General features: G+C 44.5%; 4 protein-coding genes and 1 gene segment (V, D, J or C); 1 reads left to right on the top strand and 4 right to left on the bottom strand.

Moving 5' to 3' along the window:
• Nucleotides 1–1,953: 1,953 nt before the first annotated feature.
• On the bottom strand, nt 1,954–7,909 carry OCSTAMP (osteoclast stimulatory transmembrane protein). The gene is made up of 3 exons (XM_079982428.1): nt 7,572–7,909; nt 5,139–6,189; nt 1,954–3,438 (listed from the first exon to the last, which is right to left on the bottom strand). Exons 1-3 carry the CDS (start codon nt 7,631–7,633, stop codon nt 3,079–3,081), a joined length of 1,473 nt encoding a protein of 490 aa, XP_079838554.1. The 5' UTR covers nt 7,634–7,909; the 3' UTR covers nt 1,954–3,078.
• A 20,568-nt stretch (nt 7,910–28,477) lies between these two features.
• On the bottom strand, nt 28,478–73,458 carry SLC13A3 (solute carrier family 13 member 3). Its single transcript, XM_079979321.1, has 13 exons — nt 73,157–73,458; nt 56,441–56,706; nt 52,977–53,140; nt 49,832–49,898; nt 47,961–48,146; nt 47,448–47,573; nt 43,303–43,395; nt 38,075–38,179; nt 36,328–36,425; nt 35,277–35,389; nt 33,074–33,235; nt 31,426–31,563; nt 28,478–28,829 (listed from the first exon to the last, which is right to left on the bottom strand). The coding sequence occupies exons 1-13, from the start codon at nt 73,265–73,267 to the stop codon at nt 28,647–28,649; spliced, it is 1,812 nt and encodes a 603-aa protein (XP_079835447.1). The 5' UTR covers nt 73,268–73,458; the 3' UTR covers nt 28,478–28,646.
• An 8,351-nt stretch (nt 73,459–81,809) lies between these two features.
• LOC307217660 (immunoglobulin heavy constant mu-like) lies at nt 81,810–95,581 on the bottom strand. The segment is given in 8 exons: nt 95,494–95,581; nt 93,708–94,052; nt 91,738–92,067; nt 90,569–90,688; nt 89,276–89,641; nt 87,881–88,189; nt 86,090–86,404; nt 81,810–84,234 (listed from the first exon to the last, which is right to left on the bottom strand).
• A 5,287-nt stretch (nt 95,582–100,868) lies between these two features.
• Nucleotides 100,869–103,479, bottom strand: TP53RK (TP53 regulating kinase). The gene is made up of 2 exons (XM_079979974.1): nt 102,993–103,479; nt 100,869–101,426 (listed from the first exon to the last, which is right to left on the bottom strand). Exons 1-2 carry the CDS (start codon nt 103,243–103,245, stop codon nt 100,945–100,947), a joined length of 735 nt encoding a protein of 244 aa, XP_079836100.1. The 5' UTR covers nt 103,246–103,479; the 3' UTR covers nt 100,869–100,944.
• Nucleotides 103,480–112,734: 9,255 nt separating this feature from the next.
• SLC2A10 (solute carrier family 2 member 10) lies at nt 112,735–130,653 on the top strand. Its single transcript, XM_079979357.1, has 5 exons — nt 112,735–113,202; nt 122,958–124,337; nt 127,139–127,261; nt 129,045–129,180; nt 130,278–130,653. Exons 1-5 carry the CDS (start codon nt 113,199–113,201, stop codon nt 130,375–130,377), a joined length of 1,743 nt encoding a protein of 580 aa, XP_079835483.1. The 5' UTR covers nt 112,735–113,198; the 3' UTR covers nt 130,378–130,653.
• The last annotated feature ends 13,096 nt before the right edge of the window (nt 130,654–143,749 follow it).

Raw genomic sequence — 143,749 nt, 5'->3', positions numbered from 1 at the left:
GATGAGACTTCTTTTCTTTTACCCCTAACATAAACCAAGAGGTTCTTTTGATCTAAAAGACAAAAATCCTTATATCTAAGAAGATTACTTTTTTTCATATTTTAATTTTTTTGGCTGAGGATGAATCTAAGTTATTAACAATATCCTCAATGTTAAATATCTCTCTCTCTCTCTCTCTCTCTCTCTCTCTCTCTCTCTCTCTCTCTCTCTCATTTCTATACTGCCCTTCATCTGAGGATCACAGCCCAACGGACTAGATGTCACCTTTCTTAATTGGTCATTCCCCAATTCTGGTGTATTCATTGAACCTGGTTGAATCTTGGGTAGCCTTGTCAGCTCAATGCATATCGATTGTGGAGGTGTGGTTATATTTCTCCCATGGACAGTTTCCTACCCCATACCATCGGTAACCAAAAACCACATGAGTCCGATGACAAATTTCCATGCCAGTGTTGCAGCTGCCTGGGGTCCAGCCGTGGTGGGGATATGGGCAAGAGTTTCATCATCCCTCCGAACCACACCGCTCCCGGCTGTGTAAGCACTTGCACTGCAACATAAGTACCTAATCATGTTGACAGAGCAACCACATAGCAGCAGTTCCTATGAATCAGGACTTTGCTTGAATTGCTTTGGCACATTCTCCACCCCAACAGCTTACTCCTGCCCTGCCTGATGCCTACTGTTCTTTTTACATCCTTGTCTGTGTTATGGATGGCTGTCCCAACTCCTGTTTGTTTTGCCATTAGACCTAGCAGAAACGGATTTGTTTTTCTTTAAATAAAAGGCCTCAGCCTTTCCTGGTTGGACCCACATCACATGAGGGCATTCTGCTCCTCATGCAGGTTGATGGCAGAGAATTATTATTATTATTATTATTATTATTATTATTATTATTATTATTATTATTAATTATTTATACCCCGCCCATCTGGCTGAGTTTTCCCAGCCACTCTGGGCAGCTCCCAATCGAGTGTTAAAAACAATACAGCATTAAACATTAAAAACTTCCCTAATCAGGGCTGCCTTCAGATGTCTTTTAAAGAGAAGATAGCTGCTTATTTCCTTGACATCTGACGGGAGGGCGTTCCACAGGGCGGGCGCCACTATTGAGAAGGCCCTCTGTCTGGTTCCCTGTAACCTCACTTCTCGCAGCGAGGGAACCACCAGAAGGCCCTCAGCACTGGACCTCAGTGTCTGGGCTGGACAATGGGGGTGGAGACGCTCCTTCAGGTATACAGGACCGAGGCCATTTAGGGCTTTAAAGGTCATCACCAACAGAAGTAGAATGAAACCAGCAGGTTGTCATCCGAGTGCTCACACTTTTCCTGGATTATCATATTGAGACTTGGGGCACAATCTAATATATTTTCTGCCCCCGCCTCGCTGCAAAACCGCACATGCACCAAAATCCTTTTCTAGTTCTCTAATGGCTATTTTGCCTGAAACCTCTTTGCCCCAAGGCTCTTGTCTTGCCAGCTCTGTTGAGCTCTCTCTAGCCTGAGCTTCTCTTCATTTGCAATAGGCTCCAGCTGCACATTCAGCAATGCTCAGTCAAGGGGGAAATACTATCAAATGAATCACTCTGAGAAAAGGATGATGACTTGTTACTTTACCCAAGGCACTGATTTGTTCCTTACAAATGCAATCCTGCATTTCATACCCACGGCATTACAAACCATCGCAACAGAAGCTAAAAATATGTCTCCAAGCTAGAAATCTTTCTTCCATGCATAAGTTCCAGAGCTACCAAGATTTAAAGATTCTCTGCAATTACACTGCAAATAATTGCTAAACTTGCGATCTGTTTTTATCTTAAAAGAAGGCTTTTCTATATATTATGGCCAGATACAATACACCTGCTAAGTGATGATAACTCTGTTGACCACACTGGAAATGTAGCGCAGTGAATTGAGAATCTAGAAATCTCCTAAGCTTGTGCCATAAATGCAAACATTACAATAATAACTGATTTTATTTTTACCATCACTTCTGTGCCCATGAACCAATTAGCTAAACTTGAGTGGGTGCAATCAGAGGATACATCTTACAAATCTGGTGATGATATCATTATTTTATTACATTTGACAAAAATGTGATCTTACTTTACTGGACATTCTAATATGATAATCTTGGAATGTATTGGCTGTGATCCTGCGGATGAATGATTCCTGCAAACAAAGCTCATTTCCTGCCTCTTACCTTCCACAGAAAAGAGTGGGGCCCATCTGCCGCTGGTGCATTTTGCTAGCTGTGGGGAACGAACGATTGGCAGTTTGGGAGATAGGGTGGATGTACTCAAAACTAGGCATATTGTCCCGTCCCCCCAGTGGCTGGTTATTTGCCTTTGGGAACAGGCATATTGTGGATTTGCATTCTCTCTGGATTGAAAAAGGAAGGTTTGTTCACTTGTCTGTTTTGTCAGAACAAGGTGCTGAGAGCAAACCACCAGCCATTAGCAATGAACAAAGGAGGCAAACAGCAGACAGTGGCACTTAGCGAGAGAACATAACATTCCATAATGTAGCATTAGCCCTCCAAAGGTCAAATAGCAAACCACCTCCCTGTATATATGAGTGCCATTTTCGGCCATGGTGTTTATCTGAAAATCAATTCACTCTGAGCTTTTGAATCTCACAGAAACAAAGGGTTTCTTGGGGAAGGATTCAAACAATGAGTCTTGTCAGTGGGCGCTCTGAGCAAGGCTCCCCTCCCAACCCCCTGAAATTGGCTCAGGGGGTCAGAAGAACCCCTGGAACATCACACAGTGAGAGGTGAGGGGGGGGTCATTCCATCTGACAGAGCAAAATGCTTGCACTGGTGGAGCAATAAGAAGAGTGTGACATTGAATCTCTCCCTTTGATTCCAAGAAACAAAAGCGGTGCCGGTAGAGTCCAGCAGCACTTCTGTTTTCCCTTTTCTCCCCAAATCTTCTCTAAAGGGTCCCCAAATTCTTTGGGACTGATTCTGAGGGCATTTGGGGGCTCCAGGGGAGAGGAGGAGGATGCTCTGTTTTTGCTAGTGCAAGTCTAAGAACCTCCTGGCATAGTAACATAATTCCATCCCCTCCGTGGAAGCAATTTAAGACGGCGTGGTTGGTTTCTGCTGGTGTCCATTCTTTTTCTTGTGTTTCCTAACAAGTTTCCTGTAGAGGTACTGAACTCTCCGGTCTTCTTGGCTGTTGAAAAAGGAGGCTGAAATTTTCCGGCACAGCCGACGTGAGTATGTTTCCAAAAAGATCATGGTATAAATGATGCAGTAGAGGAGCCCAACGGCAAGGACCACAGCTTTGTTAGGAGGGTTTGGCCACCTCATGGGGCAGTTAGCAGAGACAAAGGTCAGATTCTGATGATAGCTCCTTTCAAACGGAGGTAAGGATTGCTCTGTAGAAAAAGCACCGTTAAAAATATATTCCAAAAATGGCACAAAAATCAGCTTCGCCTGAAAGAATAAAAGAGAATGATTCAGTAGAAATACAGAAACTCACACAGAGCATTTAGTATTTCTGATCCCATGCTGTGGAATGCTCTTCCAGTAGAGATTGAGCAGGCATTCTTGCTTTCCTCTTTCACAGGAATAGCTTTTTTTTATTATTATTCCAGCAGCTGTTTAATCAGCCAGTCACTTTAATGATAATGATGATGATTTTTAAGTGTGTTTTGTGTTTTATTGTTTTATACTGCCCTGATATTTTCTGATATGGCAGATGGATATGAAACAGTGGGAAAGTACTCTTCGTAATAAGGTGTAAGGTCCTTAGAAAGTTAGTCATATTTACATGCTATCAAAATCATTTGGACAAACTTACTCAAGGCTAGTTCAGGACTAGCTACAATCCTAAATCATATAGAGATCTCTTTTAAGATTCTACTTTACTGCTAAAACTGTGGTAATTATTATCATCTGTACTTTTCCATATTTCTTTTCCTTCTGGCCTCACTGTTTACAATTTCAGTCCATGTACAACCATGTCTCATATTCATGCATTTGATGAAGTCTAACCTATTATGCCTTTAAAAATATTGTTAGTTTTTTAAGTGTAACCATGCTCTGGTGTTGTTTTTATGCTTATAGATAGTAAATCTGTAAAATAGGTTCAGAGGAGTTACTTCTGAGTGAACTTGCTTAGGAAGCTTAGGATTTTGCAAGTTCTCCCACTGATTTCAGAGGGACTGAAGTGAGATTAAAGTCTCTGGATCGAGGACTTAAGAGTTACATTTCACCCACCCCCACCCCATAAACTGTGCAGTCCTTATGTCTTTCCATGGAAATTGACCAACAGCCAACCTAAATTAATTGCTTTTGAATAATTCCAACTACTCTTTAGTTGAAAGTCCTGTGATGCTGGAGCTTAAAAATGTAACTCTCAAGTTTGGAGCCCTATTCTTCTGAAATTGAAATGAGGAGTGATAATGCAGGGCCTAATAGTATGGTGAATGTTACAGATGACCAATTCCAGCCTGCATTTACAGGAATCGCATGATGACCTTTTACGTCCCTACACATCACTTGTCATCCGAATTAATACAGTGGTACCTTGGTTCTCAAACTTAATCCGTTCCGGAAGTCCGTTCCAAAACCAAAGCATTCCAAAACCAAGACGTGCTTTCCCATAGAAAGTAATGCAAAATGGATTAATCCATTCCAGACATTTAAAAACAACCCCTAAAACAGCAATTTAACATGAATTTTACTATCGATAAAGACCATTGATCCATAAAATGAAAGCAATAAACAATGTACTACAATCACACAATCAGTCAATCAATCAGTCACAAAAACAAAACAAAAAAGTCAGAAAAACAAAAATGCAAAATAAACAGCAAAAGCAGACAGACCGCAAAACAGAAGCATGGCACTCAAAACGGAGCACGTTTGGCTTCTGAAAAATGTTCGCAAACCAGAACACTTACTTCTGGGTTTGCAGTGTTTGGGTTCTAAGTTGTTTGAGTACCAAGGTGTTTGAGAACCAATGTACTGCTGTACCATGTTGTGAATAGGAGGCAGGGTTAATTTTAACCATGCTGTGGTTGTTTCATTTATATTTCTGACTGCAGGAGCATTCAAGCAAAATCTTGATTTGCATCAGCATCGTGCATCCTTTCGCTTGAAAATGCAAAGGTAGAGGCTTCCATACTCACCTCATATTTTATTGAGATGACCATTGGCACAACGGGGAACTGGGCGACTTCAGTCACAGCCGCTTGTGCCAAATGGAAGGCGATATAGTCCGTTGCTATGATCACTAGTGTCAACATGAGCACTAAGGTAATAAGAAAAAGGTGCATTACACAAGAAAGGAGTTCCTCTCGGGATAGCTTGAATCCTGTGGACTTGATCAGCTTCTTTGGTGAACAAACTAGCAGGTGAGTTGCTTTGTTCTCCCGAGCCAAATCTTCTAGCTTTTTGGTGATGTAAACATTGTCAAAACGGAGATCTGTGAGGTAGCTCTTCAGGTACCAAGCAGACTCAAATATCAGATAGAAGAGGAAGAAGCCAGCAATTACCCGGTTACCCAGTAGTATGACCTTCTGGACCAGCACATCAACTTGCAAGAAATCTTCCTTGATCCCTTGGCTAGCACTGATAATTCTCTGACTCAATAAATTGTTGTTGTTGTGGGTTTCAAACCGGACATGGCCATCCCTAGCTCTCCCTGTTTTGTCCGGCATGTTGTCAGTCACCCGTTTGAGGGCGTCACTGAAGTCCCATGAAGCGTTCCCCAAGAGAACTGTTGAGTTCAGAAGGCTCTCAGAGGAATTCTTGCAGATGCATTTGATGACCTGCAGGATGGTTTCGATGTTGCTCATGATGTTTGGCACTATGTTGACAGCCACAATCATGAAGGTGGCAGACAGGAGCAATCTCCGCCCTTGCTTAGTCCCTAAGGTGGGCACAATTATAGTGAACATGCAACGGATGGGGTGCATCAAGAAGAGGGTCAACAGGGCCAGAAAACTAATGGCTGAAGCAGCTGCGGCAGAGAACTGGAAAGAATATTGCAGTGAGAAAAACATCCAGTTGTAGAAGAGGCCTCCAATGGCTGCAGCAATGCAACAGCACATCAGAAAAAGGGATAATAGCTGGTTGTGGCTTGATGGCAGAGGTCTGGAGTAAGCAAGCCAAGCTTCCGTGGCAAATTCTTGTATCCTTGGGAAGAGAATGTCTTGAAAGTAAGTCCAGCCTTCCATCCTGTATTAATAATGAACAGATATTCCTGAATGATATGATTGAAACTGCTAATACTTCAGAACCAGCTCTAACTTGTGTTGGAAATGCAAAGAAATAGAAGGAACTATGTACCATATGTGGTGGAAATGCAAAAAGATAAAGGAATTTTGGGATATGATTTACAATGAGCTTAAAAAAAGTTTCAATTATCCTTCACCAAAAAACCTGAAGCCTTTCTCCTGGGTATTATAGGCGTAGATATACCAAAAGATTTGAGGACGTTATTCATGTACGTAACCACGGCCATGAGAATACTATTAGTCCAATGCTGGAAAGGAGCTAATATACCAACAAAAATGGAATGGCAGATGAAATTATTTCAGTACGCTGAGATGGCAAGAATAACAGGGAAAATTAGGAAACATGACGACCAAAAATTTAACAGAGGGTAGGATCAATATAGACAATGCCTAAAAGATCACTGTAAACATTTGAAATCTTTGGCAGGCCTTGAATGACTCCTGCAATGTGACATAATTTATGGAAGTAATGGATAAATATAAACTAGATATTCTTCAATATGCAGTTAATACAGAAATGTGGAGAACCTATGTTGGGGTGGAGGGAAGTCTCAATATTTCGTTATACAACTTTACTTTATTTCCAGCACTTCAGTATTTCCTTTGTGTATATTTCTGATGGAGAAAGATAACTGTGGTGTCTTTTAAAAACCAATAAAGATTAAAACATAAAAAGGAGAAACTGCTAATACTTCAGATTTGCCAAATTTCCAATTTCACCGCTCAAGTTTTGAACGTGAAATTCAAAATCAACATTCAAATTTTGAATGTGAAGTTTTACCTCTAAATCTGACAGCTTTAGACTGATATGCTTTCATTGTTCCGGGTGGTGTCAGATATGAAATCTAACAAATTAGTACTTGCTAAATTCTGTTTCACAAGTGCCAGCCACTGAATAACATCCTTCACTGAATGGAGAATATTACTGCATTTTATCAACTGTGAAATACTGACATGTATTAATTATTATTGCATGCCAGTACTGTGCACTATCACCCCATAGTAATCAAATACTCCCCTCCCCCAATACTGTGTTTGTTCTGAGACTTTTCTGAGCAACTCACCCACCCAAGGTCATATAGTACATACATTCACATGGTATTTCTCTGAAGCAATACATCAAAACTTGCCTCCATTGCCTCAAAAACAGCAGTGAATCCCATTTTTGCTGGTTGCAATCACTTTTTAGCAAACACATCTCCCAAAGCAAGACATAACATAACCATTTTTAATTCTAGGGGGAAATTCTCAATAACAGCTTGATAATTTGGTTTTTCTAGACACAGAGAGATGGATATTTAAGTTAAAGTCGATTCTACATACCCAGTATTATGAAGGCGTCTCCAGGTCCTTTGTAACCACTCTGGGATCCTGCAAATTTTCATTTAGTTTTCATATATTGAAAAAATATCTGACAAGATAATAAAACCACTAACCGAATGAGACAGAACCATTAAGGTAGGCAGTTCTGGACAAAAAGGTGTGTGGGTGTGTTAAAAGCAGACACTTGAAAAAAGGTTCAGATGAACAGCAAAATCTGGTCTGCAAATGTAACCTAAATATTAATTTGGGACACCTCCTCTAATGCATCCCACCGCTGGTGAACATCATGTTGTGGCTTTGGTAGTTGTTGCTGTGTCTCTTAAGGAATCACTACCAGGCTGTATGTATGTGCTGATGACGCCTGTTTAAAAACCACCCTATATATTGCAAAAGTCAATTCAGAAAAAAGGAGAAGAAATAATTCAGAAAAGTTCTATTTTTGCACTGTGGTAAGGCTGGTCGCTATGAGTAAACACTGAATCTTGGTGATGAATTTGCTCAGCTGACTTTAACCTCAAAGTGTCTTGCAAACTGTTGGCAGCTGCCCACTGTGTGTTCCAGGTTGACACACATCCTGCAGGGCTGTTCCCACTATCTGAAGCCTGGGATGGAAAACTCAGCTATAGTGCAATCCTGTGTCTACTCAGAAGTAAACCCAACTGAATTAAATGGGGCTTGTTGTTGTTGTTGTTTAGTTGTTTAGTCGTGTCCGACTCTTCGTGACCCCATGGACCAGAGCACGCCAGACACTCCTGTCTTCCACTGCCTCCCGCAGTTTGGTCAAACTCATCCTGGTAGCTTCGAGAACACTGTCCAACCATCTCATCCTCTGTCGTCCCCTTCTCCTTGTGCCCTCCATCTTTGACAACGTCAGGGTCTTTTCCAGGGAGTCTTCTCTTCTCATGAGGTGGCCAGAGTATTGGAGCCTCAGCTTCAGGATCTGACCTTCCAGTGAGCACTCAGGGCTGATTTCCTTCAGAATGGATAGGTTTGATCTTCTTGCAGTCCGTGGGACTCTCAAGAGTCTCATCCAGCACCATAATTCAAATGGGCTTACTCCCAAGTAAGTGGGTTTAGGCTTGCTGTATTCCTATGACGGACTGCATTTTAAAAGATTGTTGCCATGTATTCAGACTTCTACTCTTGGAAAAAAAATTGAATTTGCACTTCTTTAGCTGTTTTGAAAAAGAAACTCTTTGTTATTTCCCAATACCTTTGGTTGCTTAAGCTGAGATTCTTACATTGCCAGGGGTTGGGCTAGATGACTCTTGAGTCTCTTCCAACTCTAAGATTCAATGGTTCTTGTGCAAATCCTATTCCCTTCAAGGCATCTTGTGCAAGCAACATCATAATCTCAGGATAAATGTCCTTTAAGCAGTTTTTCTGTTCTATGATTCTATTATTCTAAAGCAGGCTCCCAGATATTGTTGGTCTCCAACTCCCAACATTCCTGGCCATTGGCAGTGCTAGCTGGGGCTGCTGGGAATTGTGGTCCATCATAATCTAGAGGGTCAAAGGTTCCCCATCTCCATCCCTGTGTTAAAGCCATAGACTATAGGGTGGGACCTTTCTGTGCTTTTCTATCAGCTTTGAAAAGAAGCACAGCTAGTTTTCATAATGCTTCATCTGTGTTAGGGAGGAATAGATAGAGATTCTACTTCCCTTCATGACGCCTCCTGTCTTCTCTCCAACCCACTGTCTCCTACCTCTGACTCACATTCCTGCCTCTGACGCTGCTACCCTTCATTAAGAAATAATAGGAAAAAAGTATTTTCAGACTGCCAGTCATAGCCCTGAGTAAGGCTCCACAACCCCCATCCAAAGGGTGACTCTTCATTCCCCCCCCCAATTTTTTATTCATTTTATAACACAAATAAAAAACACAAACAGAAAAGACAAACAATACGAACAAATTCTTGCCATATCCTTATTTTTCTAAACATTGTTAAGTGGGCTTCCCCAAGTCCCACCTACCTGGTTTTCATTTCATCTTTAGCAGTTTACATATGTCATAATTTCTGGTCGGAGCCAGACATTACAAATTGAAGGCCTTTGCAGATGACTTAGTATTGACCTTGCAAGAGCCAGACACTAGTACCAAAAGAGTTCTAGAATTAATTCAAGTATTTGGTCAGGTCGCAGGATTTAAGTTGAATAAACAAAAAACTAAGGTACTGGAAAAAAACTTAACAAATGTTGAAAGAGAGAGATTCCAAGAGGAAACTGGGTTAACGGTGGCAAAGAGTGTAAAATACCTGGGGATTAACATGACATCTAAGAACGTAAACTTATTTAAGGATAATTATGACAAGTGCTGGACAGAGATAAAGAAAGATTTAGAAATATGGTCGAACCTGAAGCTTTCCTTGTTAGGTCGAATTGCAGTAATTAAAATGAATGTATTGCCTAGAATGTTATTTTTGTTTCAGACATTACAAATTGTTGATAAATTGGACTGTTTCAAGAAGTGGCAGAAAGATATATCTAAATTTGTCTGGCAGGGCAAAAAGCCCAGAATAAAGTTTAAGATACTTACTGATTCTAAAGAAAGAGGGGGGTTTGCCCTGCCGGACCTAAGATTGTATTATGAATCGGCAGCTTTCTGCTGGCTAAAAGACTGGCTACTTCTTGAAAATGCAGACATTCTAGACTTGGAAGGATTTGATAATAGTTTCTGTTGGCATGCATATATTTTGTATGACAAGGTTAAAGTGTATAAGGGTTTTAAAAATCATATTGTTAGGAAAGCACTATACAATGTTTGGATTCGGTATAAAGATTTACTGGAAAATAAAACTCCCAGGTGGCTTTCACCAATGGAGGCTAAGGAGGTAAAGAAACTTAATATGAGAACTAATTGGCCAAAATATTCTGAAATTTTAGAACAAGAAGGTGGTGAATTTAAACTACAAAGTTTTGAGAAAATAAAGTCCAAGGTACGGGATTGGCTCCATTATTTTCAAATAATGGAGGCCTACAAACAAGACAGGAAAATCGGTTTCCAGGTGGAGAAATCGAAATTAGAAACAGAATTGTTAGAACCCAATACTAAGAATTTATCAAGAATGTATAACTTGCTGTTGAAGTGGAATACAATAGATGAGACAGTGAAGCCAGCTATGATTAGATGGGCACAGGACATAGGTCATGACATTATGTTTGCTGACTGGGAGCAGTTATGGACCACAGGTATTAAATTCACGGCATGTAATGCCTTACGAGAAAACATTATGAAAATGATTTACAGGTGGTACATGACTCCAGTCAAGCTTGCGAAGATTTATCATTTGCCCAATAACAAATGTTGGAAATGTAAAGAGACTGAAGGTACCTTCTTCCACCTTTGGTGGACCTGCCCAAAGATTAAGGACTTCTGGGAAATGATTTATAATGAGATTAAGAAAGTACTTAAATGCACCTTTCATAAGAAACCAGAGGCATTTCTCTTGGGTATGGTCGGCCAGCTGGTGCTGAGGAAGGATAAAAATTTCTTTTTGTATGCCACTACGGCAGCAAGGATTCTTCTAGCAAAGTATTGGAAGACACAAGAGCTACCCACGCTGGAGGAATGGCAGGCGAAAGTGATCGACTTTATGGGACTGGCAGAAATGACCGGCAGAATCCGCGACCAAGAGAAAGAGACTGTGGAAGAAGACTGGAAGAAGTTTAAAATATATCTTAAGAGCTACTATAAAATTGAGGAGTGCTAAAATGCTAAGGGAGAGGAAGACGTAGAATTACAGCGGTAAATTTTGTTTGATTTAGGGTGAAATTGAAAGGGAGAATGAATTTATATTTAATTGGCTAAAAGGGTTGTTGAATAATTGTTAAAAATAAAAGGATGCAAAAAGGGGAAGGTATGGGGAAGTCCGAGAAAAGAGGCTTATGGAAATAAGGTTAAGAAATTATGATTTTATGTGTTTGTTTCTATGTTGTTTTTGTTGTGTTTGTTAAAAATTGGAAAATTAATAAAAAAATTTATTTTAAAAAAATACATGTCATAATTTCTAACCATCTCTCTCTTTTTTTTAACCACAGTTAAAATAACTTCACATTTTATCACTTACAAATAATACTATCTTCTACTTCTAACCCTACAGCCTATATCCACTTCCAAAGCTATTCTAAGGTTTAAATATTAACATATTTTTTCATATATTCCTTAAACTTCTTTCAGTCTTCTTCCGCCGTCTCTTCTCTCTGGTCTCGGAGTCTCCCGGTCAGTTCGGCAAGTTCCATATAGTCCATCATCTTCATCTGCCATTCTTTGATAGTTGGTAAATCTTGTTTCTTCCCATTCTTTGCTAACAATATTCCCGCAGCTGTTGTGGCATACAGAAAAAAAGTAACATCCTTTTTGGGGATTTCACCCCATACTATACCAAGTAAAAAGGCTTCTGGTTTTTTAATAAATGTGTTTTTCAACACTTTTTTCAGTTCATTATAAATCCCCAAAGGGTGACTCTTCAAATGGGTTCCAACTTCCATGAGGTGCAGCCAACATGGCCAGAGGTCAGGAATAATGGAAGCTGTAATTCAGCGACACTGGAAGGCCACATGACGGCCATTTCTACAGTAGAGACAATGCTGTCATTCTACTAAAAAAACTTATTTGGGGGACTATAATTGAGGTTTGCCAGAAACAGTGCTTTTTTTCTTTAAAAAATGTTTAAAGGTACTCTCATTTAGACTCGAGAAAATCACAATTTTATTCTTCAAATCGGGAAGAATAAATACAGTAAATGGACAAAAGTACAAAGATTCACAAAATGTTTAGGGGTATGAGTCCCCCTGCATCCCCCCAGAAAAAAAGCACTGGCCAGAAACAATTTCCCATACTCCCATTTAAAAACAACACAATACTTTATCAGTTCTGTATCATATGTGTGTAATCTTTCAGACCTATCTTAGATGTCAATCATCATAGTTGTGGCAGAGAGAAAGAGAGAATACATTAATCAAATATATAATATATCATTCCCTCAAATGATTCCAAGAAGTATTCCCAAATGTTTGAAAAAGCCTTTTGAAAGTTTGTTCCCTGTTTCATTTTCTCCAGTTCTAACAAACATATTGGCTTTCTGCAATGTCCTTATTTATTTTCTTCTGCCGTGGACCAACATTGCTATCGATGCTTTTTATGGCTTGTATATTATTTACGTTCTGCACTTCCTTTTATAATGAGAAGTTTCTTTGCAGCCTCACAGTATTTACTTTCAAGAAGACAGAACAGGAAACTTCAAGTTTTGTTAAGGAAGTGAAAGAAAGAAAGAAAGTTTTAGCTGTCCCATTAATTTTCATTATGAAAACCCAATTCATTTAGTTATTCATTCAAATCACATTCATTTTTATTCATTTGTGTCATTCCATTTGTTTCCTATGCCTTTCAGTGGGAGACCCAGATGCTCTTCTGCTGCCTGCAACTTCTGTGATTTCCATCCAACTGCCACAAAATATTCAGATAGTCTGCTCCCTCTCCAAGAGATTTTTTTCACCTGTCAAATTTCAGCCAAATGGAAAGGGCTCCATTTTATAGGTGCGTTGAAATGGCATGCTAAAAGTGCATGCATGCATGCAATGGATATGCACACTTCTTCAAACACCAACACACAGGCTATCAGCTTTAATGAAGTGAAGAAAATATTCCTGGCACACATACATAACCACCAGAAAATCTGCAGCCCCATTACTCACAATGGAAGGAGCAGAAGTGTGTGCCGGGAGAGAAGGGACAGGCAAAAGCTGTCCGCATTCACCACTTGCCATGGGTGGGACAGAGAGCTCCGAAGTGGTGCATTGAAACTAGCATCACTCTAAGGACAGAGGCCAGTGGAGCTGTCCATAGTGGGCAGAGGGACATTACTGACTCATCCAACCCCCCGCCCAAGACACAGGACATCGGTATTGGGTTAAAACAGGCCACAACATTTATCAATTACAGATGTAAACAGGCTTTGGCAAAGACATTGGGTATGTATCCGGAATCAGCCAGCTTGCCTTCTGGTTGGTCAGTAGGCCGGGCTGACCTTTGATTAAGGGTCACCTTTCAACATACATCAAATCAGGACAATCCCTTCAGAACCACTATTTGGAAGGGTGCTATGACCCATCAGTCCCTGTGTGGGCTCCCAGACAGAGACATCACTTCCTGGACCCCTTTAGTGGCTCATCTAATCCCTCCCCCTCCCCCAAGTATGCCCCCCAACTGCAAATAACACAGTAAGCACAAAAGAATAGGACAGGTATGGGACTAGTAAGGAATGGCCTGGAAATACTCAAAGGAACGGTAAATAGGTGACTGAGTGAGGACTGTTTTGGAACAAAGAAAGGTAAAAAAAGGTAAAGGACCCCTGGGCGGTTAAGTCCAGTCAAAGGTGACTATGGGGTTGCGGCACTCGTCTCGCTTTCAGAATAAAATAGCCGGCGTTTGTCCACAGACAGCTTTTCCAGTCATGTGGCCAGCATGCCTAAACCGCTTCTGGCGCAATGGAACACCATGACGGAAACCAGAGCAGATGGAAATGCTGTTTACCTTCCCGTCACAGCGGTACCTAGAATCATAGAATCATAGAGTTGGAAAAGACCACAAGGGCCATCGAGTCCAACCCCCTGCCAAGCAGGAAACACCATCAGAGCACTCCTGACATATGGTTGTCAAGCCTCTGCTTAAAGACCTCCAAAGAAGGAGACTCCACCACACTCCTTGGCAGCAAATTCCACTGTCGAACAGCTCTTACTGTCAGGAAGTTCTTCCTAATGTTTAGGTGGAATCTTCTTTCTTGTAGTTTGGAACCATTGCTCCGTGTCTGCTTCTCTGGAGCAGCAGAAAACAACCTTTCTCCCTCCTCTATGTGACATCCTTTTATATATTTGAACATGGCTATCATATCACCCCTTAACCTCCTCTGCTCCAGGCTAAACATGCCCAGCTCCCTTAGCCATTCCTCATAAGGCATCGTTTCCAGGCCTTTGACCATTTTGGTTGCCCTCCTCTGGACACGTTCCAGTTTGTCAGTGTCCTTCTTGAACTGTGGTGCCCAGAACTGAACACAGTACTCCAGGTGAGGTCTGACCAGAGCAGAATACAGTGGCATTATTACTTCCCTTGATCTAGATGCTATACTCCTATTGATGCAGCCCAGAATTGCATTGGCTTTTTTAGCTGCCGCGTCACACTGTTGGCTCATGTCAAGTTTGTGGTCAACCAAGACTCCTAGATCCTTTTCACATGTACTGCTCTCAAGCCAGGTGTCACCCATCTTGTATTTGTGCCTCTCATTTTTTTTGCCCAAGTGCAATACTTTACATTTCTCCCTGTTAAAATTCATCTTGTTTGTTTTGGCCCAGTTCTCTAATCTGTCAAGGTCGTTTTGAAGTGTGATCCTGTCCTCTGGGGTGTTAGCCACCCCTCCCAGTTTGGTGTCATCTGCAAATTTGATCAGGATGCCCTTGAGTCCATCATCCAAGTCGTTGATAAAGATGTTGAATAAGACTGGGCCCAAGACAGAACCCTGTGGCACCCCACTAGTCACTCTTCTCCAGGATGAAGAGGAACCATTGATGAGCACCCTTTGGGTTCGGTCAGTCAGCCAGTTACAAATCCACTGAGTGGTAGCATAGTCAAGACCGCATTTTACCAGCTTCTTTACAAGAATATCATGGGGCACCTTGTCAAATGCCTTGCTGAAATCAAGGTAGGATACATCCACTGCGTTCCCTTCATCTACCAGGGTTGTAATTCTGTCAAAAACGAGATCAGGTTAGTCTGACATGACTTATTTTTCAGAAATCCATGCTGACTATTGGTGATCACAGCATTCCTTTCTAGGTGCTCACAGACTGCTTGCTTAATGATCTGCTCCAGAATCTTCCCTGGTATTGATGTCAGACTGGCTGGGCGGTAATTATTTGAGTCCTCTCTTTTCCCCTTTTTGAAAATAGGGACAACATTTGCCCTCCTCCAGTCTGCCGGGACTTCGCCTGTTCTCCAGGAATTCTCAAAGATGACTGCCAGTGGTTCTGAGATCACATCTGCCAGTTCTTTTAATACTCTTGGATGCAGTTCATCTGGCCCTGGAGACTTGAATACATCTAAACTAGCCAAGTATTCTTGTACTATCTCCTTAGTTATTCTGGGCTGTGTTTCCTCTGCTGAATCATTTGCTCCAAATTCTTCAGGTTGGGCATTGTTTTCTTTATCGGAGAAGACTGAGGCAAAGAAGGCATTGAGGAGTTCAGCCCTTTCTGTGTCCCCTGTTTGCATTTCACCATCTTCTCCTCTGAGTGACCCCACTGTTTCTTTGTTCTTCCTTTTGCTACGAATATACCCATAAAAGCCTTTTTTGTTGCTTTTAACCTCTCTATTTATCTACTTGCACTGGCGTGCTTTTGAACTGCTGGGTGGGCAGGAGCTGGGACAGAGCAATGGGAGCTCACCTTCTAATTGGCAAGCCCAAGAGGCTCAGTTGTTTAGACCACAGCGCCACCCACAGCAGAGGAAAACACTCAAGCCCTCTTTAGTCATTCACAAACTCTCTGTGAGAATTGTGCAAGAGGAACAGTTGTGGACCACAGGTATGAAATTCACGGCATGTAATGCCTTAAGAGAGAATATTATGAAAATGATATACAGGTGGTACATGACTCCAGTCAAGCTCGCAAAAATCTATCATCTGCCCGATAATAAATGTTGGAAATGTAAAGAGACTGAAGGTACATTCTTTCACCTTTGGTGGACGTGCCCAAGGATTAAGGCTTTCTGGGAAATGATCTATAATGAAATGAAAAAGGTATTTAAATATACCTTCTTGAAGAAACCAGAGGCCTTTCTCCTAGGCATGGTTGGCCAATTGGTGCCAAAGAAGGATAGAACTTTCTTTATGTACACTACAGCAGCAGCAAGAATACTCATTGCAAAGCATTGGAAGACACAAGACCTACCCACCTTGGAAGAATGGCAGATGCAAGTAATGGACTACATGGAATTGGCTGAAATGACCGGCAGAATCCGAGACCAGGGAGAAGAGTCGGTGGAAGAAGATTGGAAGAAATTTAAAATCTATCTACAGAAACACTGTAAAATTATTGAATGTTAATGACGTTGGAATGAAATGAAGTGGTTCTAGTAATAAGGTAAAATAAGAATATGCAAGAAGGGATTGACATCAGATGAAAATTTGAAGTTAGAATATGTGAGGATAAATAATTGAGGGTAAATTAAGAGGGTATGTATTTGCTGAACAAATTTATAAATGGAATACAAAAAAGGGAGGTGTGAGGAAGTCATGAAAATAAGTAAATGATTGTAAGACTTTATAAAGAGGGATTTTTAGTTTTTATTTTTTATTTTTATGTTAAATTTTGATTTTTGTATTTTTGTATTTTTCTTTTGTGGGTTATTATTTTGTAACTCTTTTTGTCAAAAACTTAATAAATATTATTAAAAAGAAGAAGAAGAGAGAATTGTGCAAGAGGAAAAAGCATGTTCATCCCACCTCCTCCATTGCACCCCATGTCACGTCTGTAGCAAGGGAGCCTGCATGCCCCTGCCCGCTGTACATCTATGTATTGCTGTGGACACGTGATGGGTGACAATGCATGAGCATCTACTTGCAGATGGTCTTTATCAGGACACCTGTGTAGCCAGGTGTTCCAGGCAAGCTAGTGGTGCAGCTCTGCTCTCGAGTCATCACAAAGAGCCGCCTGGTTATCTTTACAGGGTTAATTTCACTTTCCACATTCTCTTTCTTCCACTCCTTACATCCCACATAAACTGTCTCTGCTCTAGGAGGAAGCCAAGGTCACTGACTGAGTCACAAACGTGACATTTGAAACTCCTTTGTAACTCTGGCATGTGTTTCTTTACTAGTGACAAATGAACATGACAGGCCCCATTTGTTTCAATTTTCCATTCATTTGGAATTAATACATTTGAAGTAGCTATGCATTTGCCAATGTACAGGCCAAGCAACTTGGAAGAAAAATGCTGCAGAGGTAGGTGCAAAGTATAGTCAACCCTCCCCAAAGGAACGGCAATCTCCTTGCACCCCACAACTGCTCCAACCCCCCCCCAAATAACACCCCAGTTTCTTTCACCAGAATCATGCTACCTGCAGTTGCCATAGAAATTGTTTTATTGGGTACTTCTTGTGGGGATTTAGACAAAGACAAGTATGAAATGGGGAAGTGTAGTTTGTAAAGAGTGCTGAGCTCTCATGCAATTCCCAGGGAAGAGGAATGGATTATTAACTAGTTCTTTTGACATATTTGCAGGCTTGAGATGGGGAGAATAGAAAGGGAGGTGGAAAACCCAAAGAGGGGAGAGCTAAATATTTTTTTTTAGAATTTACAGGCACTTTCAAGGGCAGGCAATTGTAAGGCAATTGCAGTGGCTTCTCTTTGCTTTGTAAACACCCCTCTTTTTATTTTTTTAAAAAAGGTTTTACTGCCATGAGAAGGTAGCAGAGATCCTATCCTGATCATGGACCATTCCTGCCCCATCATGCATCTTAGGGAGGGCCCTTTCTCATGATTTAGCATCCTTTCAGGTGAATGGCAGAGGGGGCAGAATGGCTGTACAGCAGTGGTTTCACGCACACACCACTGGGGATGGGCCAATCTCTCTATTTCTCATTTTTCCAATCAGAAGTTCGGTTCTCCCTATTCCCACATTGTGTGTGTGTGGGGGGGGGAATTAAGTGTTCATGAAAATTCATTAGCAATTTTGTGTGAATTTTGCAAAGCAGCTTCCCTAATAGCAGTGGCAGATTTGTGGCTTTCACATTTCAGAAGTGCCCTGGGCAACACTAAAATTTGATGCCCCCCCCCATCACCTCTCTCTTTCTGTTCCACATCATTTCGGTGGCTCCCTCTCTGCTCGATGCCCGGTGTGGACGAACCAGCCGCTCTCCCCTAAATCCTTCTCTGCTAATAGGATGCATTTCTGCATGTTATTTTCAGCAATACATGCATTTTTATTCACACTTTAACCTAGTATATGTACTATTGTGAACATTTATTGGCTGGAGAACTGCACTGAAAATTTAAAGATGTGAGAATACTCAGGATGGCTGTGTATTTCGGCCAAGTGTGAATTAGGTAGATCTGCCTTTAAATGTGAACTGTATCAAAGCTCTCCTCCATCTCTGTGCCCAAGGGGACTGATGTCATAGGAATTAAGGTGACCTGGGAAAATTGCATTTCCCAGACTCCCGGGTGATTGGCACAGTGTTCCAGATGACAGAGAGGGAAGTTTTGCACAAACACCTCCGCTGAGAACTTCCCACAGCTGCTATCAGGTAAGTCAACAGGGAGGGGTTTCATGGTGTGGGGGTTTGTATGCAAGGTCCAGTTGACAGCAGATTGAAAGGGAGGGGGAGGCATAAGTGTTCCATCTCTGATTCAATCCATACAGTAGAAGGCTATTGTGAATGGATATTGCTCTTGTCACAATGAAGGCTATTCCATTAGTACAATTTCGCAGGAATACTAGAAATTATCAAGATTTCGCCTCTGTGGAACCAGTGGGGTCGCAACGGGGGGGGGGCGGTATGCCCCGGGTTCCATGCCTGCGGGGGTGACAAGAATTCACCCTGCAGGGGCTCATGGCGGCACAAGCAGCCATCGGGCCAATGCAGCTGCCTTTGGAGGATCCTCTATTCATGGCTGCAGCCACGAGCAGAGGATCCTGGCGCCAGCAGCAAACTGCTAAGTACAGCGCATGTGTGGCGTCGCATGTATGCGCTGTACGTGGCGACGTCACACATGCACTGTATAGCGGTTTGCCGCCAGCACCGTACGGACGGTGCCCGGATCCCTCCAGAGCTGCAAAGCTGTCTTCGTGGCTGCAGTGGCCATCGAGGGATCCTGGCACTGTCCGTATGGCGCTGGAGTGGCACCGGCGGCAAACTGCTATACAGCCATGTGCGGTGTCGCTACCTACAGCACATGTGTCGTACGTAGCGACACCGCACATGCGTCCTACGTCATGACGCCCGCCCCAGGTGTTACGACTCCTTCCTTCACCCCTGTGTGGAACCATTTCCCCTGTCAAATGTGTGTCCCAGGCTTGTGGTTTCAAATTAGAATGCTGCTCAACTTTATTCAATATGTTTTTTTGTTAATGAATTACTGTTCTCTTTGCTCACATACTCTGTCCTGCTGTGACATTTTTGTTCAGAGCAATTTCCTTTGCAGTTTCTTTGGACATAAATCTTCCTTCGTGCTTGCTTCCACACCACCACCAAGCATCGCAGGCATTTTATATTTTTTATTTAAAAAGCAACTCACAGGGAATTGTCAGAGGCAGAACTTGACACGGCTGAGCCCCAGGAAGTGTTTTAAATGTCAGCTCCTGAAACAGTGATAACAATGAAGAAAGTAATTCTGAACACATTCAGAATATTTCTGGCTCATCATTACTGGGCAAGAGCAGCCAGTGCCCAACACCTTTGGATAAGGGAATAAGGCTTGCAGGTCCAAGTATTTGACTTCGGGTTAGACTTGAAACCCAGCAGCTTTGCCATTAGGTGATGGAAGTCTCACAAAACCAGGCTGCTAAACATCCCCACAGACAAAAAGATGCATCAAGGACGGTTTCAAAAGAGCAAAATGAATCAATATGATTTCTCTTTCTAAAAAAGCATATAAGCAATTCCTGGTGGGTTTCCAATAGAATATGAATAAGTTCAACAGAGTGAAAAAGGGTTAAATATCCACCAAGCCAAGGTGTATAAAACCAGCCTGCATGGATCATTCACTGAAACAGCTGGTTCAAAACAATGCATCTTTAAGCTAGGGACCATATTGCTACAGGATGTTGCACAAACCATGAGGCTAGATGGATTTTTAAAGGCTAGTGTATGTATGCGAGACAGATACTTATTTTGTTCTACTTGATCCCTCCTCTATAAAGGTGAGGAAAGGGCTTCAGCCCAGTGGGAGAGCACGTGGCCAGCATGCAGACAGTGCCAAGTTCATTTCCTGACATCTCTAGGGTGATCGCTTATGCAATAGAGGAAGAAAAGGTAGTGATGGAGGAGGAGAATGTGGTAGAGGTGGAGAAGAAAAAGAAGAAGAAGCACCAAAAAAAGAGGGCATGGGTTTGCTTAAAATGTTCATGTGCTGATTAAAATGTATGCAAATTCGTAACTATAATATATAAATAGGGGCTGCAGCTGCTTGCCCCATCTCCCTTACCAACCAACCCCCACCATTTACATCTTACCCAACCCCTTACAGCTCCTTCAACACTCCTTCTACCTGCTAACCCCTGACCTGTTGCCAATCTCCATGCACTCACAGCTCACCCAAAATTCCTCCCTCCTCATCCCCACACAACTCGTCCCAATCCTAAGATCCTACTTCTTTCACCGCTCACCCTACATTGCTGATAGAAATATGCATTTTGATATATCTGAAGGTGGCTATCATATCTCCTCTCAGTCTCCTCTTTTCCAGGCTAACCATACCCAGCTCCTTCAACCATTCCTCATAAGGCTTATTTCCAGACCCTTGATCATCTGGGTTGCCCTCCTCTGCACACGTTCCAGCTTGTCAATATCCTTCTTAAATTGTGGTGCCCAGAACTGGACACAGTATTCCAGGTGTGGTCTGACCAGGGCAGAATAGAGTGGTACTATGACTTCCCTTGATTGGGACCCTATATTTCTGCTGATGCAACCTAGAATAGCATGAGCTTTTTTTGCTGCTGCATCACTGTCAGGTGGATGCCAGCAACTCCCATGGCTGGTTGCCCAGGAAAGTACAAAGACAAGGAATGTTTCTTACCACCCACTTTTTATTCAATATTCACAGAGAGAGTCTTTGGAACACAGCCTCTTTGATAATGACATTGTCCTGAGTGAATCTCCACCCCCTCTATCTCTCCCACTCCCTCATGCATCATCCCTACTGACAAGTACCCTCTGCCTTTGAGCTCTTTGCTCTCCTACTTTTTCCACCGAAAAAGCTCCGTACTTGCCACCCTGCCCATGGATACTGCTGCCAGGGTTCTCTGGCCTTTATGTGTCATCTTCACTTTATGTGCTTTCTGTGTCAAACACACCACTGAGTTTGACGCATAAAGGGTGCAGCTGTCCTCAGGCAGCCTCTCTTGGAGGAGAGGAGCAACTCTTGGGAAAACAGCAGTAGGTACTCAAGCATCTCTGGATCAAGACCACTGGGTTCTAAAGCATTTTAGTTCAGGGTGAATTAGTCATATTCAGAAGTTCTAACAATCCTAATTTGCACTTTGTGAACCAAAGCACAGCTATGCTATGAAATTCACACTTCTCCAAATGCTGCGATGCACTTCTCCAGTCAAGAAGTGTGAGATATATATATATATATGAAAATAGTGTACAAAATGGCATATATTCAAACTGCATACCAAAAAAATGCAAATGAGGAACAAGAAATATGAAAAGGCATTTTTTTGTGCAGATTTTTTAAAAAGAAAAAAACTGAAATGATGTGAAAATGTGGCAGACTAAGTTCAGAGTCAAAAAATGGGGGGGGGGAATGGAGATTCATCGATCCCTGGTTGTAACCTGTCAGCTAAGTACACCACAAGTCAAGCTTGTGATATAGTCAATCACTGCTGATTGTGGAACATTCCCGCCCCCCCATACCCTACCATTGGATCCAGGTTCTATCCTTTATTGAGATTAACGTTTACCTAGACCATTTCCCTAAAAGGTATTAGTTGTGTATGATAAATGTGACTTGCAGTAGATTTATTCAGTGCCTGTGCCCTTTCTTCCAATGAACTCATTTATTCACCCTCTCTGGTTGATGACTAATGGAAAAGTTTGCACAGAAGACTATTGGGGGGGGAATTGTAGATGTTAATCAGGAACCCCCATGGGGCCCTTCACAAAAAGGCAGAGGGGGAAAGCAGGTATCTTTTAAAAGGCTTCTTCCATTCTTTGCACAAGCCCTTGGTGATTTAACACAAAATCCCGATTTTCTGGAAAGGCTAATGCATGTGAATGAAACATTTGTTGCCAAGAGTTTAATTTCCATCTGTGTGAAGCAACTCTGACTCCCTGTGGCCAGATGTTGTTATTCCACTGCAGTGCTGCCGGCTGAATATGGCCAAAGCTAAAAAGGGCAGAATTTAGAGAGAAGACCTGCAAAGGAACTTCTGGGGAAATAATTTATCATGTATCAGATGCACCAATTCAGCATCCTCAAGACTGGCAAGCCTAAACGGGTTATACTTTTCCCCCTTAAACCAACTGGTGGGCAGACAACTGGCATAGACCAAATGAGGAACTACAGTGGTACCTCAGGTTAAGAACTTATTTCGTTCTGGAGGTCCATTCTTAACCTGAAACTGTTCTTAACCTGAGGTACCACTTTAGCTAATGGGGCCTCCTGCTGCCGCCGCACTGCTGCTGCATAATTTGTGTTCTCATCCTGAAGCAAAGTTCTTAACCCGAGGAAATATTTCTGGGTTAGCGGAGTCTGTAACCTGAAGCATCTGTAACCCGAGGTACCACTGTATTGTGCAAATCCAGTGCAGCTGTTAGACATTCATTCTGTGTACAGATTATTGTGTGAAGGAGCCATCAGCATCCAGCCAGGCAGCTCGACTGGCTTCCAACCATTCAAGGTTCCATCTGAACAGGAGCCTAAAAATAGTACATTTTAACAATCACTATCCCGGCGTACTTCACTCTCTATTCCAGGGGCATTCGCAAACATCTTAACAGGGCACTACCATCCAAGTTCTGGTAGTGCAGCCTCCTTAAAAAGCTTCTCAGGTGTGACTACTTGCTTTAATATTCTCTGCCAAACTGGGACAACAGAAGCTCATCTGGACAATACACAGACATCCTCATCATCTAGCTCTGTTTGCCGCTGCATCCTTTGCTTTGAGAACCTTTGCAAAAAGAGGATCCAGCTGGGAAAAAGCAGAGGAGCCTGTCAAATAAGCTTTGTGTCTTCCCATTATGGATGTCAGTCACAGCTACTATAATGTTCCTGCTCAATCTGTTCCCAGTCAGGGCAGAAGCTCCTGATCCTTTGCACAGCAGCCAGAGAATTGACTCCATCTGGAACAATGGCATGGGGCTTGTGGAGTTTCTCTTCTGATGAGAAGACCCCAAGAAGAGCTAAGAGGGCTGCTAGGGGCAGGGTATGTTGTGGCTTTTCTTATGTCACGTGTAGATAGGCACATGGTGGTGTGGCAGAGGGCCCTGAATTATCTGGGTAATTGCATAATGAACACTGGCGGGCACTTTATAAAACAGAGAGGGATAACCTTTCTTGGCCCAAGGGATGCATATCCTCTTGGCCAACCCCTGGAGATGCATGTCGGCTGTGGTTGTGACCACTTTGCATTTCTGCCAGTGTGGTGTAGTGGTTAAGAGCAGTGGACTCGTAATCTGGTGAACCAGGTTCGCATCTCCGCTCCTCCACATGCAGCTGCTGGGTGACCTTGGGCCAGTCACACTTCTTTGAAGTCTCTCAGCCCCACTCACCTCACAGAGTGTTTGTTGTGGGGGAGGAAGGGAAAGGAGAATGTTAGCCGCTTTGAGACTCCTTCGGGTAGTGAGAAAGCGGGATATCAAATCCAAACTCTTCTTCTTCTTCTTCTGCATGCACACATGAAGATGTCTACCTCTTCAGCTAATTCAGACAGATCTAAGAGGGGTTAGTCCCTTATTCCCCCCTTTTCACTTATCAAATGATCAATCTGATGGCTGGGGAGAAGGTGCTTCCCCCCCCCCACCACCAAAATTGGCATGGCCTTGGTGGTGGCAGAAAATTTGGGGTGGGTGGACAAATCAGCTCCCTACACTAGGGGTTAGTCACCCCCAGCATAAAACCAAGTCGTAATTCTTCATGTGTGTCAAAACAATGATAATGGCAAACTGGCATTTCCATTACAACTCCATTATCCCTATAACCACTTTAGATTATCACCTAGGATTGGGGCGGATATATTAAATCTGCTAAACAGGAGGTGTCTGTGTGTTGAATCATACCTTTGCGTTATCTGCATGACAATTATTGGATTTTGATAATAACTAAAGTATAAGATTTAGGAGGGCTATAATCATACTACTTACAATACCCTCTTCCTGGATATAGCTGCCTCTGCAGCTGTGCACTATTACCAGGCGCTTGGGCAATTGAGGGTTTGGAATGACTAAACAACCATTAGAAAAGGAAGAAAGAGAATATTCCCAACTGAGAGTTAAAATGAAGTAGCAGTAGCAGGCACTGGCCACTGTTGAAGGACATACAAGAATCCTGGGGGAGACGGGACAATACAGAAAGTAAGTTTGTAGATTTTCTGGTGCTTTCAATTGCAGCCTGATACCTGTACAGTGGTACCTCAGGTTAAGTACTTAATTCGTTCTGGAGGTCCGTACTTAACCTGAAACTGTTCTTAACCTGAAGCACCACTTTAGCTAATGGGGCCTCCTGCTGCTGCCGCGCCGCTGGAGCACGATTTCTGTTCTCATCCTGAAGCAAAGTTCTTAACCTGAAGCACTATTTCTGGGTTAGCGGAGTCTGTAACCTGAAGCGTCCGTAACCTGAAGCGTATGTAACCCAAGGTACCACTGTAATTCAAAAAGTGGATTATGTCCTATCATACACCCTATTCCTGGAAAATTATGCCTGCTTAAATTTCTGCTGCCCAGGGCATAGCGGCAGGGCTGGTCACACAAAGGTAGAAAGCTAATAGTGGCATCTGGTAGACACTGGGGCTAGTGGGGTGGAAGACATGGAATCCAAACCACAGGTGTAGCCAGAACAAATAAGAGGCAGAGCCAACTCTTTCTCATTTTGTCCCCATCCTTCTTCTCTCTGCTGCTTTCTACAAAGGGAAACAATGAGTCAAAGGTGGAGGGGAAAGCTGCCAGGCAGTGCTGCTCCCTGATCTGGTTCTAAGTAAGGATCTAGGCTGGCTGGCTAAAAATAGACTGAGGCCCCCCCATGGACCTGCTGCCATTGCAACCCAAAATAGATATGGATCCTTGCGAAGTTGCCCTAAAATCTATCAATGCCACTATACACTTTAATACAATGGTTTCAATGGCTTGGCCAACTATCTACTCAATCCCATGCATATTTATTCAGAAGGTCAGCATGATTTATGCCCAAGTAGTCTGAGCCTAGGGCTTGCCGATCAGAAGGTTGGCGGTTCGAATCCCCGTGGTGGGGTGAGCTCCCGTTGCTTGTTCCCTGCTCCTGCCAACCTAGCAGTTCGAAAGCACGTCAAAGTGCAAGTAGATAAATAGGTACTGCTCCAGCGGGAAGGTTCTGGTTCACCAGAAGCAGCTTAGTCACGCTGGCCACATGACCTGGAAGCTGTCTGTGGACAAATGCCAGCTCTCTCGGCCAGTAAAGCGAGATGAGCACCACAACCCCAGAGTTGTCCGTGACTGGACTTAACGGTCAGGGGTCCCTTTACCTTTACCTAGTCTGCATAGGATTACATCCTAAATTTTCCATTGGGATACATTTCTTTTTGAGTACTGTCTCCTGTAATGCTCACGAACCCATGACAATGTGCAGCAGGAGACATAAGTGCCACACTTTCCCTAAGACTAAGAAGTGTAGAGATTAATAGTGCAAGAAAGAGGCTGATGAATGCATTGCATTTTCAATTCTCATAATGGTAAGGCTTGGGCAGCAAAGAGTGATCTTAGTTGATGATGTATTTTTTGTGCTTTTGGCTTGACCTCTGCTTACACTTGTATCCATGATGCAATTTTAATGCGGTTTTCAAAGCAGCAGCAACTGTGATTAAAGAGAAGGAGAGAGAGAGAGAGATGTAGATCTAATGGCTGTATTCACCAGCTGTGGTCCAGGAACAGATCCTGAATAAGGCAAGGCAGCAGAATTACAAAGCCACTGAATCTTTCCTTCTGCATCACATCAAGAATTCGCTTTTAAGCCTCCTCCCCAGCCCCAGCCCCAACGCAACTTCCAGTGTCGTATCTTTCAAAACATGCTTTCAGCAGTGATATTTCATTAACAATAAGTCCATTTCTTACAAACACACACACAACGTCAAAAGGTAGAATTTGCATTACAGAGGTGATTAGAATCACTGTCCATTTACAAACACTTTCATTGAAAGTACCCAAATAATCAGTTTTATATAAAAAGAAATCAAAGAATCAACCCCTCCCCCCCTTAAATCACAACAATAATAATCCTCTGGAAATGTCCACTAAATTAGCACATCTCTTGTTGGCATGCCAGTCACCACAGTTTAGACTTTTAAGGTTTGCATAGTTAAGACCAGTACAGAGAGACATATTTCACACAGCTAAGGGTGCACATTCGCATCACTTATCCACAATTCTCAAGTCAGCATCAGCAGCTGAGTGACTTGCATTTATCACTTCTACAACCCTTCAAACTTCTACCATCATTATATCACTCATCCTCACAACAACCCTGTGAGGTAGGTCACAACCCTTCCCATTTGTTTGTGGCTGCTAAAGCTGCCTTAGAGTGAAAGATTAAGCCCACTCAGGATGAAGACAGATGTAACATTTAAGAGCGGCGGTGTCAGTATAGAAGTGCCCTCCAATGGGCCGTGTGAACACACGTCTTTCTGTCCCAGAATGACCTCTGAAAAGCCAAGTTTGTATATTTGGTTTGGTTTGGTTCTGAACATAGGCAAAGCTACTTATGGAGAGCACCTACTGGCTAGCACCTGTGTTGTCACCAATATACTTCTCTGGAGTAGTCATTCCCACTGTTCTTACTTCATTTTTTGTAAGCTGTAGAATGAATATAGACATATGTACCACTTTAAAATGAGGCAAGCTTATAAGCTTGGATCACAGTACCGGGGAAGGATCTGCTACGGCCATGGTTAAAACATCAGCCTTTATCCCAGTGAATTTTCATCATTCACCTGCACTTCTACTGTTATATAGTATTTGGATTATGTAGTATTCTACAACATATGCATTTGGGATTGTTTATCACTGATATCTGGGTGGTTTATTGCTTCTGCTTATATTCAGGTTTTACATTGGTTATTTATTCCATTGAAACATAGTTTCATATTGTTTTGTATCCTTATATGTGAATTTCATTACTAATTTATTCTTGTCATTCATTCTTTGGTCCATATAAGGCATCTTCCAATATTCCATTGGCTATGGGGCCTCTCCTGGTATGCCCCAGAGAGAAACTTACGGTCTTCAAATAAAAACATCTTGAAGGTCCCAGGCCACAGAGAAGTTAGGCTGGCCTCAACTAGAGCCAGGGCTTTTTCGGCTGTGGCTCCGACCTGGTGGAACACTCTGTCACAAGAGACTAGGGCCCTGCGGGACTTGATATCTTTCCGCAGGGCCTCCAAGAAGAGCTGTTCCACCAGGCCTTTGGCCAGGGCACAGCCTGACTCCCTCCCTCAGCAATCTTCATGGAGCTCTGGCCAGTGGCTTGAATTTAATTAATTTTATAATGAGTGATTTTAGAGTGTTGTTTGTGTTGTACTTTTGTACTGTTTTATTGTTGTTAGCCGCCCTGAGCCCGGCTTCGGCTGGGGAGGGCGGGATATAAATAAAAATTATTATTATTATTTTATTATTGTGTGAGTATCTGGGCTACAGACCACTATAGACAGTTTTTAGTATCATGGTTGTACAAGGTCTAACAAGACATGACGTTTGAATAATGGATATGATCTGATTGGGTATAATATGTGTATTAATAGTGTTCCTGACTTGGCAGTTTTTCACAGAATCCGCTGCAGCTATTTGCAGAGGGCTTGCAGTTTATTTACACACAGTGTCCTAGGATTCACACTCAAAAGGTGGAATTCAATGCAGCACTAAGGTCTAAACCTACCTAAGAACTGCCTGATGGGAGGTTTTTGGCATGAAAGTGGAGAGACTCTTCCAAGGCACAAAATAATTATCCAGTGAGTACTCACGAATATTTATAAAAACAAACATAAAAGGAACATGGCAGTCCTGTATAAGGAGGGGCATCAACGACGCCATCACCTGTGCGTTCTTGTACTTGCTGTGGATCTAATTCAGTGCCCAAATTTGAAGGGGGAGCGCTCCTCCCGCAACAAGGTTGTCCTGTTCATAATTTACTCATGGAGTTTAGAGTGACATTCTGCACATCCACCAGCAGGGTCGTGTTTTCTGAATGGATGTTGGCCCAGTCAGGGAAGCTGCCCAGCTGAAAGATACTCGTGGCCCAAGTGTTGATAGCCAGACTCAGAAACAAAACTCCCATCAGATTCATAAGCAGACCCGTCCTTGCCTGTGGAAGAAGCCCACGAGGGGTAGAATAGATTTAGAGATCATGATGATCTGTGACATCATAGAGCTCAACCGTTTGCTGTGTGATGCAGAAAACCCAGAGCTTTCCAAAGTGGCTGTCCAAAGACAGCCTCCCCTCTGGGAAGAGAGAATCACAAGCCTTCTAAGTAATCGGTTCCATTGTTGAACTGTCAAGAAGTTTCTCTGAACAAGCCTCTAAAAGTAAAGGTAAAGGGACTCCTGGCCATTAGGTCCAGTTGTGACCGACTCTGGGGTTGCGGCGCTCATCTCGCATTATTGGCCGAGGGGGCCGGCATACAGCTTCCGGGTCATGTGGCCAGCATGACTAAGCCGCTTCTGGTGAACCAGAGCAGCACACGGAAACGCCGTTTACCTTCCTGCCAGAGCGGTACCTATTTATCTACTTGCACTTTGACGTGCTTTCAAACTGCTAGGTTGGCAGGAGCAGGGACCGAGTGACGGGAGCTCACCCCGTCGCGGGGATTCGAACCGCCGACCTTCTGATTGGCAAGTCCTAGGCTCTGTGGTTTAACCCACAGCGCCACCCGTGTCCCTGAACAAGCCTCTACCCTCCTGTAAATTCATTAGAGCTAAACCTGCCTTCTGGGTGAATGGTTTTGTATAATGGAGAACAATGCATTGGGGTTTACAAATCCTGGTAAAGCTGCAAAGGAGATTTTGACAGATCCTCCCTACCTGTCTTTGACTGTTTAACTAAATTATAAATGTGCATTCTATCTCTCCTAAGGTAGTATGTTGCAATTTATTCCAACCTTTCTTCGTCTAGGCCTCTTCCTGAATGAAAACCATCAGTGAAATTGTTCTAAGCATGTTTGGACAAATAACTCATACCCAATAAGAGAAGTCAAGAAAATTCTAGTGCTGGAATTCCATGCTGTTTCAAAGTCTGATAACAGGACAGAAATGTAACCAATGAGAATATGAGTGTAATACGCATTTTAGGTGAGAGTAAGTGAGAAGATGTAAGTTCTTCTGCAATATCTGCTGGTGATCTGCTTGGAAAAAATTCATTTGGAATAATTGGTAAATTCCTGTTTTCCATCTCTTTTTAAACAAGGCTTTGGTTAGTTCATACACTTAAGCCCTGGAAACTTGAAAACAAATGAAGAGTGACAGGAGCCAGGGGTGAGACTGCAATTACTTGTTAGTTCTCTGCTGGAATTATGTTCTTTGAATAGAATAAATATAGAAGCTTGCCAACAAACACTAGGATTAACTTTTCCATTGTCAGCCCTCACATTTGTGAGCAAACCTTACTGAACCTTAAAAACTGAAAATTTCGTTCACACCTAATTCCCAATTTCTTCTGTAGTACTGAAAACTGCTATGGGTGCTTCCAGGCGGGTGTTTATTGTGGCATCAGTGCTCCTCATGCATGTAAGTTTATTGCAGTGTCCAAATGATGTCATTGGCATCAAAATGCCAGCCTGAATCTCACCCCACCTCCCCCCCCCAAAAAAACTGGAATTACTCTTTCCAGGTGAAATCCATTATGGGTTATTTGTTTAGCTATTTACAAAGCCTGTTGACAGGGTCCTGTTGGCAATATATCACCTAACCATTTACAATGTTAAGGCCCAATCTGAAAGTACCCTTGGTCTTAGACACATATGAACATTGGCACTTTGCTGCTGAATAGGCTCCTACTTAGGCCTGCACTGAATGTTCGTCACAGCGAAACATTCAGGGTTTTGTTTTGTTCTTTTTTTCCAGGGTGCGAGAAGAAATTCTCCCAAAGTTCAGGGGCAAATTTGGGAAGAGCTGGTGGACCATAGCCCCTGGTCTGTTGTGCTTTAAAATCCAAGGCACTGCCCTCACCGTAGATTGAGCTGAGAGATTGGTAGCCTGGCTGCCATTTTGTAAACAAAGTTGAGAGGAAGTGGATAGTGAACTAAGCCACAGAATTTGCCCCTTCTCAGTTCCTCTCAGCTCCATTTTCAAAATGGTTATCAGGCCGCTGATCTTGCTAATGCCACCCACCCACAGCTAAGCAATTCCTGCAAAAGCAAACAAACAAACAAACCTGAAATTTGGTAATATTCTGCCCACATTTTGGAAAGGAATGAAGACCTTGTGAAAGTGGTGGCAGAGATGTGTTCTTCATCCAGTGTGCTTCTACAGTTGACCAGACATAATTTGGTGCTAACTTACTGCTGGAAGACCCAACAATAATTTACTGTGACTGTAGCAGGAATAAACAGTTTGATGTTTTGATGACATCCATCCTCCTGGGCACAGATAGTTGGATAGGGCATGCCACATTAGATATGCCATCACTTGTGTGAATGCAAGTAAGGTGCATGCCTTTTTGTTATGTAAATAGCAGCCAAAGGGAAACCAGAACCCGACTGAAGCTGCTGTTTGCATCTCAAGGGATGCCTCCATTGGAACCAAGGCGAGCTTCCCCTGAAATACAAATAGCAGCTCCTGAGAGGGGCTGTTTTGGGGAAGTTTGGCAGGGGGAGAGAACTGAACACCCTTTCCTCACCTTCATGGCCTTCTCCTCCTCTAGATAATTAAGCTATTGTTAGTGAGTACTATGTAAAATTACTTACCATATCTTTAACCAGTAAGTGCCCAGAAGCAAAGGCAATTGAATTTGGGGGTGTAGAGACCGGAAGCATGAAAGCAAATGAGCATCCTATGGTTCCTGGTATCATTAAGTAGAGGGGATGCACTTTCAGGCGAATGGCCTTAAAAAACAAACAAAAGGGGGGTGCGTTATGATTTATTAGCTGAACTGTAAGCATCGCATGAGATTCTTGAAAAGACTGCAAATAAGTTTTTGTGTGATCATAGTTTCTTCTGAAAGCTTCCACTAGATTTGGCATGGGAAACCTTTGGCCCTCCAGATGTTGCTGAACTACAGCTCCCCTCAACCCTGCCCATTAGTCTTGATTGCTGGGGCTGATGGTAGTTGCAGTTCATCTGGAAGGTCAAAGGTTTCCAAACACCTGCTCTAGATGCTCCTGGTAGAACATGCTGGACCAGGAATGAGGAGCCTGCATCTTTTTCAATGTTGCTGGACTACAACTCCCATCATCCCTGATTATTGGTGATGATAGCTGAGGCTGATGGGAACTAGAGTCCAAGAACCTTAAGGTCTGCGGTGTGGGAGTAATAAAAGGCTAGGGAGGAGTAAAGAAGCTGTGAGCTCCTCTCCAGCAAGCTGCATGTTTGTGTGGTCCCAGTAAACCAGAGTTAGGTTTATTGTGTTGTGTGAAACAGGCCACTGGAGACTTGTTCTCTCTCTCTCTCTCTCTCTCTCACACACACACACACACACACACAGAGAGAGAGAGAGAGAGAGAGAGAGAGAGAGAGAGAGAGCCTTCTTGAAATAGGCACAAGGAGTCTTATTTCTGGCTATCTGAATATGGGGAATTGTGGAAGGAAGCCCAATCATAACACAAAATCCTATTCAGCTGAGTCCAGAAGTTTCCTCAGGCAGAATAAGCAGGTCAGAAGAGGGCATGCTGTTCACTGAGAATAGTACATGTGGACTCTGTGGGTTCAAAAGCTGGCCATCCGCCTTGAGTTGTCAGCCTAGTAATATTTTTCAGAAGTAAAGCTGAAAAGTACTTTTGAGTCTCCCACTAGTTACTCCACATGGAGTTGTTGTTAATGAGGGACAGAATGCAGAAGAGAAACCAAATGTACACCTTCTTGAGATCTTCGAGTGGGATGTAATGATGATGATGATGATGATGATGATATAGGCCGACCTTCCTCCTACCACCCAAGATTAGGGTGAGCCATGTGTTCAAGTTGCTAAGGAATACCTTATATCTAAAGAGTTATTTAAAGAGTCTTCTACTCAAAGGTGTCCTCTATTTGAAGAGCTGTCCTGCCCAAGTCAAGTTCAAAGAACCATAAGAAGGAAGAGCAGGAAGAGCCTTGAAGTTGCCCATTAGCACTTGGATAGCAGACAGAACAGGCATGCTGGTCACCCAGGTCAAATCTTCCCCGTATGGTGAGATTAATTTCTATTTACATTATAATAATTTATGTCTAAATCTGCATCTATACATATAAATCAGCATATATAAATTGCCTATATATATTTCCCCCCCTCAATAGCAGCAATGGTCACTCTACCCTTAACTTAGTATGCTTGGTTGTTTGGCCGTAATAATAAACATTCATTCACATTCATACCTTTAACTTAACCCCTTGGTTGAAAGGTATGCATATGCCCCTTACCAGTTCTGCCAGGACAGGCAGGAAGATTATGATTGTGGCTGTGTTACTTGCAAATTCTGTGAATAACGCAATCACTGCCGTAATGAGAATAACAGCTACAGCAGGAGGGAGGTTCTCCAGGGGGTCAAGCTGGCCTCCAATCCAGACAGACAAGCCAGACTCCTATAGCAGGGTAGAAAAATTATGTGTTTGTTAAATTTAAAGCCCACCCATCCTCTTAAAGGAGCCCAGGGCAGCAAATACACCATTGTTAAAACAACATGATTAAAAAATAAAACAACAACATACTAAAAACATACATATAAAAACAATCACAGTTTGCACAAGTGATTCTATGGTGGCTGATTTTTTTCCTGTGTTTTTCAGCTCTCGTCATGAGATGATATCTCAGGAACAGATCATTTCACTTGCAATTGAAATTTACCCTCCCCCAGGCACCATTTTAATACCCAAACTACCACATGTATGCTCCATACATGGCGAAATCTTCCTTAGCACTGGCAGTATGGTACCAATGGTCAAACTATCACAGCATAAGAGAGCTTCCCCTGCAGTAGTTTTGTCAGCTTGTATGAGCTGTGGGACATTTGTCCTCTTAAAACACAAATCTACTGCAAATGAAAGCCAACTCCCATGACCATTTTTGAAGCTGAACATTCACCACAAGATGACTTTCTCCTCAAATGCTATGTGGTGAATTTGGCCTTGTGAGAATACTAAGATTGTGGCCACATCCTGGAAAACCCTGGTTTTGTAATGTTTCCTAGGGTGATAAAATGTGAAAACACTACTTGGTCACTTTAGCATGTGAAAATGAGCAGGCAAATCAACTCACCAAGGCTCTTACACGTCTGAAAGTATTGCTTGTTTTAGCCCTTAGGCCCGAACTACACATTACATTAAATGCAGTAGTCATCTGTGGGGCTTATCTGATCTCCTGTCAATAGCAGTGCAGTGCAAACAGGCTGGTGGGAGCACCAGATTGGCTCTAGTCTTGATTAAAATCATCCCCACCAAAGCTAACATTTACCACAGGAAGAAACCTCCACTTGGGTTGAAGTAGGCCACAACATTTGGCGAAGGCATTGGGTATGTATCTGACATCAAACAGCCCGCCAGCTGGCAGATGAGAGGGCTGAGCTGGCCCTAGGTTGAGTGTCGCCCTATGATGCAGGTCAAATCATATTTCAGGTCCGCTGCCACAACCTCACCTCCAGGCAGCCTCCTGATAGGCTCGTTTGAAATGGTCCCCAGTCAGCTGATCCATGGCCATGGTGGGAAGAAGCAAGCATTCTTTTAACGACCATTGACATAAAATGGCTCTGGGCCACACTGCAGCCATGCTGAGCCCACAAACCATCACTCCTCAAGATTTCCAGGTAATCGGCCATTTTCCAGAACATTGTGTATGTGTGTAAGAATGGTTAAAAAAAGAGAGCTGGTCATGCTCCGAATTAGTCACACACATGAATGCAAACATGCATGCAAAGTAGCATGTAGCTTATTCTGCAGTAATCAAGTGTCATGATGCTGTCAGGAGCCAAAGTCTGGAGCAGCTCAGCAATAAAACACCTAGTTTCAGAGAAGTTAACTCTTTAATTCAAAGAAACCAACACAACAAAGGTCTTGCCCCAAGGAGACAGTTGCGAGGACTGAAGCTCCCTGCGTTCTCACCGCTCTTGAAAATTCCTCCCCCAGCTCCTCCCCCAGGAACCTGGGGCTCCTTCGCCTTATCTCTCTTTGCTCTGCCCTCTTCATTCCTCTCAGTGTTCTGGGAGACTAGGGTGGAGGGGAGCTGGTCACAGCAGGAGGGGGAGACTCCCTGGCTTCTTCAGCAGCCTGACCCCACTCGTCTCCAGCCTCTGCTTCAGATTCAGATTCTGGACTGCCCTCTGCCATAGCCTCTTCCTGCTCACTAAACCCTGTTGCCTCTTCAGTTTCTGTTACCTCCTCCTCCCAGTCTGCTCTCCCCCTCTTCTCCCTCTGACCACTCATTGTTGTCCCACCAACAATCCCCTGGCTTTGAGCCTTCTTCCCCTGGGGGTTCCCTTGGGGGTTCCCCGGCTAGTGCCTCCCACCACCCCTCTGCATCCAGCCAGTCCGTGATAGGTGCCCTAAAAAACAACAACAACCCAGTCCCTTTAGAAAAGAAGGAAAGTGGTGCATATTTTTTTTTTGACAGGCTGCATTCTAACAAGCATACCTCACATCCTTTTGCCATGGCAAAACCTCCTCCAAGCAATAGAATTATATTCCATGGTACACTTTCTTGGGCTTTTCTCCAAGTCAGCAAGGGCTGGTTCTCTGTGTTTGGTGCTAGACAAAGAGGTTTGTGAACATAGAGAGAGATTAGCAAACTTTGTGATCGCAGCCTAAGGCAGGGAGGGGGAAGCAGTGGCCCACCAGATGTTGTGGGACTCCAACTCCCATCAGACCCAGCCAGCAAGGGGAATGGTTAGGGATGATGGGAGCTGTAGTCCAGCAATATTTGGACATCCCCCTCCCCCTTTCATTTGCACTTTGGATCTAAGTTAACTGCAACGTTAATTTTCTACTCGCAGCTCAAAGATTGTGAGATGTATGGTAAAGGAAAACCCAGATCTCATCCATAAAAGGTCATAAAAGGATTTTTTTGCAAAGCAAGGTACCCTATTTCACAAGAGAGGCCTTATTAACACATGAAGGCTGAACAAGAGATAGCTTCCACTTTTCTCTCTTAACCCTTCATAGAGCTATTCCTTGCAATTGCTCAAGTCCTCATATGCTGTGCTTTTGTTGAACAGCAAGCAAGTCACATAATCTTCATCTGTGTACCAATGTTCCAGATGTCTGTGAGCACATTGATTTATTTCGTACCATGAAGCACTTCACAGGCAGAAAAGATACCACCAGGGACGTATAGATGGGGGGCAGTAGATGGTGTTTGGAGAACCTTGGACTGTTAGGCAGGGAGAGAATCTCCCAATCAGCACCAGAAAAGGATGAATATCTGTGTCCCTTTTCTAAAAAGAAAAGAGGGTGAGTATTTTAATGCTTGGTTGGGACCCATTGGGACATCAGGAGCCAGCAGATGGGTCTTATTCCTCTGCTGTCTTCCCTGTATGATTGATCTTTAAGCTCCTCTATAAGTGAGTCATTCAGGAAATGGTGACCTAGTGACCCTGTACCTAGTGCTTGTTGAAGGCTAGTTTTATAATCAATTCTACAGAAAGCAGAAGAACTGGGTCAAAGGGTTTCAAAAGCCAGAAGCTTACCTTTCAAGTCAAACCACCATTTAAGAGATGGCCTTTTCGATGGGAAGAAGAACAATATTGTCACTATTGTGACTCCAGTAACAGCATCAGTGACAAACCTAACAGGGAGGGAGGGGGAATTTCAAGAATAAGTGGTGGAAGAGAAGAAACATTTGTCAAAGGAGACCAAGGTCAGTGACTTTGCATGCAGATATCCCAGACTCAATTCCTGGAATCACCAGGGAGTGCTAAGAATTACTCTGGGCTCGTCCACAATTCTACTCCTCCCATGCCTAGAAAACACAGGTCCTAACAGCTTTCCACTTGTCCCAAGCTTTCTAGGTGAGGAGTGATGTTGCCTTTGCCCACTGCCTTCCCACAGAAGACTCGCTCTTTAGTGCTAAATCGGAACATACAGCAATCCTCAGAAGGCCCAATTGCCATTGGTTCCAATTCAGTGCTAAACCGTAGGTTTCCTCTGGAGGAAGCAGTGGGTCAGATGGAAGTGTGGATGCAACTTTCTGTGTCTGAAACCCTGGAGAGCCACCGCAAGTCAATGTGGACAATACTGAGCTTGATGGACCAATGGTCTGACTCTGTGCAAAAGTCGTATGTACACATTAGTGGCTTAAACCATTCTAGAGGTTGATTCCCCCACTGTGTTTCAAGTCATATTTACACATGACTGTACGCACCAGAGAAAGAGCAGGGGTGTTCAGTTTCTGCTGTCACCTGCACATGCGCTCCCAAATGTACACACCTCAGCTTAACTGTGATACGAATGTGGCCTTGAGTTCTCCATTTGGATTGAAGCTGGTTTGTGGGGAAATGCATGGGACAGCAGTATTTTTCAATAAACTACAGGATAGCGCTGCATCCTGGGTAATATGATGTGTATGCAAATTCAGAAAAACAGAGGTGGGAGCACACCAGAGCCAGACTACATTACAATGTAGATACAGCCTGAAGCAGCTTTCTCTGTCCCTATCTATCTTCAGATACACTCACAATTTGTAAATCTGTTTTTAAATCTGTGAGTTACAGTCCTAAACTAGGCAGCTGTTCTACTAGAAAACTAACTGTAAGCCTTGAAAATGCAACCTGAAGAGAGAAGCAAGAGAAAGCACATGTCTCTCAGGAAGGTTAAAAGGTAAAGGTAAAGGTACCCCTGCCCGTACGGGCCAGTCTTGACAGACTCTGGGGTTGTGCGCCCATCTCACTTAAGAGGCCAGGGGCCAGCGCTGTCCGGAGACACTTCCGGGTCACGTGGCCAGCGTGACATCGCTGCTCTGGCGAGCCAGAGCCGCACACGGAAACGCCGTTTACCTTCCCGCTGGTAAGCGGTCCCTATTTATCTACTTGCACCCGGAGGTGCTTTCGAACTGCTAGGTTGGCAGGCGCTGGGACCGAGCAGCGGGAGCGCACCCCGCCGCAGGGATTCGAACCGCCAACCTTTCGATCGGCAAGTCCTAGGCGCTGAGGCTTTAACCCACAGCGCCACCTGCGTCCCTCTCAGGAAGGTTAACCAGCTTCAATTTGACTATTGATAACTGATGGATTGACTACTGATCAAAGAGGCCCCACAACCATCTCCCAAGGTTAGGGGACTGGGAATACTATGTCTGCCCCAGGCAAAAAAGAAAATTTGAGAGAATCCCTTGAGATGAGCATTTAAATGAAACGTTAATGCTGGGGGGGGGCGGTGTTGTGTGGAAGGGAGGATGAAGAACAAAGGCCTGACAGAAATATACAGAAATAAATTTCTTACCCTGGTGTGAACAAGCTCGCCCAGCCTGGGATGAACTTAGGGTCTCTGGAGAATAGCAGGATTGCGAATAAGCAGAAAAGTACAAATACTGCCTGTTCAGCAAACCTGTAGAGGAAGGAAATGCAGCGAGTCACTGTAATGAAGACATCATTTTCCCCCAGTCTTGCCTGAGGATGAGCTCAACTGTGACCAGTAGGTGGAAATCTGAGGAAGGCTAGCAATGTTGCGCAGAAAAGAGCAAAGGGGAATTTTGATTGTTTCAGAACAAAATGCAGAAGTGGCCTTGGGCTAGATACACATTTCCAAAATTAAAATATAACCTAAGAGGCAGCAAATTTTCTATTGCTAAAGTTCATAGAGGGGAATTGTAAAAGATACATAGGAGAGGATATTTGTGTTTCAACATATCTCCACAGGCATTTGGGTTAACAACTTGGGCCTCCCATGTTATAACTAGTAAATCATGCAATAAGAAGAAACACATGGTTGCTCAACTTGATTGTGTGGTGTGTGTTTTTTACAACGATGAATGTGATAGAAAGCAGAAGAGTGATCATTTGTGGGAGGTTTCAAGATTCAATGACCACAGACTTTAGCCCATTTCAGGCTCTCTCTCTCTCTCTCTCTCTCTCTCTCTCTCTCTCTCTCACACACACACACACACACACACACACAGAGAGAGAGAGAGAGAGAGAGAGAGAGAGAGAGGGGGGGGGCAGGGACAGAGCCTGCCCCCTTCCCTGGCTGCCTTAGTTGTGTGTGTGTGTGTGTGACATTCTAACCACAAACAGAAAATCATGAAACAATAATTCGAAATCTCAATTTTTGGAAGTTGAGGACGGAATAGGATGAGAAAGCTACCTTATAATGGGGCATCATTAAATTGTACTCTTCTCTTCCTGGTTTTACATATCGAGAAGATTAGGAACCAAATTACAAAACGAAACATTAGATTTAAGGAACAAGAGATACATAAACCATTTGGAAGAAATCTGGAGTTGCTAATCAAATTGGCCACGGCTGGTTTAATAGACATTCTGTGCTCTTAGAATGGAAAAAAGGGCCTTTGATTCTTACAATGATATTTCGCAGGTTGCTGGTTTATAGTGACATGAATGCTTCAGTGGACACTAATCTTTCATAATATCCACCAACGGTGAAAAGCACTTTTCCGCCAGATATGTTCAGGTTCCCTCAATTTATTTATTTTGCAATAGTTATGTGCTGCTTAAAATAATAATAATACAGCAGTTTGCAGGGGGGGGGGAGAGAGAAAGAGAGAATGCAACCTTTGTAACTGATAAAGCAGAAGAACAAAATCAACAACTAAAATCAGCCTGCAGCAGTTTTATCAGATAATAGTCTCAAAGACTATCAGATGAGTTTTTGTTACTTTTCTAAAAGTAGCCAATGATAGTAGCCAAGCATGCCGCCTCCCAGAGGGGTTGGGGCAACTGGTAAGAAGGTCCTATTCTGAAGGTCCACGACTGGATAATTAATTGATGGAACTATGAGCAGGATCTGCTTAGCAGCTCTCAAAGGGCAGGGATGAGAGGATGCTCTGCTTGTACTCCACACTCAGATTGTCTAGGGCAAGTGTGGGGAATCTATAGCCCCCAAATGTTGTTCAGCTACAGCTCCCATCAGCCCCAGCAAGGACAACTTTATAAGCTTTTGTGGAGCAGTAAACTTGTCAGCATCTTAAAAAGCAGAGAAATCACCTTGTCAACAAAGGTCTGTATAGTTAAAGCTAAGGTTTTCCCAGTAGTGATGTATGGAAGTGAGAGCTGGACCATAAAGAAGGCTGAAGAATTGATGCTTTTGAATTATGGTGCTGGATGAGACTCTTGAGAGTCCCATGGACTGCAAGAAGATCAGACCTATCGATTCTTAAGGAAATCAGCCCTGAGTGCTCACTGGAAGGACAGATCGTGAAGCTAAGGCTCCAATACTTTGGCCACCTCTTGAGAAGAGAAGACTCCCTGGAAAAGACCCTGATATTGGGAAAGATTGAGGGCACAAGGAGAAGGGGACGACAGAGGACGAGATGGTTGGACAGTGTTCTCAAAGCTACCAGCATGAGTTTGACCAAACTGCGGGAGGCAGTGGAAGACAGGAGTGCCTGGTCCATGGGGTCACGAAGAGTCGGGCACGACTAAACGACTAAACAACAACAAAACTTGTCATAGAGATGAACACTAGTCCATGAAGACTTAGACACAATGCATCTGTCAGTTTTTCAGCTGCCACAAGACTATCGTGATTGACAGGACAGATTGGTCAGGAGTAAACAGTGTTCACATCAGTGGCAACAAACCGTTTCACTGATGCTAGCAAGGAGACTTAACTAGATGTACAGCATCCGGTTATTTGTGAGTGCCCAAATACAGTAACAGCTAATGAAAGTGCCTTTTTAAGAAATGGTTAGCACCGACTGTATCTAAAAAATAAAGGACTGGTTAACACTAAATGATTTAGCCCATAAAGATTTCAACAGCCATTTAATTAGAAATGCATTATTTAAAGTCTGGAACAAGTACAAATCGAGACTGGAGCCAATGATACCATGGTGGCTTACACCTCTAGAAACCCATGCCATGAAAAAACTAGACATGAACAAGGAATGGGCAACATATAGAGATTTGATAATGGAAGATCAAGGTAAATTAAAATTAAGACCATATTAAGAAATAAGGCATTATGTCTCCGACAGATGGCAACATATACAACTTGGAAGTGTCTTTAATTCGGACTCGAAGAAAGGCTTCGCTAAAGAGAATTCATTAATGTATGAAACACTATTTAAAAAAATTACTATCTAAAATGTACAACCTTTTGCTAGATCTGGGCCTGACTGACGAGGAAGTGAAAGAGACAATGATTAAATGGGCGCAAGACTTCGGCCATACAATATATTTAGAGCAATGAGAGAAACTTTGGCAGGAAGATATAAGATTTACCGCCTGTAGTACAATAAAATAAAATTTCATCAAAATGTTCTACAGGTGGCATTTAACACCAGTCAAATTAGCAAAAATCTATAAACTGAAATCCAGCCTCTGTTGGAAATGCAACAAGGAAGCTGGAACAACAATGCATATGTGGTGGAATTGCACCCCAATTAAGTACTTCTGGGGAGAAATACATGAGGAGTTGAAAAAAATGCTTAAAATCCCATTAACGAAAAAACCAGAGGCTTACTTACTGGGCCTATTAGGAAAAGAAATACCGAAATCGAAAAAAAGAATTTTCTTATATGCGACCACCACAGCTATGATAGTAATAGCATCTAAATGGAAAGCTAAAGAGCTACCTACCAAGGAGGAATGGATTCTTAAATTACGGTAAACGAATATTTAAAATTGGCTAAATTAACAGCATCTATACGATAGCAGTCAAATCAAAAACTAAAAAATGAATGGCAATGCTTTGACAAAATACTGCTCTAAAAATACATGCTAATATGCTTAGACTAAGAATGTAAATGCATCAAAACAATAATCTATCAAAGAGAAATATATGTACCGTATATAGAGAAAATAAAAACAATCAGAATGCAATGATAAGGGTAAAATTGATTCTAGACAAGACGAGTAGCGGTGGAGGGAAGCTAAACAGGGTGGGGGTTTGTTTTATTTTGTTTATGTTTTTTCTTTCAGGATATTGTATAATGATTTAATGTTTCTTTTCTGTTATGTATTATTTCTCTTTCTCTTTTCAGTTGTATGACAGAAAATCTAAATAAAAATTTCATAATAAATAAAAATAAAAATAAAATGCCGGCTTTAATGTGATATGCAAAAACAAAACACTAAATGATTTAGAAAGCCAAATCCTCTTAATTTCCCCCTTGCAATCTGCATGCAACTTTTCTATCTCTCACAGAGACTACATAAATGATTATTCATGACATCTTGTCATGGACTGATTGACTGCAGAGGAATGGTGGGAGGAAGCATGAAAGAAGGCTCAGATCTGAGGGATTGGTGGTGGAATAACAATGAGTGCTCAGAGGGAGAAGTGAGAGAAGACTGGGAAGAGGTGTCGAAAGCTGAAGAGGTAACAGCAGGGGGAGTCGGTGGCAGAAAGCAGTCCAGGATCAGTGGTAGAAGCGGAGACTAGAGAGGAGGGAGGCCAAGAAGCAGAGATGAGTCTGGCTGGTGAAGAGGCACGGGTGTCTCCCCCTCCTGCTGTGACCAGCTCTCCTCTCCACTGGTCTCCCAGAGCCAGAAGAGGCATGAAAAGAGTGGAGGCAAAGTTAGCTTCATGCAGGTGCAGTATCAGATTGTTTGGAGAAAACCCTGCATAAGAGGGGACTTATGCAGCTGTGGGGAGTTGGGCAACTTCAGTTTCAGCAACTGCTTCAAGGGAGCAAGACCTGCTAGAGATGAGTTGCTGTGCTCCTTAGGCCTCAGAGCGTGTTTTTGCTTTAAAAAAAGAGTTAACTCCAACTCGTTGGTGTAATTTACTGCTGGCTCACTCCTGCCATGGCTTCAGTGCTTCATTTGTCTCTGGGACTGTTCGTGAGTGTGCTACAAATGCTTCCAAATGCACTAGACTGGCTAATTAGAGAATAGTTTGTTCCTTGCATAAATAATTTAGCAGAAGTAATTAAGCAGCCCATCATCAACAGTAAAGTCTCCAGTTGACTCTGCAATTTAGGATTTGCTTCAGAGGTATGGCCTGAGCTAAACTTTCTTTCAGCTGCGGCGGAAGTAGTTGAAAGCTGTGGTGTTTGTAACAAACAAGAAAAATGCTTATCCTATGGTAACCAATAAAATGCAGAAAAACAAAACTTTGGGGTTTTCTAAGGCAGGGAAACCTGTTGCCCTCCAGATATTGTTGCACTGCAACCCCTATCAGCCCCGACCAGCATGTCTAATGGTGAGCAATGGTGGGAACTGGAATCCATAAATACCTGGAGGGCCATGGAATAGCCATCCATGAACTAAGGAAACTGACCCCAGACTACAAGACAAACAAAAGAAATATCACACACCGTGGAACCAAATGCTACCTTGGTGAATGTGTGCTCCCAAATCTGAATTTGATGAAATAACCTGTGTGTGTGTGTGTGTGTGTGTGTGTGTGTAGGAGAGAATTAGCAGATGGGAGAAGAGGGTGCTTAACCCTTCACACACACATAGAGACACACACCAATTTCTCCACCCCACAGTCAGGTTTAAACACAGTTGACGGAGTCTTGTGTTGCTTTCATTGTGACTTACTTTATTGGTCCCAGCTTCCGATAATCATCCCTTATTACTGTCCTGGCTCTGGCTTCTGCATCAGCTCTGATCTCCGATTTCTTTTTTCTCCAGCTCAACAACAAGGGAGGGAAAAAATGCTTTGTTCACACGACCTCAGGCACTCTCATTCATAAATATTACTGAATCAAACTATCTTGCAGAAAGCTTATAAATGGATTTAAGGTCGTTACATTCAGGAGGGCTTTTGGCTGCATAATTTCCTTGCTGCTGTTTGAAGGTTCCAGTTTTTACTCTCTGTTTTGTGGTTTCAGTTTTAGGCCCTTAATGTGATTCCAGTTTCATCCTTAAATGTACCACCACTAACTAAGAAACTGCAATCAAAAATTAAACTAGCAAATAGCTAGAATTGTACACTACCTTAGGACCATTTGCCAGGAAAGACAGTTAACTATTTTTATTTATTGGTCAGTTTCGCACAACACGATAACCCATTCTGTGTTCCCAAATTCTCATCCTGTAATCAAAGGTAACTTCATCTTCTTGGCATTATGCAAAAGACACATCTCTCGCAGCCAGAGAAGAACCACCAGAGCATGCATTCATAGGAATGATTTGTCTTAAAAATCAGGGCAAATTCATTCTGTCTTCTGCAGTAATTCATCCCCCCCCCCCATGCACCCTCTCTAGAGATAGCCATTGTTAGGTTTCTGATTCAGAGGACGTCAAAAAATAGGACGGCTCCATTGTTCAGGCATTAGAATAGCCAGAAAACAAGCGAGTAATTATGCCAAATGTGCCACTGATGATGAAACAAAGCATAAGGAATTTTGAGGCTCAAAGGCTGAAATACTAATGTGCTTCTGTGAGGCTCAGCCTTTTTTAGTAGGCAACTTCAGTGCTCATCTGCAGTTTGACCTGCCTTCTCCTCCACCCACCTCACACAATTAGGAGTCCATATGAAGGACAATTTCATCTTGAACTGTTTTCAGGTTAACAGTATCATGCTGCTTAATACATTTCTGGCACTGCTTAGATTTTCATTAAACCTACAAAGCTAGTTTGATTCCATCAATCCCATAAAGTGTACCCAGTGTTTGCGAACCAGTCAAACCTATGACTATGAACAGAATTCTGAAGGAAAGGGTCACTTGCTTGATTCTTTTGGCAAACTGGCATCTACTTTGAGTCTTTGATTTTAAAAAGTGAGTTCGTGGGGGGAAATCTATTTGCCATGTATGGTTTTGGTTTTTTCTTACCCCATTTTCCTTTTTTTCAAAAAAAGGCCTTAAGCATCAATTCCTTTCAAAACAATTCAACAAACAGAACAGAAATGAGAGCCACAGTACTCCAGTGCACATAGTTTTGGAATTTCACTTATGAGGCCCGAATTCAAATCCCTACTCATCGGTAAAACTATATGGATAGTCTTGGGAAAATCTCTCTCTTTTGACCTCAGTTTGCCATGTGTAAATGGGGACAGTTACTTATATATCCTGCTGAGTGGATCAGCAAGATGGACTATATTTACATACAAATAAAAGTAGTATATAAATTACTAATAGTGATACACTTTGAAATAATGCAATTATTACACGTTCATAAGATTATAAGAAAAGCCCTTCTGGATGAGACCAAAGACCCATCTAGTTCAACATCCTGTGGCCAACCAGCTACCTATAGGAAGCCTGTCTGCAGAACCTGAATGCAACAGCAGTATATTCTCCTGCATTGATTTTCTGAATTAAATTGTACCTCTGAAGGTGCTATTCATCTTGCTGATGGAAAAAATAATGGCACTTCAATGAGCCATATATTTGTTGGAATTACTGTAGCACTGCAGGCTTAAAAGGCTATGGGATGTCAGAAATGCATTTTAACAACAACAGCGTAAAGTGCACAATAAACAGAAATGGCTCATAATCTCTGTGCCGCCACCAAAAAAATAACCCCCAAACAAACTGTAGCAATGCCTCTTGTTTTAAATACTGCAAGTGAAGGAATACGGCGAAGTTGGAAAGCAAGTTGTAAGTACCCAGATTAGCAAAAGATTTACAATAAAACCATGTTACTGCTCAATTACTGATTAACACATTGTTTTATGAAATCACTGAAGTTTAATCCCTGTCAAATGTAACCTGTTCTTGGCCAAATTTCCAGCTACGGACTTTATATCTTAACCTACGTAACAGCTACAGTAAAAAGCATCATTCCTGGAAAAATACAGAACACAAGTCCCATACCATGCAATGAAATGCTCAAATCCCTGAATGGTGCAAGTGCAAAACAGTCAGGTCGAAATATCCCAGGAATTCAGTAACTAGTAGAATTATCAACAGAACACCTCTTTTAAAAAAAATCTTATTCTTTGAACCCTGCTCTCATTACAACAAATTAGCAAAACTCTGTGGACCTCAACAAATCTGTACCAATATACACCGCCTTAAGGTCATTTGTGACAAGGCTGAGAAATTTCTGGGGCAATGAGATCACCAGCGCAGTGGTTAGGACACCTCTACAATGATCTTGTGAGAGAATGCATCTGATGTGAATTCACAAGGGGAAAGGGTGGGCCTCAAAGGTCTGGTGCTCATGAAGACCACCAAAATATCCCATAAGAACATAAGAAGAGCCCTACTGGATCAAGCTACTCAGGGCCAGACTTGGGTAGTCTTTCGTAATATGGCACCATGTATGGAGCTGGAATTTAGCACCCCCAAATGGATCTTCTCAATTATGGATCATCTCAATTTTGCACCCCCTCGGCTCAGCACCCTGTGTGGGAGAACTGTCTAGACCACCCAGCACTGAAGCTATTGGCCCATCTAATCCAGCATTCCCTTCTCACAGAGGATAACCCATGGGAGGCCTGCCAGCAGGACCTGAGGGCAACAATGCTCTCCTCATCCATGCTTCTCAGCAAGTGGTATTCAGAGGCATGCAACCCCTGACAGTGCAGGTGGAGGACAGCCTTATCTTCCATGAAATTGTCTAATCCTCTTTTAAAACCAACCAAACTGGTAGCCATCTCTACCTCCTGTGGGAGCAAATTCTATAGTTTAACTATATGGTGCTGTGTGGAGAAGTACTTTCATTCATCCATCTTGCATCTTCCAACATTCAGTATTATTGGATGCCCAAGTTCTAGTACTAAGAGGGAGGCCTTTCCGCTTTCTCCACACCAGAATTCATTTGATACACCTCTGTTTTCCTTGCTGAAGTGCTTATGTCAACTACTGGGAAAATAGGAAAGGACCATTGCTGTCAAAATGCTTCATAAAATAGGCTGGTCTAACAGTTCTGAGTAAGGAAATGAGTTAAATATGCATGCAATAACTTATTTGAGGAGAGATTAGAATTATTTAACTATTGTTGGAATTCTAATTGAAATGATATTAAGAGAAACTCTTAACCATAGACTGTTGGTATTATGACATTTCCCCTCTTTTTTATGAACTGTATAATCTTTATTATCTACGGTTGCTTTGCTTAATAAATTTAAACTTTATAAAATAACTATCTTAAGTCATGTATATTAAAATGAAAGTAGTTTTATTATCAGCTCTGCCTTAGTGTATGTGATGAAGTTTCCATATTATTCAGCTATCGTTAGAAGTGTGTTTTTATAGTATGAGCTGCTTGGATATTTTTTCTTTAAAAATAACTCCTTTGTTTCTGAACACAGTGTCTTCAAAAGCATATCTTCAAACTGGAGTTTTGTGGCCAAGCAAAAAAAGTCACAAACTGTATTTTTCAAGTGCAAAAATAGAAATATTAAGATGTAACATGTAGAGCCTCACCCAACTTTAAAAGCAAAAGAGAAGGACCTGTCAATGAAAGATTGTAAAAGACACATCCCAATTTGCCAAGCCAAAATGCTTGCCCTGATGTAATGACCCCATTAGTGCACTGTGACATCTAGTTTTTCTTTATTCCTTTTTCTTTTAAAAATTTTATTTGCATTTTGAAAAACAGGAACAGAGAGTTTTTCTTGTGCAACAAGAGAGTACATGTACACCTGAAAAACAGGTGTGTTCCCAAGTCAAAAGAAGGATAGGTCCCTCATAAAACCATCAGATTTCCAATAAGGACCCAGCTAAACTGGTTACCTTGACCACAATTTCAATCCATGTTAAACCATACAAATAAATCAGACATGAAAGTACCTCAAGCTAATGCATCCATAAAGGAATGAGATCCAGAGCCATCCGAAAAGAAGGAACAGCAGCATTAAGGGAAAGGCAAACACAAACCAAGAGCCAAAATTCACAACGTCACACCCTGGAAAAAAGCTTTGAGAAGGAGAAAACCTGATTAATGTAAGGTGGAGAAACCCATTTGGATAAACTGAAGAAAGAATCTGAAATATGCAACCAAGGCCAGCATGTCATACAAACATCTCGGATGTGATTCAAGACCACATCACGAGGCTGCCACTGTCACTTTCTGCAGCTCACGGACTCCCAAAGGGGGTGCAGAAGATAATCTGTCTGTGTTGTATGAAAGGGACAACTATAGTCACAAAGATCTCCTCCTTCTTTGTCCTTGCCTAGGAGTCACATTTTTACTAGTTCAGAGTCATGTGCAGTTCTTGGCTCCATAGCCTTAGGAAATCCCCATGTACATCCATTGTCAACACAAGCACATTCTGTTTCCCCACAAGCCCTTTCCCTCCATACCTTTTGAGTTGTCCTGAAAGAATGAGATTTGGGGCAGTTCCCGTCAACGTCGCTGTTCCACCAATACTGGCTGCATAAGGGATCGAAATGAGGAAGCCTTTCCAGACATTCTTCTTGTGCTCTTCCTCCTTCTGTACGTCTGAGGAAACTTCAATTGTGACTTCCTTCTCCTCTGTCAAGTCTTTTCTTTAAAACATTACAAAAGGCAACTCATGACATTTGTCATTTCTCATATAACTTAGGGCTCATTTGTTTGTTGTTGCTTCTGTATCTGATTGATCCCCCCCCCATCTGCCAAATAATTTGGCAAGGGGACTCATTGGTCTTCAGTTGATGGAACAGGATCTACAGCAGGTACAGTTTCTCTCTCCTCTGCAGAATGAGCTGCATCTACCCAGATTCTCTCTTGGATCCATCTGTGAAAGGTAATCTGTGCATCCTAAAGTAGGATGGACTGGGGAAGGGGTCAAAACTTGGAGGCAGACCACATGCTTAGTTTGCTGAGTTTCCAGGATCATTTATACTTAAAAGCAGCAATGGCTAGTAAGGGCCTCACCTTGAGAGCTAGAAGAATCATTGCCACAGTAGACAATGGCCTCATTTGGACATGACTCTAAATAATAGTCTAGTGTTACATTGACGTGTTTGCTCCCCACTTCCCCTCTCTTCCGGCATGGCAACAACATCAAAAACACTTGCTTCTGTTTTCAACTAACCAAAGTTTGAGTTACGTCTGAACCAGGAACTGGGGTTATTTGAGTTATACTATATCTAAACAAGCCAGGACTATAATCTACTGCAAGATCTTTACTTGTTCAGACAAGCCATAGTTAAAAAAGCTAGTTGAAAACAATTATGTTCATTTTCCTCCTCACAGCCACACCAGAAGATGGGAGATGGGAGGGGACAGGCACATGTCTGAAACCCATTCATGCAGCACTAAACCATCATTTTATTTATTAATCAAGCTGCAATCCTAAACCCAGTTATGAGGGAATAAATTAAGGTTACCAGATTTTTTTCAATGAATCCGTGGACACTTTTCAGCTTCAATGGATTTTGTATGGGGACTGTTCCCAGTTATGAGGGAATAAATTAAGGTTACCAGATTTTTTTCAATGAATCCGTGGACACTTTTCAGCTTCAATGGATTTTGTATGAGGACTCATTTGTAAATCTGGGGACTGTTCCTGGGAAACAGGGACATCTGGTAACCTTAGAGTAAGTGCCCCTGACTTTAGTGGGTCTTACTTTCAAGTAGACACCATGTGATTGTGCTATTCCTTATTAAAATAATATCCAAACCCACCTTTCAGGGCACATAACCTTCTGAAGATGGTTTGCAAATAGAAGAAGTTTTGAAACACATAGAAACATCAAAACCACAATCCATAAATATAACGATTTACAATATTAGCCATTAATGTAAAGCCCTTCCCCCCCCCCCGAAGCCCAACACATTAACCAAATGTGGACTGGAGCAAAAATGCCTTCAAATATCTCTCAGAGACCAGGCCAAGTGTACTTCCAAAGACTTGCGGCAATTGTTGAAAAGGCTCTGTCCCTGGCCTAGCAGTTTTTACTGGCAGGTCAGATTTCAAGGCCTCCAATTATGGTAGGTCTGAGTGCAGCCAATATTGAACTTAGTCCCTTGACATAAACTCAATATAGTTACAATTTAGTGCAATGCTAAAGCAACTCTATAGCTTCCTTGGAGCACAGGTGGAATGCAGCAAGTGACACAAGCAGGAAGACGTTAAATAGGGCTTTACTCCCAGGTAAACAGCCTTAGTTCATACTCATGAAACAGAGGAAGAATACTTTGGTGATCACTGCCCTCCTCTCCAATGCAAATCTTTGTGTAAACTTACTCATCAACATTTGCTAGAAGCTGCATCTCAGTTGGCACTGTGTGAAGTTTATTCTGATGTACAGAGGCTGAAAAAGAATAATACCCAAAGAGCTTTTAAAAATACAGAGAAACATTTCCAGAGTCATAATGGCAGAAGGTGGTGCTACTATTCCTAAATCGTAACAGTTAAATATCCCAGAATAGTCGAGTTACAACAGCAGAATAAAAAGTGGGGAATGGGTATGTCTGCCAACAGCCAGAATATGCAGCAGTAGGACTTGCTTCCAATTGGCAGGGATGGAAAAAGTACCATTTCAAGACATCTTGCTGACACCTCCTTCGAAAAGGCTAATTTATGCATCCAAATCACCCATTTGGTGCTGTAGCTTCGCACACCTTTGAGTCTCTCATTCTGCACTGATCAGCTGGAGTTTCCAAGATTTCACAATTAATTAAACGATTAGTTGGTCCAGTGAAGGGTAGAGTTTAGTGTGCTTTATATTTCTGCACTTCCGGGAAGCACGGAAAGATCTACCAGCTTAAAGCTGTCTTAACATAAACACAAGTTAAGCCTACAGAAAGGTTTCATAGCCAAAGGCAGTGGAGTGATAAATCAGCCCAAATATTTCTATGTTGTGGCTCAGAGTAGAAGAATAAGCTGCTGAAAGGAATTGCTGGTGCGTCCAACTCACCGACTCACCCTGTTCCCTTATCAAACTGAGAAAGCAGTACCTGAGCAATGTACCAAAACATTATATACATCTATAGCTATCCAGTTAATGTCTACCATTCTGTAAATGTCATTGCTTTGTGACACTTTGGATTTCTTTCTAGTGGAGCAACATATCCATCTAACTGCATTTTTTATAAGTTACATAAAGTGTGCATTTCTGCTACAAAGGAATAACTCCCTAAAAAGTGATGAGGTTGGAAATCCTGGGAAGTTTATTTATTTGAAGTATTTGTTGTTCACTGTTCACGCAAAAGTCCCAGGGTGGCAAACAATAAAATCAACAATCAAGATTTAAAACAAAGTAAACAAATCAGCATCATAAAATCAAAGCCGCTTTCAGTAAAGTGCTGTAATTTGATTTTTCATGATTCCTAATTAATTAAAAGATTACTTTGGAGTTTGTTTTTTCTCTTGATTCCAGAAAAATCAGCTAGTTTTATTTACTGATAAAATGTTTCACTTGCTTGATGAAATGTCTGATCTTGCCTCCTTTAAAACTTTATTATATTATTGTTTTTTCAGCAGAAGCCGGGGATCATTAAGCTCTGGGCTGCTTACTGTTCTGAATGGAAAAATGTCCATTTGGAAATTCTGCCCTCCTCTTACCCATTTCCCCACATTAAGACGGATAGAACATTACAAGGAACGCAACCAAGGGTCAAAGTCTGTGAACTCGTTTGCTCTGTTGTATCAGGTTTTAATACTGTTCAGTGGACCAGTGACTTCTGCATTGTCACTTCAGTGATTCAGAACACTAACATTTCTTAATGAAGCAACGCAAATGTGTCTCGGATCCATGACAACCACGAAAAAAGGGGAGGGATTAAAAGGAAAAGAAAGAATTCAGGTGCACACACATAGCGTGCCTCCTTTCCCCCTTCAGACTGAAACCATTCGCATTTAGGTGGTGGTCAAGTTGGTATGATGGAGAACTTGCCATGCAGGCGTAATTTGGCCCATGTGCCTGTTTTGGCTAAACTGCACACTCCTTCCTATCACCTGATGCCATATGACGTCAGGTGTGGAACACTTAGAGGGATCTCCTATCTCTGATCCAAGCGCTACAGCGCCAAGATAAGAGATAAGTCCACCGGCCTTCATGTCTATTGTGGGAGAGGGCATGGGTCAATTCATGCCTCAGTAAAGGAAATTGTGGACAGAGATGGGCCTGGAAAGGAAAGGAGGGACAGTGTCGTGCGTGGGGAGTCTGCCTCCCCCTTCAGTAACGTCACAGATTAGAATTAAGGAGCAGTTTATCTTTTATAGTCCTTTTTATTCAGGCATCAGGTTGCAAGCAAAAATCCACGTCCCTCCACAAGGAGAGCAGTTGGCTACTCTAATTCTTCCCCCTTCTGTCTTGCGCAACATCCTAGGCGCCAATGGAAAGTCCCTCCTCCTCTCTGCATCCTTTGTTCTCTAAAACGTTCGGATCTCCTAGTTTGTGGGGAGGGAGGTCCCCCACACTCTCTAATGGCGTCTGCTATCTGTCCCCTCCCTTCTGTTTCTCTTGTCATTATCTCATAGCTAGGTAACTCCTGTCTAATCTGTTCCATATCTGTTTCTCTCTCTGCTTCTGAGACCGCTGGAAGCAAGGGAGGCAAATCTTCCCCCTCCAGCTCCTCTTCCAAGAGAAGCTGATCTGCCTGAGAATGCATTCCCAAATCCTTCGCTTCAGGCCATTCCCTGACAGATAGACACATTGGAAAATAGGAGAAAGGATCCATACCAGCACTCTTTCAGAAATGGATGTGCTCTTACTAGCCATGGCATGTTAACTGCCCTGCCCTGCCACAATATGGAAGCGGAGGCACTAGACCGCTATAGATTTATAAAGGAAGTTTATAAAATGGTGCAACCAAGGTGGAGTTATTGGTGTGATGTAAAAGAGTGATGTCACTAGCACCATCCAATAGGAGCATGTGACATTTATGCAAATACCATCTACAGGGCACAGACTATCACAATATATACAGTGGTACCTCAGGTTACGTACGCTTCAGGTTACATACGCTTCAGGTTACAGACTCCGCTAACCCAGAAATAGTGCTTCAGGTTAAGAACTTTGCTTCAGGATGAGAACAGAAATCGTGCTCCGGCAGCAGCAGTGGGAGGCTCCATTAGCTAAAGTGGTGCTTCAGGTTAAGAACAGACCTCCAGAACGAATTAAGTACTTAACCCGAGGTACCACTGTATCCTTTATTGGTGTACAGGGAAGCAGATGGCAAGGGGAGGAAACCTTATTTCTCCAGCAACTCAAAGTTGCCATTCTGAGCAATAGGGGAAATGCATATTTTCCCCCCAGCAACGTGTGCATTTACAAGTGGAATGTCCTATGGATGCCATTGGAACACACATCAGTAACAGATGACTTTACATTTGTCAAAAATGCCATGTTTTATTAGCAACACCCAAATGAGCTGACCAGACCGACCTTGGCTTTCCTCATTTTCCCTCTTGAGGTCCCTTGATGTTTCCTTGTCTCCGAAGAGGCTCTTCAGAACAGCCATTGCAATGGGTAGCATCATAGCGGTGGAGGCTGTGTTACTCAGCCACATGGACAGGAAGGAAGTTGTTAGCATCATTCCTAAAATAAGCCTGGAGAGAGAGGGAGGGAGGGAGGGAGGGAGAGAGGGGGGAGAGGGAGAGAGAGAGAGAGAGAGAGAGAGAGAGAGAGAGAGAGGCCTCATACAATTAATCAGAACAAAGCTGTCTCAGTTATATTCTGTAAGAAGTCCAATCCTGTACAACTGGGATAAATGTTAATCTGATTACACAGTGCTGAAATAGTTATGTTTCCTCTCTATTCAGCAGTTTAAAAAGTTTGGAACTTTTGGAATGATTTTTTTCTTTAAAGCATGACTGCCAGGCCCATACTCCAACCTTTAATGCTATGCTTTCACTAACCCAGGCCTTTGACAGAAGCACTGCCATCATGAAAAATTTCTGGATCCACCAGAACAAATTCATCAGCAAATTCCATGGAGCAGGTGACTGGGCTGCTGGAGGGGGACAGATCTAACACCATAGAAACAAAGCAGGCTGGTGCAAGAGGCACAGGTCGCTTGAGCTATCCAGATTGCTTAAGCTATCTGGATTAGCTTTGGTGTATTTATTTCCCCACAGGCCAGTCTAAGTAACCCTCCTCCTCCTACATATGGTCATAGTGCATTTAGAGAGTGCTAAAGAGTTTATATATACAACGGAACCTCGGAAGCCGAACGCCTGTAAACTTGAACGTTTCCGGCTTTTGAGTGATTTTTCGGAAGCTGAACATCTGGGGTGGCTTCTGTAGTTTCCAATTGGCTGCAGGAGGCTCTTTCGGCCAATTGGAAGCCATGCCTTGAAAGTCGAACGGACTTCCAAAATGGATTCCATTCGACTTCCAAGATATGTCTGTACACCTTCAGTCCAACCTTGCAAGGCTAGGGTTGCCATACGTCTGGAATTTCCCAGGCATATCTGGAATACTGCAGTCGACTTTCCTGAAAAATAGCTCATAAACTTCATTTATTTTTGAGAAGTTTCTAAAAAAAAAAAAAAAAAAAAAAGCCCTACAAGTTTGCCCTTCCTGCCCCCGCCAAGGAAAAGCTCAACAACTTTTCTTTCCGGATTTTCACTGTTTGAAATATGGCAACCTTAAGCATGGCAAATCAGTTTTAATAGTTGATTGCAACTTGGCTGCTGATGGAGAGCACTACTTGGCTGCCATTTTGTTTCCTCCCATGGCTCACAAGGCTACATTTTGTCTGGGAGGTCAGCTAGTAAGCTACTAGCAAACAAGCAAACTCCTAAATTAATCAATGTACCACGGTATCATTTATCAACTAACTATAAGGAGCCCTTTCAAACCCCACCTAAAGTCTAGCAGACCCCCTTTTCTGTTAAGCAGAAAACAGACGGCTGCTTTTCATTCATAAATACGGAGATCGTGGTTCTTTGAGTACCCTGCTCTTTTGATAACTGGTTTTGGAGCTCTGAACACAGTAAGCTCTGCAACTGAGCCTCTCCCCACATGAGATCCTGACATTCCGTCTGACCATCTTTTAGAGCACCTGTCCATTCTTGAAACCTCCAAATCCCTGAACTTTGGGTGATTCCAGAAGAGATCCTGCAAAGAAAAGCTTGATCTGACTCCCAGCTTTGGGTGCCTTTTGACTGCACTCCCACAATGACCTGTGGCAGAGGTGGTCTCCAGGATGGGATCGTGGAGCCAACCTCCTGGCCACAATGTTGCTCCTGCTTACCTGAATAGTGTGTGGGTGGGGCAGGGCACTAGCGAGGTCGGGATGGTGTAGGTCCACCTGTGACTTCCTAACCTTACAGCCTCTTTGCTCCACCCTTACACCATCCCAGTAAGTGACTGTGGTGCCATTGCTTGGAGGTTGGCTCTACCCAACTGACCTACTCCTGTCCAGTGGACCCCACCTAGAAAAACCTCATGGAGGCCAAGGGAAGTCACTTCATTTGGAATTTACCCTAATGCTAAAATCCATGTTCCTGTCAGGAGTTCAGCCTACACTCGAGTAGGATCCTGGCAGAGCCACATGCCCGACTGGCATGTTCTCTCCCTCCTGGTCGATTGTTCAGGAGCTTCAAAAGCTTTCTTCAGCCCGAACATCACAGTGACTGATGCCAACCGACACCGGCACACTTAGGGATCTGCAGAGTTTGCGCACCTTGCGTGACAGACCTCAGCAACTCAGCATTTTAGCTAATCTGCTTTATTTACATATAAACACACACAGAGCACTGCAACATGGTTCCCTCTCTCTCTAATATCAGACAGCAAAGAGAAAAGGAACAAAGGACAATAGTCCCACTTCACGGAACACAGTAACACAAACATCCTGTTTCTGTCACTTCCCACTCTGTGGAGTCAAAACATATACCGTCATGTGAGTGAACTGGACTCCTTGGCAGGTTTTGAATAAACAATCACAAACTTTTTATTGACAATAGCTAGTCAGATAAATTAAGGATCTATACAATTTTGTAACATGCAGAGAATAACATTTGTTGATAAACCGGAGAGAGGAGCTGAGGGAAGTCGGGGGGGAGGGGGGTTACTTTATGGGGAGGGGGAGGGGAGAAATAGGGGGGATTAAGGATGATATGTTTTCTGATAAAATGTTTTGTTGAAATTCCTAATAAAAAATATTTAAAAAACAAACAAACATATACCGTCATTTGAAAGACAAAAATCCCATGACTGCAATCATGGAACAGGAATTCTAACAGTTCCTTCCCCTACGCTTGGACACAGCACAAGAAAGGAAAGGTATAACTCTCAAACCTGTGCAAAAGGCCTTTCAGTTTCCATTGGAATGCCAGTCTCTTTTGCATTCCCCAAGGGCAGAAGCAATCCAACACACAGCCTCTTGGCAGCTGCAGTTCTTCAGGACAGCCTTCGATTGCTAACCATTAAATTGTCACTCCAGCTAACTCTCTCATTAAAACTCCATTTCAGGAAAAGCCTTGATTATTGTGTCAAGAACATGCTGCAGGACACCCACAATAAAACACCAATTTGGGCAGGCCCAATCCTAGTGATTCGTGGTGGATTTATTCTGCTTTAATTTGTTCTACGGTGTTTACCCAGTGCTACCGCGTTATTGCTGTTCAGAGAAGCTATAGTGCAGCAGAAGTAAATAAAAATAAACCAGAATTCGTGGTATAAAAAATATGCAGTTTCAGCAGGAAGTTACAGGATGTGCACTGAATGGAAATAAAGTAGTGTGACTGCCCCAACACCTTTGCAGACGCAGACAGTATTTTGTGGGGTGCCATGCGACCACTCCAACAGCATCATGAGGACAAATGAACATGAATGGACAATGAAAAGGGCATCTGGATGGCCCCAAAGTTGAGCACAAGCTCATTTATTTCATTGGTTACCTGGCCGGCTGGACTCCCACCAACATAAGGATTCTCAGTGCAATCCTACGATGCAGATTCCACTCTTCAATGGCAGCTGCCATGATCAAACCACTCAAGAAGAGGAAGTTGGTTTCTAAAAAATACTGTGGGCAAACTTTGCTGGCTGGGAGGACACTGAGGAAGGGGAAGAGAATTATGGGTAGTAGAGCGGTCACAGACAAGGGCAGAGCTTCGGTGCACCAGTATACGGCCATCAACAGAATTACGTAGAGGCATTTTCCTTCCTGCAAAGAAATCAAATGATAAGAAGTAAGAGACAATGTTATAAACAGTTTCTAGTGAGAGGTCTGCATATAAATGACAAGAGAGTACCACCACTGTAGGGCAGCCGCTGAAACTGCCTCTCCATGTTCATTCACGCCATCAAAAACACCGTGCTCAGACAGCATTACCAGGAAGATGCCCTCATTCTGATGTGAGCAATCTGAAAAGGTCACAGAGAAGGAAGCTGTCCATGAAGACACATGATGCTTTGGGAAAAAGAAAAGGGGGAAAAAACCCTAATGGAAAACGTTATGAAAACCACACATGGTCCCACTTTTCAAATTCAAGAAATCAGTTTCAAATCAAGCCACGTATACTGCAGAAGCAACCTCCATGAAACAGACCCTCCAAGTGTCCCTATTTTCCAGGGATGTCCCTGATTTAGAGAAGCAGTCCTGGTTTCTGATTTGATCCTGGAATGCCCTGCTTTTCTTTAGGATGTCCCTATTTTCACTGGAAAAATGCTGGAGGTTGTGGTGTTATTCGACCCCCAAGCCATCTGAAGGCAATCCTGTATAGTGTTTTAATGTTTAATGTTTTATTATGTTTTTATATGTGTTGGAATCTGCCCAGAGTGGTTGGGACAACCCAGTAAGATGTGTGGGGTATAAATAGTAAAATTATCATTATGAAATGGAATGTCCCTATTTTCATCAGAGAAATGTTGGAGGGTATGATGAAACCCTCACCTTTATACATTTTTAAGGCCTGGCTGCAGAGACACATCAACCCAGGCAATTCAAACGATAGATTTGTGCCGAGCCAAATATCTGACCAATGGCTTAGTCATTCATTCACCTTTCCTATTCCAGCTTTGGATTCCTAGAAACAAATCTAATGGAGCAATCAAATTTCCAGCCTTTCATTTCCAAGGTAAAGCACTGGAAAAGCAAAGTCCACACTGTCTGTGTGTCCATGTGGTGGTCTTGGTCAAAGTGCACCCGTCCCTAAGGAAATGAAGGAGAGATGTAGACAGCATCTTTTCTTGACCACCTTTGGCCAGATGAGTGTTGCAGCACCCTTCTGACCACTTCCAGATCAATGGACCAGTAAATGTAGACCCAACCATGTGAATCTGCTGCTCAGTATTGGGAAACTGAACTGCAATATAGGATTTCTCTCCCAACAAGTTTCCCATCTGCTTCTCTAAAGCAGGGGGAGAAGCTAACCAGTGGACCTCCAGGCACTGTTGGACTACAAATCCCATCAGCCCCCAGCCAGCATGGCCAATGGTCAAGGATGATGGAAATTGTAGTCCAGCAACATCTGCATAGCCGCAGATTCCCCACCCCTGCTCTGCAACCTCATGGCAGCCAGCAGTCACCTTCAACCAAGGCCTCTGAGTTAGACCACATGATTTCTGGAAAATAATTATCCCACTCGATTAAAGTTCGTATCAATTTTTGTTTGTCCCTAATACACACTTTCTTATGAGACTTGTGATTTGGTTAATTTTCCAACTATGTAATGATTGCCAGAAACAGAGGATTTTTCCTCAGTTGCACAATCACCTTTTTTATGACAGAGAAGGAAGAAGACCAGATTATTCTAAGGTGGCATCCAATTAAGTTAGTCATGCCCATTAATTTCAATGGGTCTACTCTGAGTATGACTTACATTAGATACAACCCATATTTTCTTTCTATAGAGCACTACCAGAGATTTCCTCCTACATATTTGAACCTCTAGTGAAAGCAAAGCCTATAGAGTTGCTGTTGGTTATTGGGTAAGACTGTCTAGAGGAGGAGGAGGAAGAAGAAGAGAGGTTCAAATCACACAATCCACCTGGTGGTTTCCTGTACAAATGCCACTGAAACAAATGGAATTCAGTTGGTCCTCACTAGCAACTGAGACAAAATGAAGAAATCTGTCTTCATTCAAATGCAGAAGTAACATCCATGAAAAGCCATCAGCTTTAAAGGCCAGATAATTTCACTTCTATTCTTTATTTGATTCATGTATTGCCTCTCCCTGACAAAAAATTTACAGGAGCCTTGATATACAAAATGCAGTATGCAATATTGATCCAGTAAAACAAACAATGTGGGGGGGGGGAATCACCCATCATAATAAAAAATTATCCTGTCCACAGAAGAATACAAAAAATAAACATCCACAAATCAAATTGTTAGTGCTCTCCAAATAATTTATTCAATTTAAGCCCAGTTTTGAGGGATATAAAGGTAAAGGTACCCCTGACCGTTAGGTGCAGTCGTGGACGACTCTGGGGTTGCGCGCTCTTCTCGCTCTATAGGCCGAGGGAGCCGGTGTTTGTCCGCAGACAGCTTCTAGGTCATGTGGCCAGCATGACTAAGCTGCTTCTGGCGAACCAGAGCAGCGCACGGAAACGCCGTTTACCTTCCCCCTGGAGTGGTACCTATTTATCTACTTGCACTTTGACGTGCTTTCGAACTGCTAGGTTGGCAGGAGCAGGGACCGAGCAACGGGAGCTCACCCTGTCACGGGGATTTGAACCACCGACATTCTGATTGTCAAGTCCTAGGCTCTGTGGTTTAGACCACAGTGCCACCCGCGTCCCTTTTGAGGGATATACACCACCCCAAAAAATATAATATAACGCCATGGTGCATCTACATCAGCACAACCGGACGCTTTCATCTGCCCCAGCAGCAACAAAACATGTCTCTCCCATATCAATCTCTACAGCCACTGCAGGCATTGCTGCCTTCCAGTAGTTTGATTTCACCCCCAAAAGCACAATCCTTCATTGTCTCTCAAGACAGATGGGTGCCAACAATATTGTATCTCCCAGGCAATTCAAGCAATCAGAAGAATGGTTGCCAGGAGACACATGAACTCACCTAACTCACACCATTAAGCACAGAATTCCTGCCTAAAGTCTGCAGGTAGCTTCTGTCTCCATTTTCTATGAAATCCTCTCTTAGTTTGAAGGTGAAAATATGCAGATTTTTATTTATAGGTAAATATCCTTGCAATCTTTAAATTCTATTTTCTGTCATTACAGGAACTGAACATTCTTTTTACATTTATAAATCTAGTTGTCAAAGTGTCATTCAAATGTGGTTCACTACGATCATAATTTTTAGGTTTAATAATAATAATAATAATAATAATAATCACTTAACAGGAAAACAAGCTAATTTCTAGACATTAAGTTGGTTAACAATGGGTGATTAATGGGAACAGAACAATAAAAAGCCTGTGTTATTCTGTCAATTTTTTCTTCAGTAATGCACATCCTTCCTTTCCATCACATAGACAAGAATAGGTATTCTGAATTTTCCCCTTATATATACTGGATTTATAAAGAATTTACAGGCTTAAAGTAATGATTAAATTCACTACCTCCTTTATTAATATTAATAAAATATTATCAGCTGCTGTGCAATGCCTTGTTTTAATATTCCACAAATCATTAATACCCATAATATTCCCCCTCTCCCCTTCTCAGATTTTGCTATGGTAAAATTCCCTCTGTGGCCAAACTGTCATAGGAACAAAAAGGATGCACACCTTAGTACTTTTTAATCAAAGTGTTAAAGAGCCAATCAATCGTGGTTGAAATAAAAGCTGCAACATGTAAGGCCCAGCCATGTGCTCCACTGACTGGGGAGGCTTAAGAGTCAGTTTTGTCAATGCACCTTTCAACCAATGTGCAGTGACTAGGCTCAATAACTGGTTCTGCCCTGACTGGGCTAGGCGACTGGAGCACTTTCAGAGACCTTCCAATCCTGGAAAACAGGTCCCAGTGCACTGGACTCACAACTGTGCATTGTGAGCACCAGACTCATGCAGAGTATAAATAACACGGAAGCTAGCTGTGAAGCATAACTCCTTTTATTTCTAATAGCTACTAAAAGGGGCGTAGGTGGCACTGTGGGTTAAACCACAGAGCCTAGGACTTGCTGATCAGGTCGGCGGTTTGAATCCCCGCGACGGGGTGAGCTCCCATTGCTTGGTCCCTGCTCCTGCCAACCTAGCAGTTCGAAAGCACATCAAAGTGCAAGTAGATAAATAGGTAACGCTCCAGCGGGAAGGTAAACGGCGTTTCCATGCTCTGCTCTGGTTCGCCAGAAGCAACTTAGACCTGCTGGCCACATGACCCAGAAGCTGTACGCCGGCTCCCTCGGCCAATAAAGCAAGATGAGCGCCGCAACCCCAGAGTCGGCCATGACTGGACCTAATGGTCAGGGGCCCCTTTACCTTTACTACAAACTAAAGAACTACTGGCTAGCATGAGTGTTACATCTCCCACTCAGCCATCTAGTCACTACATAGATAAAGACTCTCTCCGCACAGAGTCAGGCAGTCAGTCAGGAGCAGAAAAGTAGAAGAGCAGTTTCTGCCCCCTCCTTTCTCAAAACATCAGATCAGGAGATTCTTGCAATGGGAGGGGTGAAAATATCAACAAGTTTAAGTGCTCTGCATTGGCAGATTTGGGGTATATGCCAATGGTAGAAAGGCATCATTATAGTATATGCCTACCACCAGCAAAGTGCTAAAGGTGAGGAATGGAATGGAGGTTTTGACGAAGGCGCAAATCTAGGGTTCATCCACATTTTCGCTTGCCCCATATTTTGATTGTATCATGTGAGAGCCAGTGTGGTGTAGTGGTTAAGAGCGGTAGTCTCATAATCTGGGGAACTGGGTTCGCGTCTCCGCTCCTCCACATGCAGCTGCTGGGTGACCTTGGGCCAGTCACACTTCTCTGAAGTCTCTCAGCCCACTCACCTCACAGAGTGTTTGTTGTGGGGGAGGAAGGGAAAGGAGAATGTTAGCTGCTTTGAGACTCCTGAAGGGGAGTGAAAGGCGGGATATCAAATCCAAACTCTTCTTCTTCTTCTACCGCAGCTATGCCTTGGGGAAATCCGATCTTACCCACTGAATTGGATCTTATCAGATGTGCGGAAAACTTGAAGAGGGATTTTGCTTCAATTCACCAGGTAAGATTGTATTTTCGCAAAGTGCAGCCATGGAACAATGTGAAGAGCTCTGGGGCCCAATGGAATTAACACACAATGTGATCAAAATAGGGGGCAAGCGAAAGTGTGGATGAAGCCCCTAGTCTACATCCTAAACTAAGTCCAGTTCCTCTCCCAGTCTCAGTGCCTGCAAAACTTTACAGAAAGTGATGTGGTGTAAGCTAACACTTTCCCAAGTTGTGGACTTGTAAAAGGGTAAGAGAGTATTGGGAAATGATATATAATAAATGAAGAAGAAAAAATAAAGTACCTTTCCAAAAAAACAACAACCCCAAGTCCTTTTTGTTGGGAATAATTCAGAGGGAAGTTCCCAGGTGTCCAAAAGGGTTATTTATGTATGCCACTACTGCGGCCCGTGTTTTGCTAGCCCAAAAATGGAAAACGAGCAAGGTCACAACCAAAGAAGAATGGCAACTTAAACTGATGGAATATGCACAGCTTGCAGATTTAACATATAGAATAAGAGAGGAAGAAGAACATACATTTAAAAAAGACTGGGAAATGTTTATGGGTGAAAATTGTGCACATTTAAAAACGCTGGAAGCATTAAGATAAATAAGTTCTGATGGTTGTAACAATGGAAATAAAGTTCTGTAAATAAGTTCTGATGGTTGTAACAATGGAATACTGAATGGTTTAGTTCATGTAAAATATGCAGGGATGTATGGTATGCAAAATGAACCATGGAAAGGGAAGAAGGGAAGTCATTGATTTAAGGTTGTCTAAATGAATATTTTGAAATGTAAATTAGAAAATAAAAATAAAAATTATACATATATAAAAGAAACATTCCCACTGAACTAAATGAATAGCCACATCCACTATGTCCCCTACCTCTTCTTGTTCTGCCTTCCCCACTGTGACAGAGCAAAGTACTCCATCAAGCCTTAATCCCTGAGAAGGAACTCATTACTCAGATGATAAAGCAGGATGGCATTTGGAATGTGTGGTCACCAGACCTGGCGCTAGCTATCAACCAGGTTGGGCATTGGCCAAGAATCCCAGGGGCTTGGAAGGGCCATGCTTCATCCCCTGCCCTCTGTGCCAGGGCCCCAGGTGCTTCTCAGCAGTGCGCTGTGGTGCCACTTTTGAATGGGAGACGAGCTTCTGGGCCTCCTGAAGTCTGGCACCAACACTGATGCTCACTTCGCCTTCAGGCTTGGTCAGGGCAGATGGCACTGCGGTCTCAAATATCACAGAGGAGTAAAATCTGGATATCCGTAATTCCGCAGTCAAGCGGTACTAAAACAGGCAAAGAAGAGCAAACAAGAGCACATGCAAATTCAGCCCCATGATTATGTATGCATTCATGCATGGGTCCATGTCAGGTTCACGTAATTAATGTCACATCTATTTTGGCTCTAAGTGGGGTGAAGAAGGATGGCAGCTAATGGATTGAAATTGAATCCTGACAAGACAGAAGTACTGTTCTTGGGGGACAGGGGGCGAGCAGGTTTGGGGGACTCCCTGGTCCTGAATGGGGCAACTGTGCCCCTAAAGGAGCAGGTGCACAGCTTGGGAGTCATTTTGTACTCACAGCTGTCCATGAAAGTGCAGGTCAATTCTGTATCCAGGGCAGCTGTCTACCAGCTCCATCTGGTACGTAGGCTGAGACCCTATCAGCCTGCAGACTGTCTCACCAGAGTGGTGCATGCTCTGGTTATCTCCCGCTTGGACTACTGCAACACGCTGTATGTGGGACTACCTTTAAGGGTGACCCGGAAACTACAACTAATCCAGAATGCGGCAGCCAAACTGGTGATAGGGAGCGGCTTGAAAGACCTACATTGGTTCCCAGTACGTTTCCTAGCACAATTCAAAGCGTTGGTGCTGACCTTTAAAGCCCTAAATGGCCTCAGCCCAGTAGACCTGAAGGAGAGTCTCCATCAAAGATTAAAAATACATTAAAATGTCACACATTAAAAACTTCCCTAAGTCTTCAGATGTCTTCTAAAAGTCTGGTAGTTGTTGTTGTTTGACATCTGGTGGAAGGGCCTTCCACAGGGCAGGCACCACTACCGAGAAGGCCCTCTGCCTGGTTCCCTGTAGCTTTGCTTCTTGCAGTGAGGGAACCGCCAGAAGGCCCTCGGTGCTGGATCTCAGTGTCCGGGCAGAATGATGGGGGTGGAGACGCTCCTTCAGTTATACTGGGCCAAGGCCATTTAGGGCTTTAAAGGTCAGCACCAACACTTTGAATTGTGCTCGGAAACGTACTGGGAGCCAATGTAGGTCTTTCCGGACTGGTGTTATATGGTCTCGGCGGCTGCTCCCAGTCACCAGTCTAGCTGCCGCATTCTGGATTAGTCGTAGTTTCTGGGTAATATCACAAATTTTATGGTCTGTTTTTCAGTATATCTAAAATCCTTTGCTTATTAGGGACTACCCCACATTTTCTTCAAAAAATTGTTTTGCACAGGTAACTACCATAGAGTTTTCAAAATTTTCAAAAGTAGGGGGTCCATGTCTTGGCTGTTGAAAAATAGGGAGTCTACAGTACTTAGCTAATTGGGAACCACTTCTCTGGAGAATCTATTAAGAAATAAACGTTGGAGCCCCTGAAAGCTGCAATCCAGGAAATACAAGAGTTTGTAGGGGGTGGAAGGAGCGCCCTTCCTCCCTTCCCACATTTGCCTGCAGTTTCTTATCAGCCTTCTGCTAGTCTGCCCCACTTTAATTTGTTTCATATTTATTTCATCTTTGCTGAAATTCCAGCTCTGTCAGGCACCTCCTAGCCACGAACTGTTTTTGTGCCAGCTGGCCACTATAAGAACTACTATTTTAGAATTGGTGACTGCTCCAAAATCAAGGAGCTTCTAGGAGCCACAGGTGAGAGATGAGTGCAGGGTGGGGACCAAAGGTGGACAAACTGCCCCAGAAGGAGCACAATGTGTCCCCCACCAGAGATACTACCCCCATCCAATGCCCCGTACACAAATATGCAACATAAAGGACCCTGTTGTAACCCAAGCCTGCACAACCTGTGATCCACCAAGCCAAACACAATCAACCAACTATCTATGGTAGCCTGAACGTTTTTCAGGCTCGAGTAGGAAATGAAACAGGAGGATTGGTAAGCTTCTAGGGCAGGGTTCTAGGGCCCTCCCAGTTTTTTTTGACTCCAACTCTCATCAGCCCCCAGATAGCATGAGTGATGATGAGGGATGGTGCGGGATGACCAGGGATGGTGGGAGATGTAGCTCAACAACACTGAGAGGGCCACACGCTCCCATCTCCTGTCCCAGTCCCCCATAGATGTTGTATGGGTTGTGCTCAGCTTGGCAGTCACAATTGCATGGGTCTACTGCAGTGCAGAAAACCAGAACAGAACAAAACACCTCTGAGATTCAGCATAAAATGTGCCAAAATCCAAGTACAGCGTGAGGAATACAATACCTATTATTCATCTGAAAGCTGAGCTCTGTTTGATGAGAATATTCTGAAGTTATAAGACAGCTCACACCTCTACATTTGGGCTTACAAGTTCAAAAAGCATTAGAATCTAATAAAGCTGTTTATTCAGCTAATGTACGTGTAGCAAACTAATACAATGAGATATTTACAAGCCCCCAAAAGGAATTAAAATATCCATTATGTAATCCTATTTCTACTCTTTGAGACAAATGAAACTGTACATAGGCACTTTGAATTACCTAAATTACCTCAAGAGCAGCAACAAAAGGAAATTACGAACAATAAAACCCTAAAGGAGCCCTTCCATCCTACATGCTGCGGTAGCAAATGAAATTTCACAAAGCCATCTTATTCCAGTGTTGAGGATACAGTGAGATGAGGAATAAAGTTCTGTGTCTACAGAAAGACAGCAACCGAAGTAGCTGTCCTGAGTAGATATGCTACATGGGAAATAACCACAACTTTCATCAGGCCTGTTTGTTTCAAGCACACCCCCATTCTCTCCTCTGTGCTTCCTTCCCATCTCTCCTGCCAGAACTAAAGATATTTTGTTTGCACCTTGGGTGAATTAAATCCTTCCCTTTTGACTTACTGCATGCTGAGCAGCAGAACATTCAACAGCGCATAAAATGATCACAAGTAGATTGAGGTGCTAAGAATATCTGCCCTTTATAAATAAAGCTTAAGAACTAAAGGTATGTCTAGCTGAACACCCTCTTTCCCAGGGGAAACTCCTCTGGGAAGCCCATTTGCAATGGGGAAGGCATCAATAGCCATTCTGGTAATTTAGAGACCAAGGGCCTCTGAAACCTGGATGCTGCATTTAGGGGCATACAGCATCAGCATCATCAGCATCATTTTATATAGGTAAAGGACCCCTGGATGGTTAAGTCCAGTCAAAGGCAACTTCAGGCCAAGGGAGCTGGCGTTTGTCTACAGACAGCTTTTCCGAGACATGTGGCCAGCATGACTAAACCACTTCTGGCGCAACTGAAAACGCTGTTTAGCTCTCTGCCACACTAGTACCTATTTATCTACTTGCACTGGTATGCTTTTAAATTGCTAGGTTGGCAGAAGCTGGGACAGAGTGGATTCAAACCGCCGACCTTCCGATCGGCAAGCCCAAGAGGCTCAGTGGTTCAGACCACAGCAGCACCCATCTGTCTGGGTTGCCTCAGCCTCAGCCTCAGCCATTCTGGGTGGCTTTAAAACACATTCAGCACAATGACTTTCCCCTCAAAGAATCCCCTCACAGAGTGACAATTCCCAGCGAACTACCATTCCCAGGATTCTTTTAGAGAAGCCATGTGTCTTGAGAGTGGTTTAAATGTTGTGGCAGACATTGATAAAACTTACCCTCCATGAATAAAAGGGTCCCGTTTTAAAGATAGCCATCACATCTTGCATATGGCAGCAAATGCCTTTAATTAATCACACATTGTTTAAAGCACTTCCTTTTACCTGCCCCTTTTACTGGAAGTCCCCACATTCTAGCATTGCAAGAGATGGAGAACTGCTTATCTCCATTCATTTTTTTTCCACATGACGCATACTTGTGTAAGCTTCTATCACATCTCCCCATGCTTGGCTTTTCTCCACACTAAAAAGCCTCAAGTCTTTGTAGCCCTTCCTCATAGAGAGCGTGTTCCACAAGTCTGATTGTTTTGGTTTCCATTTTCTGCCCCCCCCCCATTCTGCCTCAGCCCAGTATACCTGAAGGAGCATCTCCACCCCCATCATTCTGCCCGGACACTGGTTTCCATTTTCTGCCCCCCCTAAATGGCCTTGGCCCAGTATACCTGAAAGAGCATCTCCACCCCCATCATTCTGCCCAGACGCTGAGGTCCAGCACCGAGGGCCTTCTGGCGGTTCCCTCATTACGAGAAGCAAAGCTACAGGGAACCAGGCAGAGAGCCTTCTCGGTGGTGGTGCCTGCCCTGTGGAACACCCTCCCATCAGATGTCAAAGAGATAAACAACTATCTGACATTGAGAGGACATCTTAAGGCAGCCCTATTCAGAGAAGTTTTTAATGTGTGGCATTTTAATGTATTTTTAATCTTTGTTGGAAGCTGCCCAGTGTGGCTGGGGAAACCCAGCCAGATGGTTGGGGTACAAATAAATTATTATTATTATTATTATTATTATTATTATTATTATAGTTCTTCAAATTGATTGACTGATGGATTGCTTTCTCCCATTTGCAAATCTGCCCACGCTCTGGACAGCTGGCAGAGAGTGGAAGGTTCTCTCTTAGCTCTTCTGGAATGCATGGAATATTGCCCATCCATCAAGCTGCTAAGCTGCCACTGTGCATCTTGTTGTCTAAGAGTACATTCATCTCAGCAGGTTAAAACACAGCAAGGTCATTCATTACCACCACGTTTCAAGCCACATTTTCACTATGCTGTTCACGTTAAAGGGAGTTGGTGGGGGTGTCTTCACCCAACCTGCAAGACATTTTTGGTTTCCCTGCCCCTGTGGCATTCCCCATGAAGTCCTAATTCATTAAGCTGTCATGTGCGCATGTGCACTCATCTGCACATGCTCAGTGCCTGTTGTGGTAATGTGAACCTACCCTTTACTCTGCTTCTAGTTTTCTAGTTGGATTGAAGCTGGTTTGCAAAATAATAATAATAATAATAATAATAATAATAATAATAATAATAAATGCATCAAGTAGCCATTTTTGTCAAGAAACTACAGGATCAAAAAGGGACACGGGTGGCGCTGTGAGTTAAACTACAGAGCCTAGGACTTGCCAATCAGAAGGTTGGTGGTTCAAATGCCTGCGACAGGGTGAGCTCCTGTTGCTTGGTCCCTGCTCCTGTCAACCTAGCAGTTCAAAAGCATGTCAAAGTGCAAGTAGATAAATAGGTACCGCTCCGGCGGGAAGGTAAACGGTGTTTCTGTGCGCTGCTCTGGTTCGCCAGAAGCGGCTTAGTCATGCTGACCACATGACCCAGAAGCTGTACTTCAGCTCCCTCAGCCAATAAAGCGAGATGAGCGCCGCAACCTCAGAGTCGGTCACGACTGGACCTCATGGTCAGGGTCCCTTTACCTTTACCTTTTACAGGATCATTATGGATTGGCTAACAGTATGCAAAATCAATTTCAAAACTAACAGTGGGGGCCTACAGGATGCAGAGTATGTTGTAATGTGAACATACCCTAAAACCAGACCTCAGCTTTCTTTCTGAGGCATTCACAGCACTGGGGCAAGCATATTTTTAACTCCAGCACCTTGCTTGCCTCTGCACTTGGGCCAGTCTTGACACAGACTGTAAGCTCCTTGGGGCAGGGACTTTTGCCAACGTTGCTTTGTAAAGAGCCATATACACTGATGAAACACTCATAGGAATCATAGCATCCTGGAAATGTGGTTGCAGAGAAATGCATTGGACCTAACATCTCTTTTTGGCAAAAAGGGCTTTGATAGGGAAATGTGTCCAAGCAATATACTCAAGAAACAAACACATACTAATTTATTTATTTTTTCAAATGCCCATATTCTTTACAACGAAGCTAGAAAGTTAACAAATCCACAACCAAAGAGGTTGAACAAAGTCCAGAGGTGAGAACAGCCCTCCTAGAACATTCCCCTTCCAACAGCCCCTTTCTAGTTAAGCTAATGGCAAGCGCTGTTAAACAGATGTGTTTGCATCTAATATGTACTTTTGGGAACATGCATATTGCATCAGTTGGGATGGGGGAGTGGGTTGCAGGGGTTTTTTTATCATTTCCTCCCTTGCGAAAATCACTCTTCTGAAGCAGGTATTTCCTTTGGGGGAAATCCCCCATTAGTGCCAATCTACTAAGGTAGAAAAGAGTTGCAATTGCTCTCCATGCCTGCTCTGATCCCATAAATTAACAGCTTTTCCTGTCCTCCACCCTCAAGCTGATTGCCTTAAAACACACACACACACACATTTGAGAAGCAAATATGCATTCAACATCATGTGTAGCTTAGTCCTTAAGAACAGAATATACTTTGAGCAACTATGGGTATTTCCAGACAGGTGTTTATTGTGGGATCAGCATTACTCATGCATGCAAGGTTTTTACAGCCTGCACATGGCAGCATCAACATCAATATGCATTTTCCACCTCCATTTAATCTGCATTTACTCTTCCTGCTGAAAAACCAATGAATTTTCAGGGGGCGGGGGACACCTGTTACCAGTGACCTGTTTGCAATATTTGAAAGGCTTGTTTGCAACATTAAAACTCTTGTCTGGAATCACACCTCCCATTAGTAAACCTATGTGGTAAACAGTTTTCATAGACTGGCAAAGATGCCATGCACTGGATCCAACATGGGGCTTGGAGACAGATGGGCCAGGTTCAAATCTCTGCTAAGTCTGACCTGCCCCAACTTTTCCTAGCTTTGGGAAGTGGTGGAAGCAGCTCCAAAGACAGTGCAATATGGTGGGCCAAATCATATACTGTACGTACATGCCCCTTTGCTTGTTTTCGACCCATTTTGGTTTGACAGATTTGTGTCAAGTTAGAGGAAGTCTGTCAGGAAAACAAGGCTGCCGAAAGCTTCACTTAACAGTTGTCTCAGAAATGTCACCTTCCCATTCCCCATGTGATAATATTGTAATCATTTCCAGTGAATTTGTAGGGCTCTGCCGAACAAACCAGAGCGACATCTGGAGGTTGGTGGGGAGGGATGAAGCAGAGAGCTCCTGGTTTAAGCTGTGAGCTGAGAGAACCTATTCAATTCTTGATGTGGAGAAGGAAATTTTCCATGATAGCTTGCCCTGTTTGATGGGTGGGGATGCAGCTGAGAGCGGTATCAATATGCCGTGGAATAACAGTCCTGTATGTCTTCAGGAATGGCAAAGATGCAAATAAAGGCACTGTGGGAGATGCATAATAGCTTGGAAAACAGAGGTGGTGAAATCCATGCTGAGCAGCATAGACTGTCCAAGAGCGAAACAGACAATAATCTGGCAGAGATTTAAGCTTTAGGTGCAGAAGCCGTGGACGAGACCAGAAAGAAAAGGCATGTACCGCTGGAGAATGAGAACTGTGTGTCCCAGTTGCAGATCCCTTCCATGCCAATGAATGCAGCTCTGAAAGCCCAGTCCAAACTTGGCAAGGAGAAAAAGGGGAGGTGGACCATTCTAAGCATATGAGGAAAAATCTGCATCATTCCCCACACCCACCTCAATTTATTCTTTATTAAAGTTATGGTTTCCATACTACTACATTAATTCGAACCATTTACAGGTGTTACACAGACAGCTTAAATCGTAAGTCTGTAATTAAAGTCCCCCTGCAGCAGGAAAAGCCACAGGGAATTGCTTAGAAAGTTGCCCATCCGCCTTGCCTTATGTATCTCCACTCCAAAGAAGACACATGATTCTCAGGCTGCACACTTGCCTAGGTGTAAACCCCACAGTGCAACCTCCTTCCAAGTAAACATGCATAACGTTGCACTGTTCATCCTTTGTTGATCAGGCCCTCTGGAGCATCTGTGAAAGAGCACCTTCTGTATAAGCTGTGAGGGGAAGCATTTTGGAAGCAGGACCGAGAAACAGAAGCAAAGAATGAGTGATATGGTGCCTTTTATTGATCTGTGTAGCTTGGAGAACTGCAAAAAGAAAAACTGCTTGGAAAGGCCATTCAACGGGGCAGCAGTGGACAAGGTCTAGGAGTTTCTTCAGGGAATTATTTCCCTGTGATGTTGGTGACAATGAACAAAGGGCAGCTCTTGAAGCAAAGTAAGCTAAATATGCTTTGTGAGGATTTTCTGTTACAGAATGGAGTATTCTCCAGTAACCTGGGCTAGGTGTTACTTTTCTGCGGCAGAGATGTTGTTGGGCTCCAATTCTCATTCAACATGCCCAGTGGTTAGGAATGGTGGGAGTTCTAGGCCAGCAACATCTGGGGGCGAATTCTGTTGTCTGCCCCGGATAATGACAGATGGATCATGTTACCATCAAAAAATGTACTGCAACAGTAATTGCGGGGACTTTGTAATGACAGTAATTACAAGGGTGGACTTTGGTAATCTTTGGTAGTATGGTGCCCTGACAACCCTCAATGGATCTTCTCCATGCTGGATTTTCTCAATTTTGCACCCCATCGGCTTGGCGCCCTGTGCTGGGGAACTGCCTGCACTTCCTTAAATTGGGTGCTGATCCTGTATTGTAGACTCAAAAGTTTGTGATAATAAGAGACTTCTGAAAAAGTATAAGATGAGGCAACTATTGAGTTGGGGCAGGGGAGAAAGATTGGCTTTGGGGGAGCTGTGGATCACTTGAGCTGTATATGGTCAAGGTGACATTTAAAAGTGACATGATGTTAATCTGGGGAGTTGGTCCTAGGGTTACAAAGTGGCAACAGAGTAAAGGCGAAAGGGAATTTTTAAAGAGGATGATCATTTCATTTGGAGGAGGGGATATTCCTTAAAGGGGGCAAGTAGGAAAAGGTAATTGATAAGGTAAAGGGAAGGGGTTGAGAGTTGGGTGGGACAGGGATGGATTTTTCTACGGACAGCAGACCAGCCGATTTCTTGGAGCAATACTCTCCAAAACTGAGAAAGGGGTTTGGGTTTAGTTCATTGTCTCCTGCAGACAACCTGCTATGTGCTGAGTTTTATATTTATTGATCATTCCTCCCAATTTACTTGCACAAAGCTTAAGCAGAGGTTAGACTGTCTCTGGTCATTCTCAAGCATTCATCCCAATTTGAGGGGAAGTTACACAGTAAGCATTCATTCAGGCTTGCTTGTGCAATGTTTATGCGTCTTCCCATTAATCATTCGGCCATCCCACACTTTCCCCCACCACTTTCTCAATAGCAAAAAGTCCATTTTTTTAAAAAAAAGGTGGGTTTGTTGCATGCAGTCAGCAGAGCAGTTTAATCCACTTTAATTGCACACACATACATTTCTGATAGGAGCTTCAATCCCACCCACCCCCAAAATAGTAACAGTCTGGAGGTAACCTGAGTTCCCTTAAGGACAATGAGCATGTGGTTCCTTGGTTGGAAGCAACATTAAGTAGGAGATGATAAAGAGATGATGGACCAGAACAACCATCAGTGTGGCAACCTTTGGAGGACGGACTATAGGTTAGCAGTAGAGCATCTGCCTTGAATGCAGAAGGTGCTGGGTTCAATCCCCAGCATCACCAGGTAGGGCTGGGAGAGGTTCCCTATCTGAAACCTTGGAGAGCACTACCATTCATATTGAACTAGATGGACCAGTGGGTTTGACTTGGTCTAAGGCAGCTTCTTATGCTCTTCCTCAACTTGAGTTTCATTAGGAGCCACAGTTCCCTACAAGTAGTCAAAGTGCAGGGAGCAAAAGGCAAGGAATTGCTCTTGTGAAATATATGATGGGAATATTGGGGAGTGCAAAGAGCTGCTGCTGGAAATTATTTGGGTTGGCAGGATAGATATTAGGGAAGCAGAGAATAGCGAGAGCAGAAATCGTAGTATTATCTTGACAGGGATCAGGGAGGTAAGAGGAGTTAGGGCAGAGGGCAAGGAGCTATTCCCAATAGTCTGATGACTGTGGCTGAATGAAGGAATTATTTGAGTACTTTCTGCAGGAAACTGGTTTTCTAAAGGGGAGTGCAGCCTTTCCAAAAACAGAAGATGGGGAGGGATCTTGATGGGAGAAGGGACTAAGAAAGGGAGGGGGTGTTAAATGAGTTGGAGACTCAGGTGGTGCTAAGGATAGTGGGTGACACAATGCTGTCCCCCCTCTTCATGATAAGACACCTCCGCCGACTTTGTGACAATGTCAACAGACAGAAAGTCAACAGGTGAAGCAACAGGGAACTCGCCGCCTGTTGAAGCTCTGTCTGCTGCACAGCTGTTGAAAGGAAGGAAAGGCTCCTTGCAAAAAAAGGGGACAGCGCAAGATGAAATGGTCTGGTGGCTACTCTAGAAGCAGGAGAGGGGGTACAGCCAATTTTGACTAGGGCAAAGAAGGAAGTGGGGGGCGGAGAGGAGGAGGAGGAAGCCCCCTTGCAGGGTGGCTTTTACGGGGGGGCGGGGTGGGGGCAAAGGGTTACCTTGGGGGGCAGGCTGAAGAGGACAGGCAGCAGCACCAGCGGGGTGCAGAGCAGCACCAGGTAGCGGCGGATACTCCACACTTTCTTCACTAGGGCTCCAAGCGCTGCCATAATAACCCGACCGGACCGGCTTGGGAGAGACCGGCCGCGGCGCCCGGGCTGCCGCTTTATCCCGGGGGAGGGAGGAGGGCGAAGGAGGCAGGGCTCTTACCTAGGGGCGGCGGCAGGGAGCACGGGGCTCGCCGTCCGCCAGCCCGACCGACTCCCACCTCCCGCTCCATCGGCGCATCCAGAAAGCCAGGAGAGGGAGCCGCGGCCGTGACCGCCGCCTCCTCCTCCTCCTCCTCCTCCTCCTTCAAGGGACCGCCTCCTCGGGGCTGCCCCCTCGGCCACTCCGCTCCAGCCGGAGACCGAGGAGAAGCGAGCAAGCGGCTCATCGCCACGTGGAGCGCAAAGGAGCGCAGCTTTGGAGCCGGCATCCGCCGAGCGCGCTGCGCGTCCTTCGCGCAAGGCGCGCCAGCTCCAAAGTTTCGCTGCACGTGGTGGACCACGGAACTTCCCCTTGGCTGCTGTGGCGCCAGGACAAAAGTTGTAGTAGTGGGGAGGCAGGAAAGGAGGAAAGTGAACAGCCAGACCCGCGGATTCAGGGGTGTCAAGTTGAATAAAGTGGGGGGAGCAGGTAAGCCCCCTCAAATATTTTAGGGGCGGCAGCGAAGGGACCTCGACTCCAAGAAGTTGGCTCCTATGCACGGATTTGTTATTTCTCCTCTCCAGTTCTCTGAACAGAGTTTAACCTGTCAGAGGCTTTCGTTGTTGCATCTGACCCTGCCATTTTCTAGTCTCTGGAGGCGAATATGTCCTGTGAGCAGTCACCCCCTTGGGGAGAGGTGCGGTTCCTTCCGCGTCCATGGAATGCCGTTTTCTAATTGGAAACCTTACCTTTTGACCCAACCTTTATTTATTCCTTTAGAGCGTATGTGCCCTGTTCTTCAGCCAAAGAAAGAAAGAAAGACTCCCAGGGTGGCTTACAATAAGACAGTGCCTGCCCGTAGGCTTACAATCTAAAAGACACAGCACAAAAGGAAAAAGGGACAGGGGTGGGAGAGGAAAAAGGCAAACTCCACTGCCAACCCTTAAAATTTAAGTAGTAGTTCTTACACTGACCAGCTTGGTGTTGTGTTTCCTGAAACAAACACTGCAGGCTACTTCCAAACAGTACAAGGTTAGTTCTTGGTAATTTAAAAATAAAATTAAAAAATTCTTATATTTTGAAAGAAGTCACCTTCTGCCTGATGATGTGAATGAACTAATATAGACTGACAATCTTGGTCCAACTGCATTGGCTGCCAATGCGTTTCAAAGTGCTGCTTTGACCTATAAAGCCTTAAACGGCTCAGGGGCCAATTCTTGTGATGATGGGGCTGCCCTCAAATGCCTCCACATTGCAGCTGCTTGAAAAAAAATCAACAACTCAGGTTGCTTTTACAGGCTTGTCATGCAGATCTCCTAGTATGTGGCTTGACTCTGTGCCACTAGACACATGTGCCAGCAGGAAGCTGTATGCTTGGTCCTTTTTAAAAAACAAACAAGTGGAGATAATTGATCACTCAAATTCTGTGCATGGCAATTCTGAAACATGTATTCTTGCACTTTTGCAAGCACTTGCTCTCCCCCCCCCCCGCCCCTGTCCCCGGTTTCATTTTGCTCCGGCTGTTCAGGGCCCATTCTCTGACCCACTGTCAGAGTGTAGTGCTGTCCGGGCAGGACTTTGGGGCAGAGGTTTCAGGCTCCACAACAAAGAATGTGCAGAAGGCCTGGCTTATCACATCTTAAAGCAAGTGAAGTCATACACATTACCATCTATTGAGACACCCTCACAAGACAACTGAGCGCAGAGTCTAAAATTAGCTAATGGCACCACAATCTGGTCCCCTCCCCTTTCCCCTGGCTTTGCCCCTCCCCAGTGCCGGATTTACGTATAAGCTAAATAAGCTATAGTTTATGGCCCCACCCACTCTCTTGAGGCCCCCCAAAAAAATTTAAGGAAAAAATGCTGGATGTACATTTCCCAAATATAATATAAAAAACAAATAAAATAAAACCTATATACAGCAACAGTGTTTTGTGTTGTGTAGGCTCCTATGATGTAAGTAATGGGCCCCGCCTGCTAGCCTGCTCCCTAAAATATCGCTGGTTTGCTCATTTCTATATACAGAGGTACACAAAAAACAGCGACAATTAGTTGTTGACAAAGGACAGCTGGACATATAAAGGGTCCCCTTACCTTCAGTAGCTTAAAGGTAAAGGTAAAGGGACCCCTGACCATTAGGTCCAGTCGTGACCAAATCTGGGGTTGTGGTGCTCATCTCGCTTTATTGGCCGAGGGAGCCGGCGTACAGCTTCCGGGTCATGTGGTCAGCATGACTAAGCCACTTCTGGCGAACCATAGCTGCATACGGAAACACTGTTTACCTTCCCGTCGGAATGGTACCTATTTATCTACTTGCACTTGACATGCTTTCGAACTGCTAGGTTGGCAGGAGCAGGGACCAAGCAACGGGAGCTCACCCCGTCATGGGGATTCAAACCGCCTAGACCAGGCACCCCCAACTTGGCCCTCCAGATGTTTTGGGACTACAATTCCCATCATCCCTGACCATTGTTAGCTAGGGATGATTGGAATTGTAGTCCCAAAACATCTGGAGGACCAAGTTTGGGGATGCCTGACCTAGACCAATAACAGAGGAGGTGTCCCTGGAAAATACAGAACCTTCCTTTTGAAACACACAAAAATATAGGAAGCTGACTTGTACTCAGTAAGAACATTGGCCCACCAAGCTGACTTGCAGGGGTCGTCCGAAGTTTCAGGCAGGCATGACTCTTGTAAAGACAACTAGTAGTAGAAACAGTAGAAAAGATGGTGAATAAAATATTAGATACAATTGGAAAGGCATATACCATAGAATTCCATGGACCCACGTAAGAGGTGGAAAGAAGTCCGGTGCAAACAAAGTAATAACAAAATAAGTAGATAAGTAACATAGTATTTATTTTCTTTTTTGTTTCTTTCAGGCATTAGTCTCCCCTAGCCCAGCCTGACAATGCCAGGGCAGAGGAAGTTTTAGGGTGGCACAATTGGTGCGTTCTCACTGGATGCCACACTGCAGAGGGTGCCAAAACAATGCTTTAGAATGGAGCACAAGAGATGGGGTTGCTGAATTTTAGCATTGCATAGGGCATCACTGGAATTTGAGAGCCCTAAGTCCACCACTGGCCAGGGACTGCACTTGGAACCTTTTTGCAAGCAAAGCATTTGCTCTACCACTAAGCTACAGCCCTTTGCCTACTCAATATTTAGCCCTCTCACCATTCAAAAGCTCAGAAGTAGAAATATACATTTCAAAGTTGCCTCAAATCAGGATAATACTTTAGCTTTCTTAGCACTTGTATAGTGCTTTCGAGTGCTCAAAGGAATCCTATTATTATTATTATTATTATTATTATTATTATTAAATCCATAGCAGTGACCAGAGGAGGAATGACAGATGGGAGGAGCACAGAGAGAAGAAAAGCCATGGTGCATTGGCTGTAACACAACAAGACCGCCTTCATCTGCCCCAGCTGCAACAAAACATGTCTCTCTTGCATCAATCTCTACAGCCACAGCAGGCGCTGTAACCTTCCAACAGTTTGACTTCACCCCCAAAGGCACACCCCTCCATTGTCTCCCGAGACAGACAGATGTCAATATCATATTATTATTATTATATCTTTATTTATATCCTGCCTTTTTCCCTGACAGGCTCAAAGTAGAGTACAGATAAAATAACAACTAAATGCACTGGGGGGTGGAATCAGTGAAAAGCAATTAAACATTAATAGAATTAAAACTCTATCTATCTGTCATCTGTCTATGATCTATTTAAAATATACAAGCAATCGTAACAAAAACAGCACAGCATAAGCCCCTTTCTTAAAAACTGTCATTTCCCAAACATCTGTTGGACCAAGAAGGTCTTCACCTGCCAGCAGAAAGATAGCAAGGAGGGAGCCTGTCTAGCTTCTCAAGGGAGAGAGCTCCAAAGTCTGGGAGTAGCCACCGAGAAGGCCCTTTCCCATGTCCCCACCAAGTGTGCCTGTGAGGGAGGTGGAACTGAGAGAAGGGCCTCTTCTGAAGATCTCAGAATCCAGGCAGGTTCGTATGAGGGAATATGGTCTTCCAAATAGCTTGGACCTAAGCTGTATGTAGATAAGCAGGTAAGTCAGTATCCTTATTCCCCATATGAGAGATGGGAGACTGAGAGAGGATGATTTGATCAAGATCACGTAGTCAGTTTCTGGCAGAGTTAAGAGTCAAACCAAAGGCTTTCAGATTCATAGCTCAGTCTCTTAGCCACTGTGTGACATTAGCTGTTGGTTCCTCTTCTTGAGATATTTATCCCTGCCTTGAAATGCTGAACATCCTTCCTAGATGTACTGGAGCATCAAAAATTCATGGGTTGCAAAGCGTATCACAGATGGTCTTTACTGCCACAAAACAGATATGAAGATTATTGCTCCCAACATGAGTACCCTATGAAGACACTAGCTATTTAAAACATTCCTTTCTTTGAGAATGGTTTTGCATCACACCCAGCATGAAGTAAGGAATGGAAAAGTTTAGAATTAAGGCTCCTGTGCCAGAAGGCCAATGAGATTACAGAGAACAAAGGGAGGTCGCTTTTGAAAGAAACAGAGGCTTAAGGGGCGAGGGGGAGTCATCTGAAAGCAAAGTTACACATAAACTGCTGATAGAGGTGACCTACAAACAGGCTTCCTGCGGTAAAGGGTTGGATGAACTGTTGAACATAATATCCGGGTTCGAATTTGTTTGGTAAATGGGTATTTGGGTTTTGTCTATTGATTAACTTATGCCCTTCCGAGCAGCAGCAGCAGAATATAGGACTGTTCCAGGTGCAAGCTCGAGGGGGGTGGATGCTTCACCTTCTTGAGCTGACAAAGCTCTGCATCAATCCTTTTTCTGCCCCGCGGCAATATAGCAGCCATTGGCACTATGATGCTTGCGCTGGGGAAAGTGCCTTGCAAGAGGCTTGGGAGCGTGCAAAGGGTGTGGAGGAAAACGAATGCAGGACCCATGGAGAAAACCTAGCCTCTAGTTCTGAGGACAGGGACAGCAGCTATGTTTTCCTCCTGAGATACACAAACTTGACTATAGCCAAAGTTCCCCCACCCCCAAACTATGGAATCTTGTATTAAGGGCACAGGTGATTGGTGGAGCATGTGCTCTGCATGCATAATATTCCAGGTTCAATCTCTTGCATCTCCAACTAAAGATTCTAGGTTATGGTCTGAAGGCACATGAGGCCACCACTTTGCCAAAGCTAAGCAGGACCACGACTGGTCAATCCCTGGATGGGAGACCACTTGGAAGCTACACGTGTGAATGATGAAAGAAAGGTGTGGTATGAATGTAAGAAAAGCAAATAAATACATAAAAATAAACATCAGGAAGCAGAGTTCAGAAACATGTATTTCTGATATCTTGGGAAGCTCTTACCAGTTGAATTAGAAAATGCTTTGTCTAGAATATTGACCAATAGTCTGGCTTGACATAAGGTGCTGCTTTATCCTGAGCTGCCTCTCCCATTTCTCACATGTTACCAGAGACAGGGAGGGCATCATGCCTGAGTCCAGAATCAGGCAGAGGGAGGCAACTGCAGCACCAACCTCCCACCAGGGATTGCCCCTGAAGCCGTGGGCATTCTCCTCTGTTGGAGATCAGTCAGGAACCCCTAAACCAGCATGATGCCCTCAGCTAAAGTTGAAGTTGCTGTTCCTTTGTCAGTGTGGAATCAAGAGGCAAGTGGAAGGATCCTGGTCGTGGGCGATTTGACCATTAGGAATTGAGGCAGCTGAATGTGTGATGGGCAGGCAAGGAATAGGGTGAATTGCCTGCCCCATGCAAGGTTGTGGATGTCTCCTAAACAGCCTAGCGTATAGTGCTAAAGAGAATTCAGGGCCACTGGCACCAATGCCATGGGGAGAATGTAGCTGTGAGGTCGTGGAAATGAAACTTGGGTTGCTAGGTAGAGTATGTTTTAGACAAGGGTTCAAAGTTTTGAAGGGATATTTTAGGAACATCAGGAGCTGCCTTAAATGCAGTCAGACTATCCATCTTCTTCTTGTTTGGCAATCACTAGTAGCTGAATAAGATTGTCTTCCATAAACACAGTTTTAACAATGAGTCCGTAAGTGACTGTGGAGGCCAGTTCTGGATCCACACATCCTTCCACAGTGGGGACATAGGTTTCCAGGTGGGAGCTGATCACGGTGAGGGTTTGCCAAGCGTGCCTTCCTCTTAGCACATTTCTTCCTTTCGCCCTGAGTTCAAGTGTCTTCAAAACTCATGACACCTTTGGTAAAAGCTGTTCTCCAATTGGAACACTCACAGGCCAGTGTTTCCCAGTTGTCAGTATTTATACTACATTTATTTAGATTTGCCTTGACAGAGTCTTTGAACCTCTTTTGTTGACCACCAGCATTACGCTTTCCATTTTTAAGTTTGGAATAGAGTAGCAGCTTTGGAAGATGATAATCAGGCATCTGCACAACATGACCAGTCCAACGAAGTTGATGTTGAAGAATCATTGCTTTGACACTGGTGATATTTTGCTTCTTCCAGTACACTAGCATTAGTTCTCCTGTCTTCCCAGGTGATGTGTAAAAAATTTCGGAGACACCATTGATGGAATCTTTCGAGGAGTTGGAGATGGCCTTTATAAGTGGCCCACATTTCCCAAGCATACAGTAAGGTTGGTAGTACAATAGTTTTGTAAACAAGCATTTTGGTTTACCTGTGAATGTCCCGGTCCTCAAACACTCTGCACTTCAATCAGGAGAAAGCTGCACTAGCAGAGCTCAGGCGATGCTGGATTTCAGCATCAATGTCTACCCTTGTGGAAAGATAACTGCCCAGGTAGGACTATCCAACTAGCTCTGTATTGCCCACACTGTGTGACAGTGTCTGCCTAAGATTTCAGATGAGATTCTCCCCATCCTATTTGTAGATGCTGGGGACTGAATCTGGGACTTCCTATTTGCAAGACAGATGCTCTACCACTGAGCAAAGATCCTTCTCCTTAAAAAGCCGGTCGCAAACTCCAAAATGCAATTAGAGTGCCAAAGAAGTTGCGGCTTTCAGCAACCTCCTGGTATCAGCAAGTCTCACAAAGTGGGTTCCTGCAACTCCCAGGCAGCACTGCTTCCCCTCTCACTGAATAGGGAGAAAACTGTCGACATGAAGGGAGATGAGACGATTCCTTTTAAGAGTCTAACAAGCAAGAGAATTCCTCACTGCAGGGACGTTGGGCAAAGGGCAGAAGGCAGCGTTTCCATCCCATTCTTCATAATCAACTTGAAAAAAGAGATCAAAGCGCTGAAAGATGAGAGAGAAGAGGATAATTATAAGCCGAGTCTCCCCTTCTGCCTTTGCTTATGTGTTTGTGAGGGGGGAAATGAGAAAAACAAAATAACCTGATCTCACCTTTCAATCTCCCAGTGTCCTCAACACATCATAGAACATCTTTCCAGACACTGATGAAATAAACCCTACATCATGCCTGGAAGACAGGGGAGAGACAGAAAACAAGCTATCTCCTTCATAGATAATTGCCAATAAAGAGAATTGGAGATACTGGACAGGCAGAATAGCTAATAGATTCAAGTATAAAGCAATCAGAAGCAAAAGCAATTCTGGGTGGAGGGAGGACCCAAAATTGGAGAGCATCCTCCTAAGCATAATTGCTTATTATACTGGATGTGCACAGGGTGAGGCTGTGATCTAGCAGGTGTGCCCAGTGAATTACTGAGATTTTGACGGAACCTGGGAGACAAGGGGCTAATTTGGTCAGCCCAGGTGCAAGACCATATCCTGTGAACTGTATTCACCAGACTCTAAGAAGGATGTTGGCAAATCAGAAATGACTCAAAGAGTGGCTACAAGGGTGGACAGAAATCAGGAATGTTGTATGTTTGGCTCTTATTCAGCCCATAACAAGGAAAAAATCAACATATGTATCTTTCTCTGCGCAGAACAACTGAACCTATTAAAAATCTGCCTGTCATGCAGCTCTTAAAGGTGCTCTTATTGTTCATCCAAAAAGAAAAGCTTTATGAATCAGAAATACTTTTATAAATAAGAGTCTTCAGCTGTGCTCAGGTAGCATTTTGCTATCCAGGCCAGCCTTGGCCATTCTTTCGAAATGGTTCAGATCTTCAGAAGTTGGTTGGTCATTCTCGTCTCCTGACAATGAAAAGCTTTGCCTGCTCATTTTTTTCAGATAAAGCTGCTGTTAAAGGCACAGAAGGAGGCTCAGACATTTGGTGGAGGGGAGATGCAAAGCAACCCCAACTCCAGTCCTTGTTTTCTCTTCCAGCTGGTTGGCATCCATCTGTCTTGGGAGACAATGGAGGAGTACACCTTTGAGGGTAGAGTCAAACTGTTGGAAGATTACAGCATCTGCTGTGGCTGTAAAGACTGATAAGGGAGAGACATGTTTTGTTGCAGCTGGGGCAGATGAAGGCTAGCTGACTAAAACAACCACTTGTATTAACATAAAAGAAGTCAATTCAATTTTTTTTAAAAAGGAAATGTGAATTATTTTTCCGGGGGAGGGATGGAGGCACATCAGAGGTATTTAAATTATGATACTAATATTGATAGGGATTTTCACATCATAAAACTAGTATCTAACTCTTTCACTTCCTCTTTTAGGGCATGTAAATAATCCCTTTCACAACAAACATATTTCTGCATGGAAATTTCCATTTGGAATGCCAGTTTTAAAAACAAAAGAAAAAGCCTTCACCACTATGTTTTTATTAATATTATTATGACAAGATCAGCTCAGTTGAAACAGCAGTTCCTGCTTCCAAAATACACACACTTCAAACCAGCAACCTCAACACGCATGCCTCACTCCCTACTGCTTTCGCCATTCCAATCTTGCTCATAAATATATTCCTTCCTGCAACGGCTTTATTGTCATTCCTCACAAGGCTGATTTGTAATCAGCTGATTGACAACTGAAGTCACTGGAATCTTTAGTAGGCCCATTATAAAAGCCGACCTATCTCTCAGCACGGCTGGGACCTTCAATGCAGAATGGACAAATATCCTTTTAGACGTAGGGCTCTATATCTTCAATAACTGCATCAAGGTGAGAATTTTAGCATTTGCACCTTGACATATTACTCACGGCTGCAAGTGTTTAAGAAATGTTACCTGCTAAAACCCCATTCTTTATGGAACCACAAATGGAAAAAGAAAGTAACAGTATTGAAGGAACTTAACAATTAGATGAGTTGTCTTATCTCAGTCAGGAGATCTTTGCCATGACTTACTACTGAACAACACGTTCCTAACCATGTCTAAAGGTAAAGGTAAAGGGACCCCTGACCAATAGGTCCAGTCATGGCTGACTCTGGGGTTGCGGCGCTCATCTCGCTTGATTGGCCAAGGGAGCTGACGTACAGCTTCCGGGTCATGTGGCCAGCATGACTAAGCCGCTTCTGCCGAACCAGAGCAGCACACGGAAACGCCGTTTACCTTCCCGCCGGAGCGGTACCTATTTATCTACTTGCACTTTGACGTGCTTTTGAACTGCTAGGTTGGCAGGAGCAGGGACCGAGCAATGGGAGCTCATCCCGTCATGGGGATTCGAACCGCCGACCTTCTGATCGGCAAGTCCTAGGCTCTGTGGTTTAACCCACAGCGCCACCCCCGTCCCTAACCATGTCTGCTTAGAAGTAAATCCTATCAATTCAAGGGGGCTTACTCCCAGGCCAGTGTGGTTAGGGTTGCAAGTCTTGGGTCCTTTTAAGAGAGGATAACTAGGCACTGAACTTGGGATCATCAGCAGGCAAAGATTAAGGACATAAGAAAAGCTCTGCTGGATCAGGCCCATGTCCCATCTGGTCCAGCCTCCTGTTCTCACCGTGGACATCCAATGTCTACAAGAAGCCCACAAGCAGAAGCTGCTTCCCAGCAAATGGCATTCAGAACTATATTGCTTCCTGGGGCTGTGAGAATGGGCAGCAAGGCATGTCATTTTAGGGGCTGAAACTTAATTTTTGCAAATTTCTTCAGTGAGGCATCTTAAAAAAACATTTTGGGGTGTGTGGAATTCAAATCTGCCATTGTTTTTCTGATTGGACAACATCTAGCTTCGTAAGTCTATGTTTGATGAAGAAGTACATAAGCTGCTTTCAGAAATGCAAAGAATTTTGATTTTGCCTTCTGAAAATGTCAGGTAATATACTAAATTGTCTTTCCCATATTGGTCTCTATAGCTACAATAGGCACTGTAAAACTGCAACGGTTTGACCCCCAATGGAACACTCTTCCAGACAAATGCCAACAACGAAAATGTATAATATAACTGGAAGTACTTGGCAATCATTTTTAATAATTTTTATGCAATTTAACACAAAAAATGACCTACATTCAAAACTAAATTATATTAATTTAACCAAAATATCTTTTTAATTCCCAAGTCATGTTACAACTTTTTAGCAACCCTCGTTTTTGGAAAAAATCAACACACCCTAATGGACAGGCACTACCACTGAGCTAACAGGACACTCTCCTATGTTCTCTGGGGAATATTTTTGATAATTTCTAAATGACTGTTTCCTAGTTATCTTGGTCATGAACTATCTTGTGGGATTGGTTTTTTTCCTCTTGCAAAGAGAAATGTGGCACATAACTAAAACAATTAAAGGCAATGGTGATCTAAACTAGAAAGCTTAGTCACTCCTGAATTCTTGGAGAAGGAGAGTCACCAGAGTGTGAGATTTCACATGTAATAAACTAAACCACAAATATCTGGAATTATCTGTCCAAACAGTTGATGGTGAAAAGCGACATCTAGTGGTTGCAGACAGCATATTATTTCCTTTTTCTGCTTTTATCCTTCTGTTCATGCCTTGAAATCCAGTCCACTCATAGTTTCTTTGCTAATCTCCCTTTGGTTTGCTTCAATGCAGTTTTCGCTTCTTTTTCATGAAAACGGTTCAACCTTCATCCAATAAAGAAAACAAATGGAATTACTATTCTAGCATACAATTAAGGCTGCCAGATTCTGAACCAACTAGTGTAGATTGTTTATCAGTAGATTGATTAGCCCACCCAATAGTAATGAATGATTTTCTCCATGCTTGAAAAACATCACTTTCTGGCTTTGCTCTTTTTTCTCTCCATATCATGCTTTCTGTTAATAGCACAAGAGCAAGCCACTTGGCAATTCTATATCCAATAAATTAGCATCAAGGGGTCTTGAGCCACCATCTCTTAAAACATTGCTTCCCTCCTAAACCTTGCATCTGTTGACCCAAATTATATTCAAAGGACATTGCCAATATTCACATCACAACACTGAACAAAATGTGGGAGATTTGCAGTCAAATCTAACAATGCTAGTTAGTATGTGAAAGGGTTAAGAAACAGAACCATGTAATAAAACTTTTATTGGATTTTCCAACTTTAGGCTACAAATAGAGCTGCCCTGACCAAAAAAAACGAGCCCAAACCCTGCCCCTCCCTGCACACAGAAAACTAATATTTCAGGGAGCAGCTTCCACCTTAACCTTCTTCCCAACTTTGTTGTTTTTCTGCATGCAGAGTTACTTTGATGATGGTTACAACATGCTTGCAGCGTGGAAAATACTTAACATTTGGTTTTCCTGGTAATAGAAATTGGCACTAAACCGACATTTCACTACTCATTGGAACTTAGTTTGCATTGTCAAACAAGATCCAAAATAAAACTGCATCATTTCCCTATTAGGACTGAACCTGTGAGTACATATGGAAAACTAGCGGGCTTTTTCCTTCACCCATAAACTTTTAAAAGGGAAACATATGGGAGTCTTCTCCTCAAATGTTTCTTTGCCAAGGATGTAAAAAGTATCGATTGCCTGCATGGGGCTGCTAGATACAGTGATACCTCGGGTCAAATATGCTTCAGGTTACATACACTTCAGCTACAGACTCCGCTAACCCAGAAATAGTGCTTCAGGTTAAGAACTTTGCTTCAGGATGATAACAGAAATCATGCTCCGGCGACGCGGCAGCAGCAGGAGGCCCCATTAGCTAAAGTGGTGCTTCAGGTTAAGAACAGTTTCAGGTTAAGAATGGACCTCCAGAACTAATTAAGTACTTAACCCGAGGTACCACTGTATTGAAGTGGAGCGTAAGAAAAATGCATGGAAAAAATCAGAGATTTCCTCAGCTGAAACTTCTGCAAGTTTGTCACCAAGCCCAAGTATCTATGAATGCTTCGCAGTGCAAGCCCACACATGCCTACTCAGAAGTAGGCCCCAGTGAGGGCAATGGGACTTACTCGCAACCAAGTAAGTGCATCTAGAATGAAGTAGTTAGCATTAGCAATGCAGAAATAGAGGATGGGTGAAAATAATTGCATAATACTTCTCCTGCTAGCAACTACAAGTCCACCACAGGAACAAATCTAGTAAGCATCTAAGTGGGGGTTTTGTGGTGGGGTCTCTGCCTCATCCCTCAAAAACTGCACCTGGCTACTTGCAGGGAGCAGCCAAAGGCTACATTGTAATAGCTTCACAATAATATTAATAATTAGAAGCGAACATCTTCAAAGCCCTCTGTAAGCAAAATTTAATCTCTCTGCCACCCTATGGGGTATTTTTACAGATGATGACCTCAGGCCAACAGCCAAAGCATGCTGCCTTTCATCTTGCGGGGAAAGGATGTTGGAATGCAGGCCGGGTCTCATTTCAGCTCCTACCTCGCGACTTTCTATTCACATCACTGCCCCAAAGCTCTCTTCCAGACTCCCTCTGTGCATTATTCCGGCTTCCTTGATGTTTGTTCAAGGATCTTATCAACTCAGGACTCACCAGGCATCTGCAAAGTGTACGCTCTTTCCACACATCCGCTCAGTGCGTCGTGTTCCACCTTGCACGTAAACACAGTATTCCCCGCCCCCTGTGCAGGTGTCACTCTCAGAAGGCTCCACATGGAGTGCAAGCCATTGGCGCCAACTACGGAAACTGAGTGGCAGATTCCCACATGCAGTGGCTTCCCATCTTGGAACCAATTCACCCTGATCACGCTAGGGGAGAAGTTATTGATTCGGCAGCTTAGCCTCAGCTCCTCTCCTGCAACAGGAACCAGAGGGTCTGGAGTGATCCAGAGGACTTCTGGGGGCGTTCCTGTAGGGACATGTAATAACAAAGTGAGTTGCTCCCCTTAAGATATAGTGGCAAGCGATGCACCCTGTTTTGCCAAGGCCATTTGGGAGAAAGATGTAATGCATCTTGGTTGAAATTGCTGTTTGTTTGGTTGGTTGGTTGGTTGGTTGGTTTTAATTAAATGTAACTTTCTAGTCCTCATTGCTGTAGAAAAAAATGTTGAAAGCGTATGTCCCTAGAATATATGTGTTATGGCTATCAGGTGGTTGCTCGAGAGCAATCAGGCAAGATGCCTCACTGGTCTGTTCTAAAGCTTTATTATTGGTGCTAAAAACCTTTACAATGCAGAGAGCCTTTATTCCATGTCTTGCTCATTCACTAGCAGAATCTGAGAGTGGGCAGTCCTTAATTCTTCCCCAGCAGAGTAGTCTCTTGACCCCCCTCTCTGCGCAAAAGCCTACTCCTTACCTCTCTCGCCCTGACCTAGCCACTGTGATCCACGCGACGGTCACCTCCAGACTGGATTATTGTAACTCGCTCTACATGGGGCTGCCCTTGAGACTGACCCAAAAACTCCAGCGGGTGCAGAATGCCGCAGCGAGATTCCTTACGGGGTCTTCGCTGCGAGATCACATTCATCCGGTGCTATACCAGCTGCACTGGCTCCCGGTGGAGTACAGGATCAGGTTTAAGGTGCTAGTTTTAACCTTCAAAGCCCTATACGGCCTAGGACCCTCGTACCTACGGGACCGCCTCTCCTGGTATGCCCCACAGAGGAACTTACGGTCTTCAAATAAAAACATCTTGAAGGTCCCAGGCCACAGAGAGGTTAGGCTGGCCTCAACTAGCGCCAGGGCTTTTTCGGCTGCGGCTCCAACCTGGTGGAACGCTCTGTCACAAGAGACAAGGGCCCTGCAGGACTTGACATCTTTCCGCAGGGCCTGCAAGACAGAGCTGTTCCACCAGGCCTTTGGTCAGGGCGCAGCCTGACCCCCGCCTTTGGCAATCTTTACAAAACTTTAGTTTATGGCTGCCATCAATTTGGATTTTAATTAACTTTTATAATGTTTTTATAATGTTGCATTGTTTTGGTGTTGTTAGCCGCCCTGAGCCTGGCTTCGGCTGGGGAGGGCGGGATATAAATAAAATTTGTTATTATTATTATTATTATTATTATTATTATTATTATTATTACTGCTCAGGGAAGGCTTGGGTAAAGGGGACCCTTCCTCCTCCCCACTTTGCTCAGGCAAGGTGTCCTGGCACCGCCTCGTCTCCTCCGCCCCCTGCATCTCCTCCCCACTAGAGGCGTGGCTGCCTTCCTCCGCTGAGGAAGTGCTGCTTCCCACCATCTTTGGGGGCTCTCTGTAATCCATCCGCCTTTGCCCCCACCCCCTCGCGCCTGAGCCGATGGCAGTTCCCTGACAATATGCATTCAAGGCCAAAGGCAATAATAAATGAGAAATCAAATCTGCTCCAACCACAGAGGCATCGTACCTTGCAAATTTATTTCATAGGAGAGTTCTTCGACATTTCCAAAGCTGCTGTGCTTAATCCGACAGGTGTAAATTACTCCTTCATCATCTCTGGTCAGGATAAACTCAGTCTGGCTCCATGTACTATAGAAATCACTTTCACAAGGGAAAGGCCCAAACTGTGTCACTTCTTCAACAGGCTGTCCATTTCGAAACCAATCCAGAGTGATGTCCTTTGGGTAAAATTTCTCCACAACACAGATCAGAATAAGCTTATCCCCCTGTATGGGAACCTGGGGAGAGCTGAAGATGTAATGACTTGCTGGTCGAGCTGCCAAAAAGAGATCAAAAGTCTGTGTGTGTTTGTGTGGAGGGGAAAGATATTCCATACACAGCTTTGAGACATTACACTAGCTCTACAGGAAAAGTGACAGAACAAAAGAACCTGTACTATAGGTATCTATTTGGCTACTGTAGGCTTCTCTTGTTTTTGTGGTAAATGATGTACCTTGTCTCTATTATTCCAAGTCACCCTCAGGTAACAAAATCGGAGGCTATGAAAATTTTACCACTTGCTCCACCTCCAGCTCAATCCCACTGCTAGCATTTGAAGCCAAGTGGCGCTGTGGGTTAAACCACAGAGCCTAGGACTTGCCAATCAGAAGGTCGGCGGTTCAAATCCCCACGACGGGGTGAGCTCCTGTTGCCTGGTCCCTGCTCCTGCCAACTTAGCAGTTTGAAAGCATGTCAAAGTGCAAGTAGATAAATAGGTACCGCTCCGGCAGGAAGGTATACGGCGTTTCCGTGCACTGCTCTGGTTTGCCAGAAGTGGCTTAGTCATGCTGACCACATGATCCGGAAGCTGTACGCCAGCTCCCTCAGCCAATAAAGCGAGATGAGCGCTGCAACCCCAAAGTCAGCCACAACTGGACCTAATGGTCAGGGGTCCCTTTACCTTTACACATGATGTTACCTGAAATCTGTAGGTATACAGTGGCTTTCTGAGAAACACTTCTGTTTGATGTACTCCCCCTCAAACTAGCCTCCACCCAGCTTGGAAATGGAAGTTGTGGTTGTGTCTGGGCAGATGACAGCTTCAGAGAACTGAAGTTTGGTGGGGGGCGGGAAACAAATCAGGTAATGGGCATTGGATTAAGACATCCCTGCTCCCTCTCCGGTCTGAAAGGATGTGTCTTGAAACCCAGCAGGAGGAAATGACCTTGCTGAATTTCAAGTCACTAATCAATAGGGAATTCAAAGCACAAGGTCAGTTGATTGACAGGCAGACGTCCCCACCCACCTGTCAATTTTTGGAGATAAGGATGTGGCCAGCCTGGCAGGAGAGCCTTGCCACCCCTGCACTATTGGAATACATAACCTGTCTGCTGCTTCCTTCGATAACCGCTATTAATCTTACCAGTAACATGAATAATTGTGGTCCTCCGTATTGGATTTTTGAGTGTGCTGTGCTGGATGTTGCATTCAAATTCCGCCCTATCGTCCTTTATCGTCGGCGTGTAGCTCAGGCAGGAGGAGATGCTGTAAAATCTGCCATTGGCTTCCAACGGCTGCTTGGCCATACCAGTAACATCTTCTCCAGCTTCACAAAGGGCTGCATCTTCCTTTGAATGGTCTGCTGCCGACACCATCCTGTGTAGGTTTCTCCGGTACCATTTCACCTGGATTCTTTTGGGTCTAAATCCATTTATATTGCACATCAGCCTGATCTTTTCATTAATCGGGATCAGGTCAGGCTGGATGATTGAGGAGACCTGGGGCTCTGCTATATATAAAAAAAGCAAAGGCAGTTAGGGTACAATGCACTTAGCGAAAGGTCCCTTGAACATAGTGTGGCCATCTTCCCAAAAAACCAGAGATAGGAAACTGTTGGGTCTCCAGATGTTTCAGGACTACAACTCCCATCATTCCCAGCCATTGGCCATGCTAGCTAGAGCCCATGAATACCTAGAAAGCCACAGGTTCCCCATCTGTGCAGGAAACATAAAACACATTTCAATGTTAATTGAGAAATTGCTCTGCAGAGGATCTTGGAGGCCAAGGTTATCAATTACTACTACCTACAATGGCCTTTTTGTACCTCCACTGGTAGAATCAGTGAATTGTAGAGTTGGAAGAGGCCATGGGGGTCTCATCTAGTCCATCCCTCTGCAATGCAGGAATCTTTCACCCAACATGGGGCTCGAACCCATGACCCTGGAATTAAGAGTCTCCTGCTCTACCGACTGAACTATCCAGATCTAGAGATAGTGTGCCTTTGAATAACAGCTGATGGGAATCCCAGGTGGGAAGAGAGCTATTGCTTTCAGAGTTCCTATAGGTGCTTGCTTGGCCACTGTGCAAACAGGATGCTGGACTAGCTGGGCCTTGGTCCAATCCAGCAGAGCTCTTCTTGTTATCTTAGCACAAAGTGGAGAGAACAGAGTGGCCCATGAAAAGCCAAGCTATGCCCCCTAGACATATCAGTAATAACTTAGTAGTAACTAGAATATTTTTATTGGGCGGTAAATAAATACAGCAGATAAATAAGTAAAAACATGTGTTGGGAACAGAAAGTTTCCAATTTTGGAAGAGGCAAGGAATAGTGACAAATACATGTACAATCTTTCATGGGTCATTTCATGCAGATCATGAACTGGGCTAAAATGAATGACTTCCACCCTGAAATGTTTTAGGATTCTTTAAAATTTACCTTTTGCAAGCCGCGTTTGATAAAAGATGGTTAAAAATATGCTGCATAAGCCTGTCAGTATGATGCAAGAGGTGGCCACCCCGACAATAAATCCTGTGTCCCGATGATAGGATTTTGGTACTAGAATACAAATGAATTTATTAAAATCAATAGCAGTTGTTCTGTTTTTGACACATGCTTTGTCACTTCTTTGGTTTATTTTTTACTTGGCTTGTCCTGTTGTTATCGCTGACAACAGAACAGTGGATCTAAAGAAGTGTAATGGACTGTGGTCCTGCAGGATTTGCTTTTGGTACATGAATAAAAGGGGACGCAGGTGGCGCTGTGGATTAAACCACAGAGCCTAGGACTTGCTGATCAGAAGGTCGGCGGTTCAAATCCCCACGACGGGGTGAGCTCCCGTGGCTCGGTCCCTGCTCCTGCCAACCTAGCAGTTCGAAAGCACGTCAAAGTGCAAGTAGATAAATAGGTACCGCTCTAGCGGGAAGGTAAACAGCATTTCTGTGTGCTGCTCTGGTTCGCCAGAAGCAGCTTAGTCATGCTGGCCACATGACCCGGAAGCTGTACGCCGGCTCCCTCAGCCAATAAAGCGAGATGAGTGCTGCAACCTCAGAGTCTGTAATGACTGGACCTAATGGTCAGGGGTCCCTTTACCTTTACATGAATAAAAAGCCATTGTCTGGATTCAGGCCTAGAGCTTGAGGTCTCCTTGGACGAGGAGCAAAGGAAGCTGGACCTTCCAGCAGATCCACACTGCCAATGAGCCTGAGGATCTGGACATCTCTGTCCCAGGACGGAAGGTCCCCACACCAGCTTCCTGGGTGGTTCAGGTGTCTCCAGACCCCCACCCCTCCAATTATTGCAGGACCATAGAAGTAGTGGAGATGGTGAGCAGGGCAGGAACTTCAGAGCCACCAGGAAAGTATGTGGCTAGTTGCCTGTGAGATTCCTTGGAGACCAGACTTCAACCCCCAACTCAGCTATGAAGTTTAGTAGTGGACCAGTCCCCCCCTCTCTCTCAGCCTAACATACCTCACAGGGTTGTTGTGAGGATAAGGAGAACTATGTTGTGAGGATAAGGAGAACTATGTATACCACCTTGAGCTCCTTGGAGGAAAGGTGGAATATACATTTAACTAATGATAATAAACAGATTTGCAGGCACTTACTTGTGACCAACAAAGTTGTGTTTCTACGTAGCGGCTTTCCCAGGGACTCGTGTTGGACTTCACAGATATATAAGGAACCATTATCAGCCTCAGACACCATTTGGGTGACACGACTCAGCACAGCAAACAAACCGTCACGGCCTCGGGAAGATGGGGCCCCTGTGCATATATCTGAGGACAGTGGTGTTTCGCGTAGGCTGCCTTGTTTCCTGACCATCCAAGAGATGTTAATTGCTTGGGGGTAGAAGTCATGAACGTTGCAAGAAAAGGTCTTCTCTCCTTCTGCAGCAGCTAGGAGACTTTGGGGTGACAGCAGCACAGCAGGCTGAGCTGGAGTGGGAAAGCAGATTATTATCAGAGAGGAATATCGCTCATATCCACAACTGAGGAATGCCTTCCGCATATCTTCTGAAATGGAATCTACTCCATGGAAGCTTTTGCTCTAATAAAATGTGTTGCGCGCTATACATTTAAAGCAGTCTCCTACCACTTTAAACAGGGACGCGGGTGGCACTGTGGGTTAAACCACAGAGCCTAGGACTTGCCAATCAGAAGGTCGGCGGTTCGAATCCCCACGACGGGGTGAGCTCCCGTTGCTCGGTCCCTGCTCCTGCCAACCTAGCAGTTCGAAAGCACTAAGTGCAAGTAGATAAATAGGTACCGCTCCGGCAGGAAGGTAAACGGCATTTCCGTGTGCTGCTCTGGTTCGCCAGAAGCGGCTTAGTCATGCTGGCCACATGACCCGGAAGCTGTACACCGGCTCCCTCGGCCAATAAAGCGAGATGAGCACTGCAACCCCAGAGTCGGCCACGACTGGACCTAATGGTCAGGGGTCCCTTTACCTTTACCTTTACCTACCACTTTAAACAGTCATGGCTTCTTCTCCCAAAGCATGCTGAGATTTGCTAGGAGACCCCTATTCCCCTCATGGAGCCACAATTTACAGAGTGGTTTAGTAGTCAATACAGCGGTACCTCACAAGACGAAATTAATTCGTTCTGCGAGTTTTTTCATCTTGCGATTTTTTCGTCTTGCGAAGCACGGATTTTGGAAAAGCTTCAAAAAACACCAAAGTCTTCAAAAACCTCAAAAAAGGCTACCACACCACATGCTATGAGTTGCTCCTCAAAGTCAAGTCGCAACTGCACCCCCTGAATGCACGGTTTTAAGAAAAAGGAAACAAACTTGCAAGACATTTTCGTCTTGTGAAGCAAGCCCATAGGGAAATTCGTCTTGTGAAGCAACTCAAAAAACGAAAAACTCTTTCGTCTTGCGAGTTTTTCGTCTTACGAGGCATTCGTCTTGCGAGGTACCACTGTGCCTCTTCCAGAAAACTAAAGAGGCACTAAGGAGGTACAGCAGGGCCCAGGGCAACTCACACTGTATGGCCTCTACTGTTGCTTTCCTCCCCCCCCCCCAGCTCTCCTCCTCCTTCTCTTTATGTTCGTGGCAACAATGATGGCAGTCACTCCTCCCCTCCTTACTTTTCGTTGCTGTTGCTTTCCCCCACCTCCCATTCCCTGATTTACTTGTGGGGCTGGGTGAGGTTTGCCACAGCTTTAGAAGCACTTGTTCCTTCTATTAGCAATGTTTGGGGGGTGAGTGTCAATCCTTTCGCAATCAAAATAGCATCCTTTGCACACGTGGGTGAAGGTTTTCAGAAGCACAGTAGATATGTGGGGTTGGGGATTAGAAACTTAAGAAGGGAAGGAAGGCAGTAAACCCCCCCGAGACAGACCCATGAAGACTTAGCCTGCTCAGTGGCACAGAATAATGTTGCGGGGGACAGTAAACCAGGAGAGGGAATAATGTGGACTGTCTGAGAAGAATGTATGGCTAGCTAAGTGGAACATGTGGCACAACAGCACTGCAATATTTTGTGGCAGGTGCCCACTCTACTGGACCACTTTATTGATCTCAAAGATTCTTCATTTTGTGTTCGTTGGATAACTTCAAAAAGCAATTGGTACCTCTGACTTTAAGCTGGATCTTTCCATTTCCATACTGTGGAGTTACCAACACAGTACACGTGTAAATCCCTTCATCCCTTAATGTCACATCGGACAAGGTGAGTGATGCAATGCCATGGGGTAGTAACTCAACATTCACCAAGGGCCCGTGCCGGTAACCTGCTGTGTGGTTCCCATCAAACAAAAACACTGCCCTCTCTTCTCCAGATACAGTCTTCACCGCCCATTTCAGAGCCACGTCTTCTTTTCTGACGCTCTCCTGAACTGTAAAGTTACAATGCAGCACAACTGGGTTGTGTACCAGGCCTACTACAGGAGAAGGACTAGTCTTCACCTCCAAAGCAGCTGGAAACAAAACAGAAGGGGTGTATGTGAAGATATATGCACACACACACACACACACACACACGGGTGTAGCCAGGGGGGCAGCTGCCCCCTTAACTAACTGACCCACTGAATCACAGGTAACTCGGTTCTGACACACACACACACCGAACATAAAGCCTGTTCTCTCTTTGGCACCAAAAATGTTGCAAAGATTACAAAATAATAGAAAATTAATCAATGAACAATAGACTCTGTGTGTGTGTCTCTTTTTATCTTTCTACACACGCATACATATCCACAGTCTGTATAGTTCTTTTACTGAGAGTATGTCCCCTTTGAGCAAATATAATTTTAAATTAGATAATATAGACGTTTTTAAAGACCAATGGCAAGGTTTCAGCAGTATCTTTTTTTATCAGTGCATGTTATACAAGGTCAGCAATATGCCCAAAATGTGTGTCACTTTTTTAACCATTGGCAAAACATAAACTTTGTGTCAATTTCTCAGTTAACTTGATTTCCCAAGGCTTCCTGTGGTTTTTTAAAAAAAATTAAATTATTTGTTAAATTTGTATATTGCCTTTCATCAGAAGAGAGCAGGGCAGTTTACAACATAAAATGACAAAATAAGAACACAAAATACATACTCAGAAAACAAACAAGAGCAAACCCTCCCCACATATTTTTTGGGTACTATTTTACTATGTTTAACCCTTAGGTTTTCCAAAATCTTGCCACTGAGATTCCTGCAGCTATCAATAGATGGCCTACCAAGTTTTTATGTAAAATGTCCCAATCTTCCCCTGTAAAGAAATTTGATAGAGCCAGCTGGGGGGATTTCTCCCTCCTCTCAGCTGCTGATTACTGCTGAGATTTCTTTTAAAACCTTTTCTAAATGCCCTTTGTAAAAATATGGGGTATCAAAGTAAAATACTAGACGTTGGGGGGGGGATGAGAGCAGGCTAATTTCTCATCCACAAAATGATTGAAACCCAATATTTCATTGGGGGGAAAGGGGGGCAGGGAGCCTAGTGTCTGTACATTTCGTCTCATATCTTAGGTTCTGCAAATGCTAGGAACTTAACTCTTTTTAAAAAAGAAAAGAAAGAGGTGGAAGAGGAGGAAGAAAGCTGGGAATCTGTGGGTTATGGTTAATGTGAGGGCAATTGTCCCTACCCACCATGCTTTGTCCCCTGCCCCATTCCTCTGCTGCTGCTTCCGGACTTTTACAAGACATCTGAAGTCAGCCCTGTTTAGGGAAGCTTTTAATGTTTAATAGACTATTGTATTTTAATATTCTCTTGGAAGCCACCCAGAGTGGCTAGGGAAACCCAGCCAGATGGGCGGAGTATAAATAATAAATTATTATTATTATTATTATTATTATTATTATTATTATTATTATTATTTCCAGTATACAAGCAGCGGCTCCACCAAGTAAACGAGGAAGGGTCCCTACCTGCAACCATAAGGTAAGATAAGAAGAACGGCAGTTCCATTGCAAAGGTTAAGGAAGCAAAACAGATGGACTTTGTGCCACACCTTTAGAGGTTAAAAGTACCCAAAGGAACGTTGCCAAGAGGTGCCTATGACGCTTAGCCTCGCCCAGGAGAGGCTTTGCAAACAGCAGCTAATTGTCATAGTGCTTTTCCGCATTTCATTAGCCTATGGACGTTTCATTTCCCTATGAACTCAGCTTTTGCAATCCCCTGAACACCTCCACGTGCCAAATACAGTGTATTTGGTAACATTTCATGCATCTCAGTAGATGGTAGTTAAGGAACACTTCTCACTCCCGAAGAGGGAGGTCGCCGGCTCTTGGTGGGGTTAAAGGTAAAGGGACCCCTGACCATTAGGTCCAGTTGTGACTGACTCTGGAGATACAGCGCTCATCTCGCTTTACTGGTTGAGGGAGCCAGCATACAGTTTCCGGGTCATGTGGCCAGCATGACTAAGCCACTTCTGGCGAACCAGAGCAGCGCACGGAAATGCCGTTTACCTTCCCACCAGAGCGGTACCTATTTATCTACTTGCATTGGTGTGCTTTCGAACTGCTAGGTGGGCAGGAGCAGGGACCGAGCAATGGGAGCTCACCCCGTCGCGGGGATTCGAACCGCCAACCTTCTGATCGGCAAGCCCTGGGCTCTGTGGTTTAACCCGCAGCGCCACCCGCGTCCCTTCCCCTAAAGGAGCAGGTTCGTAGTTTGGGGGTACTCTTGGATCCTTTGCTGTCGCTCAAGGCTCAGGTGACCTCAGTGGCCTGGAGTGCCTTCTATCAGCTTGAGCTGGTGGCTCAGCTATGCCCTATCTGGACAGGGATAGCCTAACTACTGTTGTCTATGCTCTGGAAACCTCAAGGTTAGATCACTGCAATGTGTTATACGCAGGGCTGCCACTGAAGACAGTTTGGAAACTTCAGCTGGTGCAGAATTACACTGACCTGGTCTGACTGCACTGGCTGCCAATTAGTTTCTGAGCCCAATTCAAAGTGCTGGACTGCAATACCTCAAGGATCTTCTGAGGCCTTCCTTCGTGTGCCCCCTCCTCCAGAGGTTTGGAGGGTGGCAACATGAGAACGGGGCCTTCTCTGCAGTGGCTCCCCATTTGTGGAATGCTCTCCCCAGGGAAGTTCGCCTGGCGCCTTCATTATACATCTTTAGGTGCCAGGCAAAAAACAATCCATTTTAACCAGGTTGATCCCATTTACATCCTATGCCTTTTAAAAATGTGATGGGGGGGGGAGGTGGGCTATTGGCTTGTTTTTATTTTTATTAGGTATTTTGTGGTTGTATATCTTGATTTTATTCTGTGAACCGCCCTGAGACCCCTGGGTATAGGGTGGTTTATTAAATAAAGAAATAAAGAAAAATGAAAAAGAAGACGTAATGTAACGTGTTGCGAGATGGCATTCACGTCGGGGCCAGAAAGGAGTTTGAGGTGCCATTCCGACGTTCATTTATTTCGGAGCAACCCCAGCTTGAATTCATCAGACATGCACATTTGATTACTTTGACTGGCTAGGCTGGAACCCGGAAGTTGAGGAAGGGAGCTTGCTCGCTGCCATCTGGGGCTCTATTCAGACGTGAGCGCTGCCGAAGACTAGGAAGCAGGGCGCCGATGGCGTGCTAAAACTATGCCCTGGCCGGTGGAACCCGGGACCCACAGGGGAAGCGGGCACTTGGCCGGGAGCCGTTTTTCTCTCGCAAGTAAGTGAATACGCCTCGGGCACGAGCAGCCCGGGGCGCTAGGACGCTTGCACGGGGAAGAGCAGCGCACAGCCGCCTCGAACTCGCCGCCCTCGCGGCTGCTAGTTCTCAAGGCTTCGCGCGCTGCCGCTGTGCTATTTCGGAAGTCACTCCACGCCCCCTTCAGGGGAGCGTAAGGAATGCGTCGTCCTTTCTGCGCCCGAATGGAGTGATGCTACACGTGCTCTGGCCGCGCGTCTCTCCATTGCGCTCGGTTGTCTGTTCCTGCTATGCCCGCGAGCGGGTCCATCGATCCCTCTGCGTCACACCGCTGGGTTGGCTGTCAGGTAAGAGTGCACAGGAATGCAACTCTGAGCCTGCAGTCCTCTGCGCACTTGCCCCTGTGCATTAACTCGGTGGGGTTTACTTCCGAGTAGATATGCAGCCGCCTCTCCAAACTGCACGGTGGGACCCAGGGGGTCGGTGCATCTTCTCTTTATAGTTGCTGCAGAGAGAGGCAGGGGGTGAAAGCAGCATATTGTTTAATTTCTGCCAGCCAAACCAAAAGGAAGCACATCAGAAAAACATGTTGCTTAAGTCCAGGGAATTTAATACAGAAACATGATTATTATTATCATTATGTTGTGAATCACCCAGAGATCTTTGGATGAAGGGTGCTATACAAATTTAATAAATAAAATAAAAACGTTGGCAAATTCTGAACCACCTTCTGTAATCTCTGCTTAGAGCTGTTTCCTGAGAGGGAACCATACAGCTCGCTCCTATGCATATTGACAAAGTCTCACTGCACTCGATAATTACTTTCAAGCAAATGCAGCCATCACAGTGTAATCACTGAGTTCAATGGTGCTTCTTTCCCAGATAAGAGGATAGAATGCAGTCTTCATCACATTTACATTGATGGGAAGTAGCACATGTGAGATGCATTTCTGCCAATGCCAACAGCAGACAGAAACATTTCTATCAGCTGCATCATGTTGCCTCCAGTATACAGAGGCTGGGTTCTATAATGCATTTCTGAAATGTTTCAGTAGTTGGAACCCTAGCAGCTGGTCAAAAAAGACAAATGGTATGTTGATAACACTTATCTACCTCTATTTTGCTCATTTGGGGCATTTGATTTCTTCCCTTTCTGAACTGCACATATATATTGAAAGATGAGCATAATCACAATTTCATACAATCTAGTTGTCAAGTGAAGGCTAAGCATACTTTGAATTGCAAGCTTTAACCCTCAGCCTTCCACATAGCTACAAGCCACTCCTAAATACACATACTTGCATCTAGTGAACAAAGATTTACTCCCACATGGTGGCGCTGTGGGTTAAAGCCTCAGCGCCTAGGGCTTGCCGATCGAAAGGTCGGCGGTTCGAATCCCTGCGGCAGGGTGCGCTCCCGCTGCTCGGGCCCAGCGCCAGCCAACCTAGCAGTTCGAAAGCACCTCCGGGTGCAAGTAGATAAATAGGGACCGCTTACCGGCGGGAAGGTAAACGGCGTTTCCGTGTGCAGCTCTGGCTCGCCAGATGCAGCTTTGTCACGCTGGCCACGTGACCCGGAAGTGTCTCCGGACAGCGCTGGCCCCTGGCCTCTTGAGTGAGATGGGCGCACAACCCCAGAGTCTGTCAAGACTGGCCCGTATGGGCAGGGGTACCTTTACCTTTACCTTTATGTATACATCAGTCTCAGATCTTTGACCAGATGCTCTTTGTCTTCACTCTGCTGCTTTGATGTCAGGTGCAGCCTGTGGGTGGAATTAGCGAGGGAAGAAGCTTTTCTACAGTGGAACTTGGTTGTCCTGCTTGCTTCCCCCGTCTGACTCATCCATCTTTGCTGCGAGTCCTGGAAGACCTGCTCCCTGCCTTGCAGACCATTTTCCACTGGCCTGGGAGGGCGGGGCCCTGGCTGACTCCAGCTACAAAAGCTGAGACTGAAGAGGCCAGAGACTAACTCAGGTGTCTCTTAGTGCAGACCCAGGTCATTTGAGCCTGACTTTCCACAGCCACCGCCCACCCTGAACCATCATTGGCAGAATTTGCAGCAATAACAGCAGGTATGTTCTATGCCATAGGTAGGCAAACTAAGGCCTGGGGGGGAAGATCCGGCCCAATCGCCTTCTAAATCTGGCCCGCGGACAGTCCAGGAATCGACGTGTTTTTACACAAGTAGAATGTGTCCTTTTATCTAAAATGCATCTCTGCGTTATTTGTGGGGCACATGAATTCGTTCATTTCCCCCCCCCCAAAAAAAAATATAGTCCAGCCTCCCACAAGGTCTGAGGGACAGTGGACTGGCCCCCTGCTGAAGAAGTTTGCTGACTCGTTCTATGCTTATGATATTTTTTTTCCTCTCTTGCTAATTATGCTGCTTTAAGATTCAGGTAGGTAGCTGTGTTGGTGCTACTGAACTATTTATTTATTTAGTTTTAAGTGTGCATTTTATATTTGACTTCCTTTAGTAATGTTTTATTTTGAATTTTTTAAAAAAATGTTACTTTGTTAACTTTGCTGCACTAAGTGTGCATTCTGTAGCTGACCTGTTTTGTAATCATTAATTTTGAAATCTTTAAAATATTTTAGTTTGCTGTTAATTATGTTGCTTTGAATGTAAACTTGACTTTCTTCTGTAATGTTGTTTGGGTTGCTTTATTTGATGTTATAATGTAGGTTTGTAAACCACTTTGAGATTATATATATATATAATCAGTATAGAAATGAAATGAATAATTCGCTGGAGCTGCACCTGCCATCAAAGCAGATTGTCTTCATCAAAGAGTATCCACCATCAGAGCAAAAGATAGACAATGTATGAGAGAAACCACCATTTCACATCCCCTCACTCTTTACTCTCAGTATACTTACTGTTCAATCCTAGCATTGTTGTCATATGGCACATTCCTCTACATGTTTACTTGTAAGCAATGCCCAGTGACTCAATGAGGCTTACACTCACATGTGTAGACAGGGTTGCAACACAACAGCCTATTCCTATACAGTGGTACCTCGAGTTAAGTACTTAATTTGTTCCGGAGGTCCGTTCTTAACCTGAAACTGTTCTTAACCTGAAGCATCACTTTAGCTAATGGAGCCTCCTGCTGCTGCCGCACCGCCGGAGCACGATTTCTGTTCTCATCCTGAAGCAAAGTTATTAACCTGAAGCACTATTTCTGGGTTAGCGGAGTCTGTAACCTGAAGCATATGTAACCTGAAGCGTATGTAACCAGAGATACCACTGTATAGTGAAGCTGACCTAAACTCATTGACTGCAGCAGGCTTAGAAGTGCCAAACTGAATCTGGCTGCTAAAGATACTTCCTTTAAAGGCAATTTACATTTGGCACAAGAGGTTGTGATGCAAACTGTGAGGTGAACAGGAGTCTGGCCATCTTGTACTGGCCAAAATGGGAGGACTATGTAACTGGACCTAAGAAACCCAACCTAAGAAATAATATCTGGCATTTATTTCATTTTCATATTCTTTTTCAATACTCATTTTTTCAGTCACCGGTATGAAACTGTTTGCTTCAAGAAAATAAGCAAATGCAAGTGGAATTGTAGAGTGCTCTAGCAGCCTCAAAATACTGTCATCAAGTCCTAAAACCCCAACATAGTTGTTGTATAAATACAAAGCAATGAAAAAGGCTAAAATTTCATAATATAACATAACTGAAGATATTTAAATACTCTTTGCAGTGCACACTGTGTTCTTTTATCCAACCATGGATCTCTTTCTTCCTCTGAGCCGCACTTCATCCAGTTTTTTAATAACTGGAGCTGATTTTTTAGACATAGCCGAGTACTTCTTCAAGAGTGCTTTGAACAGAGCTTCTGTGTTCGGGTGGGTGCTCAAAAAGGCTTTCTCCAAAACATACAAATCAACACCCTTGTCCTCAGGTAGGGCAGAAATAAAACTCAGTCCAAAATCTATTAACACCAGCTCCATCATTTTTGCTGGTGGTGGTCGTAGCAGCATGTTAGAAGTGGTGAGATCCCCATGCACAAGATCTTCATCATGCATATGTGCCAGAATCTCACCAATCTTCTCTGCTAGCAGAATAAGGTTGCTGGAATCATTTCTATATTGCTGTTCAGACATAATATAGTCCCGGACTGTAGTTGAGCCCACAATATCTTCAAGATATATACAATTGGAAACATAGTCCACAAAGTATACAACAGGTGCAGAGATCCCTAAAAAAGAAGAGTACAACCAAAAACAATTAGTCCTCAGCTTTGTACATCAACCAAAAATTATACATCATAATTAGACAGCTTCAAATACAGAAAAGTCTTCAGAGCAAATAAAGCTTTTTTGCAGTGAATGCACATGCAAGTTCAAGCATCTGTAATCAGTCATTCACCTTGTCAGGTAAAGAAAACTAAAGGCTGCTTCTGGCCAACCAAACCAGTTCCTGTACATAATCTACCTTAAATTATACTGGTTCTGAAAAGTTAAGAAGTCAAGACAAAGACTACCCCTGCTTCAAGTCTCCAGAACACATGCAAGAACACCTCTGTGTTACGGAAGCTGCAGGCATATTTCTCATTTAGTAGCCCTCACAGCTCTATAGTAGCCTTCACTGTGTTGTGGCAAGACAGTATAAGCTGCAGCTACGCATCTTAACTTCTTTTCTGTCACAGAATCCAAGGGATCTAGGAAGAGGGTGGTGTGTAGCGAGGCAAAGGAGCTAAGAGTGTGCAGCACATGAGGGGCTTTAAACCAATGGAGCCACCATCCATTAAGAACAACACAGTTCTATCACCCTAGCTATGAATAGTTCTGTCATTTCAGATTCTGAACTTCCTCAACAGACCTAGCAAAACTTTGAAGATAAAAACACAGCTTTTAGAAAATGGCAATTCCTTGTACATTCCTAGGCCAAGACCGCAGTACTCCCTGAAACATTGGTTTTCAACTAGTGGGTCAGGACCAACAGCAGCGGCACCAGCACCACCATGAAAATATATGGCCAAAAAAAATGGGTCTGCAAATGTGTGTTGGGTTAAAGGTGGGTCCAGGGCCCAAAATGTGAATGAGTACTGCCCTAACACAGAGGCACTGTTCAAGACATGAGTAATATTTTTTAAAACAATTAATGTCCTAATAATGCATTACTCTTAAGCATATTTAAAACCGTTTCTCCTTTTTTGTCATCCATTGGATGCTTCCTGTTTTTCATGTGTGCCAAACCAAGAGTTTGGGCTACCTGTGAGTGGTCAGAACAAGTGTATAGGATGCTTTTCATTGAACTACAAATCTCACGCCCCCATACAAAAATAGGGAACAGAGAAGGGTGGCTTTATTTTTATTTTAACAAGCCCACAGGAAAAAAAACATCTGTTAATCTTGGGGGTGGGGTGTTCTTTCCCCTTCCCCAACATTACCAGGGCACTTTTTAGGTCTACCAAGCAGACTTAAAATATATTTATTATCCTCCAACGAAAGTGAGCACCCTTACGAACTTTTGGAAGGGGCGAAAACAACAGCGGCGACCCTGTTTGCTGGGGCGCCTGCCTGTCCAAAACACCTGTGGCTTAGCCCACCGCCTTCAATAACCAGTCCTCAGCTTCTTTGCCTATTGCAGGGGGGGATTAGTTTCGGTCACTAACGAGTGGAATCGAGCTGCGTGGCTGCTTTGCTTGCAATTCCCAACCGCATTCCTTGCAAAGAGGTGGGCCGGCCATGCAATTTAAAGGAGATGGAATCCCAGCCCGCGCCCCTGCCCCGCGCAGTCCAGTCTCGAGGCGCGAGCCCACCTGCCCGCCGGCAGCGAAGCAGCGAGCGGGCCTCCTGCGCCGTCCGCCTGCGGCTCAGGCGCTCCTCCAACAGCGGGTGCCGGTAACGCTTCGGGAAGCGGTGCTTCGCCACAGTTGGCCGGCCTAGGAAGAGGCCCCGGTAGACCCGGGCTTCGGCTCCCTGCTGGACCATCTCCAGCCCCGCCATTGGCGGAACAGCCGCTGCCTCGGGCTCGGCGCCGGCCGCGCTCCCCTCAGCCAGCGCAGCCGCCATCTTGGACGCCAACGGCCGCTCTCTCCGAGGAGGAATGCGCCTGCGCCTTTCCTCGAGAATTCTTACGTACGGCGCGGGATCGGCGAGTTGGGCCGGCGGAAACAGCCGAGTCCGGAATCTGCACTTGCCGAAAACAGCCGAGACCCGAATCTGCACTTGCCGGAAACAGCCGAGACCCGAATCTGAACCTGGCAGACTTCGCAGGCCATTTGCTTCCTAGTTGAGCCCGGCGGTGCTTTCAAGGAAAAGTATTGGGCTGCAGCCTTGATCTCAGTCAGTGGGGCATAGCAGTTAGTGCACTTTGCTAGGATGCGGCCGTCCTTTGCAAGGTTACTGGGGAGCACTCCGTGGGACTTCTGGACAAGCATACTTTGGATCAGCTTGTGCATAGGGAATTGCCTTACACCATGGGTAGGCAAACTAAGGCCCCGGGGACAGGATCCGGCCCAATCGCCTTCTAAATCCGGCCCGCGGACGGTCTGGGAACCAGCGTGTTTTTACAAGAGTAGAATGTTTAAAATGCGTCTCTGGGTTTGTGGGGCATAGGAATTCGTTCATTCCCCCCCCCCCCATATAGTCCAGCCCCCCACAAGGTCTGAGGGACAGTGGACCGGCCCCCTGCTGAAAAAGTTTGCTGACCCCTGCCTTAGACCGTGTCTGACCATCTATCTATAAAGGCATGCCATACTAAATAAAAATCTCCTTGTTTATCTATGTCTCTCATTGATCTAATTTAGAAGAGTGGGGTGAGAAGTGGTTGTCTTCCACTCAAATTAGCGGAGCTGGGGGAATTTTTCGCTCTATAAGACACACGTTTTCCCTCCTAAATGTGTGCACGTGTCTTATGGAGCGAATGCAGGCTTCACGGCTATCCCAGAAGCCATAGCAAGTGAGAGGGATCGCTGCGCAGCACTCCCTCTTGCTGTTCTAGCTTCCGGCTTAGCCGTGCGAAGCCTCAACAGGGCACAGGGAGCCTCCGGGCAGCCCCTTTGTCCCTTTCCCCACCTCCCGCAAAAGCCTGGGATAGCCGTGCTCCCTTTAAAGAGCCGCGCGGAGCGTGTGTGCAGCTCTTGGGGGCTTCTCCCTCCTTGGGGAAAAGCCTGCAAGCGCCGCACACACGCTCCTCGCAGCTCGTGAAAGGGAGCGCTGAGCAGAGCCTGGGATGCGTACAGGCTCTGCTCAGCGCTCCCTTTAAAGAATAGGTTTTTTTTCTTGCATTCCCCCTCTAAAAACTAGGTGCATCTTCTGGTCAGGTGCGTCTTATGGAGCGAAAAATGCAGTATGTACAGTATTACCTGACCCGGTAGTTCCATCCAACATTTCCTCCAAGCAAAGTGGCTCATTACAATTCCTTAACCATGAATATAACGGCTTCAATATGCTGACGTGAGGGTATGGCACCCTCTGCTGACCAGTTCCTGAATTAAAGGTGCTTCCAAGGACAGGGGCACGTAATTTGCAAACGGGTTGCTGAGATGTGGGAAATGGGTTGTTGTTGGTAACGGGGTTTTTGTTTGTTTGTTTTTACTTGTCTGGAAAGGCTAAATCTGTACAGTATTAAATGGAGAAAAATCTGGGCTGAGATTTTGATGCCATCACATGGAGGATACATGGCTGAGAAATTTAGATCATGATGGAGGGATTGTGGAGGTAGCGGGGGTTAAATCATGGGTGCTCCGGAGCTTTCTAAAACAGTAGCTAAGGGACCATCACAAATTGAATTGGGACATTGTTATAAGAGTCTATATTATTCACCTGATGACAGATTTTGCATGGAACTGTATCTGCGAAGAATTGTGGGAAATGAACAGATCCTTTGACAATTCTGACTTTGCACATGACGTACTGACTGTTTCCTCTGGGGTACAATTTACATGATTTTTATAAATTTCAGAGTGGCGCTCCTGTGGTGGCTTTGTGCATTAATTAAGTCCTTTTATAACAATGATTTGAACCTGAATTTTATCATTGCAAGATACTACAATAACAACAACTCCTTAGTGGAAGAAAGAAGACCTGAAAATCAGTCCCATGTCTCTCTGTTTCTGTGCTGCCTCCATGGTAATCATTTTCAGTTTGTCATCCCAGCGACTCTAGGGAGGACACAATAGATTAAAACATTTATAATAAGTAGTTGAAAACAAGTAAGGTTATTAAAATCCAGTTGTGACAAATAAAGGAAACATGGAATCATAGAATTGTAGAGTTGGAAGGGACCACCAAGGGTCATCTAGTCCAACCCCCTGCAATGCAAGAATCTTTCACCCAGCATGGGGCTCAAACCCACAACCCTGAGATTCAGAGTCTCATGCTCTACCAACTGAGCCATCCCTCAATTTTATATTTGTTTAAAGAACTGTAAGTTGCCCAATGTTGTGACTTCTAGACCCTTTGTCCTTTTGTTCCTCCTACACATGTACTGAAATGATTTTCACCTATTCTCTAGGTAAAGGTAAAGGTACCCCTGCCCGTACGGGCCAGTCTTGACAGACTCTGGGGTTGTGCGCCCATCTCACTTAAGAGGCCAGGGGTCAGCGCTGTCCAGAGACACTTCCGGGTCACGTGGCCAGCGTGACATCGCTGCTCTGGCAAGCCAGAGCCGCACACGGAAACGCCGTTTACCTTCCCGCTGTTAAGCGGTCCCTATTTATCTACTTGCACCCGGAGGTGCTTTCGAACTGCTAGGTTGGCAGGCGCTGGGACCGAGCAGCGGGAGCGCACCCCGCCGCAGGGATTCGAACCGCCGACCTTTCGATCGGCAAGCCCTAGGCGCTGAGGCTTTTACCCACAGCGCCACCCGCCTTCCCTCAAAACTGAATCTGAGTTTTCCTGTCAAGAACCTCTGAGCATAGTGGCACTGGTCCATTTCCTTAATAAGATTCACAAATCAAGCAGGTGTGCTAGGTATAGGGCTGCCAAGCAACTCGTAACTACTAGGGTGATCAAGTCATCTTTATGCTTTTGTAGGGTTGGCAGCTGACCAACTCTTGTGCCTGTAAAAAGGGTTGCACCTGCAAGAATAAGAAAATCCAGCTTGTTTTGCAGCTTAAAGATAAACACAATTACTGGCTAATGCCTACTCTTAGAAGGAGAGCGAAAGAGGCTGGCTGAAACCCTTATGATTTTGTTGATTTTGAAAGGTGGACTTTGATTATTTGAGGCCCATGGTTATGATGTACAAAGGAGAATAGGGCTCTTGTGCTTTTAAAAGCTGTGCAAAAGTAGGACTTGTGGAAGAGGGGGTCTGCAATGCAGAGATGAAAAAAGCTGCATCACTCCAAAAATTCCCTGTTCTACACAATTGTTAAAGCTACAAGGATCCTGCCCCCTTGCCTTTCCCCCATTTCACCCCAGGGGCAGGCTTCACCAACTTGGTGCCTTCTATAAGGTTACCAGATTGTTTTCAATGAATGGGGACACTTTTCAATTTCCTACTAAATAGATGGATTTTGTCAGGGGACGGATTTGTAAATTCGGACACTGTCCCCGGAAAACGGGGACGTCTGGTGACCTTAGCCTTCTAGCTGTTTTGTGCTGGCTGATGTGCTGGCTGACACTGACGGGAATTAAGAATCATGCGGTCAAGTCAGAGTTGAGACAATGGAACGTCATTCCCCCCCCCCAAAAAAAAAGCAGTCTTACAATAACGAGAGGTTTTGAAGGATCAAAAGGAGCAATGTGACACAAAATGACACAAGAATGTAAGTCATGAGCTCTTTCTGTTTCTGCAGGACCTCCTGTCCTGCTTTGAAAGCAAGAGTCCCTAGCCCAGCCTCTCCCAACCTAGTGCCCCCTAGATGTTTCTGGACTAAAAGGTAAAGGGACCCCTAACCATTAGGTCCACTCTGGGGTTGTGGCGCTCATCTCGCTTTATTGGCCAAGGGAGCTGGCGTACAGCTTCCAGGTCATGTGACCAGCATGACTAAGCCGGCGTACCAGAGCAGTGCACGGAAACACCGTTTACCTTCCCGCCAGAGCGGTACCTATTTATCTACTTGCACTTTGACGTGCTTTTGAACTGCTAAGTTGGCAGGAGCAGGGACCAAGAAATGGGAGCTCACCCCGTTGTGGGGATTCAAACCACTGACCTTATGATCAGCAAGTCCTATGCTCTGTGGTTTAACCCACAGCGCCACTCGTGTCCCGTTCCTGGACTACATCAACCCTGATCATAGGCCATGGCAGCTGGAGCTGATGGTAGTTGTAGTTCAAAACATCCAGAAGACACCAGGTTGAGGGATGCTGGTCTGCAAATACACCTAGAGTTGTATCATTTAACCCAGATGTGAAGAAACTTTGAGCCTCCACACATTGCTGAACTAAAACTCCTAGCATCCCCGACCAAAGACCATGCATAATTTGCATTTCCTGATTTCTTTTGTGAATTCCTTCAAATTATTTTAAGATTCTTTGGTGTCATCTTCACAGATTCAAACTATCATTTCTGCCCTTCAGCAGTTAAAGCTACTGGAAAGTGCACAGAACCTACGGTCAAACCCCTAAGTGCCAATCACTATTAGCATAATGATTAACATCACTGAAGCAGTTGCTATGGTTACCAAACCCTTCCAGTCCCATTTCTGAATCCCTTTGAAAAACCACTCCCTTCAATCTTATTGGCCACCCTCAATGTATGAAGTCATTTTAGACCATTCAGAAGATGGTTGTCCCTCTCTAAATATACTCAGGATGCAAAAAACAATATTAAATGGCTCTTTTGAAATTGAAACTACAGGAGTTGAATGGGAAGCTAATCTTCATTTTGCAAAACATCTGGATAGCTTCTAACACTTTCAAATATATTTTGGATAATATGATTTTGAGAGGGAACAAAAGGAGCCCATGATACCCACATTTCAGATCAAAAGAGAGAGATTTCAATCATATTTCCAAATATGCTGAATGAAAATATAATTATTTTTACCATCAACTTCAGGTGTTTAAAAACCATGAGATAAGCTCCCCCTGCCACAGACTCTAAACATCAGAAAATGGGAAGAAATGTGCATTTGTTTGAACAAGGAAAACAACAGCCAAACAAGCTTCAAGAGCCCCTTTCTTGGAGATAGAAGAGCTAATATTTCAAATACATAATTGGATGTTTGTACATTATTATCAGACGAATACTTTGATTCCAAACACACTTGAAAAACAGGCCTGGAAACTACAGAGGAGGTAGAATTATTCTGTCAACCTTCTGTGTATATGTATCTATATATCTATTTCATCTCCCGTTTGTTTATTCACCTTTCTGTGGATTTGTGTGTGCTTCCTCCGTAATCACTATAGATAGCAAACAGCATACAAAAACTGTTACAAGGGAAATCCAATTCTCGTTTATCCCTTAAGATAGATAGTGTCCTATGGGGCAGGAGAAAAACAATTTGTTTTGACACAAGCAGAAAGAAAGAGCCATAAGGATTTTTTCAGAACAGTTCACTGTGAAATGTTATCAAACATTACATCTGTGACAGGGTTGAAGAGTCTGTGGTACCCCACCCCATATTTTTTGCTGGTTTCCGACATCCATCAGCCCCAGCCAACATGGCCACCGGTTGGGGGATGATGGGAGTTGGGAGTCTAGCAAAATTTGGAGAGGCACAGGTCCCTGGCCTATTTTACAGTATACAAATTAGCAACATCAGTTTAAAACAGTTGATACAGGATATATGTATATAGAAAGGTTGCACAATGTTGCAAAGGGAATTCGTGCAAGGCCTAATACATAATTGCTCTTTATAAACAGCTACATATTTTCAGATTACAAATAAATTGTTATTGTTATTGATATTGTTATTATAGAGCATAAGTAACCACATCTACTTCCTATGTAGATACAGAATGTGAAGGAGGACTTTGCCATAGTTCACAGATGGGGAACTTTTGGCCCTCTAGATTTTGTTGGACTCCAACTCTCATCAGCCCCTGCCAGCATGGCCAATGGTCAGAGATGATAGGAGTTGGCAGACAGCAATTTCTGTACACAGGAGAGCTTCAGATTTACCATATTTTTTGCTCTATAAGACGCACCCGACCATAAGACGCACCTAGTTTTAGAGGAGGAGAACAAGAAAAAAATGCTCTCTCCCTCTCTTCTCAGCACCTTTCCAGCAAAGTGGGAGGAGAAACGGAGCCCCTTCGCTGAAGGGGCGCTGCACAGCTCTCCCTCTCTATTTATTTTTTAAGAATATTACTCAAATGAAAATTTTGGCAGCAACTCCAGGGTTCCCAGCCGTACCTGGAGATGCCTAGGATTGAACCTCTGGCCTTTTGCATTCAAGACAGATGCAGTACCACTAAGCTACTGTCACTCACACAATTCTGGTGGCCAGGTGAAAAAGGGGGCAGGGCTCCTATGTCTGTAACAGAAGACGTAGAAGAGGGAATTTCAGCTGTTTCCGTCATGCTGGCTAATACACCCTTTGCCACACAACTATTTAAGGATGCATGAGTGCAGACCTCTTTCCCCCCTCAACATCCTGTGTGCCACTCATAGCTAAGAGGAACCTAGGAAGTTGCCTTAAACAGGGTCACACCATTGGTCTATCTAAGGTAAAAAGGTAAAGGAACCCTGGACGGTTAAGTAAGTCCAGTCAAATGCTACTATGGGGTTGTGGTGCTCATCTTGCTTTCAGGCTGAGGGAGCTGGCATTTGTCCACAGATAGCTTTCCGGGTCATGTGGCCAGCATGACTAAACCATAGCTGCCAACGTTTTTTAAGGGAAATTCCCTTATTCCAAATAGGATTCCCCGCAAGAAAAGGGAAACGTTGACAGCTATGGACTAAACCGCTTCTGGCACAACGGAACACCATGACCAGAGTGCACAGAAACACCATTTACCTTCCCACCACAGTGGTACCTATTTATCTACTTGCACTGGCGTGCTTTCAAACAGCTAGGTTGGCAGGAGCTGGGACAGAGCAATGGGAGCTACCCCATCATAGGGATTTGAACCTCCAACCTTCCGATTGGCAAGCCCAAGAGCCTCAGTGGTTTAGACCACAGCGCCACCCGCATCTACAATGACTGGCAGTAGCTCTCCACAATTTCAGACAGGGAGTCTTTCCCAACCTTACTTAGTAAAGGTAAAGGGACCCCTGATCTCGCTTTATTGGCCGAGGGAGCCGGCGTACAGCTTCCGGGTCATGTGGCCAGCATGACTAAGCCGCTTCTGGAGAACCAAAGCAGCGCACAGAAACGCCACACGGAAACACCGTTTACCTTCCCGCCAGAGTGGTATCTATTTATCTACTTGCACTTTGACATGCTTTCGAACTGCTAGGTGGGCAGGAGCTGGGACTGAGCAACGGGAGCTCACCCTGTCACGGGGATTCGAACCGCCGACCTTCTGATCAGCAAGTCCTAGGCTCTGTGGTTTAACCCACAGCACCACCCATGTCCCACCAACCTTACTTAGAAATGCCAATAATTTACCCTGGGACCTTCTGCATGCAAAGCAGATGCTCTGCCATGGAGCTATGGGCCTTCCATTTTTTGATGTTGTTGTGCCAGATTTTTGAGCTTTTATTTGCTGCTGTCCATTGAGCCACGGCAGACTGCAGTTCAGATTTTAAAAAAATACGCAAGGGAGATGCAATAATAGGACCATTTGCACAAGAAGTAGTTTGTTGTTTTAAGAGGGCTGCCTCAAGATGTGGAGGGCAGGGGGGTGGGCAATAAAATGGAAACAACCCCATTTCCCAACCCCCATTTTCCCCCAATTTGCTTCTGAAGTTTGAAGTTGGGCGGGTGAAATAGAAATATGGAAAAAGCTCCTGGGTTTTGTTTCCAGTTTTTCAGGTCCCTTGCCAGGCCTTCACATCTCAAGGGCTGGCTTAATACATTTTGGTGCCTGAGTTGGACAATACAAAGTACAGTATTACCTCGGGTTACATACACTCAGGTTACATACGCTTCAGGTTACAGACTCCGCTAACCCAGAAAGTGCTTCAGGTTAAGAACTTTGCTTCAGGATGAGAACAGAAATCGTGCTCCAGTGGCACGGCGGCAGCAGGAGGCCCCATTAGCTAAAGTGGTCTTCAGGTTAAGAACAGTTTCAGGTTAAGTACGGACCTCCGGCATGAATTAAGTACTTAACCTGAGGTACCACTGTACACCCCAGCCATAAAAAGTGAAACAAGAACTTTAAGATGCACTGATTGAAACATGTCCATTTGCTACTGTTGATGGTGCTCCAAATCCTCCGTCAATGGTATCACTGTTTTGCTTTGCCTTACAGCAAGGTTGGCAAAAGAACAGTGCAAAACCACAATGCTTGTTTGCTTCTCTTTAATACATTTAATCCAGTTGTTGCAATAGTGTCACATCACTTGTCTCGATTTAATGGACAGTGACTTGCAGCAATTGCTTACTTGTGTGCTGATGTGATGGATTTTATTTTCTCTGTTACCTAACAGGTTTTGCATGTTGCCCCAAGGGGGAAAGGATCTTCTTCTCCATGCTCAGAAATCTTCTTTACTAACCAAAACTAAGGGCTGGTTCACAAGGTATGTTCCCCCACACACCTGGCCAAGCAACTTAATGCTTGTGCAAATAAACATATCCACGAACCAGTCTGCTGTGTAGATACTGGCACAATTTCCATGATCCACAATGGAGGGCTGTCTGGTTCAGTGGGAAGAGCACGTGGTTTTGGCATGTGGAAGGTCTCAGGTTCAGTCCAGAAATCCTGGATAACTGCTTCTGGCCAGTGTAGAGAGTAGACAGCACCAATCACGACAGGCCAGTTGCCGGGAGAGAGCTGGCAATAAATCACACCATTCAAGTTGTAGCTAACTCTTTATTAGCAAGAACACAATCTGCACAGTCTTGGTGGGGTGTCAGGCCTAATGAGCACAGCAATTCTTCTTCAGTAGGTCTTGCACCATGAATCAGCTGCAGAGACTGAAAAGTCCCCAACTCCCCACAGCTGTCTTAAGTCCCCTCCTTTCCAGGGCTTTTTTTAAGCAACCTGAGACTCTGCCTGCATGAAGTCAACCTCTGCTCTGCGCTTTGCATGCCTCTTCTGGTTATGGGAGTGCCAGGGGGAGGGAAGATTGTTGCAGTAGGAGGGGGAGACATCAATAACTCTTCACCAGCCAGACTCACCTCTGCCCCACAGATCCCCCCCCCCACTAAGCCCTGTTACCTCTTTAGTTTCCAACACCTCCTCTCACTTTTCTCCCTTGTCTCACCACCACTTCCTTGGCCCTGACCTTTCTTCCCTTGCTGGTTCCCCAGCTGGTTCCCCCAGTGCTGTAAGGCAACATCATAAGCCCCAGTGGCATTTCCCACTCCTGCAAGGATCGGCTTTCTCTGAAAACCCGACACGCGTTTACCCCATTCACACGTGTATGCAAAACTCCTTAGGCGTGAAAGAGCCCTGAGAGTGGAAGAGGACGAAGCTCGCAAAAGGAGAAGCCGAGCTTCGCGGTTTCCCTTTGCAGGCGGAGGCTGGAGCAACAGGGCAGAGAGGGCTCTTCCCCGACGAGCTGCTGGCCAGCCTCGCCACTTGCAGGACAAACCCCCGTTTGCTCGAGAGGTTCCCCCTCCCGGCTGCAGTGGGCAGGGCTGGAGCAACGTGGCGCTGTTCGGCCCCGTCCACTAGGGAGAAGAAGAAGGGGAAAAACTTCGGAGTCCCGGAGACCCCGTAGGGGAACTTCAGCTTCTTCAGCCCCGATGGTCCGATCCTGCATCTTCCCCTCTTCCCAGAGCTGCGGGATTTCGGCGGGCGGCATATCCGTCGCTGCCCCGGCGTCCGGAGCCGCGAGCTCCCGATCCGGCGATTCCTTGCAAGCGCGACGCGGAATGCGCCTCCTTTCCAGGCTGCGACCGACGGCAGCCGAGCGCTAAACTGCTGCGCGTCTCCGGGCTTGGCTCCGGGATTTCTTTTTCGCCTGCTTGGTCAGGCCGGGAAGCAAACTTTCGAGCTGAACTCTCTCTCCCATCGCCATGGGTAAGTGCAAGATCCTCCCTGCTAGGGGACACAGAGTGGAGGGCAAAGGAGGCTGTTTTGTTTTTTCCTGGCTTGCTTCGTGGATGAAGGAGTGGAAAAGCACAGCAAACTTTTCCCACTCAACTGCTTAATTTAATATAGACATATAACAGGCCTAGAAGTTAGCTGTCTCCCTTAAGCATCTTCTTATTTTCCGTCCTATCTTCTCCCGACTCCACCCCCGTGGTGGATTAATACTGTCTATACAATGTGTATGTGGGTTTACAAGAACGCTTTAAAGAAAGATGCGCTTAGCAGAGGATTAGAAAATAATAACGGTGCTCCTCCTTCGACTTTCAGGTTTAGGGGTGAAAGGGGCTAAAAAGTAGCCAAGCATTCCACAGCTCAAAGAAAAAGCAGACATAGTTTTCCTCGTTAGGCTGTAGTCCTTAGCTCTGAAAGTCGTGGCTTTTCAGAGTAAGTAGAGCTGTTCTACCTATGTATATTTATTTGGGAGTCTGCTCTGTTAAATTCAGAAGAACTTACTTCTGAGTAAGCATGCAAGTCCTGAACATTTTTACTTGAAAAGTTGTCCTGCTAAAGGTCATGGGCCTTACTTCCAAGTAAATATGAACAAGCAGGAGAAAGCCAATTTAATGGTACGTTCTTTGCAGAATTAAACAACTCTCTGATACTTGCCCAAGCAAAGTGAGACCTCTGTTGTGCTTAGCATTCAGTCTGCATGTTTGTTTAGCAATGGAGTCCCTAAGAAGGTTAGATAGCGCCTTGTCTGCTTCCTTCTGGCAAATCCTGCAGCCAAGTTGATGTCAAACTATTGCTCTGCTTTCATTTGGACCACATGGGGGGGGGAGGGTGGTCTTGTCATCTGAGCAGCCAAGGACTTACTCTGGGGAGGCCACTTTGGTGCTGCTAACAGAGCGGTTTGACTCCTGGAGGTGCACTCCATTGCATCTTCAGACAGACGGATGCCAACAACTTCTTGGAACATTGAAACCAGAATGAATTTTGGTGCATGCACTGATGGTGCCATTCTTTATTTCAAGTTGGTACATCAGTTTGAATCCCCTCTCCATGGCTGGAGGAAAATTCAAAATAGCATCCAGTATCTTTCTGGAAGTCCGGAAAGGTTGAGAGAGATGGGTGTACATGTTCAGGACAGCATTCTGCATTTCAAGTGGAAAAAACCCAAAACAAAACCCAGATGCATCCACACCTGTTTTCAGGGGGAGTGGGGAGAGGAAATATTCAAAGCATGTTACATACTTCATTCCCAACTTACGGGGCAATCCTAAACATGTTTATTCAGAAGTAAGGCTCACAAAATTCAATGGGACTTAGGGAGCTGTTGGTGGCCAGGTCTGGGGAGGCAAATCGCTGCACCTACCTGGACCCCCGATGCTGTTACAGGGTCAATGAAACCCAGGACAGCTCTTTCCAGACTTTTTCCTGTCTGCCAGCAATAAGGATCCTGCCTTATGCAGCACATCCACCCACTCACACATTCCGTAAGCAGGAGGAGGAGCTGTTTGCTAGCAGTGATGTGGAAAACTAACACAGGTCAGTAGAGCTGTTGGACGGGTGTACTTCTGCCCAATCCACACACGCACCCCAAGCCCAGCACAAAGGGAGTTTGGTTTGTTCTGTCATACTTTAGGAATAGGATTGTGCATAGGGTTACATCCTTTCAGAAGGACTGCAATATTGGGGTTGGATTTAGGAGATTAGAGCTAAATCAAGAAACTGTGTGGAGATTTTATTCTGAACATTTTATTCTGTTCTGCTGTGTGTGCATGCAGAGAGAGAGAGAGAGAGAGAGAGAGGCGCTTGTACTTGCCACTCGCTCCAAGCTTTATGGGTAGGTTGGCTGTAAATCTCAGTACAGTGGTACCTCTGGTTAAGAACTTAATTCGTTCTGGAGGTCCGTTCTTAACCTGAAACTGTTCTTAACCTGAAGCACCACTTTAGGTAATGGGGCCTCCTGCTGCCGCGGCATGATTTCTGTTCTCATCCTGAGGTAAAGTTCTTAACCCGAGGTACTACTTCCGGGTTAGCGGAGTTTGTAACCTGAAATGTTTGTAACCCGAATTCTTTGTAACCCAAGGTACCACTGTAGTCCTTAGAACAGTGATGGCCAAGCTCGGCCCTCCAGCTGTTTTTGGACTACAACTCCCATCATCCCTAGCTAACAGGACCAGTGGTCAGGGATGATGGGAACTGTAGTCCCAAAACATCTGGAGGGCCAGGTTTGGACTTGCCGATCAGAAGGTTGGCGGTTCGAATCCCTGCAATGGGGTGAGCTCCCGTTGTTCGGTCCCTGCTCCTGCCAACCTAGCAGTTTGAAAGCACTTCAAAGTGCAAGTAGATAAATAGGTACCGCTCTGGCGGGAAGGTAAACGGCGTTTCCGTGTGCTGCTCTGGTTCTCCAGAAGTGGCTTAGTCATGTTGGCCACATGACCCGGAAGCTGTACGCCGGCTCCATCAGCCAATAAAGCGACATGAGCGCCACAACCCCAGAGTCAGTCACGACTGGACCTAATGGTCAGGGGTCCCTTTACCTTACCTTAGAACAACTCTGAAATGCCAAAATAGATGGAAACTTCTGAAACAAGCATGTGCCCGTTTATAGTCCAGAAAAAGCAGGGCCAGCACTCTATAGCAGAGGCTGGTTTAGGGAAGCACAGCTGGTTTGCCCACTGTCATGGGACCAGCTGGGGAACCACCAAGGAAAGAATTCTCAGAGCCAGGGGATTGGTGGTGGGACAACAATGTGTGGTTAAAGGGAGAAGACTGGGAAAAGGAGGTGTAGGGGTCAGAAGCTGAAGAGGTAACAGGGCTCAATGAGCAGGAAAAGTCTGTGGCAAAGGGAAGTCCAGAAGCAGAAGCAAGAGAGGAGGGAAACCAAGAGGCAGAGAGGAGTCAGGTTGGTGAAGAAGCACAAGTATCTCAGTCTTCTGCTGCAACAAGCTTCTCCCCATCCCCCCGCCCAATCTCCCAGAACCAGAAGATACATGAAGTGGGAGAAGCAAAGGCAGACATGCAGACAGTCTCAGATTGCTTGGGAACAACAGGGAGAGGAGGAGACTTCAGCAGTTATGGGAAAGTGGGGACCCTCAGTCTCCACAACTGCCTCACAGGGGCAAGACCTATTGAAGAAGAGTTGCTGCATTCATTTGGCCGATCCTGAGCCGATCCTGTTTTTCTAAGAAATAATTAATTTCACCTGCTCCATGTGATTTGCTGCTGGCTCGCTCCTGGCACCATCACTGGGCTCTGAGTCAAGAGGACGTTGTAGGGGGCGCTGCAACAATGACGAACAGCAGAAGGCGAGAGGCAGGGGGCGCCGGATTTTGGCGTCACACGAGGCACCACTGAAATTTTAAAGGCCAAAGTCTGCCAGTGTTTGTGGGCTTCCCCATAGACATCTGCCTGGCCCCTGGATAGGACTTTGGTTTGATCTTCACGTTTTTATGGACTCCTGCCACAGACTTCATGGGGATCTTCACTATAGCTTTGCCAATTATCTCCCCAATCTCTCTTTCTCCCACTTTCCTCTTAATACACTGACTGATTTGTGAGTACCAGGCTGCATGTTAATCAAAGCTCACCAAACATTAGCAGCCAGTAAAGCAATGGAAATTAGAGGAGGATCTAATTGAATCAGTCACGGCATTCGCAGCAGCGCTGTATGTGCCTAATACAGTTTGCAGGTAGGAACTAATGAACCGTCCCAGTTTTCTGCAAAGCTCTTTTACTCTCCCTGAATAAATATTGCTTCTAATTGGCTACCTATAGACAAGAAATGTTTGCGGCAGCATAGGCAGCTGTACAGATGGCAGAATTTTTGCAGTGTTATGTCAGGAGGGGAATAACAAATAGAGGTAAGGCACTAAAAATAGCTTCATAAATGCAAATCTACTTATTTAACAACAACATAATAACATGAGATAACAGACTGTGCCAAATGTATTCAAGACTGTAACTATCGTTCCACCATGAGAAATGTTTTCAATATTATTTCCAAAATATTTGCACTCTTTTGGACAGCATATTGAAGACAAAGGGTATTATTGTTCTTAAAGAGATAAAAAACAACAACTTCCCAGCCTAAAGCCATTGAAAGAGTGAACACAGAATGAAACACAAGCTCTATGGTCTGTAAAGTTACTCAAACAAGCTCTGAAACAATAAAACCATCCACAAACATTCTGAAACCAATAAGCAATTTCATCAGATGAACGACAGAGTTACACGTCAGGGAAAGCCTTCCTAAACAAATATGTCTTCAATAGACACCTAAACACCACCACGCTGGGCACCTGGCTGATTTCACCTGGTGATTGACTCCAGAGGGCTGGAACTGCAACACTAAAAGCCCAGTTTCTAGTGCACCTGCTATGTGGCATATGATATTCTCAGCAATGCCTCTTCTGAGGAGTGCAGTTACTGGACAGGATAAGGCAGTCCCTTAGATATCCTGGGCTACTCCTAAATTGTTTTGGTCTTTAAATACTAAATGCACTAAAACCTTGAACTGCCCCAGTAACATATTGGCAGCCTGTGCAGCTCTTTTAGCAGAGATATTCTATGGTGTCCACAGGGTATTCCAGGCAGCAATCTAGCTGCAGCATTCCACAACAGCTGCAGCTTGCAGGTTAAGCCCAAGAGAAGCCCAACGTGGAGTGTGTTGCAGTAATCCAGGTTTGAGATTACCAGTGCCAAGATCACAGTGGCCAAGCTATCTCGGCCCAGGAATGACTATAGCTGTCTTTCCAACTGAAGCTGGCAAAAGGCAGTCCCAGCCACTAAGACTACCTGTGTCTCAAGTGACAAAGATGAATCTAGGACATGGGTAAGCAAACTAAGGCACGGGGGGCGGATCCAGCCCTATTGCATTCTAAGCCTGGCCTGCGCATGGTCTGGGAATCAGCGTGTTTTTACATGAGTAGAATGTGTCCTTTTATTTAAAATGCATCTCTGGGTTATTTGTGGGGCATAGGAATTCGTTCCATTTTTTTTCTTTCTTCAAAATATAGCCTGGCCCCCCACAAGGTCTGAGGGACAGTGAACTGGCCCCCTGCTGAAAAAGTTTCCTGACCCCTGATCTAGGAGCACCCCTGGTTCCTTCAGAACACCCAGACCCATTCCGTCAGAGAGTAAGCCTGCAATCTAGTGTACCAGAGCCCTTCTGGTTTCCATGGGACAAACCTATCAGCAAATAGGTATACAATGTAACTTTTAAGTGTTGTGCAAAAAAAGAGGAAAGCTTTGTTTTGCAGATTCTACCTGACATTGTAGCTTCTTTCAAAGAGTGGTATCTGATAGTGTACATCTGCTGAAGAATGGAATCCTACCATGGAATAGGAGAGGGAGGCAATATCTGGTGATTCACCCTTCGTTCTGCATTCTCTTGAATGCCCCCATCTGCTCCAGAGGGTTAGAGGACACCAGCAGACTGACACTGTTGGATCCCGCTCAATAGTAGTAGTTCAACAAACAAAAGAGCTGACACCAGGTACTGCGTACCTGCTGTCTCAAAAGTGCACAGCGGTCCACATAGCACTGGCAATTACTTGGTTGGAGCAATGTGCCAAGAGTGCTGTAGCCATTGTAGTGTCATCAGTGATGGTGCAGTAATAATCTCTTTTAATGGTGCAGGTAATGGTTGGCAGTGTACTCCACCTTGACATAAGCTGCTGCTGCTATATATAGTGCGGTATATGAGTGCATTCTGCATGCTATCATAAGACTGTGCTGCCAGCAGCTTTCTGGGAGTCTTTGCCAGGTACACCTGGGACCTTCTGCATGCCAATCAGACCTGGGACCTTCTTTGCCAGCTCCACCTGGGACCTTCTGCATGCCAGTGGCGTGTGGCTAGTGGACTAGTGGGACTAGGCTAGTCCCCTAAATGTTCCTGATAAATTAAGAGTATTAAGGTTATAAGGTTTTGAATAAACATACACAAATTTATTGATTGTTAACATAATAGACAGATGATTTAAGGATCTTGAAAATTGGATAATATGCAGAGAATAATATGTGTTGAAAAATCAGAGAGAGGAACTGAGGGAAGTCTCGGGGGGGAGGGTTCCTTTTGGGGGAGGGGGAGGGGAAAATGGGGGGGAATGAAAAGAAGATGATATGTTTCGATAATTTGTTATGTTGAAATTCTCAAAAAAAAAAAACTTTTAAAAAAGAGTATTAAAGTAATAAGACCTGGTGCCTCCTTCCCAAATCTTGGGAAGCGTCTGCCTGGCTTAGGGAGGGAGGTGTGATGCTCCAACCAAGAACCCTCCTGCCACCTTCCCCGACCCTGCCTGGCTTTGGGAAAGAGGCAGGAGGGCTCCTGTTATGTACTGAGTTGAATAGGATCCAAAAGGCAGCAGTCTGATTGGTCCTAGAACAATAGGGTCCAGAATGCAGCAGTCTGATTGGTCCTAGAACAATAGGATTCAGAATGCAGCAGTCTGATTGGTCCACAGGAGCCACCCAATCCAGCTCCAGGTGGAAGTGAATCCGCAACCAGATTGGCCTACAGGAGAATCCCGGAATTAGCCAATCGCATGGGGCCCTTTGTGTAAATAATGTATATAAAGCAGACATTCCGAGGGAACTTCCATTCCTCCTCACCACTATGAGCTGAATAAAGAGCATGAAATCCACTCTCGACTCCAAGAATATTTCAGCTCTATTATCATTTCAGATGCCTGGCACCTCCTTGCCAAAGACCTGGAAGCTTTTGCCCCACTTAGGGAGGGAGGCACGATGCTCATGCTCGCAGTGTCAGCCCCCCATCCCCATTGCCCTCGCAAGCAATGCTCCCTGACTGTTCCCATACAAAAATAAATAAATCACTGCATGCTGCTGGCTACAGCCCTTCCCCAAACAGAAGCCTGTGGTAGGCAGGACTCTTGTGTTTTTGTCACGGAAAAGGGTTTGAAATGTCCCTGATGAAACTAGCCATTAATGAGGCTCCTGTGCATTTGGGCAGGATTAGACATGGGATCATAGAACTGACGTCGTGTGCTGGAACGAAGCGTGGCAATGAGATGAGTTGATGCAGGAGGGTAAGCATGGCTAAGTGCCCAGAGGTCTGTTTTCAGCTTCATGGAGAATATATTAGACAAAGCGCCAGTCATTTTGTTTACCTGAAAGAATTCCTAGCAGGTAGGAGGAAGTTTGCTGTTCTGTGTACTGAAAGCTGTAACAGTAACGCATACCCACAAAGACATATGTAGGACTCTCCTGGCTGGCAAGCAGTTGACAGCTGAAAGTGAGGCAGCAGAACTGAAACACCCTACAGGGGAATAGGACTGGCTGGTCTGGCCTTCATCACTGTCACCCAGAAGGTTTTGCATTTGCAAAAATAGTCTCGTGCTGTTCCCAGCATTTTTAAAGTACAACTTTGTGGCAGGGAAGAAGAGAGGGACTTGCATGGCTCAGAGAGTCATCTGGGTGAGACAGAAACATTTGCCACATGGAGATGACTTCAAAATATCTCCCTGTGGCAGCCATCTCCACATGTTAAGCATTCATTGTGTGTCTCACTGTGTGTTCTAGGGATTTTCACCCAGTTCATGTGATGAGCTGCTGAACGTCCACAGTTTGCTACATGGAGGCAGAATCCACAGACAGCAAGCCCAAAGCGACTTCCACACGTCACTCATTTTATGAATTAAGGCTTTTAGGAAAGAGGCAAAGGCTGTTCACTGTATGGCAGGGGCTTTTCAGACAAGATGTTCCTAATATGTGACACCCGTAGTCTCATTATTTTAAAAGCTTGCTTGTGCTAATAATATTTAGGAATGCTAATGCTTAGCATTTCTGTAGTGCTTTAGATAATGCCATTGCATTCACATAGCACTTTGTGTAAGTTAATCTCTGCAACTCCTACAATAACCCTGTGAGGAAGTCCATATTTCATATATGGGCTGAAAGGAGGGAGCTCAGCTTAGACCAATCAGTGGCAGAGAAAATATTGAATCTGGACTTCCTGATCTACAGCTAAATCTGCCTATGCAACCTCTGATGTGTACTGAATTTTTCCCTATTAAGAGATTCCTGCCTCCTGCACCTGCTTTAGCAAGGATGCTTCTGTCTGGATTAATTAACCTAATTAGATTTGTGTTAAATTGGTAATACAATTACTGTGTGTTGAAGTTCAATATTCAGTTTCATTTTCTTAGCTGGTCCCAATCCAGCTAAAGTTTACTACGACTTGATTGGAAACAATGAGACTGGTGTGGATTGATGCCTGGGAATCCTGTGTTTGTTGTTGTTTAGTCGTTTAGTCGTGTCCGACTCTTCGTGACCCCATGGACCAGAGAACGCCAGGCACCTCTGTCCTCCACTGCCTCCCGCAGTTTGGTCAAACTCATGCTGGTAACCTCGAAAACACTATCCAACCATCTCGTCCTCTGCCGTCCCCTTCTCCTTGTGCCCTCCATCTTTCCCAACATCAGGGTCTTCTCCAGGGAGTCTTCTCTTCTCATGAGGTGGCCAAAGTACTGGAGCCTCAGCTTCACAATCTGTCCTTCCAGTGAGCACTCAGGGTTGATTTCCTTCAGTATGGAGAGGTTTGATCTTCTTGCAGTCCATGGGACTCTCAAGAGTCTCCTCCAGCACCATAATTCAAAAGCATCAATTCTTCGGCGATCAGCCTTCTTTATGGTCCAGCTCTCACTTCCATACATCACTACTGGGAAAACCATAGCTTTAACTATACGAACCTCTGTTGGCAAGGTGATGTCTCTACTTCTCAAGATGCTGTCTAGGCCTGTCATTGCCCTTCTCCCAAGAAGCAGGCGTCTTTTAATTTCGTGGCTGCTGTCACCATCTGCAGTGATCATTGACCCCAAGAAAGTAAAATCTCTCACTACCTCCATTTCTTCCCCTTCTATTTGCCAGGAGGTGATGGGACCAGTGGCCATGATCTTCGCTTTTTTGATGTTGAGCTTCAGACCATATTTTGCACTCTCCTCTTTCACCCTCATTAAAAGGTTCTTTAATTCCTCCTCACTTTCTGCCATCAAGGTTGTGTCATCTGCATATCAGTAGCATGTTGGACGCCTTCCGACCTGAGGGGCTCATCTTCCAGCGTCATATCTTTTATATGCCTGTTGTCTTTGTCCATGGAGTTTTCTTGGCAGGGATACTGGAGTGGCTTGCCGGTTCCTCCTCCAGGTGGATCACATTTGGTCAAAACTCTCCACTATGACCTGTTCATCTTGGGTGCCCTGCTTGGCATAGTTCATAGCTTCTCTGAGTTCTTCAAGCCCCTTCGCCACGGCAAGGCAGTGATCCTGTGTTTACTTTATGAAAAACAATTGGACCAATATTCCATTTTTAATGTGGTGGCTTTATTGGTGCTGTGCTAATTTTAAAAGCAGAAAAAATATCCTTCCAGGGGTCAGCAGAGCATGTTACTAGTTACAGACTACAAGTTCAAATGGACTAACTGTGACTAAACAAACACTCTGTTGACTTATTAAGGAAGATAGCATCTTGTTTGCTAAAAGAACAGGGCACATGCTCATAAAGCGCTTGAGATACTAATTTTGTTTGTGCAGAGAGTGACTGAAGCTGTATATTGCTAGGCTTTAGTATATTGTTTGCTTAAGGAACAGGTCCGCACATTTGTTTGCACATGCAGATCTTAAAAGTTCTGTTTTATACACACACACACAGAGATTCCTATTTCCTGTAAAGGTGGATGAGAAACACCCTGAAACCTCATGAGTGCTCTTCTTTCTTTACAGGACATGCACTGCTGGTTCTCCTGTTATCTTCAACCGTCTCACTCCTTGGTGGGCTGATTTTTGGTTATGAACTTGGAATTATCTCAGGGGCCTTGCTGCAGCTACAAGTGGAGCTCCGTCTTAGCTGTTTTGAACGGGAAGTCCTTGTGAGTTCCTTGATCATTGGGGCTCTCTTGGCTTCTCTGGTTGGCGGGATCTTCATTGACCACCAGGGAAGACGCAAAGCAATATTGGCCAGCAATGCCATTCTGTTGTGCGGCAGTCTCGTCCTTACACTCTCCGGGTCGCTTGTTTGGCTGGTGTGCGGACGCGTGACCGTAGGCTTCGCCATCTCTTTATCCTCTATGGCATGCTGCATATATGTCTCGGAAATGGTGGCTGCCCATCAACGAGGGGTGCTGGTTTCCCTCTACGAAGCTGGCATCACCGTGGGCATCTTACTTTCCTATGCCCTGAATTACGTCTTTGCGGACACTGCCGAGGGCTGGCGGTACATGTTTGGCTTGGCCATTGGCCCGGCAGTCGTTCAGTTCCTCAGCATCCTGTTCCTCCCAAAGAACTCTGTGAAGTTAAACGTTTGCTACAGCGAGACTAGCAAAAGCCTCATTCAGCAGCAAAAGAATGACGACGTCATGCTGCCACCAGGCCCTAGGGAGAAGAGTTACTCTTTCGTGGACCTTTTCCGCTCCAAGGATAACATGAGAAGCCGAACTCTGGTTGGCCTAGGATTGGTGCTCTTTCAGCAGTTCACAGGGCAACCCAACATCCTTGGCTATGCTTCCACCATCTTCCGCTCAGTGGGCTTTCAGAGTGATTCCTCTGCTGTCCTGGCTTCCGTCGGCCTGGGGGTGATGAAGGTCATTGCGACTGTTGTTGCAATGGCTTTTGCAGATAGGGCTGGCAGAAGAGTGCTGCTGATGGCTGGCTGCATAGTGATGGCCTTTTCGGTGACTGCTATCGGCCTGACCAGCTGCTCTGTTTCATTAGAGATGGCCAAAGACTGTGAAACGCTCCCAGGTTCAAATGCCACTTCGTTCAGCTCAGCTCATCTCCCTGGAAAGTCACTGTCCTCCCATCCAGCTATGTCTTACTCCCTGCTGGCATCAGGTGGCAGTGAAATGCAAATGGAATCGACTTCAGCCATCATGAAGCCCATAGACTTGACCAGGACTCTTGCCACCCACAGAAAAGGAGAGAGGATGACAAACACTCCACACACCGGGCAGACCCATTTTCTCAATCAGTCCGATAAAGGAAAGGGACAAGATACCAGCTCATCTTTGGGCAATGCTCCTTCAAAGGAACACCTGCTTCTAAACTGGATCACACTGCTAAGTTTGATGGCTTTTGTGAGTGCATTCTCAATTGGATTTGGACCAAGTAAGTGAATTCCCTTTGCTTTCACATTCCTACCTAATTCAGCCCACCCGTCTGCATGGACCTGACTGTGTGTGAATGTGCTTCTGCCTTGACCAAGCAGCTGTGGGCACCAAAATTGAATGAGTACAGTAAAAATAAAATATAAGGATCCCATAAATGTGTCTTGTTACTAAGCACCCCCTGAGCCTTTTACTTGCCTCCTGATATTTGCTCATAAGAGGGGTCACTCCTATGAGTTAACAGCAACCTTGTAAAAGAAAAATTGCAAGCTAGAAGCATTTCCTTCTGCTTTCTTCTCCCCTGCTACCCCGGTCACTCCATTGCCCATCTCCCGTAATCTTACTAGGTCTTCTTCCTCCACTGCTTTTTAAAACATTCACCAGCTGGGAATGTTTGGCTGGGAATGAACACCTAAACCAGGCTTCCTCAACCTCGACCCTCCAGATGTTTTTGGCCTACAATTTGCATGATCCCTAGCTAGCAGGACCAGTGGTCAGGGATGATGGGAATTGTAGTCTCAAAACATCTGGAGGGCCGAGGTTGAGGAAGCCTGACCTAAGCTGACTCTAACCATTACTCCTCATCTTCATTTACCCGCATAGGTGAAGCTGATAGATGCCAAACATGGCTAGAGCTGGTTCATGAGGCACTTCATGGAAGCTGATCAGGTGAAGCAGGTATAGAGCACTCTGCAATCTGATTGGCTGTTGGGCTGGCAAAGTGGAGAGCTTTGTCTCTCCTTTGCCAGTTCAGTCAGCTGTGGAGTAAGTGGCTTAAGTTCCTCTCTGGCTAGTATAGAAGTCGATTGGGCTGGCAAAGCAGAGTGCTCAGTTCCTGTTTCATGAATCCCAGTCGCTCCCTTAGAGGGAATTCCATGCTGCACTCACCTGTATGGAATCCCTGGCTACCAGTGGCAACCAGGCAAATGGTTAAAGACAAGACGGTTGTAGGTGGAAACTAATGTAATCAAATGCCGCACTGTGTGTAATTTTAGTGGTGTCCTCCCATTCTCACTCCCAGGATGAAGGGCAGTCAAGGAAGAGGGAAAAGGGAGTTTAAACAAAAATGCCACCCCTGGCAGCTTGCTGCAGTCTTGAGGGAGAAATACTAGGAGTGGCTCAGCCCTCTCTATGATCATTGGAGATGTCCATTGCTCCTTTTGAGCATGTGACGCTCCCTTGGACCATTGTTCCATTTAGCCTGCATTGTCTACTCCAAGATCTTGGGCAGATGCCATTCCCTGCTTTACTTGGAGTAGACAAGATCTTGGGCAAACTGGAGCAGCTGGAGATTGAACTCTGAATCTTCTGCATCCAGAGTACAGGCTCTACATTTGATATATGGGGCCATTTGCTTCCTACAACGGTTGTGGTACCTAGGACTTCTCCCCGTTGTTTCTGAAATATTTCCTTTCACCTACAACGTTCCAGGAAGTAGCAGTTCCGGCAGAATCTTATTTACATACCTGGTTAGGCAAACACCTGGAAATAATCCTTCCAAATACATATGCAAGAGTTTGGCAGGCGTGTTAATTATAATGCACACGTTCACGTGTAAAGCTTTAGGCAGTTTTCAGTGGTGGTAGGCTGCTGTAACTCGCAAGGTGACCTGAATGCATTTTGTGTGGTTGCTCCAAGCACATTCACCATAACCTCAACAAACTGGTATCCATCTTGGTCATTCAGCAGCCCTAGAAAAGGTGGGTCTAAATGGACATGGTCTTCATTTATCACTGTTTATAAAAGAGTTATTTCAAGAAAGGTGGAAGTTGAGATTGGCTGTTTTTCATTATTTGGATCTAGAAATACTACATTGGGGCAACCCAGTAAGATGGACAGGGTACAAATAATGGAATTACTACTACTACTACTACTACTACTACTACTACATGTGCAATCCATATGCTTTTTCGTAGCCTGCCCCAATATAAGACATGAGGGGCAAAACTACAGTATAAGACATGAGGGGCAAAAGATACAACCCAGAGACTGGATTGGAATTCATCTTTGTCCTCCAATTCCACATTTGTTTAACTGACTGATTTGTTTATTTTCCCCACTGATCACAAACTTGTCTAATAGCGGACCAATCTGATTTAGACAAATGAAACTTGAGGAAACCTAATAAGGTCAGAAAGTGGTTTGGAAGAATTATGACTTCCTTTTGTTTGGTGTATATACATACTTTTTTTGTCTCGTTAAAAAATGGATTTCTCAGTGCTTTCCCCCCTAGTAAAATAGGTGCCAGTACTCATCATGAAGTTGTTACAGGAAGTGCCACACTTTTTAACAACAACAAAAAAGAGGTGCCAGTACTGCGTAACCTTGAGTACCCCTTGAAAAAAAGCACTGTCTGTATGTCCCAAAAGCAACAATCCCTCTTTCAAACTGTGTGGAACTACCATGTCTCTTGTTAATGCTTAGTTGAGAATGAACCACAGTGAGCTTTGGCCTTATGTGATGTCCCTTCTCCTTAGGCACAGCTGTGAGGAAGACATCAGAAGCTTTCACTTAGCCAAGTTTAGTGTATCAACTGAACCTGGCAAACCATGGTTCATGTTAACTGGTTTATATGAAACAAGCCAAACTAAGACCAAAATTAATTTTAACCACAGTTTCTTGTGACATTTAAACGTAGTCATTGTCTTCATTCTGGTTAGTTTGAATCTTCTGTGTGTCTTTGTCGCCCCAGCAAATCCTAACTTTCCAGCTACATCCGAAGCTTTTCCCAAATTGGTTCTCTGCTGGTTGGTTTCCCTCCATCCTCACCCTGTTCCTCTGCTTTCCTTTCTCCTGCCACAGTGACGTGGCTTGTTCTCAGTGAGATCTACCCTTGCAACATACGAGGCAGAGCCTTTGCCTTCTGCAACAGCTTCAACTGGGCTGCCAATCTGCTGATCAGTCTCACATTCCTTGACCTCATTGGTATGTATGGCCATTGCTTGTGTTTGATATTCTCCACAGCAATTTGCTTCAGAGCAGGGCTGATTGCAGGTATGTGGTTAGGCTTGTATCCTGCTCCATCCTCAGTTTCTCCAGAATACATTACTAGACAGGTTAGAACATTAAACTTAGACCATAGTGGGTGACCCAGGTTCAAATCCTTACTCCGCCATGTAGCTCACCTTGGGAAGAACACCGTATGCTCCTTGGAGGGAGGGAAGCTAAATAGAAACTATAATAATACAGTGGAACCTCTGAACTAGAGTGACTCCGTTCTCAAATGTTTCGGCTCCCAAATGCCCAAAACCTGGAAGTAAGTGATCCGGTTTTTGAACGTTCCTCGGACAGAAACCTAGCTGTCGGCTAATTGGAAGCTGCGCCTCGGAACTCAAACGTATCAGAAGTTGAATGGTCTTCCAGAACAGATTATGTTTGAGTTCAAGGTTCCACTGTAACAACGGCAAATGTCTGTCTGCTGAACTGCTGTGAAGGGAGAGAACCCATCTTGAATTTTGAACCAGGTGGATGGGATGCGGCCTGCTCTCGATGATGTTATTGTCAGGAGTTCAGCCTACACTCGAGTAGGACCCTGGCAGAGACACATGCCCAACTGGCATGTTCTCTCCCTCCTGGTCAATCATTCGGGAGCTTCAAAAGCTTTCTTTCATCCTGAACATCACAGCAACCAATGCCAACCGACACCAGCACACTTAGGGATCCGCAGAGTTTGCGCATCATGCGTAATAGACCTCAGCAACTCAGCATTTTGGCGAATCTACTTTATTTACATATAAACACACACAGAGCACTGCAACATGGCTCCCTCTCTCTCTAGCATCAGAGGAAAAAACAAAGGACAATAGTCCCACTTCACGGAACACAGTAACACAAACATCCTGTCTTCATCACTTTCCAATCTGTGGAGTCAAAACATACACCGTCATGTGAAAAACAACAATCCCATGACTGCAACCATGGAGCAGGAATTCTAACATCTACACTCCCCCTGATGGAGCAGGTACATAGCTTGAGGGTACTTTTGGATCCAGTATCGTTGCTTGAGGCCTAAGTGGCCTTGGTGGCAGGGAGTGGCCCTATCTGACAGGGAAAGTCTAACTTTACAGGCAGCCTGCAATTCTGAATGACCAAAACATCTATGCCAAGAGTTGACAAACTTTGTAGGCCCATGGGATTTATGAGCAAATGCTGTGGGCACTACCCCTCCAGGTCACTTGTCTCCCCCATTGCTCCCTGCACAGAGACAGTAAGAGAGAAAATGCACAGCATACACATACAGTTCCCTTTTCCAAGATATATAGGTAAAAGTTGGATCTGGTGGAATTAATCTGAGCATTGAGAAGCACTTAGAGCTGAAAGAGGAAGCAGGAAAGAGTTTCAGTCTTTGAACTTCCTGCTTCAGCTCTTAAGTACTTTTCAGGGAAGATTAAAATTAACTACCCTCCATTTCGCCTCACAGCCCAGGGGGCAGTGAATGGGAAAAGGGCTCAAAGATTTCATGGGCATTGTGGGAACACCATTGTGCCCATGGGCACTGCCCTGGCAATCCCTGTTGAATGCTGCGAAAGATGAACCTTATTTACCTACTGGACCAAATTCCTGCCTATGTCACTGTGCTTTGTCTTGGCCCAACTGCATATTAATAAGGTAATGCACACTACTGTTCTGAGAATATACCACCCTTCATTATGTCCAAGCAAAAGTTCTGTCTTGCCACATGTTAACCATGTTTTACTACTGCTTGCAGATGCCATAGGCTTATCATGGATGTTCCTTCTCTATGGACTAGTGGGAGCAGTGGCTGTTGTGTTTGTTTACCTTTTTGTGCCCGAAACCAAAGGACAGACTCTAGAAGAGATAGACCAGCAGTTCTCAAAGAAACGGTAAGCCCTTCCACCTGCCTTGTCCCACCCCCTGGCCCTGGGACTCCTCATAAGGAAACTGGTCCTGGAGAAAGAACTGTGAGGGGAGAGACTCCATCAGGCAAGGCCTCCTTCCATCTGTCTAGCTCCATCCTCTTGTCTCTGCTTCTCAATTTGTATTGTATTATTTTATGTACTGTAGCTTGCCGTTGTTTTATTGATTATAGTTTAGAAATTATTTATTGTAACTGTTGAGTGGATTTCTGTTTAACTTTCATATGTTGCTGTTATTATTTAACACTATTCTAATGATTGTTGAATGTTACTTTTTTATGTAAGTTGCCTGTTTTAAAGTTATGTTTCATTATCACATTTTTGTATTGCATTAGAATCAGGGGTCAGCAAACTTTTTCAGCAGGGGGCCGGTCCACTGTCCCTCAGAGCTTGTGGAGGGCCAGACTATATTTTGAAGGGGAAAAAATGGAACTAATTCCTATCCCCCACAAATAACCCAGAAATGCATTTTAAATAAAAGGACACATTCTACTCATGTAAAAACACACTGATTCCCAGACAGTCTGTGGGCCAGATTTAGAAGGCGATTGGGCCGGATCCAGCCCCGGGGCCTTAGTTTGCCTACCCATGTATTAGATTGTTATAAGATGTACATTTTTTGTTTCTTCAGCTTGTAAACCGCCTTGAGTATTGTAAAGTAGAAAGACGGTATACAAATTAAAAATGATGGTGATGTTGTTTACTTGTTGCACAGCTTGGTCTACAATAGGAGTCAATGCCTACACTGGTTTAGACATATGTACACAGGACTAGGCTATCAGCAGTTGTGGCTTCTAGTCATGATGGCTGTATTCTACCTCCATCGATGGAGGCTGTTTGGATACCATTTGCTGGGCACCATGAGTGGGAAGAGTCCTGTTCAAGTGAGGTCCTCTTTGTGGGCATCTGGTTGAGCATTTTGAAAACCAATTCCTGAACTAAATGTGCCATTGGGCCCTTATGCTCTTACAGTCATTGCAAGACTCTTTGAAATCATGTTGCTGGGAACATTTGGGGGATATGCGCATGAACCATCCGCACTGATCTCTCTCGTTGTTTTGCAGGTTCCTGCAAAGGGGCACATTTGGGCAAAAATTGTGGAACAGAGGAGAAATCCGAGTGCGTGCTCATTACCAAAGAGTGGACCATCCTAGTGCCTCCTGAGAGATAAGGCAGGCATGTTGCCACTTGTGCAACTTTCTACACTGTTGGAAGTGTTATGAGGACTTGCCCGAAGCCAAGGGTCCTGGATAATTCCTTGAAAGTTCTGCGATTCATTTGGGTGACAGCACAGGGTTGCTGTTTTATGTGTTTTGTTGTGCATAGAACCTAGAAATGTTCATCCCTTGGTATCCTGGAGGAACCTTAGCTGATGTTCCCCCAGCAGTTTGAAAAGACTTTTATAAAAAACACTGATAAATAAAGCATAAATGGGGATAACAGGACTCTTGCTGTGTCTCACTGTGGAAAGAATGAATATCTTAAAACTTGATGCACCACCCATTTATACTGAAATATGTGGGTCTGTATTTAGCCTTGATAGAAATTAACACCAATTTGACTTCTAGTGCTTTTGTAGAAAAGAAAGAAAGAAAGAAAAAAGAATTTAAATTTTTCTCCAGCCTTTACAAATTATGATTTGGATGGGAGCTGTTGCAAAGACCTTGTAAGGTTAGTGATGTTGAAGCATGCTTATATCTACTCAGCCTCACTAGCAAAGCTCTAGTCAGGCACTCTGTATCCACTGAAACCTCCTTTCTTGATTCAGCAGGTGTTCCAGGAACACCTCCTTGCAAAATAATAAATAATAATAATAATAATAATAATAATAATAATAATAATAATTTATTATTTGTACCCCGCCCATCTGGCTGGGTTTCCCCAGCCACTCTGGGCGGCTTCCATAAAAACCAAAAATACACTAAAATATCACAGATTAAAAACTTCCCTGAACAGGGCTGCCTTAAGATGTCTTCTGAATGTCAGGTAGTTATTTATCGCTTTGACATCTGATGGGAGGGCGTTCCACAGGGCAGGCGCCACTACCAAGAAGGCCCTCTGCCTGGTTCCCTGTAGCTTTGCTTCTCGCAATGAGGGAACCGCCAGAAGGCCCTCGGCGCTGGACCTCAGCGTCTGAGCAGAATGATGGGGGTGGAGACGCTCCTTCAGGTATACTGGGCCGAAGCTGTGATTGGCATCAGTCTAAAGCACCATTAAGCAGGTCCAGGTGTCAATCAGGGTTTGTGACTTTGTGGAGGGAGTCCTTCATACATACATACTCAGTTGGCCATGGGGGATTGTTGGTGCTGTGCATACTGGGTATGTGTACACACACACACACACACACACACACACACACGTGTGCTCTGTGGGCAAGGGCTTCCTACAAACACCATTTCATTCCAGAGTACGTAAGAACCAAACCTTTATCACGGTGGTGCACCTTCTTTGTGGAGCTTCCTCTCATCACTTATGAGACAAGTGCAGTCTTTACCACCTTTGCAGAGCCTGTTGAAGACCTTCCTCTTCCAGCAAGCCTTTCAAGTGGATTTTCCCCCCTGCATTGGACTAGAAAGCGTGTTTCTGTGTTGTGTTGATTCCCTCTCCCCCCCAGCTAATTGTTTCCCATGAAACATCCTGAAGCAATTAATAAAGTAAATGAATAAATATAGCCAAGTGTGTTCTCTGAAACCCTTCATGGGTGCAGTACTGCATGAACTGAAGACTTGAATAGGGTCGGAACGGAATGCCCTTTGACTGAGACCACATTGAACTGCAGGTGCTTGATAGCTGCTCACCCCATCCAAGTCTGAGAAAGAGGCCTGGTTCTTTAAGGCAGGGACAAGTAAAAATGTTCAACCTGAATAAGCACATTCCACATTCCTTTGTAGGCAACTCTGCAGAGGCTGCCTGCAAGTGTTTGGTGGGGCCAGAAACAAAAGTGGATGTGTCTTCTAGAAAAAGAGGTGCCACAACTCACCACAAACCCCTCCCTTGTTCTCTTATAATGGCAATGGTACCCACCTGAGAGGTGCTGGAACTCAGTTCCAGCTTTTTTTGTAACCCTTGTACAGTAGGTTACATACCAGTCATGCAAAAAATCAAGTTTCAAACACACCACATCTCTCTATCTGTCCTTCCAGGCAAGCAAGATGCATTCTAGTTCCATCCAGGCATAATCACTCATGGAAGGTGTGACCTATGTACCTTTTTGTGTCCTGGAGAGGGTCCTGAGGGCCAAATGGAGAGGCCTGAATTTGGGCCACTGGGCCAAAGGTCCCCTACCCCCTGCTTCCAGGGTGGAATGGCGTAATAAGAGAGGCAAACATGGAGCTCTGGCCCTTGTTCACCGTGTGACACAAACTGATTTATGCAGGTCTCTGTGTGAATCTTACAGCATACTGCTGAGTAGACCATCAAAGAAGATCACCTATAATATGTCACGATTTTGTCTTCAGCCCTGACTTGCTTCTTGCTCTACCATCTCAGTATCTTGCCGCTCAGTAGCCTAGCTGGATATGGATTTCCTTAAAGAGAAGAAACCAAGGGCTGGTTCATTCATACATTTGGTCTCCTATCAGTTGATTATTTAAGTGCTTAACTCAAAGTGTGATTTGTCTCCAATTTGGTTTTGAGTTAATAACAAGCAATCTGCAAGGAGACCTGATAGTTAAATCTATAGCTTATTTGCAAGGGCATTCAGACAGAGACGGCTTTGTGCTACCTGAATCTGACCAGGGTTGCTTCCATGTGAATGTGTTTTTTAAAGGGTGATCCACAGACTGTCTTATAATATATTTCATAATGGATTTTTAATTTAACAAGATAGAATTTACCATACTGAAGGTGCAATTGAGGACAATACTGACAAAGGGGCCATAGGTCGCCACTGCAAATTAATTACTTTTTACAGGGATGTCTCAAAATCTGTGCTTTTGATCTTTGTGTGGTTCAAAGTCACATACCCTCCAATATTTCTCCAATGAAAATAGGGACATCCCATTCCATAATGATAAATTTACTATTTATACCCCACATATCTTATTAGGTTACCCCATCACTCTGGGCAGCTTCCAACATATGTAAATCCATAAAAAAAACATTAAACATTAAAAAAAACACCTTCCCTATGCAGGATTGCCTTCAGACTGCTCGCGGGTTGGATAACTTCATAACCTCCAATACTTCTCCAATGAAAATAGGGACCTCCTAAGGATGCGGGTGGCGCAGCGGTCTAAACCACAGAGCCTAGGGCTTGCCAATCAGAAGGTCGGCCGTTCGAATCCCTGCGACAAGGTGAGCTCCCATCGCTCGATCCCAGCTCCTGCCAACCTAGCAGTTCGAAAGCATGTCAAAGTGCAAGTAGATAAATAGGTACTGCTCCAGCGGGAAGGTAAACGGCGTTTCCATGCACTGCTCTGGTTCGCCAGAAGTGGCTTAGTCATGCTGGCCACATGACCCGGAAGCTGCGGACAAAAGCCAGCTCCCTCAGCCAGTAAAGCAAGATGAGCGCCACAACTCCAGAGTCGTCCATGACTGGACCTAATGGTCAGGGGTACCTTTACCTTTAAGGAAAAGCAGGATATTCTGGGATCAAATCAGAAACCGGGATGGCTTCTTTAAATCAGGGACACTTGGAGGGTTTGAAATCACTTTTATTGGTCCATGCAGTAACAGGAGTTCCCATTTGTCAATAACTCCACTGAGTAGGTAAGTTTTGGGTTGGGAGTGTGTGTATAGGTGGGATTTTAAGGAAAAACCAGCCTGTATACAGTACTTTAATAAAAGAACGGAAAGGCACCATAAGTCATCCCAGAGTGAGAAACTCCCAACTAATGAAAATTTAGCTCTGATCCTGCCCCCACAGTTGCTGCGAGCAGGTTGCCAGATAATGGTTACACAGGGACCTCCTGCAATCCCAGTTTCAACACCAAGCTTTGTCCACCTGATGCCCTGCAGGTGTTTTGTCTACAACTCCTCTTAGTCCCGAGTATCACGGACATTAAACATTGTGGGTGGGGTTTAAGTGGGTAGTTTCCATTTGCAGCAGCAGCTGAATGTTTAATATAGCCTGTCGTTCTGAAAACTTGACAGCACTCAACTGGGCAGCCAGTGTGGTGTAGTGGTTAAGAGTGGTAGACTCGTAATCTGGTGAACCGGGTTCACTTCTCCGCTCCTCCACATGCAGCTGCTGGGTGACCTTGGGCTAGTCACACTTCTCTGAAGTCTCTCAGCCCCACTCACCTCACAGAGTGTTTGTTGTGGGGGAGGAAGGGAAAGGAGAATGTTAGCCGCTTTGAGACTCCTTCAGCAGTGGCGTAGCGTGGGGGGTGCAGGGGGGGCCAGCCGCACCGGGTGCAACATCGGGGGGGCACGCTCGCACTCGCAGCTCTCTGCCCCTACTAAAATCCACGGGTTAGGGGGCGCAAATTACTTGCCTTGTCCCGGGTGCTGACAACCCACGCTACGCCACTGTCCTTCAGGTAGTGATAAAGCGGGATATCAAATCCAAACTCTTCTTCGGGACAAGCAAGACACATAATTTTAAATTCCGCCACTAGATGGCTCTTTGGGATTAAAGAATGGGGCCTTTTGCTGGTCACCTTTACAAACAGGCTTGCTTTGTCTGTTCAGTGAGCAGCAGCGCAGAGTCATCTAGCAGTGAGTGAGCTTTGTGTCTCTCCAGATTTTGAGTAGCTGGCTTCTCAGAGGTTCCAAAGGCTTAAAAAAGCAAGTACTGATTGTTCCATCAGGCTGCCAACGGTCTCCTTTCATATGTCAGCAGCGAAGGCAAGATATTTGAGGCTGGGCTGTGTTGGGGTAGAGGTTGCTTTTGCATGCATTCAGATATAAATGGTGGAAAAAAACCCACTTTGTTTTAGTTAGTAGTTATATCTACATCCTACCTTCCTTTTCTAACAAAAAAACAAAATAACAAAATAATGGGCAGCAGCAGTAGCCTATGGCAATTTCAAGTGTTCAGAGCAGTTTGTGAGCATGATCTAGCTGTAATACTTACAGAGCCAGGCTTTTTCAGCCGTGGCCCCGATCTGGTGGAATGCTCTGTCACAAGAGACTAGGGCCCTGCGGGACTTGACATCTTTCCGCAGGGCCTGCAAGACAGAGCTGTTCCACCAGGCCTTTGGCCAAGGCACAGTCTGAGCCCCTCCTTCTGTAATCCTCATAGAACTCTAGCCCAATGGTTGCCATTAATTTGACTCTGAATTGATTTTAGAATGAATTGATTTTAGAATGTATTTCAATTAATTGATTGTGATTTTATGTAAACTGTGTTATTTTTACTGTTGCTAGCCGCTCCGAGCCCGACTTTGGCTAGGGAGGGTGGGATATAAATAAAATTATTATTATTAAAGGTAAAGGGACCCCTGACCATTAGGCCCAGTCATGGACGACTCTGGGGTTGTGGTGCTCATCTCACTTTATTGGCCAAGGGAGCCGGCGTACAGCTTCCGGGTCATGTGGCCAGCATGACTAAGTCGCTTCTGGCGAACCAGAGCAGCACACGGAAACGCCATTTACCTTCCCACCAGAGCGGTACCTATTTATCTACTTGCACTTTGACGTGCTTTCGAACTGCATTGGTTGGCAGGAGCAGGGACCGAGCAACGGGAGCTCACCCCGTCGCGGGGATTTGAACCACCGACCTTCTGATCGGCAAGCCCTAGGCTCTGTGGTTTAACCCACAGCGCCACCCACATCCCATTATTATTATTATTATTATTATTATTATTATTATTATTACAACAACCCTGTGAGATAAGTCACTATCATTTGGCTTGGTGGCAGCGGCAGACCAACAGAAAGGGACTTGCTTCTGCAGATAGAGCTGAGAGGGACCCCTTCCTGAGACCATGGAGAGCCTCTGCCCGTCAGTGTCCAATACTGAGTGAGATGGACCAATGGTCTGACTCAGTGGATTGCTGGATTGATTGAATGCCTTTCTATGCTGCTTTCCATTCAAATGACTCTCAAAGTGGCTTGCAAACATGGCAGCTTCCTATGTTCCTGTGCACCTTGGCGAGATATATTTTATTTCCGCAATAGCTATTTTCAAACTTGCATCTATGTAAATCAATTAGCACATGCAAATGTGATGCAAATCAGGGTCCTCCTTTGGGGCCATGCATAAACACCCCACTGCATAACACCCATAGAGCCAAGGCTGAGCTTACTTCTTATAGATCTCATGCTTGAGGTTTTTTTCGATGGTTGACCTTCCTGGCATACCAAAAGCTTCTTTTTGCGATACATTTTAGAAACCTTTTTGCTGTGCAGATGGGTGCAGAGAAGGACTGCTGCTGTGTGAGAAAAACAAGCCCACGGCTCCCTTGGGCCAACTACATGGTTCTTTGGATCCAAGCCAGTAATTTCCTAACAGTAAGCAAAAGTGGTAATTTAATAATAGGCAGAGGTAAGTAATAACTCTGGTTGAGTTTTCCTCCAGTTTCCGCTCCCTCCGAAAGTGGTTTTCACATTGGGGTCCACGGAGACCCTTTGGGGCAGGAAAACCATAAACTATGATGCAAGAAAATATAAATTCTCACCAGACATCTGTTTGCCTAAGTAAGAAAGCCCAGCAAAAAATTCCCTGTGCTGTTGTGCCCGAGACCCAGATTGGTTGGTTAATGAAAGGCAAGCCCATTGGGCTATAAAGAGGTGATGTAAATGCCATACTGCAGAATATTGTCGTGCCCCCTGGTGACAGACAGGAAGTGCAATGGGAGGTTTCGGTTACACAACAGGGGAGCTGCTGCCAGCATCGCTGTTGCCGTGGACATCACTCCAGTGATGTTTAAATGAAGTGGATTGTGTGAGTGAGGAAGCCAAGCCAGTTACTTGCCATGACTGGCCATGAGTACAACTATGTAACTTTAGGAATTGGTGCCTGAATTTGCTTGTTTTTCTCTTCCCCCTTTTGTGTCATGTCTAAAAGACTGTAAGCCTCCAGGAAGGGACAACCTTGCTTCTTATTGATCAGGGGTAGGCAACCTAAGGCCTTCTCAATCCAGGAATCAGTGTGCTTTTACATGAGTAGAATGTGTGCTTTTCTTTAAAATGCATTTCTGGGTTATTTGTGGGGCATAGGAATTCGTTCATTTCACCCACCCCAAAAATATAGTCTGGCCCACCACAAGGTCTGAGGGATGGTGGACCGCCGCCATGGCTTGAAAAGGTTGTGTAATGGTTCTAGGGGTTGCTCGTGCGTAAACCAGCGCCACACCTGGCTGGGTTGCCTGAGTGAACCTCTTCTGTCCGGACAGCCACTCGCCCGTGGCTTTCTCAATCGCTGGCAGAATCCATCAGTGGGCGTTTCTTGAACTTCTTCCAGCAAAGAAGCTCTTTGACGCCTAGTCTCCGCCTACTCTCCCTGCGCGGAAGCCTTCTGCGCAAGGAGGGTGTGGGCAGCGGAGGACCCCTACTCTCCCCGCTGGTCCCCGGCAAGGAGTCATGGGACTGCCTCGCCGCTTCCCCCATCTGCCCCCCTTCTCCACTGGTGCTACGCTGATTCCCTTCCCCAGAAGATGGGCTGCCTCTCCCCATCCCGGGACGCTCTCTGGAATCCCTCTGGAGCCCGCTCTCTCCCTCCGGCCCTGATGGCAGTTCCCTGACAGGTTGCTGACCCCTGTCTTATAAATCTCATATAAGCTACTTGGACTCTTCTTTTGCTGAAGAGTGAGGTAAAAATGTGTTGAAATAAATACGTGACAGCATTGTTTGCCCACAGGGAAAGTAACTGAACTTACACACACACACACACACACACACACTCCACTTCCTTCAAATGATACACAAGCAGTATGGGAGCAGCCACTTGAGTAGGGCCTGACACCACTTTAATGGCTGGAGGAAGCATTTAGAACAATTGCAAACATGAGTCACTGGGCCTATCTCTACTTCATGTAACTAGAATCGAAATGAATATTCACAAATATATGGAATATGCAAGTTCTGAATGAGAAACTTTCAAGGTAAAGTTACAGCTTGCATTTCTGAATCAAGAGTGTTAGCCTTGATATTTGAATTAAAATGCTTTAGCTCTGTTGACAACAGTTGATCGTTGTGATTTTGGTAGGCATCAAATACAAAAGTTGTTCACTGTCAGTTAAAAGCTATTGCATGTCACCTATGAAATACTGCCCAAAAATGAAAGAAATAGCATTGCATGGCAATTATGAACTATATGCTACACCAGTTTCATTAATGAACCCTGGCGAAGCTTGCACTGTTCCAATTGTCTGACTTGTTTTTGTTGAAAGACTTGTTGCAAGGATTTTTTTAATAAAAACAAGTTATTGACCACTTGGGACAAGACCCTTAAAGACTCCAGTTTTTGTTTAAGGAATGATCTGCTTTGAATTGTATTTTCCTTTGTTAAGAACAGACAAGCATTAGCAAAAAAATAAAAATGTCTGACTGGTTTCAGACTTTATGTCTGACATTCACTATAACCAAGGCAGATACGGTGCAAAAGGTGTGTCGTTTATATATTTTTATGCCAAATTAGATCCCAGCATAATCTAACTAGGAAAATGGCTTCCACTTGACTGCCAATTAACACAGGCATTGGCTGTTATTGTTCTCTCTGCTAAGGCAGAGACCTTATTACAATTGGGTTGGGAAGTTAGGAAGGGGGTGGGCTGCATGAGCGTTTTGCGATACAGATAAATCTTCTTTAGTAGACTTTTTATTTCCTTTCCTTCCACAATATTTTCTTTAGTTTCCCAGCCAAATATTTCCTAAGGAAGGATTTTGGACTTCCTTTGAGCTGCAGTTCAACATCTGTCCGTATCAGGGGGCTGCAGTAATGGGGGTTTGATGTCAGGTCCAAATTCTCACCAGGGAACAATATATGAAGCGCTAGCCATTCATCCACCCCCAACTTCAAACGGACATTCCTCCCTCCCCTCTTTTCTCCCACTGCCTCCAAGTATGCTATTTTGCACATTATGGAGACAGGATATAACACACATCGGTCCATGAAGGCTTAGACCTTGGGCTAGCTCTATTACGAGTATTACAATGAGGTGTGTAATTCCAGACATGAGACAGATCTTCCTACATGGTCTAAAACTGCTGAAACAATCTTGGTGTCCGTCCAGATGTGTGGGAGCAAGAGATCCCCCAAACTCAGAGTTAAGAGCTGAAGCAGTGCACCCCTACAAAGCATAATTATGTGGCCCAGGAGATGTTGCTTTCAGTGTGACCCTTTCCTTCTAACAATGAGTGGAAGCTTCTTAAATTAAATATCCAGTTAAAGTTGCCATTGGGCATGTAGTGAACAATTGCTTGAGGGAGAGAATGACTGCAGCCCCACCATGTATTTGGATGGCAAGTCTGAGGAGAGACTTTTACACACACACACACACACACACACACACACACACACCAACATAAAACACTGTTATGCGTGATGTGCACGGAACATGCTCCTTTCTACGGATATGCTCCTCAGTGCATAAACTGCCAACATGTTTGCTTTTCATCTTACATAATTGTTTATTACATCCGGAGACATGCCTAAATACGCCTTTAATTTGGAACACCCAGGCAGGTATCTGTACGGAAGTTTTTGTATGGCTGTATTGAATAAGTCTCCACTTTTAACTCATTGGAGGTAGAAATAATTTGTTTGTTTGTTTTGCTTCTCTTTTGGTTCTTTTAAAGACAGCTGTACCCCCATCCTTTAGCCAAAAAGGCTCTCAGAGTGGCTTGCCAAAAATCAGTACTAAGAAGGCCACTGCCCTCAGGCTCACAATCTAAAAAGACATGACACGCAAGGAAAAAAGGAATGGGAGAGATGAGGGGAAAGCAAGCTCAGATACAAGTTCTTTAAGTAGCAGTTCTTGATTGATTGATTGATTGATTGATTGATTGATTGTATCTCTATGCCACTTTTCGTTCAAATGAATCTCTAAGCAGCTTACAAACAATAACACAGTAGAGCATAATAGAACACCATTTTACAGCATAAATCATATAAGATAATTAACAAAACATCAGTAAAAACAGGGCTTTTTTTCAGCCAGAACTCACCGGAACTCATTTCTGGCACCTCTCAGGTGGGTATCATTCCCATTATATGAGAACAAAGGAGGTATTAATGGTGAGTTTTCTAGAAAAATAGCACTGAGTAAAACAATTCCAATCTATAAAGCATTGCTAACAAAGCAGCGCCTTAAAAAATAAGCTAAGCATCACAATTACAGCAAAAGTAATAGGATATGATTTTTATTTTACTCCAGGTAGCCCACTCAGGCACCATTGATGAACAACTTGTCCATGTGACCCTCTATAAACAGGAGATCCATTCCCACTTGAAGAAGTCCAAGATGAGCCTGTCCCTCAGGAGCAGCAATCTGGCTGATGTGTGCTTGAACATGTATAGTTCTCTTTGTGGAGATTCCAACTGTCTAGAAAAATTGTCCACCTTTCTTGGCTGGCTCTGTGATTCCATGTATCATTGGGGCAAATGAAGTCCGTCAGGAGTGAGGGCAATGCTTCCTGAATCAGCCACAGAGACGATTTCAGCAAATCATGGATGGAGCATTGAATGTGATGGTTGATATCATGCTGCATAGCCAGTCAGATTTGATTACATAACTGAGGGGAAACTAAGCCAAACGAGAGAGAGAGAGAGAGAGAGAGAGAGAGAGAGAGAGAGAGAGAGAAAAGAAGAAGAAGAAGAAGAAGAAGAAGAAGAAGAAGAAGAAGAAGAAGAAGAAGAAGAAGAAGAAGAAGACAATATAAATAATATGTCAACATTTTTAAAGACATTGCTGAAGAAAATCATTGAAACAGACAGAAGTTTCAGCTCAGCTTAGCCCTAAATTTGGGGTAATGGAACATTCAATGGCAGGGTGTTGTTAATCTACCTGTTAAGCAAATAAATGGCAGTTGAGTAATCAGTTAAACAGTCTTTAATCAACTTTGGAGTGTGACAGGTATGTATATCTGGAGAGACAGCCCAATTATACTGTGCAGATGGTGTAAAAAAGAAACTGCATGTCAAGCACAGCAGTACATGAAGGGACAAAAGATGAAAGACAATTGTATTATACTACATGCAAACAAAAACGGAAACAAAATAATTGTAATAGTTGTTGTTAATTATCATAATCATTGTAATAAAATATGTATATACCTCTTTTAATCAGAATAAGATCTCAAAGTGAAAGCAAGCAACCACATTAAATAATACAGAATTCATTTCATTTACTTATTAATGTGTGAGCTCAACTACTTCCATGGTGCCATTAGGGGGAGCTCCAGCACTCTTTGAAAGCCAAGTCTAAAAATTAAACGCTACCCCTATGTCTCTGGCCTTTGTCACATGTTAAAATTGTAATGGAGATCACCGAGATTTTCTCTAGGTGTTTACACATTACATTTTATGGCTGTTTACTGTTATGCTTGTGGAGCTGTTAAACCGAAGCCTCTGCCTTGCCACCTACTGGTCAAAAGGGAATGTGGTCGCTGCTGGATGCTAAATTCTTAAGAGTAGATACGGTCAGCAGTCTCTAGAAATAAAGCTTTTCATGGACTGAACACTTCAATGTTGCACGCATGCAGAAAACTAGCACATCAGGAAAAGGGCAAAATTGCCATGCCACGTGGATTTCTGTGAACAGTGATTCTCCCCCCCCCCCCTTTTCCCCATAAGTGCATATTCAAACAAGTAACAATCCTTCCCCAAAGTCTCAAGGGGATTGGACTAGATGACTCTTGTGGTCCCTTCTGACTCTACAATTCTATGTGTCTAGGCTTTTGAAGGAAGAGAAAGGCCCCTTGCTAACCCAGCTGCCATATATAAATGAAAAAGATAATTGGAAGAGTGGAATCATTTCTTCCTCAGAGCCTCCTAAGATTTCTTCTATTCTTTTCCTTTCCAGCATTTGGAATCTTTTATCCCCATGTCTTTTGAGACTTGTCTATTTTATTTTCCATACCGAATGTTGTCATTCCCTGTGTGGTTCCCTGTGGCAGAATCTGGATGGAAAATACAAAAGGACATATCAGCACTATTCCATGAGATGTTCTCTCTCTCTCTTTCTTTCTCCTGATCCTTGGGATCCTCAGACTCTGTTCCAGATCTAGAGAAAAATCTGTCCTTGAAGCAAGGGGGAAATGATTCACTTCGGTCTCAAGAGTCTGGGAATAATTTAGGCACACTGCAAAACTGAGGAGCACTTGGCACAAAAGCAAACAGTGGTGTAATAAGGTGAGTTTTTAGACCTTGGACCTTATGGAGGCTTCCATTTAGATGTATATGTGGAGTTGTGAAAAACACAATTAACATTTATTGTCAGAGCTGCCCAAGGTCCCAGCTCACAGAGGACCAACGCCAGGTCGTCGTTATATACAAAAGTCTTTATTGAAGTTCAGTTTCCATTCCAAAGCCGTAGCGCGCAGCTCTACGTCTTAAACCCTAGACTGCCGAAGTTCCGTCTGAATCTCCTCCCCCCTGACACCAGTTTAAGATTCTCGCCCTGCTCCACCTCTTCCTCTGCTCTCTTCTCCTCTGGGTCCTCCTGTCTGCTGGGGCATTCCCCTTTCTGGACTCTTCTGACGCTGAGTCCCCTGACTCCTTCCCCTGCCTCCGGCGGGCTTTAGGACCTGGTTCCCAATCCTCGTTCTCTGCTGCCCCGCACGCCTGTACTTTTGAACTTGGCTCTCGCGCCAACCCAGTGACCTTCCTCCTGACCGTTGCACTGCTTCTGTCACTGCTTCGCTCTTCCGGGATGCTAGCTGGACCTGACCTCCCCTCCGTTGTCTGACTCTCCGATGGAGGTGTGGTCAGCCCTGACTCCTCTTCTCTCCCTGCTGGGGGAGACGCTACCCCCGATACCTGGGACTCTTCCCCCCCACTATGCTCAGGTGGGGAAGCTGGTCCTGATCTCCAACTGCTGCTCTGGGAGTCCCCGCTGGCCCCTTGCTTCTGGAGTGTCCCCCTTGGGACCCCCCTTGCCCTGGCCACTGGTGCCCCCTTCTGTGAATCTTCCGATTCGCTGGAGAGGCTCATGGAATCTCTCGGGCCACTGTCATCTTCTCCTACGCTGCCCTCAGATTCTTCCCCTTCGCTCTCCATCTCCCCTCTTCCCTGTGCTTCTGCTCCTGAGCCCCTGACATAATTTAGGCACACTGCAAAACTGAGGAGCACTTGGCACAAAAGCAAACAGTGGTGTAATAAGGTGAGTTTTTAGACCTTGGACCTTATGGAGGCTTCCATTTAGATGTATATGTGGAGTTGTGAAAAACACAATTAACATTTATCTTCATCCCAACTGCCATTCCATACTTTAGGTCCAGCTCCAAGGGCCTTCTGGCGTTTCCTTCACTGTGAGAAGCGAAGTTACAGGGAACCAGGCAGAGGGCCTTCTCGGTAGTGGCACCCGCCCTGTGGAACGCCCTCCCATCAGATGTCAAGGAAATAAACAACTACAGTGGTACCTTGGGTTACAGACGCTTCAGGTTACAGACGCTTCAGGTTACAGACTCCGCTAACCCAGAAATAGGA

The sequence above is a fragment of the Podarcis cretensis genome (genome assembly GCF_951804945.1).
Source record: "Podarcis cretensis genome assembly, chromosome: 6".
Taxonomy (NCBI): Eukaryota; Metazoa; Chordata; class Lepidosauria; order Squamata; family Lacertidae; genus Podarcis; species Podarcis cretensis.
This window is presented reverse-complemented; position numbering and strand designations above follow the sequence as displayed.

What these genes read in the sequence shown, in the direction of transcription:
- TP53RK (XM_079979974.1), bottom strand. Translation starts at nt 103,245, where the DNA reads ATGGCGGCTGCGCTGGCTGAGGGGAGCGCGGCCGGCGCCGAGCCCGAG. An exon ending in GCTTCGCTGCCGGCGGGCAG is followed by an intron (nt 101,427 to 102,992) that starts GTGGGCTCGCGC and finishes CTTCTTTTTTAG; the next exon opens with GGATCTCTGCACCTGTTGTA.
- SLC13A3 (XM_079979321.1), bottom strand. Translation starts at nt 73,267, where the DNA reads ATGGCAGCGCTTGGAGCCCTAGTGAAGAAAGTGTGGAGTATCCGCCGC. An exon ending in GGAAAATGAGGAAAGCCAAG is followed by an intron (nt 49,899 to 52,976) that starts GTCGGTCTGGTC and finishes ATTCTTTTTCAG; the next exon opens with CCTCTGTACATCAGAATAAA. An exon ending in TATGGATGCATTAGCTTGAG is followed by an intron (nt 43,396 to 47,447) that starts GTACTTTCATGT and finishes CTTGTTGTTGAG; the next exon opens with CTGGAGAAAAAAGAAATCGG.
- SLC2A10 (XM_079979357.1), top strand. An exon ending in CACATTCCTTGACCTCATTG is followed by an intron (nt 127,262 to 129,044) that starts GTATGTATGGCC and finishes TACTGCTTGCAG; the next exon opens with ATGCCATAGGCTTATCATGG. An exon ending in CAGCAGTTCTCAAAGAAACG is followed by an intron (nt 129,181 to 130,277) that starts GTAAGCCCTTCC and finishes GTTGTTTTGCAG; the next exon opens with GTTCCTGCAAAGGGGCACAT.
- OCSTAMP (XM_079982428.1), bottom strand. Translation starts at nt 7,633, where the DNA reads ATGAAAATTTGCAGGATCCCAGAGTGGTTACAAAGGACCTGGAGACGC. An exon ending in AGACGCCTTCATAATACTGG is followed by an intron (nt 6,190 to 7,571) that starts GTATGTAGAATC and finishes TTATTAATACAG; the next exon opens with GATGGAAGGCTGGACTTACT. An exon ending in TCATCTCAATAAAATATGAG is followed by an intron (nt 3,439 to 5,138) that starts GTGAGTATGGAA and finishes TTATTCTTTCAG; the next exon opens with GCGAAGCTGATTTTTGTGCC.